General features: G+C 31.4%; 1 protein-coding gene across 1 annotated transcript; it reads right to left on the reverse strand.

Annotated features, from left to right (window-relative positions):
* Nucleotides 1-4,486: 4,486 nt before the first annotated feature.
* cac (calcium voltage-gated channel subunit cacophony) lies at nt 4,487-111,240 on the reverse strand. The gene is made up of 41 exons (XM_085947721.1): nt 111,168-111,240; nt 109,599-109,822; nt 92,111-92,239; nt 89,376-89,508; nt 87,840-87,979; nt 84,074-84,180; nt 82,997-83,152; nt 77,832-78,052; nt 76,847-76,950; nt 74,074-74,189; nt 73,689-73,748; nt 73,045-73,149; nt 70,219-70,236; nt 65,713-65,910; nt 64,938-65,152; nt 63,748-63,960; nt 62,661-62,834; nt 62,089-62,145; nt 61,233-61,325; nt 55,353-55,456; nt 52,633-52,755; nt 51,864-52,043; nt 50,783-51,043; nt 49,558-49,701; nt 48,443-48,644; nt 46,900-47,064; nt 43,477-43,587; nt 34,663-34,746; nt 34,254-34,436; nt 30,117-30,208; nt 27,945-28,098; nt 26,775-26,902; nt 25,697-25,899; nt 25,358-25,569; nt 19,900-20,096; nt 18,205-18,214; nt 15,979-16,097; nt 14,956-15,167; nt 6,634-6,800; nt 5,386-5,507; nt 4,487-4,634 (listed from the first exon to the last, which is right to left on the reverse strand). Exons 2-41 carry the CDS (start codon nt 109,664-109,666, stop codon nt 4,487-4,489), a joined length of 5,628 nt encoding a protein of 1,875 aa, XP_085803847.1. The 5' UTR covers nt 109,667-109,822; nt 111,168-111,240.
* Between the last annotated feature and the right edge of the window lie 32,939 nt (nt 111,241-144,179).

The raw sequence follows: 144,179 nt of genomic DNA on the forward strand, positions 1-144,179 counted from the left end.
CTTCCAACTATATTACAGTGATTGTTTACTATAACCATACCATTATATCATGGCTGTGGCCGACTTAGCGGCGACTTGAGGGACTACAAATTTCTCCGCTCTTTAATTACATATTTATAGCTGACCCTCGCATCTGTCCTTTACACTACACTACATACAGCAACTATGAAATCGCAGCCATGATATGTTGGTGGTAGAATATATTATGGAATAGCTTTAATAATAAGATTTGATTGCAAATGGATAATACTTGGAAGAATTTTCTGAAAAATCATTGTGGGAAACATTCTAGGGCAATAAAATGTGAGAAAACATAAAAAAAAGTGATAGATAATTCGCTCTATTTTAGTAGATTGTGCCTATGCTATTTAATAAACCTTTTTATTTTCTGAGCAAACCCAAAAGTTGCTATGTAGATTGTTAAGAACGAGCGCCAATAAAAATGTTTATGAAACATCCGGTATTTGAACAATATCTTAAAAAAATTAACTACAGAAATAATGTACCTAAATGTAAAATTTGAATTATTGTAGGTTAACAAATAAATATTCAATTATAGTAACAGATTTTATAAAAACTTTAAATAATTATAACAACACATTTAGTTGTAAATTGGTGCAAATAAATCATTATGGATATCTATTAAAATGAACAAACATTTTTCTATTTTAACAATTTCAACGCAATAATAAGAACATTATTATGTATAATAATACAAGTAGATATATGAGAAAGCAATTGATCGGGAAGTATGTAATTATTTATTAGGATATAATATTATCATATCATACAATTAGTGGAACAATTATCATATTCTTGTATAAACAGTTTTGAGCAGTTGAAATAAACGTTTTTGGAACTCGTGTCATAACAGTACAATACAATATAATATCAAGATGCTTATGAATACTAAAGTGTAGGAACGACAAAGTAGGCCGGCTGATGATGCGTTTGCTGTGATAGGATAGGATAGGATAGGAAAGGTAAGGCTTTGAACGTTTATTTACAACAATTGAACGTTGAAACCGAAGGAATGGAATAAAAAAATCTATAAACACCGAGTCTCTAATAATATGTAATGCTAAATGTTGTATAACTACAGCGTTATTGTTTAATTCGTTGGCATTAAAAAAATGAAAATCAACCACAACAGTATATAATATTACGAAAATATATTTTACAAGATCTGGGATGTATCAAAACGTTGGATATATTATTTAGACAGGGGTGAAGAGTGTGAGGACCTCCGTAGTAATATTAATACTAAGCCGGCCGTAAAACCTTTGTCGCTTCCTACTTCTAAAATGACCACTAGACGAATGGATTATTAAAGTTTATTCGAAATGTATCCATAAAAGTTTTGTAAAATGTTCCAGTTTACTCTTACGATTACGATTACGATTACAAGTGATGATAATTCTTCTAAACGTTTGCAGTAATTGTATTACTTGTATCCGAGATATTATTTAACTTGACTAAAGTTTGCAAGTTTGCAAGATGTACTTATAAATTGCACCGAGATATTCTGGTTTACTTTATTATTAATTTATAAAGCACTTTGGGGAAGGACAGCAAATTCAATAAAAAACTTTACATAACTAAATTTATATCAATCAATCTGCTTATCATGCTAGACTAGAACTTTTTTTATTTCAAATAGTCCATTTTGCGTAATGTTATCTATTTTTTTACCATTTTATTATATTGTAGTTGACCAATAACTTGAAAAACTTACTGTATAATGTTTATTATGTACACAACATGAGATACAAAATTTTTTGAAGCAAAGAAATCTTAAATTATACCTATCTATGGTACTTTGTGAATGATTCCATTTCATGGTTAACATTTGGGCGGGAAGCTATTGTACGTCATAGACAATACATACGCTCATATAACTGTCAGTCGATCAGGATGGCGGCCGCCGTTTTACTTATGCAGATTTTTATTACTTAAAGTATTTTAGAGCACCGGAATGTCCCCGGAGGATAAAAGGGAACGTGACCGCGATCAATGAAATTATTTATCAATTTCTCTTTTAAAATTCAAATTTAATCTTCATCCGGTGCCACCATCGCTATCAAACAGCAGACATATTCATTAAATTACAATAATAAACTCTATGTTATGAAAGAGATCATCTTCGATCGTAATATATTTCATAGACAATATTTTGATACTCGCCGATGAAAAATTATCTGTATAAGAAATTCAAATGATTTATTAACAATTTATTTGACATTGCCCAACCAAAATGGTCAGATAAAATACTTTTTTGGGATAATGTTCTCACAGACACATGCTAAACTTTTGCGAATTCGTAGAAAATTGTCTAGAAAATGCATTTTCACTATATGTACTTTCAATGTGAACCACTGTCCAATTAAGTTAAATGGGGGTGTATTTTTTCTAACTCTAATTCATTCTGAGAGAGATGATTTTATATGAAAAATTGCTATCACGAGAAACAGTACAGAGCTACGGGACAAAGTTACTTAGGTATAAATATTTAATTATTCAAAATATACAAACAAATAGAGGCATGGCAGTTTTAATAGTGTAAGGTTTTTCATGTCACGTGTTCAATTTGATTATTTTGAATTTGTTTAACTAGAAAATATCCCGCTGTGCGTGTTCAACATTCCAACGTCCGCTCCATCCCGCTCTTCAATTTTTTACTACACCGACTACACGCCACGGCTACACCAGAAATTTGTTATACATGTTCATTTTTATAATGTCTTTATTTTGCCGACGATCCGCCGCCCGGCACGACCGCGAGCGGCCCGGTGTCGCCGCTCTCATCTCCTCTTTTCCACTTTTCTTCCTAATGTTTATGTCATATGGCCGTACTCACTTATGTAATATGTATATAATACAAATAAAAATATGAAAGTCTCTTTAATTTAACCCATTCATTGTAGACGCAGAAGGCTTATAAAAATCACACACTTTTAAATATTAATTATTATAATTTTTACAACAAAGGTATCTTTCAGCTACGTATTCCATGGTATCAGTTTGACTGCGATGTGAAGTAACATATTGTTCAAAAAGGGTTACAATGCTTGGAAAGGTTTAATGGATAATAGAAAACTTTATATCAGATGTCACTTATGATTGCCATCATTATAGATGGACGATAGGATTGAAAAATTTATTCATTCGGATTCGGTCAATCGATTTCTTTCCAGAATGACTTTTATTTAATCGAATTATTTTTTTCATAGTAAAACGACAGGATTGATCACGTTCGAGCATTTTGTAACAAAATTCCATTTATCATAATTCGTAATTTTTCACAGAATGCAGAAATAAAAATGACATTATGACGCGAGGTCTATCAGTCACGACGGAAATAAAAATAGCACTCGTGCGCTTCGACATTCGGCCGTCACTCGAACCGGACCACCTGTCTCTTCTTGATCATTTCGTCGTTGCTCTTATACTTTTTGCCTCGTCCAGGAGCGGAGCCCAGCCACACGGCGTCGCTGGACAGTACCCTCCGGCAGGGATTGTCGGCGCGGCCCGTTCTCAGCCCAACCAGATCCAAGCGGCCGAAGCGGTCAAAGCGGTCAAAGCGATCGAAACGGTCGAAACGGTCGAAGCGGCCGACGGCACGCTCGTATACGCTGGAGGAGCTGAGACGGTCGAGCGTGGTGCCCGAGCGCAGAAGGCGGCTGATGCGGTCGTCGATCTCTTCCAAGTCGTCCCGGCGTCGCAGGCGCCTTGCGATGCCCACATCAAGCGGCAGCTCTCCTGTCGGCCCCGAATCATAGTCCAATATTCCGTCTCCGTAGCCAAAATCAACGCCGAGGGAGCGGTCTTCGCCCTCCAGGTCCCCGGCGATCCCTGCGCGGAGGGCCGCCACCCCGGCGTCGCGCCCGGAGTCGTCTGCCCCGTCCTCGTAGTCGGCGGTAGAGAGGTCCCCGTACCGCAGGTTGAGGATGCTTTCGCTCTTGACGCGGCGGGAGCGGTCCAAGCCCTCGCCGTAGTCGTAGTCGTCTTCGTAGTACTCCTGGTCGTCTTCGAAGTCCTTCATGAAGTCTGCGACGCCCCCCGCCTGCGCGTCCTCCGTGAGACGGTCCAGTTCCTCCTGCATCCGGCAGTGGCGCGCCTTGTCCCGCTCGTACCTGCCGTCGGGCCGGCTCTCCAGCTTGCTCTCCTTCATGTACAGGCGGTCCTCCTCGTACTCGTCCCCTCCAAAGTGGGGGACGTCGCGCGGGTCGGCGTCGTCGAGAGAGTCGCCTGAGGGCGCCTCTGCAGGGGACCCGACAGGCTCAGGTTCGATGCCGTCGCCCTCCAGCATGGCCTCCCTCTTGAGGCGGTATTCCTCCTCCTGGAGGAACTCCTGCTGCTCGTGGAGTGTGGCATCAGGGGGCAAGACTCGCTCCCCATCGGGGGCATAGTCGCGGCGGCACCGGCCGTACGGGTGGCGGGAGAGGCGCGCGAGATGGCGGGCCGGGGCACCGCCGCTCGCCGCGTGCTAGCACCAGTCGTCTTCGTCAGAGTCTTCTCGGCGGAGCCCTCGGGGCTTGTGGCCGTTGGGGAGGGGGGAGGGGAGGGCGCGCCCCCCGCCACGCCCCAGCGCCAGCGCCCGCTCGAAGCTCAGCGGGACGTCGCGCTCGATCAGTCTGAAAGATTCACATTATCCCATTAGCGAAAGTGACAATAGCAGCAGCAGTGCTATGGACATTGTTAATTGTTGAGGTGATGAGGATTAAACTAATAGTACCAAGTTGAGTAAATGGGTTTCAAAGTTGAAAAATATGCAATTGTAAATTTTATATAACTGTTTTCAACATTTTGTAAAAAAGTCTTGTTCTCCAAGGATTCTTTATTATTATTCTTTTACAATAATTAATATTGATATTTCTTTGTTTATCAATGTCTTTAGTATTTAAAAGAGGATAAGTCAAGCCAAATTATCGACAATAATAATGACATTTACACAATATGTCGGTAGGGTACCTATACAAAATAATAATGGGAATAAAATGGTTTTATATTTTGAATCTGGTTGTGATGTGAACTCATTTTTTAATATTATTATACATCACTTGTACTGTGTTAATCTTCAGCACCTCAAATTATGATAATAATCATTCAATTTATGTTGTGATGTTTTCATACTTTTACTATATTGTGTGTGAATAAAAAGGTATTTTAAAAATTAATGAAAAATTGGAATTATTGCGACACGGCCAAAAGCAGTGTTGTCGTGATATTAATTCTTTAGCTAAACTATCATTATTCCATGGGGTTTACGGTTAATTTTACATGTCAGCATCGCTTAATGTATTTCTAACTGGCGAGCAAAATTTGCTTGCAAAGAATGGACTTTGTGTGCAACAAGATAATTTGTAGTCAAGAACATGCACAAACCTTTCTCTTTCGCGGAAGTCTCTCTCTAGCAGCCTGTCACGTTCTCTGTCCCCGTCTCTGTCTCTCTCTCGTAGCTGCAACGAGTGCAAAGAGTGTGGAGTTGCATGCACAGACATGTGTTGCTGAAAATGTATTGATGTTGATGATGTGAAAATTATGCCCTCAGTTCTTAAATCTCCAGATCATTTCACTTTAATGATAGGTATCATTTGAAGGTGATGAATACTTTAAACGTGTAGTGCCCAAATACAATCGACATACATAAATAGTATGTGATTTTATTGAATAATCCAACGAATAGGCTCAAGAAATTGTAGAGATGAAATAATTTGAGGTGAGTAGTTATATTATACTTCAGTAAAAAAAACAATAAAATTTGGTTTCAAATAGAAAAGGAAAATTTTTTTTTTGAGATAAAGTAAATTACAAAAATATTAATTTTATTTTCAAGATAATTTTCATCAGACATATCGAATGATTTAGTTGAAAATGTTTCAGTGAGAATTTGAGAGAAGCTCACGTTAATTTGAAGTCAATGAATCGTTAAATTGGGCTTTATAAAGAAAAAAAAAAGTTTTTGTACTATGTATTTTTATGAAATGATTTATGTAAATTTATGATAATTTTCATTCATAAAAAAAAAACATTCATAATAGTTTACCGATGTTGATAAATCTATTTTAAAAGTTTTTTTTTAATGTTATAAACATTTTGTAATATATTTTGTTAACTGTTAATTTATGGTGGAACTGGATTGTATTGTTGTTTGATTTAATAAAACGCAAAGTTTTTTTGTAGTACTTATTCCACTTTAATAAATAAATTTGGACCGGTTTCGTAAATGTCCCTCTGGGGCGGATGAAACCGGTCCAAATTTATTTATTAAAGTGGAATAAGTACTACAAAAAAAAATTTGCGTTTTATTAAATCAAACAACAAACATTTTGTAAGTTGGTACAAAAGCCATATACTTAATATCATACACAGCATTCTATAAAAAAAGTGAATATTATAGATATTATAGCAGATAAATGCATTACTTATACATGTATATAAAATTTGAACCTAATCTAAGGATATCATAGCCTTAATTGTTTTTAATAAATTTTATTTTTGCATTTATGTCGGGATCATTCAAACCATCAAACACTGAAATAGGTTCCGTGGTTTCACATATTTATATGGCTCGGACGTTTAATGAAATTTTTGGTAGCTAATGCTTATCTTATGAGGAGAGAGTGTACTTACGTGCGTAGGGCTGGCGTTCAGCTTGGGGAAGTTGATCGAGTGAGGCGGCCTGAGCTGAAGGGTGGAAGGCTTACTGGGAGTGGGCGGAAGTCGCCTTCCATGACCTCGTCGACCGCCTGCGCTACCCCCTGCCAGCGATGACTCCCGCTCCCCACCCGCAAAGTTAACTGCATCAATGACATTATAACACGCATTTAGAGGAATTTTTAGAAAAAATCGTGGATGTAAAAATCCATATAACTTCAGGAATATTGTGTATCGTTTAACACCGAGTGTAACAATTTACCCGTCAATCAAAATTATAACACACAATGCTTTAGTTACAATATATTGAAGATTTAAACCAGACAATATACAATTAATTTATGGAAGAAAAATCTTCTCTTCCTTGATTTATTACGGTTAAATATGTAACGCCATGATCTAGAAAGTTTATCTTAATATAAAACTTAATTTCGTCCAGACTATCAATTAAATTTTGTTTTCAATTATAAAAATTATGATATCTTTATGAAACATGAAGTGGTACACATAATAATATGTAGATAGATAGATAAGTAGACATTTTACATGTATGTAAAATGTCAATGTAATTTGATAAATCATCACCCCAGTTGTGCAGTTTTGATAATTGTCATATTTTATCGATCCACTTACATAAGTCTTTGTAGCTGAAATTCTATTCGCCATCTATATCAGTATGCCATATATTTGGATTCAATATTCAAACTCAGAATTGAATATCTGAAAACTAATTATCACACATAACAAGTCACAGGGGTGATGAAATATGTATGGTAAAACAAAATTATGCATATGTACCTACATATTAAATAATTTTGGTACAAATTCTATACTATAATGACCATAGGATTCTATTAAAAAAGGCATGTCCAACTTCAAGAAGATTGTGATCCAATATTCAGCATTAAAATTGGCAGTAATCTACCATACTCTCCCATTGTTATTCTTCAACTTCAGGTGTTAAGTTTTGATCTTCTTCTGGGCACTAATTGCACTAATTGTCAATATATTCTCCTATTGTGCAAAAACAGTACTGCTCAACGGTAAGGGAAACTACGCCTCAGTTTAAAGCGTGGGGATTGACATATTCTCTTTTTTTCACTCCTGGGGCTGGCCGTGAGTGATGCAATACAATTCAAGTGATTATGACGAGGTCACGTCGGCTTTCTCATGGTTAATTTTAAAACGGCTTTTATGTAAACTGGTTAAGTAATTAAGAATGGATTGAAATGGTATTATAGTACACGCTTTTTATATTTATACGGGATCGATCATTGGACATGCCTGAAGTCAAATATATAATATTTACCCATGGAACCTATGTAATTACATGGTCCACTAATTTTTAAGACGATGAAGTCAAAATTTTCAGATGATGACTATTAAATGTACCTTTATGCGATAACATTGTGATTGACAAATCGGAAATATGACGGAAATTTATGCATGCATGAATATCTAGAATTAAATTATTCAAAATTTATATTAGGTATGAAAATTAAAAGTTAAGAAATATAATATATATAAAAATTAATATTATTATTATGTAAGTAGCTAAGAAGAATAATAAGCAGAAGCATTTTAGCGGCACGCTGAGTCGGTACTGATAACACAGGCCTGCGAATATTAGCTGATTTTTTGTGAATCAGTTCATTTTGATAGATTTTTTATAAATGAATCATTAATAATTTCAGACTATCAAGAAACGTAAAAGTTCGCCTATATAAAACAATGTTGAAACCAATATTGTGGTTATAATAATATTATGATATTAATTATCATTGATTCCCAGAATTTTGCGAAAAATCTTTAATGCCATTTGCAAAAGTCAGATCTGGTGATGTCGTTACAATCATTAGCTCGATAATTGGCTTAGAAACAAAAACTGAATTTTCCGTTTTCATAAAACGTTGGCGAGTCATTAAAAATGTCTCATATCTTTCTTATATGTACTATTTATAATAATAAAAGTATAACATTTTATAATAATTTTTTTAGAAATTATACTTGTAAAAGAGAAATAATAAGACATTCATTTTTCAAAAATTGAAACTGCCGTTTTTGTTTCTAGAACCCTCATATGCTCATTGATGAGACTGATGTCCGATTTATCAAAACCCAATGCTTGCGATGGGTTGGCCAAATATGGATGATTGCTGTTTGTTCTAACCAAAGAAAATCATCCAATCAACAACTTGTTCTCAAATAGAGTATAATAATAATAAATGTATTTAATTTGATTGTTTTGTAATGTTTAACCCTTTACTGCATGATTTTTTTTTTTTGAAAAATTTTATTTTTTCTTGGTGTCAAAATGCCTTGTGAATGAAGAAAAAATAATGAAGAAAATATTTTTCGAAAATTTCATTAAATTTTGTATGTTACTGCGTGGTGTCGCAGATTTACGACATTTGGAAATCTTACATTTTAGTATGACAAAATACAAAACCAAATGAAAACAGTTATAAAAAACTAATGTACACACCTTATTTAATGTGTAGATATTTTTATTCAACCAATTTCAATCGTCTGTATATTTTTTTTGTTTATTTACAAATGCGGATTTTCGCGTACATACGAATTCGTCAACTGTCAAAGCAGAAATGCAGAGACTATAATGCAGAAATGCTTTATTTCTTGAAATGTCCAAACAAAATCGGTAAAGTAGGATGTTTATGGTAAAACAGTTTTCTAGGCATCGAAAAAGGATATTATTTGATAATTTACACAGATGGCATTGGCTATATCGAAATAGTTTGAAATGTTGCAAATTTGCGACACTATGCAATAAAGGGTTAATATTTTTGTTATTAATTTATTAAGGTTTCATTCTTTATTTAGGTACGTATTTGCAAACAATTTTCTTGAACATATATTATTCAAATATTAAATTGTATTTAAAAAAAATATGATCAGTTTTAGTTTTTTTTCGCAGGCCCGTGTAATAATTAATTAGAAGTCATTTGATTTACATAGATTTTTTCAATATTATTATAATAGGCACTAAATGTTGAAAGTAAATTTTTTTGACTAATACACCCTTGTTACTTTTTCACACTACTTACAGATACCTACCTACATTTATTAAAATACCTTATGTGAGTTAGCGTCAGACTTACGGTTCATTTTTAGAGAAACTTCATACAATAAAATATGAGAGGATTAATATTATTCATAATGGACTTGGTGGACACTAAATAATTCTACTGTATGGAACTACATTTCATAATAATAATAATATTTTACATGATACAAATGATGACAACAGTTAGATTATTGACAAATGATATCTAAATAATTTTAGAATTAACATTTTGATCTACCAGTAAATAATTATTAGTACGACAACTACAAAGAAATGAAAGTATATCCAACACAATGTATTTATTGTTTATCAATAGGGTGATTAATCATAAATATCTATCTAGCTAGTTATATTATTTTATGAGATAAAGGTTATTATTGATTATATTTAGGTAACTGCTTAAGTAGTACGATTATTGGTGTTATTAAAAGGATCTCAATTTTCTAGGTAAGAGGTAAGGTACCGATGTTGACAGCCAGCCAAGCGATAGTAGTTCTTGATAATGTTATGTTGATGGTTGAAGTTGTATAGAATTTTATTTAGGTACAAATGACATATTGCATAATAATAAAATTAAGCTCACAAGTCAAATTCAGACCATTATTTTTCATACAAGACATTTCGCCACATTATCAATGTTACACTATTGTAAAATGCTTTCTCAATAATTAATCAACATTTAATTTTAAATTATCATCAGCAATATCTCATTTATATGTTAACGTTTGTGTGTTAACATTAAAGTTACAAAGTTAACTGCTTTGATAGTTTACTTAAAATTATAAACAATTACATTGAATAACACAGTATTAACATTTTTTCATTCTAATAAAATTTAAAAATAATATTCTCCTCTTGTGGTTAGTGAATGTTTGGCCATCAAGTTTGATAAATAATTAATTGATGTACTATTTATTAACGAAAGTTTAATGGTTTTATTTTTAAGAAAACTTTTTTCAATTTGCGAGCAAAAGCGAAAGATTAAATTTCATGAGATGGCAGGCGATGATGCATTTTTGCAAAGAGTTGTCAGAGACAAAAAGCCAATAGACAGTCAGCGAATATAGAAATTTAAATGAAAATCGCTGAATGTATTTGAATAGCAGAAAACTGAAACTTCAATGTTATGTTTATATGTCTGCTTATGTATGTTGAATAGTTTAATTATTAATTATTCATGATGTAGATCAGACCATGGTATAATGATAGGTGTATGAAAATAATGAATGTTATTTTTTTTTAAATCTTTAAGTGGTAGGTATTTAAAAAAGGTTGAGATAAGTCAGCCAAAGATTTAGAAATTTGTTGATAATATGAAGTGAGTTTTCACTGAATAGTGTACATTGTTCAAATAATAATTATAACTAAAGTAAAAATACATATCATAAGAGAGATTAAAGTAACGGAAGGATGTTTTTAATCGTGCAAATCATGCATTTTAATATTAATAATGTCGGACCATGCATTGTTTGTATAGGCAACCACAATTTATATTTACTAATTGTTATTATCTGTGTTTCAATTATTATAAAACTTCCATCTAGAAATAATACATATTTTCCCAAGAATATTGCAAAGGCTACGTATTGTTGACAATAGGTATAGTAAAAATCGATGTGAAACACTGAACCGTGGTTGCAAATACAAGCAGTATTTTGGTAAACTGAATGAGAAATAATTATTTATTCCATGAACTAAACAGGTGGAATTTATTTAAAATAATTATAAATATTCTAGTTTGGTTTGATGTTTCTTAAATATGATACCATGCAATAATATCGACTGGTATTTAAGTAATACGGTTTCTAATTAATAAAACTATTATGAAAACTATGTATTAAATGGACTGAACAACTAGTTTATATCTCTATAAATGATATTCATACAAAATCTACTGATTAAATAAAATGAATAGCAAAAATCAAAATGATTGTCACTAATTTGATAGTACTATAAATAATAATAATTTCGGCATGATTATAGCATTTTCAATGTTGTGTATAAATTGAAATGCCATACATAGACACTATTAAGAACTGCATTATAATGGCGAAAATAATATAGGTAGGTAATTAGTAATATTAGCATGAATTAATACTGTAATAAATTGTTGTAGAGCTATCATTTTTTCAAATATATTATTTTGTTATGATTCTTGTGCAACATTTTCTTGATGTAGTTAGTGTTTGACAGGAATTTTTATAACACAATGTTGAAATTTTTTAATACAACAATATAATATTATAAAACGCTTCTATTAACATGTCAAAAGATGATATGGAAAAGTGATTTGTTGTTGTCATTGTTGAAGATAAGTTGTAAATGTCGAGTGTATGAATGTGTTTAGAATCTCAACATTTAACGGTAGGTCAACTAATAAAAATAATGATAATGCATATTCAATTATTGTGGGTAATAAATTTTATAGCTTCTAGCATATATGAATGATAGCGATGAATTAAACGAAAGTTTCTGTTAGGTACCTCTACAGTTATCCAGTTCAAATTTGATAGGTTTTACTAATAAAATGCATTAGTATATAATAAATAAGTATAGAATTGAAATTTGAAGTTTGTCTAACATGGAGATCAAAAAGACATCAAATTATTTACCAAACGTACATGATTTAAGCATGTCTGTAAAAATAGTAGTGCATGTTGTAGATTGTAGAGATGGAGTGAACAATGTCGAATGGGGCGTATGGGCTGAGAGTAGAAGTGTGGTATGTGTGTGTGGGTGTGTTGGCTGTGAAGGCGATGCGCTGTTGGCTTGGCTCTCACCCGAGTGTGGGGGTGCCCTGGGGTGCACCCGCTGCCTGTCGCGCGGGCTGGGCGAGCGCGACCTCTGTCCCAGGCTGGTGGTGGCGAAATGCCGGTGATGATGATGATGGTGGTGGTGTCGGTCGCCGCGGTCGGCGGGAGACCTCGCCGGCGAAGTGGACGCGCTCCACGAGCCCGCGTTTCCGCTCACGCGCCACACCTCCTCTGATATGTACCGTCACCCAATATGTAGATTTTATAGTCCATTTTTTTACGCAAAGGTTTAATATATTTTTTTAGAGCAGTCGGTGATTAGAAGTTTTCATATATCATTTTCCTTCCAATTAATAAAATCACTATTCAATAAAATAATCAACTTTTGAGGTCCATCGATTAGAAGGAAGAAATAATGAATATTTAAGACGTTAAGTATTATATTAGCCAGGATAAAGTTGATAAATCACAAAGTTTGTAAAATAGTGGAGTATTTATATCCAGTCTATTAGGTGGCAACTAATCATTAAAAAGTTGGTAAATATTATTTTAAAGTTGGTAAATATTATTCATACTGTTTCCTAATCTGACAAAAAATTTAACTCCCTTAAATAATATTATATAAATTGAAAGAGTAACATAATCATTGAGCACCTGCCCGCCCCATCCACCACCTTGATTAATTAATTAATTTGTAATATTATGCCGGCTTGCACTGCGATGTTATATAAATATTTACCTATACTGAATAATTGCATTTTCTAGTGAAAGCTACATGCGAGTTATAAGCGTATTTTATAATAGATAAATATATATTATTATATTAATTAAATAAAATCAAATAAAATTCATTAAAATAATAAATTCTCCATTATTCAAAATAAGTACAATAAATATATGAACAATATATTGTATACATACATCTAAATAATTATAGTCTTTACAAAAGTAGGAACTTATTCTTCCAATGTCATGGACATGCATTCAATTTTACAGCAAATTTTTTTGTTAGATATATTATATACATTGCTAAAATACACATACCTAACCTAGAAAATGTTATATGGCAATGAGGTTGACTTTAAAATATGAAGTACATTAACTGATACAAATGCTGCTTAGCTGTTTTAGTTTGTTTTGTAATCAGTATAATAAATTACCCGCTGTTTGACAGGTCTTGAATTTATTAAAATAAAAGTCTCCATTGCTTTGAACCTGCTTATTTTCTTTAAGGTAGAGTTTAATAGGTATTAGAGACATGTACTGACTGAATTATGAGAATAAACGCCATTAAAAATACACATATAAATATATTTTTTAGTATGATTCAAAATATTAATTCAAAGCTCAATAATTATTATCAAATTTGTTAAACTATGCAGTAAAACATGAAGTAATATCAATATTGGAATAAGAGTTATGAATGACAACTTGAATTTATATAACAAAAATTTAATCACGTTTCTTCGATACAATACCATTTTGATATTGATTATTTTTTAAGAAATCAGACAATTTAAAAACTGATTGTCTCAGGGTCAGATGCTTAGTCTAGCTTAGGGACAATATCGCCAATTTAACAAGTGGCTCCACCCAACATAATGTTGGAATAAGAAACACAATTGACAGTAGCTGTGGTCAATTAAATTAATGTCATTTAATTGTCAGCAAAATCAGGATTCAATTATCCAATTCACATGGCAGATAAATGTATAATATTTTAAATAAGAATGTAGTTTGATAATCATAATACATTTTTCGTGCGAGCAAAATCAAATTGTCCAAACCAGTATGACATTTTTTTGTATGCATGTTGTAAAACTAATGTTTGACACAGTGCCACAATTCAAATATTATATATTGATTGCAAAGGACACTATCGTCAATATGTGCATTTATTCAATTAAAACACTGACAAAGCAACCATTAAAATGTTTAAAGTTAAAATTAGCTATTATTCAATTTTATATTCAGCTGTTTTAATAATTTTACTAATGTAGAAAATAAAAGAAAGGTATGACAAATTGGAATTTAAAAAATGACAGCACTTTGGATTGCAAAACATTTAGCTGATAACATCATAACTAACTACTAACTATGGAACGGATTCATAATTAGTTAGTTTAAGATACGTCGGCATCTTTACATCTGGTACTTAGTCTCACATAAACGTTCAAACATTCAATCTATAAATGATAAGGCAGTTCAATTAGAAACGGAGAAGATAAATTTAATAACATGATAGCTATCATGAAATCCTGATTCAATTACTGATCAACCATATATGCATCGATATTCAGAATGTATTTGATTATGTACGCGACGAGATATAGTTTAAACTCCATTGACTTAAAATACTTATTCTGAATTTATTAAAATGATCCGATGATGCTTCGTTTAGTGTTGCGTGAGTGATAAACAATTATAAAGTATCCAGGTAAAAGAGTTAATATAACTCACCGCCTGGCACCCTGTAGTGCGCTCCTTGGTGATGGTAGCGAGTTCCCGAACCCTGCCGGTGATGATCGTGCTTGACTATTTCCACCACATTGCTTACTGTATCTGAAAAGCCTATGTCATGATGGTGCTGTGGGCCTATGGGACCCACGTGGTAGTGGTGGGGTCCTCTCCGGCGTGGGCTCGGGGTCCGGACAAGAGGCGATGGACCCCGTCTACAAATAAAGCATTACAATAAAATTAGCATATTATGTTAAATTGAGGCGATACCTACATTCAAAGAGATCGGTCTATATTAGAGAGTTTTTTTGAGGTTTCTATATTGGATTGGTAATTATAAAAATATTAAGCTTCTCTACGTTGGCTATTCTTTGTACATAAAATCAAAATATGATGATCTGTCGACGTTTTGCTTTGATTACTTACTATTATTTATTATTTTACACAAAAGTTCATTGCATAGAAAACACTTCTTTTAGACTGATAACCAAAGACATAGAATCTTCTTCCGGATGGAGCTTTCTGTGGTGTCAAGTCGCAAGTCGCAAGTACCAGCTTGACCTAAGTGTCATTTTTGTATGAAAACTAAAATAAAAGCATTCTTCTCATTTCAAGATTTGGTAAAGGTCCCAGTGTCTGATGTTTATATGTTTAGGCTCCATCTCTATAGAAGGAGATTTTCTTCAACATCTTTGCTTATAATACTAATTCAAGGCGAGAAAAGTATATATATAAAGTGTACATAGTATATGTGTGATGTTTACTCTAAACGACTCAACAATGTAAAATAGACTTGGAGTTAATTTAATCATTGGCCTCAGTATATTTTTTTAATTTCACAGAAGGTTATTTCCAACATCTTCGGTAAATTACATATTTTTGGTATGTTTAAAATATCTAGAACCTTAACATGGCCTTGATTAATGACGGAAGTATATTTTTTCTCGTGCCATTGTATCCTACTATGTAGTGTTCACTCAATATAACTACAGTGTGCATTAGAAAAGTGAATAGTGGGTAAGTTACCTCAAGCTTGGTGAACGTCGGTGGCCATTTGCGTAAGCATGTGGCGCGGTAAGATGTCCACCATCTACGAGGGACTCCATCGACGGTTGCCTGGACCCCACGTCTTGGAGCTCCAGTGCCTAAGCAGTCGAACACAATGTCAGAAAATATCCTCAAGCTGCCATGAAAAAATGGTAAACTTTCCCCTCTTAATAACCAGATTTATCGATCAATACGCTGATTATCGTATCTGATTATTATTATTCATATTCAACATCATAAATGTATTGTTTCATTGTTCAAGCATCTGCGACGGAATATGGAGACAGGTTACATAACACATTTAGAGATGGCATTGTTTTGCCCAACAAATACAAATGGTATATGATAGAAAGTAATTTATTTTCTTATTCATCGCATACTCAAAGTAGCTGGATATGCATGCGGTAAATGTTCTTTTTGATATGCCACAAGCGTATCCGCCAATCGAAATTAAAAATTACTTTTTGTATTATTTACTATTTAATTTTGTGGGCCAAACAAACACCATCCGTAAATGCATTATATAACATGCCTTTATAATATTATGTAAGTAGCATTATAAAAGTATTCACTGATAACGTTAGATGAAAAAAATTTTGTAATCATGTAGTGAGGTATTTTCGTAGCAATTATTTCATAGTCAATTTTGATGGTTACAAAATTACATTATGTATGACAATAATATCTTACAACCACACACATGACTGAAAAACTATTTTTTTTTTTTTTTTTATAACAGTTAAATGAAAATATATTAAATTCAATGTTAAATTGATTCCCTATAAATAACTCATTAATACACATTGTGAATAATCGATGATCCTGTAAATGAATTGACACATTTATATATTTTAGAAATCAATTTCAATAAAAGGGATAAAAAAGAAAAACTTTTAAAATGTTTAATTAGTAAACCGAGGTTTTAAAGAACTTAAAAGTGGTATGTTATATAATATATTTTTATCATTAATTAATATTGAATCGATTTGAGTGGAATTTTATATATTATAAATTCTTTCCACTATCTTCTTTTGGTAAAAATGTCTAAAAGAAGTACAAAACGTTTGGTCCAATATTTACAAAAAAAAAAAACAAAAACGGGTCAATACAATAATACAGTATGTCAGAGTAAAATAACCAATCCATTTACAATTAATAGTAAGTGCTCACACTTGAAATCGTCAAATATCATGCATGCACTCGACAAAACTACAGAAAAAACATGCAGAAGAATAAATGTTTCGAAGTAAAGTAAAAATAATTCCAGCACAATATGTAATATGTAGTTAGTAGACTCCTTATTGAACAGTTTGCATGCAGATGTCAATAAAGAATATGGAAAAAAGAAACAATATGTTGTGATGATATCTAATAATTATTGTATTCGGCCGCAACGTGACCTGTTACTGATTACTTTGCTAGTGTAGTTTTCTAATGTGTGTTTGAAAATCTAAGTTTCTATCAGCGTCATAAATAACTGTACGACAATAATAATAAAACATCGCAATTAATATAAACGCACATCTCACTGACAAGTTAAATTGAGACAGTCATAAATAATGATATATTTTATAACAATAATCAACAAAAACTGATTAGAATCTTTTCTAAACCATAGTAAATTATTTTATATTACTGCCAGTCTGTCAATAAAATAATTATGTGCTAGATGATGCGATGTTTTTTTAACATTGTAACACACATGACTAGTTTTATGTACTACCTGATAATGTTTCACTAATGGCTAGTCTATGCATTTTATTTAATAAAGTTTTATTACAACCTGTCCTTATGACATATTTGATTGAGAATCAATCTGTAAACTATTGAATAAATACATGAAAACTAAAATATTATTATTTGAAATTTAGTATTTCTAATACATAATATTATGTATTGCTATAAACCTATGGTTGGCCTGGACTATTCTTCAAAATACTATAATAGATCCTATTCTAAAGATTTGAAGATATTTCTCTACTTCTATGGTACGCTGTAGTTTCGAAACATTCTTCAGTTTCAGACTGTAGAACAAGCTATGTTTTAATACATCGAATACAACACCATGTCAGGATATTTTATATACTCAATAAGACATTAAATTGACAAAAATTAATCAAATTAATTGGTTACGTTCAACAAAACCATCGAATATAAATAAATATATATTTCATTTGGTTGTGATTGGTTGGACCAGATGTTCACCTTTTTGCTCCTGAAACAAAAAGAAAACCGTACTCAAGTAAATGGTAAAACTCAGTATTTTTTTGTTCATTGAGAAATGGACATTGGCCACTTGCTTGACCTATTAGGTAGGTACATAGTCTGGATCCAAATTGAAAAACAACATGCGAATTTACCAGATGTGGGGTTTTTAAAGTTTCAAAAGCGGACACTCTGCCACAATATGTCCATTGTGGGCGCTCGTTTATTAGGAATGCTTAGCACCCTATACAAATTTCCATATTAGGAATACTATAAATTACTGTTAATTCTATTATTTTTGATTGACTCCATCAATGTTGACAATATTAAAAGTAAATTAGCAATCGTGTTCGATCCTAAGCGGAACATATATGCCTCCATAGGGCGGAGGTAGTATTAAGAGATTTTTGTTATTATGAGAAATGGAAGTTAGCTACTTGCTGAACCTATTAGGTCCACGCTTTGGGTCCAAACACACATTGAAAAAACAACATGTGAATTTGCCAGACCCAGGATTCGAACTCGAGCTACATGACTTTATAAATAAAAAGGTTATCACTCGGCCATCGTAGGCGTCACGATATTAAACTGAGCAAATTATGTCATAGGTGTAACTGTAATATAGCAATTGAATCATTTTTGAAAATGTTTAGGAGAGGCAAACAACTTTGGCTTGTTTTCATGTAATTACTTATATACTATATGAAAATAAACTGTGTAGTAATTAGGATTTTTTGTCTCTCCATATTATGGGATATAGGAGGTTTTATTACGGATGGTTCTTGCATGGTATTGGTATAAGTTAATAATAAGAACATTGCTTTTGATACACCTTTTGCAGTTTTGCAGTTACAGTACACTCTCAGTAATCTGCCGCTTGATTATCCAACAACTACTATAATCTGCCGTTATTTTTAATCGTTGAAAGCACAAAATCTAGCTCTATAATTCGCCGATATTCGATTGTCAAATTCAGTAGTCCGCTGCGTGCAAGTATACAATGCAGATGAGACGGGTTTATTTTGGAAACTTTTCCTTCATAAAACATACGTTCATCGAAGATGACAAGAAAGTAAGGAAAGTGCCCAAGGACCGCGTCACAATTATGCCGTGCTCCAATGCAACCGGGACACACAAACTGAAGCTCTTGGTCATAGGGAAAGCCAGGAATCCTAAGCCATTCAAGAATATCTGCCTCACTGAACTACTGGTTGTGTCAAGTGATTTACTGTTTAATATTTAGTTAATAAACTTAGTTTATAAATATGTATAATTTAGTAAATACTTGATTTTGATTATAAATAAAACCATAATTTGCGAGTACAAATTTCTCAAAAAAAACCGTTTTTACGAAACACCTGTTTTAATTTTTGCCATGTTTTGTATGTATGCACTTTAATCCGCCGCTTTCACTAATTGGACACTTGTCTGGTTTTTGGGGTGGCGGATTACTGAGAGAGTACTGTATATCAACAATATATTTACAGTGTATCCTCAAACAATAATTTTCCATATTATATTGGTATTAAGTTTGAACACAGTAAAAATATTAAAGGTGACGTTTCTGTATATAAGAGAGTTGAAATTATTTGTGAGTGTTGATATAATTGCTTGACAATTTAAATGAGCAGTCAATATTCTGTTACGTTATTCACAGTCTATTTAAATAGTGTAATATGTGATGGAAATAATTACCTGAGCGATCGGTTGCGGACGGTGTTGCGCCTGGAGAGAGATGTCAGTGGCTGTGGACCTTCTTCTGGCTTCTCCGGCATAAGGGCGGCTACGGGGGCCATGACGGGGGCCTCCGTCGACAATGAGCCGGCCCGAGAGCCCCCCGGCCCTCCCAAACCGGCAGCCATGTCCAGCAGGCAGTTAAAGAACGACGCCTTCTGCTAAGTGCGGCGTACATCGTCTCAAATATCGGAACGATGGCGATTTTTACGCACACCGGACTGATTTAAGGTTAACCTCATCACTATGTCTATTTTGACTGACCAGCTTAACGAAATGATCGACCCTAAGCTTGCGATACTGAACGTGACGTATAGTAGGTACTTCCGCTAGGAAACTGTCATAAGAGAAATACTAGGGACATCTAGGCTGACAGTTATTAAACTAAATAAAAAAAAGAAACTTGTTTTTCACTTACTAAATGCATATTATTACAATATGTATACAGAAATAATATCAACAATTTTGTTGCAGTCTTGCTTGAGTGCGAGTGAAAGTTTCAATATTAGAATAATAATTATAAGTACATCAAAATCTGATTGCGTCTAATGAAAATTCTTTCCTTGAAAAAAGTTTTTGTTAAGTTTATATTTATATAATAACATTACTGATCAAAACAAACACAATTAACCTTTGAGCTGTAGAAAAATATTTCTATAGATAATCTTTCATGTGTGATAATATTATAATATACTATTGAAAAAAATGTGTTTTAAAACTCGCACAGGACGACACAACTAATAAATAGGCTTAATTTAAGAATTTTGCTTATATTCGTGTATATAAAGAAGCCGCTAATTATCTATGAAATACTTGTGAAAAGTTGTCAAGTACCTACTAAACCTGTGCAATATTTGTGGGTCGATTTAGTTTAGATGTATTTAAGTATAAGTCTGTTCGCTTTGTATAAAGCTGCTAAATTATAGAAATTGCAGTCGGTGATAGAAGTGATTAGTTTTGGAAGATGTGTCGGGAACAAGATTACTGCAAGCAATTTTATGATCAAGCGTCTTGCCTTTGTTGTACAGTGAATATCATGAAATATATCAGGTTAGATGTCGAAAGATTTAGAAACATTCGGAAATATAAGAATAAGCATTCAGATTCATAGATGAAAGGTTGAAAAGCAGTGCCAACTTTAGAAAGGAAATTCATTACAAGTATAAATGGCATTAAGTAATAATTCAATAAAAAGAAAATATTCAGGGCATTCTTTCAACAAAATAAATTATTATGCCTCTCCAAAAAGTATCAATTTGAGAAACTGTGGATTAAATTTAATCATGATGCAAATAGTTTATAGATTTCATCATAATGTTAAATTAGAAAAGTAGTAATAAAGTCATCAAATAATTAATATCAAAAGTACATAAAGAATCAAAAGAAAAATCAAGCATTTATGTAACATTTCATTTATTATAATATATTATTGTGGAAAATTTAATTGTAAAAATTATTTACAAGTATTTCAATTGTGAAAGAATAATTAATATATTGTTATTGAGACGTAATGATATAGAACATAAATGCTTGCTATCTACACAGCCAATTTTTTACAATCATATTACAATGGGATGTAAATTAATTACCTTATCAAAAGACTCTACGGATAAAATTCAACTTTCAACGAGAGATCATGCTTATAAAGATGTTCAAGTCATTCAACAAATGGAAGGTCAATAATTAGACGATACAAAAAAAATAGTTTGAAAAACCTACGGGTGCATTCATTAAAAATATCAATACTATAAGATAAAATTGACAATCCGATAGATCAAAATCTAAGAAGGCATTAATATACTATTCACTGACAATGTTAGCAAATTGTATCTCTGAAACAAGAATATGTTTTATGGTATATAAAGTAAAATAAAACTTATTTAAATTTAAGTTAAAATTACAGTTACGTTATAACTGCGTTTGCCAAATCTAGTAAGGTAAGCAAGAGACAGAAGTATTTTAATATATGTTTTTCTATAATTGACTCATTTTCGTTCAACTTTTAATTAATTTCCACTATCAACCACACTTTCAATTCAATTCTATCAATGAACACGTAAGCTGATATTTTTTGATTTAATTTGAAATTTAAATTTGCTATTTAAAAACTATGGAACAGTATCATCCAATGTGTCCATAAATATATGTAAAAATATTTATTATATTGGCAGAGTTTTTCTTTTTGGTGTGGATTCTAAGATATTCGGAAAAAGTTATTGATAATTTCATATGAAGCGAATGCTTTGGAAAAATGGAAATAGTTAAAGCTTGTCATAAAAAGAAAATTAGATCCAAATTAAAAGAGGTAAAAGAAGACACTATATTATATCTACAGTACCTACCCATATAAAGTAGGGATGTAAATAATGAAAAATGTCTACGGAAAAACTACAATAAAATCATAGATTAATCAATTAGGATTGGAAACCTCACGTTTGTAAGATATTTTGATAAAAATATTGAATGGTTATTCTATAGTTTTTATGTCTACTTATAATCCTAAAAACGCAATTAAAGAGTAAAATTATGTTGAACTACGAATGATTAATGATAACTCTGCACAATACAAGATATAGATTAAATCGACAATAAAAAATATTTATAGGTTAATAATAAAATTATCAATGTGAATATTTTTATTCTCTAAATCGTTTTTTTTTCACAATACATAATCGTAAAATCAATTATTAATGTTGACTATTTGTAACCAAATCTTTGTTATTACCAACTGCTCGTAACCACCGTTTTCACTGCTTTGCGCATAACACTGAATAAAATAAAAAGTATTGAATACATTACAAAATCAAGAATAGATTTATTTCTTCAAAATTCATTATTTTATTCAGTTTTAATAATCGTCTTCTTGGTTACGAGTAATCAGTTAACAAGAATTTAGGTTACAAGTAGTTAACAGATCACCATGGATATCGGTATAAATTTTCGAATTATTAAGGACATTTATTACAGGATTAACAACTTATTTAATTAAATGAAATTGCAGTCAGTACTTAGGTACATTACATATACCTATTATGAGTTTGGACAATGTCGGACCAAGGTGGGAATATGGTATTGTATGATTTCTAAAACTTGTCAACATTTCTTCAATATAAAAATGTCCATCTCTATTAGGTTTAAAAAGCTTTACTGATATTTTGAGTTGTAATAATAATGAAATAGTTCATATTATTATGTTGTAACAAAGTGTTTCACATATTTTATTAAGACAATAAAATTATGAAAGTCGACATAGCAGAGTTACCAGTAATAATAATAAAAAAGAAATATCTTCTGCACCTAAAATGACTAAAAATATATATATGGACATAATTTTGTATGAGTTTGTAACAAGATGCGTATTTATATAAAATAAATAGCGTCGAAAATTTTCAAATAAGAAAATCTAATTTCTTCGTTACAAGTGCAAAAATGTTAGGTAGTTATAATAATATAATGAATGAGTAAAAAGCTTAAGATAAAAGAAAAATTATTCTGATTTTGTAGGTATTTAAATATGGGTACTACCGGCTGATTCGCCGATGGGCTATTATTGCCAGCAAACGCCTGAAACACGCAAACATTCCGGTGTAGGGAAATTCCCATGGGAAAGGGGCACTATTTTCATTACTGGCAACATACAAAGCTTTTTAGAATTAAACCGATCAATCTCTGATTTAATAATAACAGTTTCATTAACATTAAGATAAAAGTAAATTACCACTTTTGCTTCAAAGTAAAGTATATAGACCTCCACAAGGTTTTGGTTCTAAAGAGACATTTTTTTTTACAAAGAATGATTGTTGGGCATTCATGTAAACCATTGGTTCTTTGCTATGGATCAATAACACATTGAACAAAAACAACAAGGGAGTCAAACCCGATGCACCACTTTAGAGACAGGCGCTATGCCACTACTCCACTCCACTGTGGTGTTTAAGGGAATAAAGCATTGCAGGCACGTAATTATTTTTGTAAAAATATTTCAAAACTTAGGAATAAAGTTAAATTATACCCCATAATTTTGTCTGAAAGTCGAGGATCTAATACTGAGTTTGCAAAGTTTTTTTCAAACAACAGTTGCAAATATAGTAAGTTGTTTTCGATTTATCCTTTAATTTATATAATTTAATGTATGGATTTCGCGACCCTAATACTACAAGGTTCTAAGTGTTCGTCCTTGAAAAAACAAACCCAATAATGAAGTAGTATTCTAAGCTGACTCATTGTTACTTTTGTTTCTCCAAGGACAAACACTTAGAACCATGTAGTTCTCCACTCGCGATTTGTCTAGGAGTCATATGAATATAGGTAGAGGTACAACTCAGATTCCGAGATGATGTTTAAACTAAAAAAGATACCATAAAAAAGCTCTGCGTGTTGCCAGTTTCAATAACGTATCTGACTCAATCCGTTTATTATCGGTAAACTAAATCTCTGCGTTCAACTTAAATCCTATTGTGGGACATATGACACACATCTACCAATAACTACACGGACATCTTTAATTATTACACTACACGGGGCTTCTATAAACGTCACAGTCGTTAGTATTATGCAACATCCTACACACATTTTAAATCAATAATAAATAATTCAATTAATAATTTCTGTTTACTGGCAACATTAATTAGAACACACAATATGGCCGGTATTTTAATCGAAGTAGGTTCGTAACAACATTAATTTGACTCAAAATTAATTTAATACACGATTGGCTATATTACACACTATTTTATACTTCCACTCATAAATTAAAAATTTGAACGCTAATTTTACGTTAGAAATATAATTATCTAAAGATTTTATAAATATGTATTATGTTCTTTGCCGCATACTTTACAAAGCTTTTTTTAAATTCATCGTAATCAACCATCGTTATACCACCAAACATATAAATAGATTTCGACTTATAAAGGAATTTAAAACCACTTTTCTCAGTTAAATGTATTAAAGTAGGTACCTAAATCATTTTAATTAGGTACTTTGGATTATCAATCCTTTTAATTTATAAAATAATACAATCAAAATATACCCAAATAATTATCCTGTTTTTAAATTAAATCATAACGAAATGGTAAGTTAATTTATTTTATTAATTTTAAAAAGAGTAAGTACAAATGTTCAACAATATCACAAATTGTTGATTGCCGAAATAAATTTGATGATTAAAATGTCTCGGAAACATTTGTTGAATTACTACCGCTAAACTGCTCGCGTATATTTTGTAATATCAGTGAAAGTTATTTATAAAGAAAATTGCGTGCTATATAATTATAACATTAGTGAGTAAGATATTCTGGACGATGAAAATTATAAAAAAATAACGTTTATACCGAATGTGTGAAGTCTGTTGTTATTAATAAGGTAAAAGAAGGAAGGAGAGAAGTCTGCGAGCAAAGAACGGTGGATTGTGACTAACCGGGATGCCGGTGGGTTCGACTTGGCCGAAGCGTGTCGTCCGCCAACTTTCTAGGATGAGAAGGCCGGCGTACACTTTGCCGACGGTTAGCTTTCCGGCGTTCAGCGTATCCATTTTAGGAACTAGGAGGTCGAGCATCTTCTTGGCTTGCAGGGGCCATATGTGGCTCACCGTTTCTCGAAGCTCACTATCCGCCTGGTCCATTTCCTCCGCTGGAATAATTATATGATCCTCAATTAGATAATGACTTCAATCAACTTCACGTTTGATGGCCTTCATTTGGTCACCCTGGAATTTTAATTAAAACACTCAAATTTTAATAAAAATCAGTCACATTACCTGATCTCATTTTAATGCTAAGATTTTCTCTGATGAGCGCGAACAGAGTCGTTGTGAAGTTGACCTTCCCCTCTGCGTCCAGCGGCATATTCATTCTGATGAGTTTTTTGTATGCCAGTCTGTTCGGACACTTGTTTCCGAAACCTAGAGGAGGGTCCATGTTCTTCAGCATGTCGTACATCTCTGAGTAATGAATTTTGCCCCTGAAATAAGATGTGAATACAATTACAACTACCGAATATAACTTTTCCGGAATTTCTGAAACAGCAATTTAAAGAGAAAACCTTATATTGCAGTAAAAGTAAAAAACTATCATTTTCTATCTTAATGCCTAGTCCAGACAAAGATAAATGGGTTCGGTGAACATTAACCATTGTATACAAACTGATGAAGTCATAACTGAATAGAAATAATGTTTTTTGAGTTGGTGACTTTTGCCTGAATGGTGACTTACTATGTAGCAAATCAAATTAGCAATGTAAATGAATATCTTTACACATGAACTTTATCGTCATTCATGAACATTCTTTATTTAAAAAGATAGTTTTGCAATTTCTTTGATACATTGCATATCTCATAGAATTTTTTTTTCATTTTACAATTTATTTCAGGATAAAATGATAATTTTATCTTAACGAAAATTATAATTAAGTAAGTATGTACATCTCTTGATAATGGCCTCTGCAATGAGCCCGTAACGTCAAGTAAAGAAGGAAGAAGGACACACGGCGGAAACCCAAAAATCTACTACGATTTTCTTTTCTCTTTCATGTACTACATTTGACTTCTAACACTTTTCTCTAGGACGTCCGACATATGTAAGCTAATTTATAATTATTTATTCATAATGGTGTGTTCATTTATCTTAGTAATTATGCAAAGTAAAAAGTATTTTCCACAGATGGTGCATATATAAGATGGAGTCTTTCTCTTATTTCATCCATTTCTCTACACAACAAGCAATGGATGCCTGACTAAGGGGTACTTCTCATTACTATTACTTTCTTATTATGTTAAGGTATCGTCTTTATAGAAGAATTTTCTCTTTAACATCTTTGGTATTGTCTCAAACACTTACGTTGCATTTGGATCGTACTCTGCCCATATTCTGACAAACTCGTCAAGATGATGTGCTCCAAGAATCGAAGAGTCTCGAGTCAGATAATCAAAGTTGTCCATGATGACAGCAACGAACAGATTCAACATCTGGAGAAATTACACAATAACAATTTTTATTTTGTCAATAATTTACAAATATACACATCATGTAATTGGAAAACACCTCAGAGAAATATACATATAACCACTAGAAAAAAATCTTTTCAAAAAAAATGTGACACAGCATGATTCGAACCCACACCCCTGGGATTCGCACCCATGTGCTTATATCTAATTACGACGAAATTAACTATCTAGTAGTTTTTATAGTTTTTACAATTCTCTCTGAAGTGCTTTCTAAATAATTGGGTACATTTTTTGGCAGTCGGCTCTTGTATTTTAAATCAAAGTATTAATTACCTTAATTTTATTACAAACTGGTGTCAGGATCTCTCAAAATTTTAGTTATAATTATATTTCTCTGAGGTGTTAATATAAAATTATGTATGATCAATAAAGAATATTACATTGTCACAAAAAAGATAGTTTATTATTTATAAATATTATTTTATAGTAATTAATTGAATGTTTGGCAAATTTTTTTTCACATGTAAGTGAGAAAAACTGAACATACATATTTCAAACCGCCATTTTTGCAAGTTAACTTTTCACATACAGAATATTGACCGTTTGATTTCTATGGTAATCTAGTAAATATCATTTAGGGCCAGATGCTTAGTGATACTAAACTGCTACATAACGTTAGCCGGCCGTTTATTCTGCGGCGACACACTGATAGTGCCAGAATTGAGAAACGCAAATGACAGCTGTCAAAATAATAGTATTGTGCACATATTTCGAATGAGTATAGTGTTGTATTTCGTTTGAATTTCAATTGAAACTCTGGCTAGTTTTATGTCACGTACAAATAAATGAAATATTATATTCACTTGAATTCCATGCACAATAATATGTATGATAGTTTTGACAGATGTTAACATTATGCGTTTCTCAAAGATGCCATTTATCTTGGTTGATTTAATCTTTTCAAGAGATTCAGCTAATACTATTATAAATTAATTAGGTTAATTTATTAATGACATATTTGCATCCGGCCTTTAGTTGATGAGAAATGTTCATGGGCACTCACAAGAAAGGAACAGAAGAAAATGAAGGACACGAAATAGGCGTAGGCGAGGGTGGAGCCGCACATCTCTCCGACGGGTTTGTTGGCTTTCGGGTCGCACGGCCTGTCCTTGAGGCACGACAGCATGATGCTTGGCCACGACTCCCCCGTCGCACATCTAATGTTCACACATTCACAAAACACGTTATAGAACATAGTGTATTTAAAACAACTCTTATGAATAAATTACTAATTGCTTCTATGAGAGCTTAAAAATGAAGCTGAACAATGATTGAAATGAGACTAGTCTTTCAAATATCAAACTTATTTCACAAAAAGCTATGACTGCATCCGAAGTTCTTTTATAGATTATTAAATCTTGTTTTTATCATGTCAACGAAGCAAACTGTATTTCACAAAGACTAAAAGTTAAATGACTTTTTATTCGGACAGTTAAGATACTATGGACATATTATAATAATAGTACGTAGTATTTAAATTAGATTAAATAAACAAATATAATATAATTAGAAAAAAATATTATCATAATAATTAAGATATTGCTTTAAGCATACTGTTTTTTTTAACTAGTCCATTAATATATTGAGTGAACTCTATGAAATTGACAACTTTGAATATCCATGATTAATACATATTGACAATTTTTAAGAAATATCTAATCGGTGATGTGACATTGACAATATAATTATTCTAAAATGACGTAGGTTTATTTTTTACGTTAACAATCTTTGATAATTACAAGATATTGTTTTTAACAATAGTTTATTAATGTTGTCAGCTGTTGTCAAATGAGTTTACTGAATTAGGTTTGTCTTTCACTATTGGACAATATGAAAAAATTTAATGCTACACAGGATTAATCGGATATTATATATTTTAAAAATTAACAACATTATCGTAGAGAGCATTAATCAAAGATGTTTCTATGCACGCTGTATCATTTACGTAGATTTGGCTGTAATAAGAACAGTTATATTATTTAATTCAATATGCTTGTTAAAAATTATCAAATTAAACTACTTAATATATTATTTGTTTTGGCAACTTTGAAGCGGCAGCATACCAAATATGTTTTCAAAATACACACACACACACACACAAACACATCAAGTGAAAAGTGCAACATTAAAAGCCTTAGAGCGGTTAAATTAAAATAATGTAAATCACAATATTAATAAATATAAATGAAAACAAAATGTGCATGAAGGTTTGTGTTCACAAATTTATTACTTATGTTGTTAATCCGTTCCTAGTGATTAAAACGGTTAGAATAAAAACACTATGCATGTGATATTATTGCAATATCTTTTTTTGTGATAAAAGATATAATGAATTTGTGAATACACTGACGGATTGTTAAAAAAGGTTCGAAATTATAATTTGACCCTAAATTAATTCGAAAACTTAATCGCCAAAATCGTAATATAAAAATAAAGTTAAACTTATTTGTTGAAGAAGGTACATTGGAATAATCGAATGCATTTTTGGAAATATGATCCTATATTATAATATTTGCAGCTGTTTTGATTGCTAAGCGTACCTGCCTAGGTTGTAAAAATTTAATGTAAGAAAGCATTTATTAGCGAAATAAATATTGCTTGTCGACTTTAATACTCTATCTGGCGGCATACTTTTACAAGTGGGTACAACTCATCCGAGGCAATATATATATATTAAAAATACACTTTTTTTTAAATTGTAAAAGTAAAAATAAACAATAAATATTTGTAATAAATAATTGTTTGTTTAGATTTGATAGGTTGTCAATTATGTGTAGATACATTGAATCTTCTTCTCATTGTGCCATCCCTTAGCGGAGGTCGGCCACCATCAAGGCGATTTTAAATTTGTCGTCTGCTACCCATACATTGTATAAGTTAGTTTAATAGTTGATTGTAAAAAGTATTCCTTGAAAATATTAACTTGAAGATATATATAAGTAATCATTAGAATGGTGCTAGTGATCTAACTGAATTAGAATAGAATACATTGGTAATCCTGTAACGTTTGATAATATTTTCACCTCCCTTATGCCGCCAGATAAAGAATCGTGGTTACTGAAGTCTTTCTGTAATTTGAAACTGTCAGCGGATCATAAAAAATTGTTGAAGCGCGGAATAAAGTTTGCTTGTTAAATGTCATGCTTGGAACCTGTGACGGTGGAGTCTTCCTTACCTGAAGAGCAGCATCAGACCTTGAACAAAGCTCCTAAAGTTGTTGTGACGGGTGATGGACGACTCTGGCACCAACTCTATGTTTCCAAACACCTAGTTACCGGTCGAGGACAACAGAAGGGAAAATAGTCATCCCATAGTGAGTAATCACAAAAGTTAACAGTCTACACGGGTCATCGTGGGGTCAGAAATACCAGAAAACAAACAAATAAATGACGTCTAGCCCAATCGAAATAGTCTACATTGTACAACATTCTCGTTATAAATATATATATTTAGGATAACAGTATGTTAGATATATATATTTAATGTTTACGATAAACCCAAAACAGTTGCTTGGAAGGGGTCGCTAGAAAACCTATATACAGAACAACAACAATTATATATATATATATATATTTCTAGATGATATGATACTACATGAGCCATTTACATTTATAAGATGTCGGTCGGTTGAATTTTTCGATGTAGCCCCTGTCAAGATGATCGAGTCAACTAATAAATGAGAAACTATCTTCAATCGACAACGTTTAGTTTAGGTTGTGTAATCCATAGATTAAATATGATTCCAAAATGAATTTGATCCAGCAAGCGACCGAAATAGAGAGAAAATACAAATTGGAAAATGTATTTAATTTAATGAGTGTAATAAAAGGGCTAAAATTGATTACGGAATATTAGATTTTCTCATTTATTCGCTTGATTGACTGTTGATAGATGTTGGATGGACTAAACACGACTCGGCTAAATCTAGATGTAAACCACTAAATGAAGGACTATGTGAATTTGTGTTATCAATAATAATTTATTCCACTGGATGCAATCGTTCATATAACTGAAAATCGACAATGATTGTGTGGTCAGGTGTGTCAATTGGGAATAAAATTATGATTTTTATCACGAGCTCGTGAAATCTTTTGAATTCAAAACAAAGATATACATATGTTTAATGTATTTAAATATGTGTACATAAAACAGAGAAATAATTTTGAGAATCAATACAATCAGTATAATAATTTTCTGATAGTTATTCCGTAAAATAGGTGACCAAATTAATAACGGTGATGTCGTATAACATTTAGTTGGGTTAAATTAGCCTTGGTTAAGAAACGATAAACCTATGAATATATTTACTAGGAGTCGTTTATTATCATCCTACCAAATAATAAGTTAACTTTGAACAGTAGTTATTTGTTACATATTCAAATATTCTTGTTAATCTATACCTTCACTAGAAATTTTAATTGTATCTAATACCGATAGATGAATATTTATCTCAACGAGCGTCATGTAAAAGTCATATGATTCCCATAAATGTACGGTGGTTGGCCCACTATAAGGCGTGTTTAATTGTGTCACGTAACCTCGATGATTTCATTACAGTCGAGTGCAAATTCCTTTCATTAGTGTCACGTAGATTAATTTATCTATCGCCTTCAAACTTTGATATATCGACTGTGGACAGGGAAACTAAGACAAGATAACAACCACAAAAGCGACAGACATTTTGCATCGATACAAGTTTTGCGAGTGAAACGGTGAACTAATCTCCAATTAATGCGTGGATGCTCATATTTCAGTCAGCAAACTCAACCGAAACGATTCTAAATATATGCTAGAAGCATTATGTTATTAATGCACGGTGCTTTTGCAACGATTATTGGGATGCGATTTTAATATTCACGAATTAGAAAGTCGGTAAAAATTTACTGAAATTACTAAATTAAGAAAATAAATGGACTTCATCAAATTCTCTGTAGTATTTGTAAAATTAGGAAAGTAGATAACATATAATATCAGTCACTTAAAGAGCTGTATGACTGACGAATATGAGCAATTGAGTGTGGATGATGTTACTGATGGTGTGTCTTTGATGTATTCTGAAGTGAGTGATGAATATGAAGTGAATCCAAGACAGACATAACCCTACATGCCCAACGCACGCACGTACCGGAAGAATGCACCAAAACTCATAGTCATATTATTACATAAGGGGATATATGCGGAGCAGGTCGGGGTGTATACGATATATATTATTGCGGACAAACTAGTTTGCTACGGTACACCGTCTACTTTAAACAACAAAATGTCCAGAGCCACCGCACCGCGGCCACGAAATGGCGGCGGGAGGACTATGGACAAGATGGCGCTGCGCGGCCCGTCTTTCTGACGTCTCACCGAAATAACAGCAAAAGGGCGCCAAAGAATGTCTGAAAGTTGTTATGGCGATTCAGCGCTGTGTCGGGATCAAATCGCATGTTTCCAAAGACCTGCATGATCAAAATCTTTCTCTAGAATGTTGCTTGTGGAATTTCAAAGTCGTCTGTCCAATTTTTGCTGTTTGTGTAGAGTGTTTCGATCAAACTATTCAACCACGAACAAGTTTTCAGACCTTCTGAATCGCATTTAATGACATCAAACAAAAATTCACCTTTTGAGTGTGCGTCTACATGAATATAATATAATATTTTGAGCAAAATGATGAGAACAAATCAAATTATTTATTTCCAGATATTAAAATTTTAAGTAAGGAGTAATTATTTAATTAATTTGTAAACTGATGATTTAAATATGTATGCTTATAAGTTGAAAATTAATTGAATGGTCAACTAATTTATTATGGTAAAAAAATATATTAATGTCAAGCATTTCAAAAAGAATTGGGGTTGAATTATGAAACCACTATTAATATAATATAAAATGTAGGTATGTAATGAATGTAAAATGTGTGATAGTATGTATCTAAATTCTAAGTAATTTCTATGTATATAATAGTATCTAAAAATATTATATCTAGGAATGTAAAAAAAAGTGTTCTATTGATGTAGTTATTTTTTCCCATAACATAGAAATTTGCATTTGTATTAAAGACACCTCTATAAATTGACGTTGTAATGAATCTTGGAGGAATACCAGAAAAAGAATTAATACAGATATTGCTAGGTTACGTAGGTAACAGATTATTCTTCCAAGATTGACATCACTATTTTTTAATGGAATATAATGAATTTGATACCTACTATATTATATAAAGTATATCTAAGGCAGGTATACCATAAGATTCAAAAGAGTTTTTATGCTAAAATCATCTTCTTGTGTCTTTGTAAATAAGCATTTAAGAATATTTTTCACAGCATTGTGATCCCAGAATTGATAAAACAATTACAGAAAGTCATAAAACCTTTAAGAACAAAAATTATTGTCAGCTAAAAAATGCAGCTTCGTCAAAACATCATTGAAGCAGAGACTCAACCATGTACAATTAATTATAAGTCCATAATAAAATGTCAATCTCATATCGTTTGATTAGGTAGGTAGAGGAAGGACAGATTCTTTTGGCATTGTGGCCACGATGAAATCACTTTGGAACGGTGTTAGTGTTATTTGAAAGCATTGATATACTACTAGATGAGCAGTTCCCATACAAGTGTCATTTTAAAAATGTACCACAAAAGATATAACGAATATCGTCTTATAATATTTCCTTGTAGGTATAATGCGTTAAGACCGTTAACATGGATTCCCGAATTTCACCCGTATTGCCCTGGCTGTAAAACTAAATTTGCGTTCTTGGAATAGTGAACCTAAGGGTAGCTGCAACGCAAAACAGACAGAGCAAGTCGTCATGCGCTGACTATTAGTTAGAGTAAGATGCAAACTAGACCGGGCTTACTCAGTAAGTTTTAACAAAGGCCGACTCGCTGAAAATCGGGCGTCATTTTAAGAAGCATATGATTCATCCAGTAGTATATCAATGTTTGAAAGTAACAATACCAACACCAAAATCAGTCGTCTACACTGCCACAAGAATCTGACACCATCCTACATGTTGTTGTTACGTATTATAACCATTTCGTGATAATTATTGTAGTTAATTGAAAAAAAAAAAACTTGGCTTTACGGGAGTAGACGTCTTATAAACTGTATTATTTTAGAACAATTCTATTTTCTAATCTTACCAACACACAATATTCCTTATATAGTAAATTAATATTGTATGTTCGGTTAGTTTAGGTTAATATTTAACCAAACAAAATAAATTTTGTACATTCATTAAATTTAAATGTAGGTAATATATCGATTGTTTGTATAAATTATATTCTAAAATTGTATAAAGGCAAGTTGATAAATAGCATACCTGCATTCCGATGATGGCATAAATAAAAAACAACATCGCAATGAGTAGACAGACGTACGGCAGAGCTTTGAAGCTCTGAACAAACGTCCAAAGCAATATTCGTATCGTGTAGCCCTGCCTTAGAAGTTTTATCAGTCTTGCGGCTCGGAACAGTCTCAAAAATCCGACACTTATCGTATTAGCCTGGAAATAATACACATAAACATTTTACTAACAATAAGATTGATATCAGAAAAAATCTTTAAAAAAATATGATGCCGGGCGGGACTCGAACCCGCATCCATTGTATTTCGGCCAATGTACTTTGATAAACGCTTCAGTCTATTCGTTTTCAAATGTGCTGATCATTAATAAATAGTCAATATTATTGATAAAATAGGTTATAGCAGATTAATGTACAAATTCTTACCCCCAGTTCCAAGATGAGGGCGTCGATTATACTTCCGATTACCGTGATAAAATCAAAAGTATTCCATGGGTCCTTAAAAAAGTTCTGCGAAATAAAAAATAGCTATTAGTTTTGTGCTAATATAAAATAAATATAAAGTCACCGGGTTGTTTTTGAGATATCTCTGTCGAATTTGAACAGTTTGAATTCTGATTTCAAAACAAGATTTATTAAACTGTTATTTTTTAGAGAAATAATTAGGTATGTTATGTAAAACTTAATGATTTATTTTAGTAAATAAAAATACTTACGATTTTAAGTACATATTATATTGTATTTTAGATTTATGTATCACATTTAATAATTGAATCTATTGCGATACATTACAGAACAGAACAAGCAATTTGATTTGTATTCTATTCTAAGTTGGTTTGACTTGTTACATTATACTATATATAGAAAGAAATAATTTCACATTTTCTGAGGATTTCAATCGAAAAATAATTAGTAAGTAGGTATATGATTTTTTTGGGGAGGTAAAATTATAATTTGAAAAAAAAAATCTAAAATTGATGTAGGAAAAGTATCCTTCATACAGTTGATGTTATTAATGTTTGGGAGAATTATTGATTGTTTTATGAACACATTGATTATGTCTAAATTCTATTAAACACGATTTATTAAATAATAAAATATAAATCCAATGTAAAACAATAAACATGGATCGGTGATGAATAATATAGTATGGGGATGATGGAAATTAAGAAGAGAGGGGGTGGTTTCAACATTTCTTGACCAAAGCGTTAGGAATAATTTTAATCAAGTATGGTGAATCAACTAGAATAATAATAAATGAAAGGGAACTGAACAAATAGAGCTTAATTATCTAAATCTACTTCAAAACTAGAAAACTAATTAAATTCTAAAAAAAATATCTACATAATAAAATCAGTCAAGAGGTAAATAATACAGAAAAAATCACATATAATAAATATCATCAAATATATACTTAAATACGATATAAAATATTTTGAAACTATATAAAATTATCAATTATTAGGTACACTTATGTCGGAAGAATTAAAACTAATATTTAAGTACCCATGTATAACTTGAGAATTCTTACAATGAGACCTATTATTAATTTCTGATGAGATCGTGAATATTATTTACCTTATCAAAATAAAAATTAAATTTGTCGAAATGGACGACAACCTTAAAACTTAATATCTAGTGTAATAGTTTTACTATCAACTGCTTGCAAAATTTTTTAGGCAAACGTTGATAGAGAGCACAAATTATTTTATACATTGATATCAATTAATACACCGTGTAAATAAACAAGTTGCAATATTAATATTGTGGCAAATATTAAGAAATCAGGCTATTCTTAGCGGTGATGGTTGTAATTAAAGTGATTAAAATGTGTTTCAGTATGTAAATTGTATAGTGAATGCATTGTATTTGATTTGATACAGTGTGAAAAAGGAGAATCTTGAATGTTCTTTACAGCATCATACAATTCTTAAAATTATAGTATGTTTCATGTTGTAATCACGCTGTTGGTAAATTACAAAAAAAAAATCATAAAGACTCAAAATACAATAGACCGCCTCTTGATCATTGTAAGAGAGTTGTAATGAGATAATAATTTCATTTTTAAAATGTTTATTATTCATGAAACTGCATATATAAAGTAAAACGCCTGAAATATTGTAATATTCACATATTATACGTATTTTTTTATTATTATAATAAGTTTTACTATTATGTACAAATAATATGATTAAGTTTAGTAATGTTAGATGTTCAAGTATTTATTAAAATACAACCAAAATCCTTGTTTTTAAAAGGATCTTAAATAAATCAGATTATGCATGATATTTAGTAAAGAAATGTACAAATTAATTTTGATTTGCCGATTTAAAATGTCAACTCAAATTTATTTTTCCCTTTGCACATATGAAATACAAAAATGTGATTAAGGTGGCAGTGATTCAGAATATTTTCTTAGTTTAGTCTGCATTCAGAAGAAATAGTTTTGTTTTTAATATATTTGTTGTCTAGTTTTTTAATTCTTATGAAATGTCAATTGGTACTTTTATATTCCTCGATTGAAACTATAAGGGTTATTTGAATTTGTATTGATTTATAAAATGATTAATATATATATTCATTCCCGTAACCTGCGTTGGAAATTCCTCAATCGAAAATGAGTTATGAAATTTCATTCCTCATTCATATAATGTAAATAAACAACTCGGTAGGCATGATATGAAAAAGCATTCTACAAAAAAAATAATTCTAATTATAAGTAGAAAAAAATAGCGGCAAAGAGAAAACGAGTGAGTAGAAGTTGATTTTAAAAAAAGAAATCGTCTGCAAATTATTAAATAAATCTGTACATTTCTTCGAATCGACATACAATCTAAGAGAGAAGATAGATCCCTCGATTACCTTGCATCCAAAGGCTATCAGCTTAAGGATTGTCTCCAACAGGAACAGCAACGTAAAGACCAGGTTCATGAAGGTCAGAGTGTCAACCAGGACCGGAGGCGCGTCATGGAACTAATGGATAGACGTCCGAAACAAGCCCACGATTATGGCAACATTCTTTAGATATCTGCATACATTCTACTGGGTTAATCTTTACAACTTTTTTTTCAAGTACAAAATATGCTAAGTGCAATAAATATTTATCAGAATCAACAAAAATTAAATCTTCTTTTAGAAAGAATTGTTATGACACATATTATTTTTAAATTCAAATCATTATTCGATGTAGTACAAAGTGTGAGGTTTCATAAAAACAATGAAGCTTCCTCGTTGTAATACTGCTTAATCATTAAATCAAATTTTAGTAAGGTTATGTTTGATGTTATCATTATCATAGAAGAAGGACGTCACGATACGTCACCGCATCTTGGTAATATATCAAATGATAAATTGATAAGCCGGTATGGTTGTATCAAATATCACAAAAATGTTGCCATATACCGTTCACTCTAAACTTCTCCTGTCTTTTCACAGATGGTGTTGGTATAATGTTCCAGATGTGTTCCATTTTGTTGTTGCTCGTCCATGTTGCTTGTATATTTGTCAATTGCATTTACACAACACCAAACACATCTCACCAAAGTCCACGATAGAGTAACAGTTTTCGCAAATAGCCAATTAACAATTCAGCATGCATTATTATATTCTAAATCTAAATTAATGTATTGGAAATATATTTGAATTTAGTACAATTTTCATTTTATAACTTTTATGGCAAAAGTTGATTAAACACGTAAATTATGGGATACCAATGTAAACTTAGAGTAATCATGCCTTGTGTATGTTTATCACGGCCTAAATTTTTAAATTTACCATAAAAGTTGCCCACAAAAATAATTATTGTTCATACTATCGACTGTTGACTATCTACACTCACCAATGGCAAATTCATTGTGGGTAACTTAGTGTTATTGTAATGTACTGTGTAAATTACAATAAATAAAATGTGTATTTTCTTCTGCATCAAGCATTTGCAATTTATTGATTAGACACAACCAATAATTATTTTAATAGTGGATTCATTACGTTATAACAATATTGTCTGCTTGTATCTATTGAAGAAATTAGACCATACCCTATGAACTGTTTTATTTCCAACAGGGTTTATATTCTCTAAAATATATTTAGTCAACGTCACAATGCTTTATATACAACATGTTGTTAAACAGACATATTTGATGTATACTTGGCAACCATTGAATAAACTGTTACTGTATCAGGAAGTTTGAACTACAAGACACATATATTTCATGCTAAAAATACTGTTTACGTAACTATACCTAAAATACAAACATACTTACAAACAATACTCGATAATGTCCATGCCAATATAAATTATTTTCATATTCATGCTTTCTTTATACATTTAATTAACATATTTGTATTCATGTTTATTGAATTTTTTTATACTTATTTTAATATATACAATATATTAGGTATATAAAATTGATACATAAGTATAAACAATATACATCTATCTACTACCAATGTAATTAATATATTATTAAACTATTCTCATAATTATTCCGCAATTAATATTATGATAAACATATTTTATGAAACAATAAATACAAATATTTTATTTAAAATTTTAAAGGAAAATGAAACGATATTGTGACACTTCTTTTAGTCTATTATTTATTTTTGATTAAAAATATCATTTAGGTACTTCAATTTAATTATCTCATCCTTAAAGGACCATGCATGTTTTTATGTAAAGTAAATAATATTAAATTTTATTTGCGCAAAATTAATCCCTCTAAAGGAAATCTAAAGAAACTAAAAATCAATCTTTAAAATAAATACCATTACAATAATGTTAAATAAATTAATCATGCAATTTATTTACTACATAGTTTCATTCCATTTATTAGCAACAATGCAAGTTGACGTTAATAATCTCCCGCTTTAAGTCGATTTTCTATGTCCAATATCATTTTCTTTCCTTATTATCAAATTAACCGTATCATGAATAGATATATTTTTCAGCATTATTTCGAAATTGTTTAATTGCACATTTTCAAATATTGCAAAATAATCTTGTTTTCCATTGTGTTTAGAAGAGTTTTTATTTTCATTGAATTTGAAATAAACAATTCAGAATAAAATGCTGAAACTGTGTGAACATAAATAATTGAGCATGCACATTCTCATACCTAATCAATATTGCAACATGCATGCAATATGCAAAACGCGTGATACATAAAACAACCATCTTTTATAGGCCAAGCCGCAGCGGATACGAGGTACAAAACCGAGCTGTATCATGCAAGGGTGCTCAGTCGGGAGAATATATACAAGGATTCATGAATTCAAGGGGAAATATTTCTATCAAATCACACGCAATATCACTTGTGTACAAAATACATTGTTCAGTGAACCTACAGGGAAAAATATGAAAACAATAGTTTAATAGTCAATACTCTTTTACAACGTTTTTATTAGGTCATATTCTTATTTGTCCGGTGGTTGTTTGTCCGGTACAAATCTTGCAATCGATTTTTAATTAACTTCCCGACTAGCTAGACATTTTAAACTTTTAGAATATATCAGAACACGATGCCAATGCATTTTTTTAATACTTTTAGCCATCTTTAAGTAGAATTAAATTCATTTTCAGTTAATTCTGTTTTATATGAAAAGTTATTTCGGAAGAAATCCGTAAACCAATCCACTATTATTGGTTGCTAGGAAATTATTAATATATACGTGCGTTACTATGGAAATCAATATGAGTGTCAAAATGACATTTCAGTATTATTTCTATCAAATACAATTTTTGTGGTCGTTCAAGCTAGTCAAGTCAAGTATATTATGATTCAACAGGAAATTTAAAAACGTTGTATATAAAAAGTGATTTTTATCTCGTAATTATTTTAATTTAATATGTAAAATAAAGCATTTAAAAAAAACTTCTCAAATATATTTTCATTTCAAATCTGAACAGCAAACTGTAACATCTATTAAATTATACCCTGTATTATTGTCATCCAATATAAAATTAAATAACTAAAGTTTCTAATTAAAAATCGAATATGGTATGCCATCGAAATTGTCTTGACATTGTTGTCTGATACCAAATGTTTCATAATAATAAATAAACGTGTCAGATGATGTATTGTGTAGGTACCTATTATAAAATATCATTCACTAAATTATATATCATATCACATTTCATAATTATTTAATTTAAAGACAATCTCGATCTTTTTAAATTATTAGATTTTATCTTATCCAATAAAATGATTCAAAACATCTATTAAAATTACTCAAATTATAAACAGCATTACTTCACATGGAGTGATTCCCAATCTTTTCTATTAGGCGGAACCTTTAAAATATTTTGAAATATTGGAACCCCTATCTGGATAACACAATTATTAACAGTGAATTACAGAATGTACTTTTAAAGCAGTTGATCTAGGCAAAGTGTCACCCTTGACCAGACTCAAAATGGTGTCTCTTCTCAATTTTTATGTGAATTTATTATAGACTATATTTTTATTCATATCTACATAGCTATCTTAAATGAAAACATGCAAAAACAATCTTTACAATTTCGATATACACATCCACAAACCATAATCTATTTGTTGGCGCTGCAGGAGAAAAATTTGTCACCTCCGCAGAATCTACTTTATTAAGTATTATTATTTGTATTCCTTTCCGTAATTTTCTGCCCCTAAGTAACGCATGACCTGCCTACTCATACAGAATGTCAGTGTCAAGACGGTCAGTATATGTTATTAACTAGTACATTTGAAAAATAAAATAAAACAGCATTATTTACTGCCTATACTTTAGATGGACATCTTCGTTTCGAAAAACATTCAAGATTTATTATATTTCGCAAGCTTTTCAGGATTCAAGCGAAAGCCTGGTTGGGAATCACTGTCCTACAACATAGTGAAGTTCGAATAGACATTATGGTCTAACCAAATTTTATATAAATGAGAGTATTAATAATGATAATTGAGAGTTGCATGTTTTTTTAAATTTATTATCAACTGCACTTTTTCCTGCGAGGTGGTTTTAGACATGTATGTTAAAAGTTAAAAGTCTTTGTTAGAAACTGTTAGAATCAATATTTAGTAAGTACATACAACTTTAACTGGTCTATAAATACAGACGTATACGAATTTAAAATCACAATAGCAAAATTATGCTACACTATAAGAAAACCCTAGTCACGATTATCAAGAAATAATGTTTGGTTGTGGCCACAATAAAAATTGATAAATCACTAATTGAGATCAGGCTACATTATGCGCAATTGCAGAATCAGAATAACATTGAATTCCCATTGTTTCCCACAACACATGGATTGACATAAACAACACTATTACAGAACGGAACGTCAAAGGGCCAAATGCATAGTCATATTTATGTTAATAACTGGACGAATGCATTACTTGGAATGGGAACTCGTTTAATTAACATTGCATGTAACACATAACATATTTATTTTTAAACGCAGTTATTTACATAATAATGACTGTACATAGCACCCTTAGATGTAAAGACGTATAGTGTTGCGGTCTATCTATATCAATACATGTATGATTTCGCGATTCCGCATAATTTGTGGCCAAATTCTTAATGCACGATAGTAGAAAATGCAAAATATAAATATTAGAGAAATAAAATAATACTGTTAATAAATTATATTCACATATTTTATACCAAGAGTATATTACTTATGATTTATTCAACGAGTGAGTGGGAATTAGGGTATAAAATTTGGGTGTAAATGAAAATTAATGAAAAAATAAGTAGGGTGGTTGTGGCATAAAAATGATATGAATAAGATTTTTTTAGTACATAATATTTATAAACATTGTCTTGTACCTATTGTTTTTAATCAACCAGTAGTAAATAAGCTTACCATTTTTTGTAATCAAAATATGCTACAATCTATTTTTGTAAATAGAAAACTGACCGTTTATTTTGCTACAATATAAGGTAATATATATAAATAAATAATAATTGAAAAATTGAAGTAGTGAAATAACATTTTGATCGCCTTCAATATGAGTGTTTTAGAAAATGTTAAATTGGTATATACAAAGATATCATATTATGATTAATTAATTTTACACAATATGAATAATATTAGCGTTTGCGAGACGAGAATAATATTGTAATAATTGAGAGTTAATGATTAAAAAATGCATTGAGACTCGTGCGTATTAGATAGTTTTTTAGGGATTTTTTATTAAAATATATACAACATATTAATTTGAGTAAGCGATCGATTTTTTAAAATCACAATACGCCCATTCTTATTTTGATTTATAATTTAATATACACGGATATACAGTTAACCAATACTGTTTTACTAATGCAGAAATTCAAAATACAAAATGTACCTATCATTTTTAAAAGGAAGAAAGAAAAATAATATAAAAATTACTAACAAATTTAATGCAAAAGAAATTGTAAAGTTTATTTAACGAAATTAATATTATATGTTTATTTTAGTCAAAAGTATGTTAAAAGTCGTGAATCACAAGACTTCAAGGTTTATGAACTCTGGATTTCACAAAATAAAGAAACACTGACGGATAAATGAGATTTAAAAAGACATGGTTCTAAATGTTAAAATATAAATTTTAGGAAATGAAATATGTTTTAATAGTTAATTTATCATTTTTAAAGTAATGGATGTTATTAACATTTTGTTATTACTTGTGTATATTTAGTATTAAGTTATTAGCTTGTATTAAATGCTGTTTTAAGATAGATATATTATGTTTTTATATAATATTAAGCAATATAGTAGAAATACATACATACAATATAAAATACACCTAATGTCGTATCTGCTCGACCAAGAAATGTATAAGTAATAATAATTTGTTACAATTTTTTAATGTTGAAGCAATCAACTGCATTCATATCATTAATAGTGATCAATTCAACTTTGGATAACCGTTTAGCGACAAGTGTTAAAAATGATTTGGTGTAAATATTACAAAAAAAAAATGATTCAATTTGATTGCCAATTTAATTAGTGAGTGGTTAGTTATAGCAATAAATTCCTTTGTACAGTTCATATTTTTTTTTATACATGTAGCTTATTTAGGTGCATTATACAATATGAAGTATTGATTGAAATATGGCCGAGCAGATACGAAGATATGTTATTGGGGTATTCTTCATGTAATAATTACAAAATAGACTTATTTCTATGTTTGTATCCTAATTATGTTGAAGAAATCATAGCTGATGTCTCTATTGATACTGTAGATATTCAGTGGAGGTGACAGTTATACTTACTTTTACCCCATAAGCGATGATTTTCATCACAGTTTCCACAGAGAACAGCCCGGTAAATCCCATATTTGAGTATTTCAAAACTTCAGTGTACAGTAGATCTTGGTTGTGGTACTGATGAGAAACAATGCCATTACATCTTTGAGTTGAATATGTCAAAAAAGTCCACTGAAAATTTACTTCCCCGCGTGTGGCGGTGGGTTTAGGAATTTAAAATTTTGAATATCCGATTATTGTTGTTGGAATAAAAGGAAAATCATCGATCGGTGTTGGCAGGTAAGATGGAAATAAAGTCCCATTATCCGATTTTTATAATGGCGACACAGCTTGACAAGCACAATGACAATGTTAGCATAGCATTATTTATAATCACTAATTCATTTTAGTAAACTCAAATTAATGAAATCATTGAGTCACAATTATTGATGCACAGGCACTAATAAAAGAAGTTGAACTATTTTTGCATACATTCACAGTTACTAGTTAAATTCTTCTCGGGTCGTGACCGTGTAGGCTACACTTTACAATAATTTTAAGATGGACATTATTCTCTTCATTTAAAATTAGATATTGCATCATGTATGTAAAATTATTCAATGATGTTTTTTTGTGTTTTATATTATACAATTATAATATTTGGAAATGGATAGATTTGTGAAATTGAATATACTCATGTCAAGCTGCGTTATTGACACTATTTTAAGGTAAGCGCCACCATTATTAATTTGTGAACGAAAATAATCATATTCAAATTATAATGTTCAAAAAATGAGAACATAAAAGGGCGAAAAGAAATCAGGCATAAAACTTAACAAGCATCATTCGTTAATATTTCCGATATGTCGAAACAATAATTGAGTAAAAAAAAGATGCATTATTGAAATTATAACCAAACAAAGTGCAATGGACCTAGTATTCTTACTTGCATTTTTCATGATGATAAAACAAACTGATAAAATGAACATTTTGAAAATCATTCGAGGAAGGGAGGGTCACAGTCAAAAACTAAAAAATTATCGGAGGATGTCTCTGCATGCTCATAACAGTGGCTTGGCCATTCGGGGGTGAGTGAGTCACAAACATAAATATCTTTGGGTGCTTGGATACAATATCTGACCGAATCAAAAACATTGTGTATAAATAAATTACATTCAGTGTTGCCGTTATTTTCCGAAAACAAAATTCACATAAATGCAGCATGCAGTTTGGTGATCAACTAATAAAAAAATATATCATTTCGTTGTAAGAGACATGCAAAATCATATGTTAAGGTTTTGTCATTCGTGAGACAATCATTCAAAAATAAAATGAAACACAAACATAAAGTACCATTTACTCAATCGTAGATTCACACACTTGGGATAATTTAATTGATTTCGTCGAATCGAATACGACTTAATTTAGGTGAAAATAATGTTAAATTCAATGTAACTGCCGAACAGCTTTGCTTTTCAGATTTAATTGTTTTAAATTTTTGTTAATCATCTTTGCTTTTGAAAAACAGTTGAACATTTTTTAGATTGAATAATTTATTAATAAAATAGTGAACATGCCGAAAGGCGAATCTCAGGTCGTAAAAAAAAAAACTTTAATGGAAAAAAGTTAAATCGATTCAAATTTAGTTTTTAATTATATGGAGTAATAGGAAATTGGGATTTTAATTTATAAGAGCTTTAACAACAGTCATTCACCGCTAAAACATAAAACTCTGATGCAAAATCGGTCAGAATCATTCAAAATAAATATGTGGGGGAGAAAAAATAAACTGAAAACATTGAAAAAAAAAAATCATTTGTCATTCTCGGGCGGCGATTTGAATCACGGAAATCAAAACAGACAGATGATGCGAGGCTATTCCCTTGCACAAACAACAGGTGGTGTAAAGGTCAACGTCGATGCGGGGATGAAAATGAAAATAAAACGCATTCCTCGAAAGAAATATTGAAAAAATAAAAAGAAAAACAAACAGGCATTCATTGCTTGAAACAAACACTGCGTTCAAACATAAAAATTAACAACATTCAAATTAATTTGCCCTGTTTTTGTGTGATGTGATTATGTTATCGTTTTGATTGACTTATTTATTCGGTGTGAGGAAAATTGAAGGAGGATTGATTGAAAATAATTTGTTTTCACCAGAATTGCAAAGTCAACATGCGATGACTTTTCAATCAAATTTGAATGGAGCTCTTAATATAAATTTGACGAACGTACAGAGAGTGTACAGGTGTAAACACACGCCACAAATAAATATTTGCTGAAAAATTGTTAACTATTATTTTAGCTAAATAATAGGTACTTATGAAATTTATATGATATAACTTCAAAAACCTGGAATAATCTGTCTGTACAGGGGTCAGTTTTTTTAAAATTTATAGAGAATTGACTTGCCAGTGAATTATTAAATACATAATAATTCTTTAGATAAATGCATGCATAGTTCTCGGCAAGTTTAGTCTCAGATGTAATATTTAATCATTTTTGTATAATGTTTACTACCGACATAAAAACAAAATGATTTAAATAATCTACGCCAGGTAATCCATATTAAATTATTACAAAATAAATCTTAAGTTATGCACCATTTTAATCTTGCTTCAATTTTATTATACGTGTAGTTCACAAGGAAGTATGTGTGTTTAAGTAAGTATATGAATTATTTAGTTTTTTTTTAATTATTAAACATTAAAACCTGAAAAGAGAATATTAGAACATAGTGCATACAGTATTAGCGATATTAGAAATTATTTAAAGTGAGTATTACACCCAATGTATTAATGTCATTATAATATCTTCAATTACGGTTCTAATTAGTGAAGTGACAATTATAACATGTATAGCCTTGCATTGAAACTATGTTGAAGTGACTCTTCAATAAAATATAATGATAGTTGAGCTAAATTAATTATTCAATACAGTTTCACGTCATTCAGCTGTAGGACAATATTTTATTTCTAATATAATATTTAATCTGGTGCTTCAAAATACATAATATTACGTTTTTATCCTGTCATAAGGTATTTTTTTCAACATGTGACATATATTTATTATAAATTGTGTAGTCTTTACTATATAATCGAAAAATTTTCACGTATTAAATACAAAAATGTATACACAATAGACCAATTTTCATAAGAGGTTAATATTTACTTTATGTACTTATAAAACTAAACATAAATAATCACTGCAAAGAATTTTATTCAAAAAATATCTGTAAGTATGTCTTTATATAGGATTATAAAAAAAATTCAAAATATCTTTTATGAGTTGGGAATCGAACCCGAACCAAAAATACTTTTCATTTGTAGACCGTGTAAGCTTTATATGCAGGTAAAATATCCAAATATTTGAATACCCGCATTTTGTAAAAATGTTATTTGAAAACTTAATTTTGTGTATCTGTTATTGGAGCGGAAGACTAGTTACCTTCATCATCAGAAGTAGTGTGTTGAGTACGATAAGCATCATGATGAAATACTCAAAGGGCGTTGACACGACGACTCTCCATATCTTGTATTTGAAACTAGATCTTTTACTTGGCATGTAACGTTCCAAAGGACGCGCTCCTATCGTAAAGTCTATGCATGATTTCTGAAATAGAAAACACCCTCAATATCAGAATCATTCGATAAGTTAATCAAGCACAATTTGAATCACTTTTAATATGAACGTGTAAATTATTGACATTGCAGTATGCTTCTAAATGTCATACTAAGTAGACGACATACCCAAATTGATATGGACTAAAGCACATAATATTGTATGCCAATACGTTAAATTATATTGATCGTTTTAAATTACTGGAATTGGATTATGATTTAAAATATATTCCATTGCTATCTGAATAATTTAAGCCCATGTCTTGTCTTGTCTTGTCAATGTCTTGAGGGCACTAATGGGTCGGTCATGTTGTTAGATGCGATGGATCTAGAGCTCTCCATAAACTGAATGAACCCTAATAGGCACTCGGCCTCTGAGGAGATGCGTGGATAATGTCAGGAAACAGAGAGGCTGAGTATGATCTACTGGAGAGAGAGAGAGCTTGGGATTGAGATGGGCAGAGGACAGTTGTGATATCGGCCATGGATTTAATCTGTGTTTAGCGCCATCTTAAGTGAGTATAGATTTCAAACATGGAATGCCATCTGTTGTTACACTAAATAGTAATTCGGAAATATGACAGATATAGATAATATAGAGGAACGAAAGCTTTCAGTTTTAGCCGCGTCCAAAATATTTATAATCAGAATGATTTTATTTTAACTCCCCCTTGGCTTCGAGATCCCCAGTAATGTGGTTGCAAAAAAAATCCATAATTCACCGGTGTTGCAAAGGTATGACAATAAAATGCAGAATGTCTTATGGTTTTTAAATCTGAATTTTTCATGTAGGTACTAAATTCAAAATAATCCCTGTTTTTATCATTATTTTCACATTCGGACAAATTAATATTCACTGGAGTGCTTTCATTTTCTAATGGAAGCACATAGTTATTAACACATACTTACTTAAATGTTTTGTAATGAAATTTTAATTAAAAATTATTTGATGTGGAGTTGATGTCCTGCATATTTGCTACACTTAGTGTGGCAAAGTGAATATTTGAATTGCAGATGACAAGTAAATTAAAAAAATTAAATAGTTATATATTACAATGATATATAAATATATGGTAGGTATACAAAACAGACGATTCTCACTTTTCTTTATTTGATAATTTGAAGTAAAAATGTACTGTTTATATGGCTTATAAAAAAAACTTTTGAAGATTGAATAATACCTATACAAAATTTAGAAAAAACTCACTTTACTTTTACTTTGAGATAAGGAAGAAGGAGAATGTTTGTTATGAAAAATAGTGTCTCGAACCATACATATTTAAGCATCTTTAATTTTTCTTAATATATTATACACAATTCTGTAGTGTACCAGGTTAGTAATATAAAATGAAGCAAATTAATGTGCATACTTGATTTTTATCTATTTCTCCGTCTTGAAGTTCGGCCTCGCCTTGCTCTTGGAAGGTGATGATGATCAACGCCACGAAGATGTTAACGAAGAAGAATGGAAACACTACGAAGTAGACTATGTAGAAAATTGACATCTCTATCCGAAAGTTTCTGATTGGCCCCTGCATTTCATAAGTTGCCGCCATTGAATTTTGCAGTACTCTGAAAATTGAACATACATTAACGTATTTATAATGATAACATCTTCGCTTTCTACGCGCGAGAAGACATTGGCCTCTGCGAATCTTAATTGTCAAGCATAGGGATTCCAATCCCGGGATCCCGAGCTATTTTCGATACCTATGAATCCCGGGATTGATAAACATAATCCCGGGATTTTGGGATTGATTTTTTTTATCAATTTGTATGGAAAATAAAATAAAAGCGAAAATATAACAGAAAAAATACTTTTAATAAAATATAACTACTTTAGAAATAAACTGAGTTTGAATGAAGTTTGATTTATACCCATATGTAGGTAGCCGATTCATTTTATTTTTTCACATAAATTATTAAAAATGAGAAAGATTGGAAAAAAACAATGCTTTGCACTTTTAACAAAGTAATTCCACCATTATATCATACGTTTTACGAAAGGCCATAAGTACGCCATGATTATTTGCTTTACTTTTTTAAATCTCGCTAATCCATTCATTATGTCTTTACTATCAGAAACAGCAATCTCATATTAAATTCACATTATTATTTATATTAGAATATTATTTACTCCATTAAACTTGTGTATTTCCAAGATTGAACGTATACAATATTAACAATAAATGTCTTAAATAGAATGAATTATACTAGATTTATTTTTGGTCGATTTTATCAATGTTATTTGTAAATATAAAAATTTTATATAAACAATGGAAAAAAATGCCAATCCCGGGACCAGTCCCGGGATTGTCAAATTGTAATCCCGAAATCCCGGGATCAGAATTTTGGCTCAGGATTGGATTCCCTAGTCAAGCAGTACCATTATAGTGTAAGCCACTATTGGATGGCATGTACTCCACTTAAGGAGCAATCAATCATGGCGATGAAAAGATTTAATTAATTGTGCAGTGATACTTACTGCGGCCATCCTTCTCCTGTCTGTACAGCAAATAGGGTCAACATCGCATTCGCCACATTGTCGTAGTGAAAACTCTGCGTTGACCATATTCGATGTTCTCTTTTCGGTAATAATGGATCTGTTTCAAATACGAAATAAGACCCCCTGGAAAAAGTAAAATACGACATTTAAAGCGCATATGTACCAAATTGTAAAATCACATGAAACTACAATAGCTCATACTGTCGTCCTAACAGTCGTAAACGCCTAAAAGATGGCAACGCCAAGGGAGAGATATACCAAATCAGAGTATAGTAAAATTGTGGGTGTTGCCATTTAATTTTTGATTTACAGTCGAACTTGGTTATTACGAGGAAGATGGGACCGACTGAATTTGCTCGTTATAAGCATTACTCGTTATGTAACATTTTTCGTACCACGTTCTATTTAAGCATAGAACATAAAAAATCTGAAAACCATCGTAAAAATCCCCGAAACAAGCATGGCATTCATAATCTATAAAAGAAGTTGTTTATTGTAATGAAGTGCTGAGCCGCCGGCGCTGGTAGGTACCTACTGACTTCACAAAGCTTGGATTTTTTACATGCAATTTCAACCATATGCGTGGATAATTTTTCAATGTTGTCGGCGAAAACACCAATTAGGTACTTAGACACTTAACTAGTGTGATAAACGTAATTCGATCCCGGCGGCATCAGTCTTGTTAACTGCCCAGTCGGATTTTATTGCTTAGGGTCGAAAATGTTGTTTTTAAATGATCTACACATTAACAGTATAGCTCGGCATACCCGAGAAGTAGCTCATTATAAAAGTGTATACTCATAAATATAAATGTGGAGAAAATCATAAACCAAAATTTCAACGAATGTTTCCTCATTACATCCGAGATCTCGCTATTTCCGTGAACATAATAACCAAGTTCGACTGTATTTAAATAAAAATAATGCATTACTGCATATTTTAGGTAGTTATTCATTAAAAACTGCGTGTGACAATTACTTATCGACCGGCAGTCGAAAGATTTGTCAAAAATGCTTTAAAAAGGCAAGATATATCAGGTAAGTGCTTCAATTTCAAATTCAATAATAATTATAACAAATTGTCAAAATAATGTCATACTGGATGTAATTATATGAATACAGATCTAGTTGAGGTTCATAATTATGGATTGTTGATCTGTGATTAAAACGTCAGTAAGCGATAACATCATCGATATGATACTCACTGGCACTCTGGTTTTGTGTATTTGCTCTCGTCCGAGCAATGAAAAAACTTTCCATTGAAGAGCTGCACCGCTATAACGGCAAAGATAAACTGGAACAAAATGTACACGATCAAGATGTTGATGACGTTCTTCAGCGAGTTGACCACGCAGTCGAAGACGGCTTTCAACTTGGGCACCCGCTTTATGGTCTTGAGCGGCCGCAGTACTCGAAGAACTCGTAACGATTTGATAGTTGATAAGTTCTGACCAGCTGAGCTCCCACTGGAATTACACACGTAAAATTTATTAGAGACAAAGAAAACATACCAACTATATAACAGTCTGTACTAATCAACTTTTTGTATCACAAACACTTGATAACGATTCAAAAATATTTTTTAATATACTTGAATTTTTAACAACTTTAGAATAATCAATATTCTCTGCATTAGCTGTATAAAGGGTACAAGAGTACAATCATTAGCCTTAGTTACGGTTTTATCAGCTTCACTTTTATACATACCAGCGGCGAAGGGTGGAGGTAGGCTGTTAAGAGCCGACATAAATAGTGCATACTAAAACGTATTTGTTTTCATTGAACTAAGGCTGCACTAACCAGCTTCATCTGCAAATTTTATTCTTAGTTTGATGAAAATCAATAAGTTTGACTGACAAAGTTTAGTTTGCACTATTTATGTCGAATGTTTACAGCTAACCTCCACCCGTTACCACTGATACATACTACCTATATAAAAACTTTTACATAGATAAGGTTTACGTCTAACACTTTCACTAGGTAAATATTTCGCAATATTTCCATGACTTTCATACTGTAATGAAAAATGCTAGAATCTACATAAATGATAAATGATTAATTTTATTTATATACCTACCACCAAGTTAATACTAAGCCTCTCGAAAAGATTAATCTTTAACATAATGACTATCGAAATTTCAACTTTTAGCTTTAAGATTTAATTGCGTTATATTCAACGTTTATTTAAGAAATGATTTGATTCCCTTGAGGTGAGTGAGAAAATATACAATTAATATAACACTAAAGTGAGATAGCGAGTAATCGAAAAATGATGTAAGTACTGACCTCATGTCAAAGCCGAAGCTAACAGCTGCACAGACGACTACAACGGCATCCATAATGTTCCAGAACTCTCTGAGATAAGCTCCAGGATGTAATATCACTCCCATGTCCACTATTTTTAATAACATTTCTATCGTAAATACTCCAGTGAAAGCATAATCAAAATGATTTAATACTTTATTTCTGAAAAGAAAGAAAGACATTTCGTAATGAGTTACAAAATAGTAACTCCATAATTGTTAATGGTATATTGTAGTAATAGTGGTCGATCTTACTATGTTTAAAAATTAAATAACCAATGAAAATATTCATACACTCGATGGAAACTCAATGAGAAACATAACCATTATTTCAATCAAAATTGTGTGCTGCAATTATTGCAGATATTTCTTTTGAGTGTCGACCCTCATGATCTTAGTTTCGAGAAAAATCAAATTTAAACTTTGTTCATACATAAATCAAAACGCATTTGATTAATCTAAAAACGAATCAAAGCATGTTTGTTAAAATTTTATTGCCCTTGTGCCATTTCAGGCATTTTTCGGTTGCCACTACTTTTATTAATTGTTGAAATATTTTTTGGATGAAAAGATACCACAGTCCAAAAACACCTTAAATAGGCTGAATCTTAAATCAGTTTTGTTTTGACAAAAAGTTTAGAGGCGATTTTGATAGATGGTTTAGACGAAAATGAAGGTTGACACTATTTTATGTCATAATAAATTGACAGCTTTTAACTTATGAATGATTGAAAGAATATTCGGTTACCGACCTAGTGCTATTTTCTTCTACCGGATCTTCTGCAGCTAACGCTATCGAACTGAGGGAAATAACCAACATAATGAAGAAATCAAAATATCGAAGGTTGACAACCCAATGAGCGGCTCTACGAATTCTGAAAAAGAAAGAAAACAATGCGTAAGTCAAGATATAGTAAGATTCACTGATTTCATATGAAATAATTATTAATTCTTATTAGAAATAAAAATTGTTTTTGGCTGACTCTGAAGCTATGTACGTAACAGGGACCTACATTATATATATATAGAGTAAGTAAAGTCATTCATTAATAACAACCAAACGAATTTTTAACCACACTAACTCTTGCCCATAATCAAAATGGCTTTATTTCTTTATTAATACGATCACATGTTAACTAATACTCTTCCTTGCAATATTTTGCAAATTCTTGCGGATAGATAAGCTCACTAGGGAACAGCTTTGCCAATTTAGCACTTTTCTTGCCAGATCTAGCATTTTTCGATAAGCATAGCTAGCAAAAAACGCACCTGGCTTGTGGCGTTTTTACTAATGCTTTTTGATGCCTCTAACTTCTTTAAATGTGCTTGAAACGCTAAATATTTAGTTTATTTATTTTCATGCGCATCAAATTTCTGACTAGGTATCAAATACTTAATGCAGGTAGGTCGGTTCCTATTTTAGTGAGAAATTAAACATGATGAAACAATTTCATGCATTATTTATTGTTTTTGTATATTACTTCGAATTACCTACCTATATAGAATAATAATTTAACAATTATTATTCATCTAAAAGGTATGTTCTCTATGTCTGTCCTATAAGAAAGAAACTATAGTCTTCAAACATGAAACGGAACTTTAATGCTGTTGACACAATATAGGTATTTGCAATATAGATATTATACCTAGGTATTTGTTGTTATTTTGAAATATATTTCTAAATGTGTGATTTTTACATGTATGAACATTTTTTCGTTTTTTGCACTGTTTTCGATACGCCAAAGCAAAGGTATTGACATCGTTCTTGGTAGAATAAGTAAATTTACTTGCAATTTTATTTCCACAAAATCTAGCGTTTTTTCATGCCATTTTTCATACCCTGTCTGGTATGTTTTTGTCAGCCACAGTTGGCAACACTGCTTGGGAACCACTTCTGTACAGTATGAACTAACACTTTATAAATCTCAAGAACACACTGTTGTATAACTTTGGTAGACATGCAACTATCTCATCGCAAAAGTATGCAAAATATTGGGGCCTGGCTGGACAAGGTACCATACCATACACCAGGGGCGGCTCTACCTTAAGGGTTCATAGGGACCATCCCCACATCGTTATCATGTGGAGAATGAGTAAAAAACGTCCGATATTTTTATCATTGTCATAATATACCTACTTAATTAAATGATTAAATGAATTATTTAATTTATTTCATCTATCTAAACCCGTCGCAATTTTAGAGAGATATTTATTATTATTATACAAATAAATGAAGCAATAATTGTAAATTATGTAATAACATAACGTCGCTTAAGAAACAACACCGCGTAAGTCCCCATTTGGCGGTTTTGAGTTTTGAATAACATTCGGTAGGTAAAAAAATCCTACACCGTGTTCCTTCTATGGAAAAATTATTTTTGAATGAAAAAATGTTTTTTTTTTAACTAAACACAAAAAAAATAAGTTAAAAGGTACCAATTTTCAATTTTTTGAGACGTTTTTTGTTTCCCCTGAAAATTTTAATTAACTGACTTCCGCGGTGTTGTTTCTAAAGCGACGATAATAATGATTACGCGGTATTAAAATAACTTATTAAAAAATACGCCCTAATTCACAGTGACACCTATGTACAAATTAAGAAAGCTATGGCGTCTATTTTTTGCTAATCGGGGTCACTCAGTCCCATCCCGTTGCTGCAGTACAAATCTCTTTCTACAAAGTATGTGAATGCATTAGCATTATTATATGCATACTAGGGACCGAATAGAATGACCCCATAGGTGAGTAAAAACGCTCGTTGTACCTATGTTGTTGTTCAAAACTGATGCTGGTAAATCTATAATAATCATTATTATTAATTAAGTTTATATTTTTAAGTACGATTTTTAGATGTGATTAAGTAACGAATCAGATAATCATATTATTTATTCAGAAAAATTACTCATTTCCTCATTAATAAAATCAAATTATTATAAGTAGCTTCGTACATAATGTCCCTATAATAATATGAGAATGTAGGTAGGTACATATTTGAACATATATTTGATAATTAATGACTAAACCCCACCATCTAGAAAGTCATCGAGCCGCCACTGCCATACACACAGATACTTGTTTTTATACAATAAAATTTCCATCACATTTCATTATTGTACCACACGAAATAAATCACGCAACATTATACATTGCCCGCTTACATTGTTTTAGTAATACAATATTCAAGCATTATGAATTATGTTTTAATGCGAAATTTTTGTTTGAAAATATCCTTCTCTTATGGCCAATAATATAAATAATCAATAATAAATGAGGGAAAATTATGGCACACTTATATTTTGGAACCGTTGCTTGATTTTTGAACATGGAGCCAATATTTGTAGTTATTTATTCCACAACCGAAATGATCATGACTACGATTTAATAATGCTGTATGTAAAAGAACTAACTAAGTCTATATTGTCAGCGATCTTAGGTCTAGCAATGGTCTCAATATATTGAATTCAATACTTACGGATTTGTTGGGGATAATATAAACATCGATGAATAAGGTAACATTGGTTTCGGCCCATCCGTGATATCTTCCTCGTCATCTTTCTTATCATCCTTCTTCTTACCCTGAAAAGCAAATTGAATATTTCTTGTATTATATCGCAACACAACAAATTAATGAAACAGAATACCATTAAAGGTTTATCAAGATTATGAGAGACGGGCTAAGGGGATTTAATTGACAGTGGTTACAGATTTAGTTTATATTAGTTTAACTTATTAGACGGGGACAATATTATTATCAATTGTGTTGATTGAATGCCTAGCACATACAATCGATAATTTTAACAATAATTTAAGATTGGCTGATATTCAAAACTATAACCTGTACCAAATTGGCATTCACTAGGAATTGCAATTTTTGATAGAATTTCGGAATGATATTCTCAAAACCAAATCCTGGGATATCTGAAAACATGCAATTTTGGACATATGTTATTTTTTCAGTTGATATTTAGAGACATCAAAATACAAACCCTATTATTAAATGAAATTTAATAATAAAAAATATTAATAATGATTAGAGACGTGTCATAAAATCTTAAGGCTATACTTCAGTTGAGGAATGGTCTAAAAAGATCGTGACTAGGCGATGCGCGGATTATGCAAATGACGCGTGCCGAACGAAATATAATTTGTCATAAAAATTCAACATGCGTCCATTTAATGTTATGTTTATTGTTATATTACTAATAATAATAGTATATTCATTGACATGTTTTCTTTTTCAAGTACATACGTAAAGTTTTTTAGTCATCTTTACACAATTTAAGAATATATTCCTCCGACGCCATGACAAAACAAATTGACGTGCGCACACCTCGACTGTCGATCTCCGATTGGCGACGAGTGCGAAATTTCATCGTACCTACTGTTGAAAATTATTTGCCGTTTCACTGATGTATGCTCTTACATATGATAAAGTTAACGATATTTTGCAATATAAATTATAAGAAGATGAATCGCAATTTATAGTCACAGCTAACAATATTTTTTAATCTTCAGTTCACGAAAATATATTAGCCAAAATATAACCATAATTTCAAGCTCACGAAATCGAGCAAATTTCCAGGATAACAAATACCAATAAGCACCATATATTGTTGAAATATTGTGTGAATTAACTAGATTATTTACATGTAAATTCGAGCAAATTTCCAGGATAACAAATACCAATAAGCACCATATATTGTTGAAATATTGTGTGAATTAACTAGATTATTTACATGTAAATGACAGTCAATTATTTTTATATCCTATGCAAGAAGATTTAAATTACAAATTTTAGCTTATGTACGTATTATCAGTTTTCTGTAAAAACAGTCTAATGTGCTAAGACAGACACCACAGTTTATAATGTTCACATTGAATTACATCTCTATTACAGGGTTCCTATAGGAAACTAGAAACACACAACAGTCATTTTGAAAAGGAATGCATTTCCTATAACTTCTATTGAGTTATATATTTTCTACATTGGATTATTTCCAAATGAAGCGATCAATTTTAAAATTGGGAAGCGATACATCCGGTTCACTAAAGTGAGGAATATGACAATATGTTGAAATTTTAAATATCCAACGAGGTAAAAATGTATGGTTATGCGATCTACATGTACATAAACAGTAAAATTGGCCTAAATGATTTTTTATCTAACATCACTCAGTTGGTAGTAATTATTCTATAAATCTATAATAATCAAACACAGTTTTATAAACCTACCATTTCTTAAAAATTCAACAAAATAATAATCCACATTTTTTTTTTGTAAATACACAACACCAATAACGAATTAATTAATGATAATTGTCAATGTTTAAAAAATACAAAAGCAATATAAAAATAGCATACACCAAAAAAGTACATTGAGATTTCTGAAAAAAATCAAACATTAATATCACAACACACGTACATACATACTTGTTTCAGGTATTCAAATAATTAGTAAACAAAACGCTTTTTGAACACCTCATCAACTATTACAAAATATATCAATAGCGGTATGTAATAGCGTATTACTAGTTTATATATATTTTTTTATGAATATTACATAGGTTATCAATATTTTAAATTTTTAAATGAATTCAGAGCTGAAACTATAGATCAAATAGTAAGCAAATTTAAAGATTTATTCAATAAAATTGTTGATCCATTCTATATTAAAACAATTAAATTAACCTTTTATATGCCTCAGCATATTACTATGGTAGTGGTCGCAGATTTTTACTGTCCAACAAGAAATCGGCGATAACAGGAAGTCGCTGTAGTCGCATATAGAAGACTTCTCAGTGACGTACCTGTCATGGCGGTAACGCGCTCTAGAGGCGTGTTTAAATAATGTAATCGGTTCTCCTTTTAGATGTGACTCTTTTTCTTCTTCGCAATAAACCAAAAGTTTACTAATAATAATTCCTCCTGATTGTTTTAAATTTATTTTTATTATGAAAAGCTTCTAATTACGTAAATTAACAAGATCCGTACACCACGGGAGCGCAAAATGAAATAATAAATTTGGGGGCGTTCCTCATTCGAAAACGGAAGTGCGATTAGCTGCACTGGAGGGGATTATTAGTTCACAGTATTTTAACATATGGACAAGAAATTTTTGTTCAACAATAATGACACACGTAGAATGTAGAGCAAAGCTCTTACTAAAATTGCTGTAATACCGATAATTTGTGGCTTAGTATTTCATAACTATTCAAACAGATGTCACTGTCTGTTTAATTTTTTAGATTATGCAAATCAATCGACAGTGGCTAGTAATTTGAGTTTAAAGTCGGACAAGATAACTCGCAAAATTTGTATGTGCGCCCTGTCGATCACGGTCTCATAGAGCGAGGAAACTTGCTGAAGGCATAGAACCGGTTAAAATCACTGTTTTAACATTTTAATTTTGGTTCGGAACCGTAAGCTGCAGCATGTTTTGATCATATTTACACCATTAACTGTGATAAAAATATTATATTGATTGCGGAGAGAGAAACAATTAAAAAAATAACTATTTGCTGATTGTATAATATATTATTATTATTAAATAAAGTTGTAGGAACATGTTGTTTTATCTCGAATAGAATTTGAATAAGAATCAGCTATAGTAACAGCTCAATGTGAAGACAAAATGATTCAAAAAGATGAGTGCCTTACAAAATATTGTTGTTAAAAAAAACGCAACCAATAATGACAAAAAGCGAAAAATATTTAGAAACTAGCTTAAAAATTAACAAACAATTTTGAATAGCAAAAATTAATAGAGATATATCTCTTAAAAAAATATTTACACAAAAATCACTCAGAAATATTACTATTTCGATGTCGATACGTATAGCAGAATAAATGACATACAATTTACATAATATTAAGTATATTAATATAATCTTACTCTGTCTTTCTGGATTTAATTAGACTTTAGACTTTACTTGAAACAGTATTATTACATAATATCTATTTCTCACTACGTACTAACATATAGAAGTAAAGAAAAACTATTATTTATTTGCTAAAATTTATAAAATAAAAATAAAAAAATGAACGAAATATGAATATAATGACTGACGAATTTATACATTATATTTTCAGATTCGATCAAAATATTGTAATACAGTCTTTAATAAAACAATTATATTATAATAAAATTGATAAAAAAAAATACAGAAAAATCACTTTTATTATTCACCGATTATTAAAGAAAATTACCCGCCTTAGGTACAACACACATATTTGATTATTTAATTATGTGTCATTAAGAAATTAATGTTAATTTTACATTATAATTAATTTAAAATAAAGTCGTAATTTTGAAATCTATGTAACTTTTATAGCAGGTTGTTGAAATTTAAGTTGACAGTGAAAGCGATTAGCAAAATGTAAAGCTCTGTTCATATTGTGGAACTTCCCTGTAGAAAATTTTTGCACTATCTACCGAGTTTAAAAGATTTCGACTTACTCAGACAAAGCTATGGTTAAATTTAAACCGATGGCTACTCGACTCATTAAACATCAACATACTAGATGACAATATACCATATAAAAGCGAGAACAACATCAACAGATGTGCGTCCAGAGTTTTTTCATAAACCCATTCGTTAATTAACCATACAAAAAAAAAACGAATTTTCATTCAATTCTTATGACATGTGAATGTAGGTACAATAAGAACCAAGAAATAGAAGCTTACTGACTGTACTCTATTAGTTAATTAATAGCTTTAAACGTTTAAACAGTGGCGGAGACCCGATTAAATTTACCTTCACCAGTATCAACAATTGAAAAATTGAGAATTTATTATTCCGTCTGCAAGTAATAAAATTTCAACGTGAGAAACTAGCGACACCTTTAAATATGATGAAATTATCGGGTCTGTAATCTTTATTTCATAATGTGATAATTAACTGCGGTTTTAATTAATTTCGGACATATTTAAATGCCCATGGCAACATGGACTCGATTAGTTTAGACATTTTTACATACTGAACGCACGGTACGGTACGGGTGAATATTTGTATGAACATTTGAATAAAATTTCAACGTGAGAAACTAGCGACACCTTTAAATATGATGAAATTATCGGGTCTGTAATCTTAATTTCATAATGTGATAATTAACTGCGGTTTTAATTAATTTCGGACATATTTAAATGCCCATGGCAACATGGACTCGATTAGTTTAGACATTTTTACATACTGAACGCACGGTACGGTACGGGTGAATATTTGTATGAACATTTGAATAAAATTTCAACGTGAGAAACTAGCGACACCTTTAAATATGATGAAATTATCGGGTCTGTAATCTTAATTTCATAATGTGATAATTAACTGCGGTTTTAATTAATTTCGGACATATTTAAATGCCCATGGCAACATGGACTCGATTAGTTTAGACATTTTTACATACTGAACGCACGGTACGGTACGGGTGAATATTTGTATGAACATTTGAATAAAATTTCAACGTGAGAAACTAGCGACACCTTTAAATATGATGAAATTATCGGGTCTGTAATCTTAATTTCATAATGTGATAATTAACTGCGGTTTTAATTAATTTCGGACATATTTAAATGCCCATGGCAACATGGACTCGATTAGTTTAGACATTTTTACATACTGAACGCACGGTACGGTACGGGTGAATATTTGTATGAACATTTGAATAAAATTTCAACGTGAGAAACTAGCGACACCTTTAAATATGATGAAATTATCGGGTCTGATATCTCAATTTCATAATGTAATAATTAACTGCGGTTTTAATTAATTTCGGAAATATTTAAATGGCCATGGCAACATGGACTCGATTAGTTTAGACATTTTTACATACTCAACGCAGTGTACGGGTGAATATTTGTATGAACACAGGTGATTTGATCCGCACTTTGGAGAAATAAGAATGTTTTGATTCAAAAATAATATATAACATAAACTGAACATGTTCCGTTCATTTTAATTTTTGGAGCAAAGCCAAAAATGATTGAACAAAATGCCATTCGTTATGTCACTGTATACAGCAGTCATATTATAACACACTGTTTTACTGCGTAATGTTTTGTTCTTTTTGTTTGTTATATTTTACCTACATCTGCCGATCTTCGCCACTACGTGAAAAGTGAAAAGAAAGCGTGCTTACGAATTCTTAGTAAAAAAGAAAAACAGAAAGAATTCGTTATATTCCATTTCTTGACTTATATTCTACATTCACAGTTCCACATGACAAACACGCTAGCAACACACAATGTCATTAATTTCTGAGGCTTTCCACACCAATACGAACTGCCACCCGTGCACTGTAAGAAAAGAAAATCGAAATTTCCCTCCGTGAATTTTGAGGTTAGGATTTTTACCTTCCTATGAGGCGTCGGGGATATTGTCGCCATTTCGGTGCGAGGAGAGGCTCCTTCGGCCATATGGAGTGCCTCCATCTCCTTTTCCAGCTCCTGACGATCGTCGAATTTGAAGGCGGAAAATATTTGTGATTCATTTAAAATAAAATGACTACATAACAAAACGAATCAGTCAGACGATAAATTTACTTCAGTCATTATTACAGATCACAACTAACAAACATTGTTTGATTTAGGCGTTTAAAATAAGATTTAATTAACGTAGCTATGATATTCATAAACATATCGTCTGACAATAAAGAAACAATATAAAAGAAATAAACTGACATGTTTTTGATTTGCAGTACATCTGATTCTCAAAAATAAAATGAAAGTCAAATTTTAGTGGATATTACAAAACAAATATCCAAGTCGAGTGTTTGTTGAATCACCCCAGTAAGACACCCCAGTAACCAAGAAGCAACGTGTCGGCTTATAATGTCGTGGGTGCCAGAGTATGGACCTAATAGGTTGAGCAAGTGGCACATTTCTACAACACACATTTCTTGTAAAAATAAAAATCAGTTAATACAACCTCCACTCTGTGGACGCTCACTCTATGTAATTTTGATACGGCTATAAATTTACAATAGGGCAACACAATCTCCCGGTGTAGACAATGCCATTCTGAGATACAAGAAATAAGAATACAACAGTATTGGTGTACGATATTTAGATCTAAACGTTGAAACATGTTAAGCTTATCGGAAGCAAGATATCCTTGCTGTTTATCAACATGATATTCTGCAAGTTGTTAGTTCAGAAGTTAACAAAACACTGGTAAGATGAAAGTGTAAAAACGATAATTGTATCTCACCTGTAGTTGTTTCTCTTTATCTTCTTCTTCTTGCTCTTCCTCAGCAGCTGTTAATTCCTGAAATCAAAAGTTGATTTTCATTAAATTCTCTTTTAATAAAAATAAAATAGAGAGGTGTCAAAATAGCACTTGTTGTATTGAAGAGTTTGGACTGATAAAGGAGTCTATGTATTCCAGCACGTTTTTTATATATGTAGTTGTATTGGTAACCAATATAAAAGTTAATATTCTCTGTGATGTCAAGGCAGACACAGACAATCTGATAAAATCAAAAATAACAGTATGGATCCAAAGCAATTCTGCATTTAATTTTAAGTTCTATCTTTATAATATAATATATAAGGTTTTTTTCAATATCTAAATAAATACAGGTGATTAAAAGAATTTGGGTATACGGCTACTATTAATTTTAGCAAGATTTTAGCAATCAATAAAGTAGAAATGTCGTGATCTGTATGTGCTTATGCAAACAGTATGAATAATGTAGTTTGCAGCGTGTGGCATCGCCCGATGGCCGAGTCTGTGCGTCCTTAGTATTGATATTTAAGGTACAGATGGTTGAAATAAGTCACCTGAGCATTGGCCAGATTGTCGACGGCGATAGCCAAGAAGACGTTCAGCAGCGTGTAGTTTCCAAACAGCACCAGGATAATGAAATACAAAGAGTAGATCATTCCCTTCTTGGGACCACCCTGCGACACGATGCCCTGGTACATCACTTCGTTCCAATCTTCGCCTGTCAAGATCTGTAATCGGAGGCACGTCATTAAATCAATGTGAATTTAAAAATGAGTGTGTGGCGGGCACATGTGAGGGAAGTGAATCTTTTTGTTTTGCTCTCTATTATTGGACACCTGGTTATCTACTTTTAAAAGTTTTATTATTCTTCTGAATTCATTCTCGTCGAGTTCTCGGTACTTTCCATCGACATAGGAGTTGTCGATTTTCGTGATGCTTTTTTTACGTTATCAGCAATGTTCACACTGCCACAATATCTATGAATTTATAACTTTGAGAAAATTGTTTATTGACATGCAGAAGTGGGGGTCCACATACGCCAGCCAAGGTTGATTAAGAGTCATGTTGTGGGCACCTTGTAATAAAATAAAAATGTATTGCCTGCTATTTAGCTGGAATTTTAGCACAGTGTTCCATCTTATTTTATAATGTATATTTTTGCATTTGACCCTATGCCAAACTCTCAAGGCACACTAAGTATTGACATAATATTAATTAGATATGACACTCCATATAAACAAAGTGCAACTCATTCAAGCAACCATTGACAGCACTCAAAATGTGAGAGTGGCTGGTTTACTGGACTTTATGTTAAATACAAAATAACCATTTTATGCTTTAGTTTTTAACTCGATTGAGCTATATGTGGCAATCGATTTCCCATACTCAACTACAATATAATTATAACCATGGTACAACTATGGTATCAATGGGTAGATATTGTATATTATCTGGTTTTGAATGTTTTGAGAGAATCGAATTTGAAATCGATTACAAATCAAAATGCGAAATGGACACAAGATGCATTTGAAAAAGAAAATTTTAATATTAAATACCCTAGTTGGACATCCAATATTTTTACATGCAGACATACAATATCTGCCAATTAAGCCACTGATATATTATTTATTTTTTCGTCACCTGAAATACTGTCAATAAAGCTATGGGAAAGGTGTTGAAGTTGGTTGCCGGTGTCTCATCATTGAAGTTGAACTGTCCTCCAAAGAGTTGCATTCCGAGCAGTGCGAAGATCAGAATGAACAAGAAGAGCAGGAACAACAGTGAAATGATGGATCTCATCGAGTTGAGCAGAGATATCACCAGATTTCTTAAGCTCGACCAGTATTTTGTAACCTGAAAAGATTTATAATTTTTATATATGAGTCTATTATATCAAAAAATAAGCCTTATGTGGATCATTACATTACTCCAAGACACAAGACAGTTCACCATGTGTGAGATGATAATTACAAAGATGTATTTTTTCAATTCCTTTTGACTACATAATATAACACGAATGTGTCATTTTGGCTAATTTAACTTGGATGGCCCATGGATAAGTTAGAAATCGACCAAATTTTATTATGTCAAAGACCAGAAGTACTGCTTTAGAAATAGGAAAAATAATCACCCTGCTTCTCACGAAACTGCATAAATACTGAATACAAATTAGCCGAAGGCACTAATGTGGCAGATTCGTTTAAAAAATAAAATAAACGACATACTTTGTGCCATAGACAATAGGCAACAAAACACCAAAAATAAGTAATATTATTATATAAATCAATATTGTGAGGCTCATAATAATCCTAGGATGAGGTAATGAATTCAAAAAAATGTTTAAACTTGAAAATCACTGAAGTCTCAAAACCTAACTATCATGTCACAATGTGTGACGGTGCGATGACAGTTTGCATCAATTTGTTGTATAACGCAGTACCGTGTGTCTTGGAATTGCTGCATGTGTGCCTTGGCCTCGGTTAAAACCGTTTGACTGCCGCAAGCGTTTATGTGCCCTAATTTTATGTTAATTTCACAAATTAACTAATTGTGTCACAGAAAGGACTAATAGGTAAAAAATAAATCGAAAATTGTTAATTGTTCAATTGAAGGGCCCAGTATAAAACTGTATCAACCATTATTTTGATTAAAATTCAGTTGAGCATGCCATCTATGAAAATCACCTCTAAGCTATTGGTAAAAAAAGAATTTAAATTTAGCCGATTTGTTGGTAACTTTTAATCCAAAAATAATATTTACGAGAAAACGAAAATCTTTTAGGGGCCCTTAGTGTATGTGTATAGTATAAAGTGTAATAAATGGTTACTGACCTTAAATATCCTAAGTAATCTCAAGGCTCTGAGTACGGAGAGTCCAAAAGAGCCTCCTTTGACCTGCGACCAGATCACCTCAAATATGGACCCTGTTATGACAACGCAATCGAATCTGTTGAACGACGATTCAAAGTATATCCTCGGCCCCAACGCGTACATTTTTATCCACATCTCCATCATAAACAGCCCAATGAATACGAATTCCGCATAAACTGGAACATTATAATAATTCACATTTTATTATCTTTCCAATAGGTTGGCCAAGGTTAATTTATTTTTTAGATTGTATTGTTTTAAATATGTAACATAGTTTCATTAAATAACTACAGGACTAGTCTGTTGAATATTGCTGAAATAAAGTTATTATCAAATGGTACACATTCTCATGTTATAGGAAATTGCTTTTCGGGAACATTCATATTCATGTTGTAGTCGAGTATTTTCAATTGAAATTAAAATTAATGGCTAATGATTTTACTAATATGATTTACGTCTTTCCACTAACATTTTTTATTTATTAATTTAATACCTAGGTATTGAATATACACAAGTTTTTTCTTCAAATTATGTATTTTCAATAATAAGAATATAACATTCTAAGAAAAAGAAGATAAATAGATGTGGCATAAATTTGCAATCAAGTCATTGGTAGTGAAAAGAGTAAATAAGCCAGTAAGTGGCGCACAGTCTAGTGTTGTGACATGTTATTGTGAATTATACTTATAGTATGATTGTTGAGAGTTGATTATAAATGTGAATCTTGATATCTTACATAGGAACTGGGTGAGAAATTTGGGCTGGTCATGGTGTTCCACGGCCACGCAGATGGTGTTGAAGAGCACGAGGACTATGACGAACCAATAGAACCACTGCGTCTTCACCGTGTGCCGGATCCAGAACCTGAATCGCTTTTCCTTGCGCCAGAAGTCCGCGCACTTTCCCCCACTTCTTACTTTACTTTTGAGGTAACCTGCCAAGCAACATGACCGTAATTAACATTTCTGACCGGTGCGAGGTAAACACATCGTAATCTATCTAAGTTTAAAGAAAATCGCAACTGCTTTCCGTTCCTACCTAATTTAACATATCAATTAGTGAAAACAAGTTTAAATTCCGTATCTGAAAGCTGCAATTATACTGTTGTGAAAAAATATTTTAAAATAGGTACACGTCAATATGTTTTTAGCTGCCTATATTACCTTTCATATTCGAATTGAATTCAATGACATCTTTATCATTTTTCACAGCCTTTATTAATTGTTGTGTGGTTTGCTATTTTTTGGTTAGTCTAATATGAAAGCCTTAAAATATAAAAAAAAAATGTTTAGCTTTTTCTCTAATAGATTTTTTTATGTACCTACTTCTAAAGCAATATAAAAACTCTATTAATATGATATATTAAGTATTTCCTACAACTAGTGGAATATTATTAAATTTTTCATTTATTCTAGAATCTATTGCCTAAGTTAAAAAATATTTATTATCTCTCATGAATCTAACTTGTACAATTAATAAAATATAATAACTTTTATGAAAGTCATCTAATTACAATTATTATATTATTCTTATTCAATGTAAAAATGGAAATTCCAATCTGGTTTATAAAGTGTTTCATTCGACAGATATTATATAACGATGACAACCTAATAGATTTTGCTTTCCATGTCATTTTACAAGGTCCAAGTGTCGATTAGTCTGTCAAATGAAATACTCAATGCGCCAGAAGCGGTTTTTTGAAAAAAACTAAATAATGTTACTTTAGCTACGAGTATATCAAAAACTAATAAATATTATTTTATTACTCATTATTAAAAACTATGATAGTTCAAAAAAAAAAAAAACTAGAAAAACATATTATTGAAAATATTTACTACGATTCTAAAAAAATATTTTGTACACAAAATTTGAAATCATAGCTTTCATCCGAATATTTTCTCGTACAACATTTGAAACAGTACAAAAATACATTCTCAATAAACCAATAGTATAATTAATTAATCATAGGATGCATTTCAAAAGTTTTTCTCAAATAAAAAAACGGTTCTCATTAAAAAGAAAATCAAATATTCGTATAAGTACGGTTATTCCAAAAGAGTACTTCATTTTACTACCTATATATATGTAACCTAAGCTTTTGGTATATTGTTAATGAAATGACAGCATCAAAGAATATGGCGCTAGATGAAAATGATTCTAGAACTTAATTAACGAAGAGTACACACTAAAATAATTACTTAATGATTTTCTATACTAAGTATACACAAAAAAACTACTCAACCAATATGTCATTTGTTTTAAGGCTTTCAATAGTTTTAATATTGTTTAGCGATGCTTGGAGATTGAAATCTTTTTGTCAAGAGAAAACATCTACATAATCTAAATAAAATATGACAATTATTGACATTCCTTCATTTTAGAGATGACAAAATGCATAGTCATACTAATGTAAACAGGTGGGTTTATGCGTTATGCATTACTAGGAATGTGAATGTGTCTTTGTAAATGCTATAAACTTATTGTGACTTACTTTTCCCATTTCAAATAACGCATAACGCTCACTTATTTACATAAATATGATTATGTAAATTAAATTATGACCCGTAATATCGCAATTTGGAACGAATGATAGTCTTTTGTGTTCAGCTCTTATCATTTTTGCAAAGCTTTGATAAAGAATTTTTGATTATTAATCTTATTATCTAATACAGGTGTGGGCAACCTTGCTATATTTAAGTGGCAAAATTTTCTTTAAAATGTACTAGCTAATTTTATTTTGAATATTAAATCATATTACAATATTCTCAAAATGATTGTCAATTTGTACTATTGTGCATTAGTTGTACCTTTAAAACAATAATATATCCACGTTGGTATCATTGAATGTTTTACTTTTAAATAAAAAATTAAGTGAGACTGAAAATTGACATATTGCTATGGTTACGTACTATTTGTGATCTGTATAAAGATAAGTTCAAAACATTAAAAGTTAAACGTAAAGCACTGATGCAAGTCGTCTCAACCAGAGTGTTGGAGCAGAGCTCTCAACTGAAGCCCGGAACAGTGGAGCAATGGGAATTTGTACGGAATATGAGCGGAGCTAGAGCATGTCAAAATTTTGCTGCTCCACTGATGAACGTTTTCTTTAAATTCATGTTATGATACTATTCTATTCTATAGAATCAATTATTGTGATAACCAACGGCTATATTTTCTTTCAAAGCTTATAAAAAAAAAATGGTCTGGTTTTATCTTAATCTCCAGGAAATAATATAAGTTTGCTATATAAATCAATCTGTAAATAAAAAATGACTCGCACCTAACTTCATCATTAGTCTCAGAGACCTCTTTTTCAGATTCACTTCAACATCTTTGGTTGCCCACCTACGTTTTAGCATAATTGGAATATAACTAAGCTATTGAAAATAGGTATGCAGTCGAAGCCTGATCAACCTAACATGATTTACCTAACGCTGCGATAATGCATTTGAAATGTTGTATTCAATAATATGTATGTTAATGACCATGCAGATACATACATAATAACATATTAATACAGTAGTATGGTCTGATATAAATGCACTGACTGCAGTTATAATGGAATAATATCATGAAAACGACTATATAAAAGCTAAGGTACTGTCCATTTGCACCTTGTTTCTGAAATAAACATATTAGTATTATATGTTATCAATACATTGTTTTCACACAGACTCTGATCGCGAACTATTAATGATTATTACAACAGTATGAGTATTTAGTTATAAAACACAAACATAACCATACCATCATAGATTAACTTTAATTTTGAATGTAGTATAATATTGTAATACATATGTAGCTAGATATTTTAAATCTGACAGTCCAGTGAACTTTGTTTTAGCAATTAGTAAGTATATAACAATTATTAATAAATTATTATTTAAGAGGAACATTAATTTAACTATTATATTATAAGACACAAATGAAGTTCTTGTACAATCAAAGTCCTTGTGAATAAACTGTACCGCAGTAAACACTTTCAAAATATTAACATACTCTTTATATAATAACCTATTTTTAGCGGTTGGAGTTGTCAATATTAGCAGGGTAACTTGAAGATAAAAGAAATGTCTACAATATAACACTCCTCGTGATTAAATTAGTGAGCATCCACAACGTAGTTGTTTACAATAATACTTTTATAGTTTATAATAAGCGGCAATAATGTACGCCATTAATTACGGGAGCGTTAAAGGCAGACATGTGAATTTTATCTTCGATAAAAGCAGCGATAGTGAGTATGTACAGTTGGATTTAGATGAGCCGGAAGCTTTCAGTTGTTTCATATTATAGGGTCCTATAAAATTATATCAGGCAGAAATCAAAATAAGAAACAAAATAAATTAATATAATACAAATAATAAAATGGGTAGCTTTCAACAACAAGATGCTTTATGGCATTTCAATCAACAATCTAGGGGGTCTATAGAGATCCTACAGTAAGTATTTCTTTGAGGGATTTTGTTTAAAAAAATAAAACTAGTTTCTATTGAATAGGTAACTGGGTGATTTTAAATGTTACATGGCAACACATTCAATGAAATAGTACTAATTAAAAAAAAACATTGGAAACATAAATATGTAGTAGAGATTTTTGGATCCGTTGGAGGGTGTTTACCGATTATTGAATACGATACTTCTTATGTATTAACAAGATGAGCTGATAATGCCAGTCTATTAAATTTGTATAAAAAATCACTTTTTATCATAAATAATATGGTATTAATTTCCTTTTATCATAAAGGAATAAAGCAGCATAATTGTTAATTCAAAATTAATGAAAAAGATACATTTGTGCTTGTAGTTTTTTGAACACAATTTTTTTTAGATTGTACGAAGAAAAAGAAAAAAGAATTTACTGCTTCAAATAATAATGAAGCCTTTTTGAAATAGGAAAATTAAAGCTGCAGACCTACAAACTTATTTGAAGAATGGAATGGGGGAGCCACTGTCGAAAACTACCCAATTCTGACATTCGAATAACATTTTCAAAATGGCGTCATATGGTAGTTCGTAGTTCCATTTTTGACCATTCTACAGATAAGTTTGTCGGTCTGTAAGTAAAAATAACAGTACAATTTTTAAAAAATCGAATTCATATTTCAAGAAATGTTGCCATCGTGATGAAAAACAATAAAACAATAAGTAGAAAACGGGGATCAAATAATAACGTTGGAATAATGTAAAATTTGTGAAAAATACCCTGGACCCGTTGACTGCTTGACAACAACAACCATACCTTGTTTTTTCTTTGGAACTGAAATGGGTTGTGAAATAGAAAAAAAAAACACATCAGAAGAAATGATGAACAATAATATTAGTGCTCTAGTGCTATTAGGAAAAAAAAACAAAAAAACAAAAAACATCGAGACACAATAATATGCTATGAGATAAGTAGTTGTTAATTATTACACTTTGTTGGTCTTATTCCTTTTGGGTTTTAAGCTAGCTATCGATAATAGTTATAATTTTAGTTTTCAGCTAATTATTCACTACAGGATTTTGAACAGAGCAAAAAAGGTCATGTATTAGAATTTTAGTATAAAAAACAAAATAATGGATTTCTAAACAACATTATAATATTATGTATCCTATAGAGAAAATTAAAATCTAAATAAGAGAGTAGGTAGATCTGCTATAGAAAAGATTTAATTTTTCAAAAGACCAACAAAATGTAATGATGTAAATTTAAAAGACCTTTACGTACTAAAATATTTTAACGTAACATACAACATATTTATAGGTGATAAATATTATTTTTCTTCAGGTGTGTAAAATTTTGAAAGTACATGTTACAGAATGATGCTGTTGTCGACTGGTATTACGTATTAATTCATAAAAAAATGTTTTGTGTTTAGATATTATCTTTTGATGTGACAGGTCTATTGAAAATACATTGTCATCTAAAGCTAGGCACAGATAGATAATGCTATAAGACACTCTCATTAGTGTTAAATAATAAAAACAAAACTATGTAGCTAAAAATTGATATATTATAATGTTTATTTGAAAAAAAAGGCTAGGTTACAAATCTAATAGTTTTTTTTAGGAATCAGGTTCAAAAATTTGAACTATTCTATTACCTGATAAAATGGATTCATTGGGTAAAAGTTTGCTGAATGACTGTTTTGTTTAATTGTCTATAGTATTTAAATCCTGTAATAAGAATATTCTGTTGTGTACCTACATACATGCAAAAAATATGTGTCAATTGAACTAAAATACTTCTGATAATAAAAGAAAGTAAAGATAAATGTTTCAGTATTTTGTATGTTTTTAAGGAACAATAAATCTGAAGTCAGTGGGTAATTGTTATATGTCATATTCTTATATATTTCATCAATTCAAAAAACAAAAAACATTGGCATGTAAACTGTAAAACAAAAACTGCAAAATAATTGATTATCGTAATAACGTATTTTTTAAACTAAAAAGTGTTTATAGTAGACCTATGCGTTGAAATATCAAAAAGCTTATAGGCTGTGTAGGTAACATTTTACAAGTACAATAATACAGATTAGGGGTACTGCAAATTTGTAAAATTACAATCAACAGTACCAGGGCTTGACAGAACTATACAGAACTTGCAGTCTGGATTAATGACTGTATAAGATATATATCTATTTATAATCATATATATATCTTAAGTTTATTTATATACGTAGAAACATTGTTAATAATTTTATTTTAGCAATGAATGCTAGCAGATAATCTTGGAAGTTATGACCCAATAGGTTGAGCAAGTGGCGAACATAAATTTCTTGTAAAAAAAATTGTTACGAAACATCTACGTGAGGCGGCCTAGATCCACAACGGATTGTAGTAGACCTAAATTACAAAAATATACAATACAAATAGTCAAATCGCTCTGACCGAGATCGGAGCGAATCCCGAATTCCGAAAAAGATGATTGATTGACGAAGAACAAGATTTTGCTGGGAAAAAATTGTGCGGAGACCCGTCAGAGAATCCATAATTATATTTGGGCTATAGCGCCATCGAAGAAGAAGACATTGGTTTGCAATTTTTATTTATTTCTTCTATTTGTATTATAAGCTAATGATGTGACTGGGATGAGTTTGGGCGTGTATCATGCTAGGACACAACAGAAGAAGATTAATTAACGGAAATATTAATTTTTGTATCATTCTTAAAATTATTATTATTTGTTTATAAATTTTGCCAAGCCCTGTTTGTGTAAGTATATATTAATTAGTTATTTTTGACGTCCATTTGTCCACGGTTGATATGTCCAAATTGATAATAAAAGTACACCCTGATCTTATATTATTATTGTGAGACAATGCATAATTATTCTGCGTGTAAGAAGCGATATCATAACATTTATAAATGTGATAAAAAAAGTATTTTGTAAGTGTATTATACATGTGAAGACATTGAGTATTAAATATGATGAGTATGAATGTATTACACGATAAAGTCTGATATACAACTAAATATTCGTAGCGTTAGTTGGATGGTCTAAATATTTGCCTATATATATGTCACAGCTTGTTTATAAATGGCACCCGATTTCCTGTTACACTTAGAATCTTTTATGTTCATTGGATATAATCCTAATTGAATTCTTCTACTTATTAATTAAGTACATAATCAATGGGTTAGTACACAGATATAATACATTCAGTTTTTACCGAAAATGAGTTATTGTACACAGAAAACACGATCCGTCTGCATCATAACTTTATGCTGTAAAAATGTTGTGAACCCAAATAGAGTATTTGACAAGATTTTGCCTGACTCAAATAATATATGATAATATATTCATTTCGTCATCGATTTTCAATTGAATGTTTCAAATTTAATTTTCTCTAAATATCCAACACCGAACATAGAGCATCTGTGCAGTAACGCATTGAAATGGTATCTGAGACAGTGACCACAAATCAAAATAGTGAAGTTGTAATATTTAAAAGTATATTTAAAGAAATGTATTTGACGGCCAATCCAGCTCAAAAATGCACATGACATCATTATTATGTAATTCTTACGCTACGTAACAATATTATAATTTAATGACTTATGTTGCGTGATTGATTCTTACCATCGTCCCCGCAGTCTTCTTCCTGTTCTTCTTCTTCTGTGTCCGTACTTTTACTTTTCCCTAAGTTTTTAAGCTTTTTTCTTTTAGCCGCAGCTCTTCTCCTCGCTGGAATGGAAAATTGAACATTATTATTTTTTTCTTCAATATTGAATACATAATAGATAACATTTAAGAATGTACGTTCTTCATTGAGCATACATAATTTGGAACCACCCTAGAAACATGGGTACATACCTAGAAAAATAAATATCGACAATTGGGAAGAGTAACTCAGATGAATAGTTTCATAGTTTGAACCAGTAGCCTAAAGCGGTAAAGATGATGATTCAAATGATTCAAACGATTCAAATTATAAAAAATTAACAACATACCATGAATACAAGAATAAACTAAGAAATAGAAGCAGTACATATTAGATACAAAAATTATAAAGTAGATGTACGTATGTCAAATGAGCTAAGTAAACCCTATTATTTAATTATCATCCGGATCGCAATGAAGTCCATGTCCCATTGAGTACAATGTTATTTTCTAGGATTTTTCTAAGAATGTTTTAAGTAGTGGTTGTTTCAAATTATGTAGTACATAAATGGTGTTATTCCTCCACAGACAGATTTGTTATATAAGAAAATTAGTTTATTTACCTTCAATTATGTGCATTTTTTCTTCTTCTGTTGTTCTTTCTTCAGCTAATATTACTTCCTCTGCAACATTACAATATAAAAATGAGAAGATATCGCAATGAAAAAATATAACATATCAATTTAAAAAAATGAGCATGTCATCACGCTATTATAGATGTCGCAGTAGCAGTGATATATGGAAAATCCTCCCGCTTATATACGACCGCCGACTGTAATAAGTTTGAACATTGTTTTAGTTTAATATTCAATATATTATGAACACAATTGTTTTACAATTTTTTTATTGGGGAGTACAACACGGAATGATTTTCTTTTAACAGTTCAATTAATATTTTCCATGTGTTATGATGATGCGAAGAAAGAACAAATATAGAGTAGAACAGACCTGCTTTACATATCCATTCGACGTAGCCATTCAACTCTCTTTCAAGCTGCTGCTGTCGTCTTAATTTGAGGAATTCTTGTCTATTTTCTACTTTTTCTCTTTCCTTAGCAAACTCTCTACAAGAAACATAGGGAACACACAACTGGTTTTAGTCAAGTCTAGCAATATAAAAGCATCAACAAATAATTACAGAGAAACCTCAATTTTACGTGGCGGGAATTACGTTTTTCTGCTATTTGCATGTAGTTTCTGCAGTCCTATTTCATTTGAATATATTTTAGTATATTTGATTCCCGGTTCAACGTTTTTATTTCCCACAATTAACGTCTGAAATATATATTCAAATATCGTTAAAAATTAAACATTTTTTTAAACACATTCAATAAAGTTGAAATTTTAAGTTGCGGACACAATAATTTATAAATACACCTGCCATGTAAGTGTTGAAGCATATTATGTGCATTCCTTTTTTATGGACAGCTGTGATGTCCAAGGACAAGTTTATACAACGAGTTGGCGCATGATATTTTACTTTTTTAACTTTAGCTAGAGCAGGCACACAATATTTTTTGTCTCGAATATTACAGTCACATATCTTAGTGTTCACGTTCATATCATTTTAACATTTTGTTTTTTAAGTAAGGATGTTTTTTGTTTACATTCATTTAAATAATGTCAAAAAAATTCAAACCTTCAAATCAATCAACAATATTGAAAGAGTTTTAAAAAAACAAGACAAAAACGTGTATTAAACCAATTCGATTCATAAAAAAATAATTTATTTTCGCATTGTTATTTTGGCAGTACCTTCAAAATCGTAAAATCGGGGTTTCGCTGTACATGAATATGTCAAAAGAAATTATACAGATCGGACAAATATAAGTAAAATATAAACAACACAATATTAAGGGAAACTATATGGAAATATTCTGATTTAGGGTAGTGTTATTGGTGTATTATCTGTGAAATTATTAGAAAGGGAAAAACAATGGCTGGTCGTGGATTAAAAACTAAAATAATAATGGAAGATAACAAATTTACTAGTATACGACTCAAAATATCTAGATAAGCAGAATACTCAAATGTACACAATGTCTGATATCCAAATATCAAAAACATCAAACCTTTTGTTGAATAATAAAAGATTATGTTTAGTAATCGCTGAGACTGATATTTTCAATAATACAGGTGAGAGGGACTATATACTAATTAGTATACTTGTCATCAACTGTGATAAGCCCAAGATACAGAACTGATTCTGCCATGAATACCTGCCCTTGTTATCCAGTTAATGTAAGCTCCGAAGTCTTGGAAAAATTGGGCTCTAACTCTTTCTTTATGGAATTGTGCTCTTCGTTCCACTCTCCCTCTCTCATTGGAAAATTCTCTAATTTAAGATAAAAGGGTAAGGAACAAATAATAAATTGAAAAAAGAAACATAAGCAGTAATAAATAAATTATCATCATAGCGTAAAGTTATTTAACCGTTGCTGGAGAGTTTTCAGTGAAATAGGCTCAAATTTAATCATTTCGTATAGTTGTGCGCACCATTTTGCAACCAAATGCCATTTTAACCAAATGCCAACTAGAGAAAATATCTAAAGTGCCATTCAGGGATGTTATATTTCTTAATTACAACATATTACATTATTGCCTCACTTCAATTGGGGTTGTATTGTCAACGTTTTTAAAAATCATGAGGTGGAAACATTGCTGAATAGTTTTTTTTGGCTAATTCTATTTGATATGACGTCAGGTCTGGTTGCAATGACAAGTTAGGACACAGACGACTTATCGTAGTGGTCTCAAAACATAAACCTTATGGTAAATATAACATATTATTATCTTGCTTTGTGGAATGCAAATATTTCACGATTTGATTTCGATAAAATTTGACGCAGCAAAAAGTTAAAGAGTGCATTGAATTATCTCTCGGGGCACTCTATGCGCATCACTGGTTTGGTAGTTTGGATCACTATGTAAAAGACAAACAAGAAAAGAATATTCTTTGCGGTTATGCTATAAGCCAGTGGTGGCGAACCTATGGCACGCGAGATGATTTTGCATGGCACGCGTTTGAAGAGAAAAACATACCTGATAATAATAATAAATGACAGATCGCATCGTATAAAAAATAGCAAACACTCTTTAAGAATAAGCATTACGTTTAATGTAAATATATTATAATTGCATAGGTCGGTCCTTAGGCTTTATTTGTTACATATAATATTATCACACTAACCTTATCAGGCGGCGGGGGATGCCACGCCGCGAACCTTTAATTTTGATCGATTTACAATGCTTGAGACCACTGTAAGTAGCGAGAGGATGCCTAATCTGATCAGAGCAATTCTGGTGTCAATTTATGCGTAAAGAACCAGACTAATCAATACATTAACAGACAATTTCATTTATACCCGCAAAATGGTTGGTAGAGTTTCAAAATTGGTGGACCGAAATGTATGGCGTAATTGAAAAAAGTGATAAAGCTTTGTGTGCTATTTTCTGTGAGTAGTATCTAGAACATCATCATTTTTAATAGAATTCTTAAAAACCATATTTCCCCATGAAAAACTGCTCGGCACGTCAGACAGCCGAAAAATTATATTTGGGAAATTTTGGCACGTGAATGTAAAAAGGTTCGCCAACCCTGCTATAAGCTATGCTTATATCGTGAAATAACTTCCAAAATTTAAAATAACAAAAGAAATATTTTAAATTTAACGAAATAATTGTGTGCGTAAATGTAAATGTAAAAAAAATGACAACTTACCCGCTAAGAACTCCAAGAACAAGATTGAGCATAAAAAATGAACCCAACACAATGAGAGGCACGAAGTAAATCCAGTTAAACCAGCTGCCCAGTGCATCATTCGTCTGAAAAACAGAAACAATAACTACTGTCATTGCGTTGAATCTTTACACACAATGAATTGGCAGATCACAGGTAAAAGTCATTCATTCATCAATGGTGGAACGTTCCATTGTGAGTTTTGTCATATTCGAATTATGGAAACTTTGAGTAAGTACACTGCTGACTACATGATACCTCCGGATGATTGGCTTACTTTGGTTCTAGCGTTTGGCGTTTTTGTTAATCTTGATTGTTTTAGCAATTTAGCAGGCTTTTGGTTGCTCATCCCATCTAAGGTATGCTTTAAATACTATTGAATGATGAATTTTGTAAATCAATAGCCCTGTCTTTTTCTCATGTCGCTTGAATCGATGGTCAGACATCAGCTATTGTAACACTGATGTGTTCGGCAATCAAGATTTTGATGATGCTAATACTTGCAGTATTTTGAAAAGTGTCTGGTGTTGTTTAACCATAGTATACACCAGTATAAGGAATGCGGAAAAGGGCATAGTGGTGGAGAGGAAGGACAGTTTCCTCTTCTCCTTTTTAAATAATAGAGATATCGGTTTAATTATTTTCCTTTACTACAGAGCATCCTTACTCTGCTAAGCGGGATGCGCAGGAGCAAAATTCAAAGGAGACATAATTTCTAATTGCTCTACCTACATATGTGGTTGACGAGGTGGAGACATGCCCTCGTGTGGTAATAGAACTATACCTAAATTAGTTGAAATCTCTTGTATAGTTATACGTTATATTACAGTGAACTGTAATACGGAGAAATGTAATACATACAATTTAGATGAAACTGCGAAGAGTAGCTAAAACTAGCCTAGCCACAAGAGCTGTTCATTGCTATCATAAATTTTCAAAAGTAGTTTTGCAATAGTGGAAGACTGACCCAATAAAGGATGGTGGTCCACCCCTCCATGGTGATGCACTGGAAGACCGTGAGCATGGCAAAACCAATATTATCGAAGGAAGTGATCCCCCAGTTGGGACCCTCCCACTGCTCCAGACAAGTGGACTCGTTGTAGTTGCACACGTAGGAGCCATGCGGTGCGTCCGATGCGTTGTCAGTGTTACAAGGTGTTGCCATTTCACCTTCTTTCACTATTTGATCTGGAAACAAACAATCATACAGGTTAATAAACTTATAGTGTTACCGCCAAAGAGTTTGACTAGAACAAGAGGAAGTCTTATGGAATTTTAGTATTAAAACAATGGTCCCTACAAGGCTAATAGGGTTCTAGCCTGGGGGTCAGACGTGACAGGTCGACAAGTTAATTGAGATAAAAAAACACCACAAATTTGTTATAATAGTAAAAAGTATTTATACTATAGTATACTATTTTACTTCAAGTTTATTAACATTTTAAAATATGTGTCTGCGATGCAATTTGGTGTGATATGATGATTGAAATATTTCATGTGGATAATTTTATTTTATAATAATTTTTTGTGTATTGCCTGATTAATATAAATGGCTATTTATCCAATAAAGGGGGTAATTATCATTTATATTGAGATTAAAAGCTATCAATCTATAATAGAGTACCTAATCTTGATTATCAGATAAAAATGAGATTGCGTGATTGATTTGATCAAATGCAATTTGATACATATCCATAGTACAAAATGTCATAGGGTTTAGAAAATATATTTTTTTAATGCTACTTGAGAAATAGGTAGGTACTAAAATACATATACTTATAGTGAATTTGGATATTTATAATCAGCAGTGCTAGTCTTGGATGGATCCTGGCCTCACCTAATGACTTTCTTAAACTAACCCTTTTAAGAGTACCTAACTATCTGCTCCAATTCATTGGTCAAAGGATAGGGCTGGATATTCGACAATAATTGTCTACAAAGGTAGACATCGTTGGCATAATTGGTTGAAGATTAAATTGACAGCTATTGGTAATGAGATTAAAAACTTAATTTAAAAACTCAAGCTGATATTAATTTTAGAAAAACTTACACAAACGCTGGAAGTATAATGTCAAAAGTTCGGGTCATTCTTTAGTTCGAAGTTAAGTTGTTTTCAGTCGAGAAATATCCAGACCAAAATAAATTTGCTATTTATTTCGGTCCAAGATGAGTGAAAGACGTCGGGGAAGGTATTTATCAAGCAGTGGATTGAAACTGCTGATTGGCGGAGTGCATACCGAAATATTATTTAGTCGTCGTAAGATCATTTTAAAATATTATAATGATATTTTTTCCAATGTATATTATGACAGCCTGTGTATAAGTCACATGTATCTTTTTGAATTCCTCTTGTTTTTGTTATTAACTGTCAAAAATGTCGAATGTTTTCGTTGAATTGCCACAATGAAAATATACAATTATAACATAATTATGTTTAATGAAATAATTTTAGTGTGAATTCATTTTAAAAACAATCTAAAGGGTTCGATAAATTGAGTCATATTAAAAACGCTCCTTTTACATCCATACTATAATGGCATTAAATATGATATTTTCAAATATTGGAAAATGAGTCACAAACGGAAGGCAACACTTTCAAAAGTTACTGCCGGAAATGCGGAGGGGCTTGAAAAATAAGCTTTACAAAGTTTGACACGCATTCGTCAAATTATCAATTCTTTTTGTGTTAAAATGTGATTGTATATTGCGATAATGTCGTATAAAATATGTAGGTCAGTACCCAGTACCCACTATTTCATATTTATGAAGTCATTATAATATTAGATAAAAGTGAATATTTAAATATGAATATTATTACGCCCGTTATTTATTAATTATTATCACACATCGTTTCCGGTATTTAAAATGCAGTTAGTAAGACTTATATTTCGATTTAAGATAATAATATGATATTGTGTAACGATCCATTTGTATTTTAGCATGTAAAGCTTCATTGTAGGTATTCAAGTTGTATCATTATTATAACTGTCAAATTATATAAAGGCTGAAAGTACGACTAATACATCTTTCGCGAGTGTGGCAGTGGACTAACATAATAAGGTTTCATTTGACATAATTTAAATTTTCGATATCTAATAAAATGTTCTTGTAAAAATGCTAGAAGATGAAATTGCAAAAAAATAATTTTAGCTTATGCCGAGAGCTTTGAGCCTAAGCTCTTGACTCAATGCTACAGAGGGAATGTTGTATCGGTAGTTAATATAATACGTGACCATTAATACCGGCTTAATATTATTTGTGGCAAATTTAAAACACGCAAACTGGAAAAATGACACGTAATGCGGTCATTGTGTGCACAGCAATGCAGTTAACAGCGCACACGTGCACGCAACAATCGGCATGTGGGATTTAAACTATATTTATGTTAATCAATAACCTGCGTAATTACACGCACATGATTTCCGGCGATTTTATGAGAATGTTCTAAAAACGAAATCGGTCTTGTTTCAATTATACCTAAGTAAACATTGTCATTTTTAATACAACTTTAACCACTTCTTTTACTATTCCAAAATTAAGCTATGGCATTTTTAAAAATAATAATCGTTCACTGTCAAAGATGTTTAAGACAACTTCGCTTGGGGGCGGCAGTTACCCAAAGGGCGGTAAATCGAGGAGAATCATTAGGTATATATATAAATAGCTAGGTACCTAAATTTAGTAGTAATAACGGAAATATATTTCTATTAAAAAATTCAGCTCACTGGTTGGAAACAAAATGTATTAATTGGGTACTATAAAAGTTTTAACAGGACTTTTTTTTGTCGGGTTCGCGATGTCTAGTTTACTTCCGTTGTCCTTGGACGCCACGTTTTTGGTGAAAGCAATGACACGTGCATGTCTAATTTAAAATGTATCCAAATATGTTTGCCAGTCACTCGCGAGTTTAGGAAGTTGTCAGGTGTATTTTTAACTGTACCTATCTGAAACCGTAAACTCGCAATATTGTCTATTGAAGCAGAGATATATTATCTTGTTAGTAATGTACCAATACAATATATTGCTTAGATATTGCAGTCATGAAATAATGATAAAAAGTACTGTATACAAAAAATATGGCGGCATTTTGGCACTGCCTAGGGGCGGCATTTTGTCTAGGGACGTCACTGATAAGAAGATTTCTTGTATGAGGATGAGGCGTAACTAAAAATATTAGGCTCATATGCATAAATCATACAAATCATACAGCGTTTCGTAACTAAAAAAACTTTTCCAAAATCAAAGACGAGAGTATTTTACGCTCTTTATTCTAATTTTTTTTACTGCTCTAACTACCTTTTCCGTCTAATTTTATCTGTCCAAAATCAATGTCGATAGTGTTTTTTGCACTATTTCCATTTTTTTCAGGTACGATTTATTTTAAATCTACATATTTTATTAAACAAAATATAACAAATTAAAATTAATTTTGACTATGCCACCATTGGTTTGCCATACTCTAATGATGTAGATTTATTTAATTGAAATAGATTTTTTTTACCATGGCTAATGATTAGATGCATTTATTATTGCAGACTCATTTATAGTATACTTATTCACCCTTGTGGTTTGAGCTTTATTTTTCAGGGCGGCACTGGTATTTAAAAAAAGTCTAGAATTAGTAATATGTCTAACCGAAGCTTTTTATTCGATGAAACATTATTATTTACATGAATGTATGTAACTTAGTAACCAAACCAAGACGTCAGCATCAGTCTGCCATTTGTTTTCTATAGTTACCAATTCAACCACATTAAAATCTAAAACTAACAAATACTGTACTATAAAAGATGGCATGGTTTACTTTAGCATCCAAACACTTTAATCACGGTGAGTTATTGATACTAGGTATTTCAACAGGGTACACCATTACATATAAATACAATACCTAAACAGAAAAATGGATATCTTTTCCTGAAAAAAATCTGTTAAGATCACTCTTATTTCAATCTAGGTAGAGTTCAATTTTACGTACATATAATATGTACCTATTTATAAGATAAACACCTAGCATTAATATAAAGACGTATTATAATAATTCATTATTGATGTCAGTAGTTTTCTAATGAAATTAAATGGTTATCTACCACTGTACGCACAGTGTACAATGCAGGACGGAAATGCGTCCTTATGCATATGCAAATAACTGGGGAACACCCTTAGCGAGTTTACAGCGATGTAGTTGAAATATTACTACAACTTGCAGAAGGCTTAACGTACCGACAATTTAATTAGTTAAGTTAAATGAAAGTGGGGTTGAACGTTTCCGCGAAAGCCTTCAACAGTAATTTGAAATACCTGGCTGTTGTGGTAATAAGGTAAATGAAAAAATACTTGCAGTGTATTATCCCTAAATATATTTTTAAAGTATCAACGATTTGAATGACTTACAAATGCATAAATTACTGGTACATACATGATCGTATTCATTCATAAATACATATTATTATTTTTTTGCAAGTAGGTATGGACTTTGAGTACCTATGTGTGTTTTTAGTCTGAGACTGGCCCGTGAAATAAAATACATTATTGTTCGATTCGCAGTTCGAATTATTCAATAGTTTTAAATTTCTCTTACAATATTGTGTTTCCTAGAGACGAATTATAGATACAGAGCATTTGAGAATTACATTGCCTTATAAAGTAACTATTGGGAAGAAACATCGAGCTTACGGTTGTACTTATTTGTATTTTAATGAGGCAGCATTGTGATGTTCGATGTCAAGTATTAGTTTGTTAATACAATGGACTCAATCAGAACCTTGAGACACAATTTGAACATGTGGCTAAATAATACGTGAGCGATTTGTATTTAATGAAAAGTTTATTAAATCTTTCTTTGATAACCATTAAGTTGGGACTGTACCGGTACCCAGTAGGGACGATGATGACAGGTATGCCAAAATTCAGTGTTGTCATATTATAAATATGTAATCCATTAATTAAGACGTTATCTACACGAAAAACATCTTTTATACAAAAGGCATAATAATATCATTTACTCAGGCACAGCCCAAAGTATTTGGACAGAATCCGTACCAAACTAATAACACATATGAAATCCACCACTTGAATCATGTTACTAGAGCTACATATTATTATAATAAAATATATGAAATGTTGTGTACTCACTTATATTCTCCACACTATAGCAGGATTTATGGAGAGCTCCGGAGTAGAACTCGAGGCCAATGATGGCGAAGATGACGATCGCGAACAATACCAACAAGCCAATCTGCAGTAAAGGAGCCATCGCTTTGATGATGGACTTGAGCACCACTTGCAAACCTGGATGAGGACAAGAATATTGGGACCGAGGGAGGATTTAAAAAAGATTTGTTAAGAAATTAGGTATTTTTAGAAGCAAACGTGTAGAGGAAAATATAAGTATAAGACGAAAGAAAATTATTAGAAAATGAGTTTTCATTAATATATTTGAATTAAAATTTAATAAATATGGGAAAGTGGAAGGGAATTGAAAGGTATCAGAGAAAAGAGAACAAAAGAAAATACAGACATTAGTAATATTCCTTGAATAGGTTTTAACATAACTATAACCAATACATATTTTAATAATATACCTATTATATCATTAAAATCGTTAAAAACTGTGTAGATAGGTACATATAATTTACTGCGTGTAATTTAGATAAAAAAATCAGCAATAATTAGTAGTTAGGTATGTTTAATCGTGATATTTGATTGTTTTTGAAGAAACAGATATGCAAAGTAGGTACAGTAAAAAAGGGAGTAGTTATCTAAAACTATTTTCTATTTCTACTATATAACATACCTACCTAAAAGTGTACTATAAATCTATTGTATATAAACTGTGTTTTAAATGTTGCTAGATATCGTCAAGGCAAAAAACCAGTCATGAATAATATGTATTAAGACTACAAAATATAAAAAAATAAATTTGTATTATTGTAAAATAACTCTAGATTTTAGACAGTTGCAGACTTCGTTGTCATAAATTTGAGTTTCATAATCATTATCGTTTATGAAATAAAATTAATTTAGTTAATTCTCAGTAAAATGAAATAAATAAATATATTATATGCAAAACGTTTACGAAATACTGCAATATAATAATGCAACATTGATTAGTTTTAAAATGTATGTAAGACGCAGTGTGGATTTTATTATTAGTCGATTAATTTGGTCTTGTAAATAGCTTGATTCCAATTATACAGTCGTTGAACTCACTCGGTATTCCGGAAACCAGCTTGAGTGGCCTAAGCACCCTGATGGCGCGCAGGGTGCGCAGATCGACTTCCGGTCCTGCGTCATTGCGCGGCAGTAGAGTGATGAACCTGCGCGCGCATTCAATCAAATACCAACTACCATGAGTACACTACACATTACTTAGTAAACTACAGACTAAAGGGACATAAATTTGATGGTAAACTACATGTGGATAAAGGATTTTTCTAGCCTATTTTTGAAATGTGGATTTACTGGCTATATTGAATGAATGGATGGATGTAAGTAAATATATAATTATAATATGTAAGTATATTTTATATATATGAAACTGTACTGGTGTATATATTTTCTTAAGGAATACTGACACTTACCATGGAAAAATATAGTGTTTGCGTGTTTTATATAATACAATACCCCACATTAGACTAGTTGGTAGAGTACCTTTCTCTGAAACCGCGGGTGTGTACGTTTGGAAAAAAAAACTACTCGTTGCGTTTAGATTGAAAGTTTCATCGAGAGTAAAAAAATAATGAGCATTTTAGCGTTTTTTAGATGCGTCATAAACGCTTGTCATACACGCATACACGCTGGCATCCTATTGAGGTACACACGTTTAAATGTGACGTATACATACGTAAAAAAAGTGGCACCACTTTTCGGGGCTCACGCGTATGCCGGCGTTTTTTTGAGGTGTTTGTAGCTCTTCTGAAACACGCATATGTGTAAGGAGACCATGTATCGTTCAAGTTGATACCAACCAATCCTTTTCAAAAGTCAATTCATATAATCTCAAATCTGTGGATACTTTGCTGAAGAAATCACTTTACTGCAAAAACGAAGGGAATTTATCATATTTTACTACGATACAAGATTATTAAACATTTTACAATAATGCGAATAAAAATAGTAAAGAATTGTAATAGGTATTTATTTAATATAAAGAAACTAGGACTAGTTAAAATTAATCGTTAAAAAGTATAAATAAAATTATTTAGCAATATAAATAATGAAATTATACTACGGATTCATTCGCAATATAGCCAGATAAACCTAATTTTAATCTATTCTGTAAATAATTACTAAAAACAATTTTTCATTTGTCGAACTGGAATAATTATTAAGCTTGAACTACATATTAAACAGTTATACAATCTAAAATAAATCACACTTCAGTTTAAATATTATAGCTTTTTGTTAAAAATAATTAGAATGCATATTATGTTGAAAAATATTACTAAATACTAAAATCACTAGCTTATGTTATAAAACACATTAAAGTTAATACGCTAGTACCTACTTTCACACATACACACACGTCATATAAATTATTATAAAAATAGTCTTAAATCTAGCGCTAAAATATAATAAATTATATATCTAACGAGATAATAATATTATAACCTATTATTATTATGAGATTTTATTAGAGAACACAAAGAATTAATATAATGTAAAAAAATGTTATTACTAGTAACTAAGCTCTATTTATTATTGAAAAAAAATCACACTGATAGAAATTTAATTACGATCAATTAATTATCTACACTAATAAACGGATTTATTCACAAACCCACTTTATAACTTAATAGGTATATATTATTTAGTGTTATTTAAATAATTTTAAGGATATAGAATATCTAATAAAATGCTATATTAAATAGTATGGTAGACGTGGCTATTTTTTCGAATAATCTTTCTAGTCTAAACTATATATTAAAGAAGGTAACATAATAATAATACGATATTAATGTTTACTTGTATTTCCGTATATTTTTTTTTTGAAAATAGAATATTAATTTCTAATTTAGGATAACAATATACTTATTTTATTAATTTATATGTAATATGAAATAAACGTGCTGAGAAAAAGGCTAAGAGCGTTGATTAAGCAAATTAAATTTTAAATATTATAACAGCTATACCGTAAAATATTGTATTTTAAAATTTATAATAATTGATTTAGTTGAGTGTTAACTAACTAACATAACTAAAAGTATCCTAGGATTAAAATATATTTTATCTTTGCTAGTATACTATATAAGTAAATAAAAGAAAAAAACACTGAAATAAATATTATAATTTTGAGGTTAGATGTATAAAAATGTCTAGAATTAAATTACACTGTATTGCTAAAGCAAGAATAGTCAGTAGAGTTGGAAGTTCTATTTATTCTAGCGTTGACTTTTCCTAAAAAAAATATACTAAGAGTACAATTTCATAATGAAACATGTAAGAAACACTGCTTTCTTCGCGGACTAAATACGACGAAGGATAATAATAAACTTCTCTGCATCTAGCACTACAAAACATGAAAAAACGCTCATAGTTATTGGTAGTGGTAGTTGTTGGGTGAATTACTTGGGATCCTGGACACCAGCTTTAGAGGTCTCAGCACGCGAAAAGACCTCAACATCCTCAGATCGACATCCACGTTGCTCTCCGCAAAAATTGTCATTGACCTTACCGTGTGAAAAATCAACGTTATTTAGGATGCATTTTCTATTACATCATCCCTTTCACGTGTAAATTTGAGAAGTTCATTATTACACTAAATTAAATGTAGAAGCCGTCTACGCACTTTTTCATCGTATTAAAATGCGTGTTATATACGTTATTATAAATAAACTCGGCGTTGGATTCACAGACAATTATTGATGATCAAACAAATGATTGTAGACGAAGAAATAAGTTGGCTGTATTATTCAGATTTTTTTTTTTAAATTCACTTATATGACTCATTAAATAATTAACCGAAAACTCGACATATTCAATATTATAAAAGAGACACTCATCTTTGTTGCAAAACAAAGTGATTAATTACACACATTAATAGTTTTTTTAACATGACGATATGAATGATTGTGCAATTTTTCACGTGGTAAATTATCCTGTTTATGCTTACTTTTATATCATATTAAATTTGATTGACATATTATTATACTTACTTGGAGTTTTAGGCACGTTTCAGACGGGACACCGGTGTCCGCTCGTATATAACATAGGAGGCCTTTGTATTCGAATGAAGTGGCCTTTGTACTATGTTTATGAACACTCCAGAGCTAATGAGTCAACGCGTGTCCGGTACACTTTTCCGTCGTCCGCTACATTCTCAAGCCACTGATACACTTGTTTTTATTACCACAGCCAGTTTTATGTTCTAATTTATAACGTGAAATTATGCGTTGACTCATTAGCTCTGGGGCGTTCATAGACATAATATAAAGGCCCTTTTATTCGAATACAAAGGCCTCCTATATTATATACGAGCGCGACACCGGTGTCCCGTCTGATGCGGGGGTAAGATTTGTATGCACATAACATACGAGTATTACTGATACAGAATACAATATCAAACGATTATTGCATCAATATCTTTGAATTTTATTAATTATAACCTCAATTTAAATGCTAATAGAGTTTAACCTTTAAATCAGTTAAAAGTTTCAAATAATGGTGTATCGATAATAAACCGGATTGGAAACTATGGAGATACCATCATAAATCGTCCGGTATTTGAATTTAGAACTGAGCTTATCACAGTGTAAAAAGTACTGAATGATATGCCAAATGTTAGCATGTGGCGCTCTCACTCAGCGGACAATTTATACTGGTGAATCTATATTAGTTAATTTAGCCAATAAAATTAGTTTATATCACTCGTACCAGACATTCGTCCATTCGTCATTTAATAGATCTATGATAATTTAATAGATATAATGCATGGTTAATGTCTAATGATTTCTACAAAGTAGATAGAAAGTCTTACCCGGTTACTACTACGAAAAAATCCATAATGTTCCAAATGTTCCGAAGATACGATCCTCTATGTAGTACAAAGCCTAACGCTAAAATCTTGAGGGACGCTTCTACGCAAAATATTCCTAAAAAGTAGACTTCTGTCTTTTCCTGAAAGAAAAATATACAATAATAATCAGAATCCAATAACTTTAAATCGATACTAATCCTAAATAAGATAGATTTTTGCAAATATCTTGGTTTCATGACCACAATTCTGCAGTAATTGATAAATATTACAAGAAAAGAGGAAAACTGACAGTTTTATTACACTTTAACAATATTACTATGGTGTACCTACAATATTATTTGTATAGCAATATATAACTAGGTATGTATTTTTGTCTTATTTAATTAAACATTATTTAGGTTAACTTATATAATTTAACATAAATAATTTTGAAAAACACTTTCTGAGGGAGTATATTATAGCCAATAGAAAAAATCTTTTTTGAAAAAAGTAAGCCACCCCGACGAGGAATCGAACCCTGTATCTCCTGGGTTTACGCCCCATCCGTCGCATTTACCAATATGCTACGCAGTGACATACTAATTGTGACAAATTTTAACTATTGGTCAATTTTAATACCTACTAATCAGCGCCCTTCCAAATCAAGCTAAACCCGGGAGATACAGGGTTCGATTCCCCGTCGGGGTGGCTTACTTTTTTCAAAAAAATTTTTTTTTTATTGGTTATAATATACTCTCACAGAAAGTGTTTTTCAAAATTATGTATGTTCAATAATTAAAATGATACATTCTTAAATCTTGTGAATTATTCGTTGAATAAAAGAAATAGTTAATTATCATATAATTTAGTTTAAAATCAAATAATAACAATTTAACCAATAATTGCAAGAGAACAAACATTACTTGTATCACACGCTTTAAGACAGTATACTTATGAACACATTATAGTGATGGTGGTTATACGAAGGTATCACACAATATATTTTTTATTGAAAATTAAAATTATTCAATAAATAATTTCTATAGTTTTCGGCTATGTTATTTACACATTTAAATGTGTATGAATAGTACATTGTTTGCGCATACGAAAGTAAAGTTTACCTTTCATCCAGGTAACATTACAAATTGGCGTCAATATTTACTATTTTGTAAGGTAGGCTTTAGCTTTAGAATTTCAAATATTATGGATCGCATTGGATACGGATTGATATTGAAAATCACAGCGATTCAGTTCATTATACGGTCAATCTGGATCGCGATCATGGATTAAACGGACTCGATCGCGATCAACATTGAATGTGTAACGCCTGCATAAAAAGCTCGCCAAAGAGTGTTCGTTATAATATTATTTGCGACTAATAGAGTTATATCATTGTGGAATATAACAATAATATAATAGTGGTAAATTGTATTCTTCGTATTGAGTTTTTAATTAATAGTTTGTAAAAGTATTTCTCTAGAATTTGACAAAGAAATAATTTCTGTCATTTTCGAATATGGAATGCTCTTAATTGATGGTAATTATGGTGATGCTTACCAGCTTCTGCGCCAGTATAGTCTTGTCCCCATGCGGCAGATGCTCTTCCAGGGCCAGCACGACGCAGTTGGCGATGATGGTGAGGAGAACCGCGTACTCGAATGGAGGCCACTCTATTATGAATCGTGTGTACCTGATAACCAAGAAAATATTATTATATTATATGAAAACATTGTAAGATATATTACATACTCCACAGTCTCAAATAACTATTAACATAATCAACTTGTAAAGTACGTTTGGTTATATTAAAATGTACCATACTGAATATAACATTACTGGTTTAAAATACAATTATTTGAATGATTTGTTTGAACAATTAATACAATCAACTGAGGAACATAATAGAATTTAAATGGTTTTAAATTTTTTAAGATTATATTTGAATATTTTTAGCCTATAAGGCTTCTTCGTGCACCATGCACAATCACATATCGTAAATATGCATCTGACACAGTTTATTGTTAATTAACATTGAATTAATATAGTAAAATATAGATAATAATAATTACAAGATAAAAAGAACTTTTTATATACAACGTTTTTAAATTTTCTGTTGAATCATATAAACTTGACTTGACTAGCTTAAACGATCAAAAAAAAATTGTACTTGATAGAAATAATACTGAAATATCAATTTGACATGTCATATTGATTTCCATAGTAACGCACGTATATATTAATAATTTAGTTGTTAGGACCGATAATGGTGTCGAAATAAATTTTCATACAAAACAGAATTAACTGAAAATGAATTCAATTCTACTTAAAGATGGCTAAAAGTAGCTTAAATTAGCATTAAAAAAATATTAAAAAGTATTAAAAAAATGCATTGGCATCCTGTTCTGATATATTCTAAAAGTTTCAAATGTCTAGCTAGTCTGGAAGTTAGTTAAAAATCGATTGCAAGATTTGTACCGGACAAAGAACCACCGGACAAATAAGAGTACGAGCTTAGAAAAACGTTGTAAAAAGGTATTATGTCTAAGTAAAGAATTTCCCGGGTATTAGGAAAGAAAACATGGATTTTTCTTATATTATAATTAAAATATGTTCTGTGTATTTACTAAAAAAATTATTTGAAATGACGCAATATTAATTCTAAGTAAATAGGTACGGAAACTGTACATATATTGTAATGCTAAGTACTTTTATTTAGTAACATTTTGTATAATGTGGTAGATAATTATTGAGCTTCGTATTATGAAATAATTACAAATTATGAGAATATACTAAATTCAACACAAATTTTATGTTATTATTTAAATATTACTTTTTTTAAAAATTTTATCAAATGTTACTATGAATAAACACAAGTGAATTGGTCCTGAAAGATATTATAATTTGCGATAGAAAATTTTTGTACTTAATTATTAATATTCCGCAAACTCGGAATCTTGAAAAACACTGATTCAGAGGTAAAGAAACATATAATTAGAGACATACAATGATTATGCCTTCAATAGTACAGTTTAGCTAACAATCTATGTGAAATGATAATAAAAAATTACCACATTTATAGGATTTTGCGAACAGAATATTAATAATTAAAATTAAAAACTCTGTGTTAATATTTTGCAATAGATTAAATTAAGGCTGATCATTTAAAATACAATTGCCTGCCAATTTTTGGTGGATATAACATTTAATAAAACAAATCACGATACAATAATTCTTTTTATATATGAATTAATAACGATAATTTCAACAGCTTAAAAAGATATTTTTAACAGGTCCTGATTATTTTGAAATTATGTTAAATACGTATTATGTTGCAATTTATAAAAAATAAAAATTGTAAATAATGTATAGGTACACACTGTAGAATGAAAATTATACTAATAAACGAAAGATTCATTTTCATCAAAACAATCAATGAAAGTGTGATACATTTTATTGGGACACCGTTGCATATTATACTAAAGAACAATGGGATATTTACCACCTTATTTTATTATAAATATAACCATACACTTATATAGGTATATTTTTTGTTTTTGTTTGATATTATTATTATTTAAAATTTCAGTAATAATGCAAAATCAAAAAAAAAATACTTTCAATATTGTTATGTTTTTAATAAAATGGGTATTTTTAAAAATACATTCAAATATTGTTTTATTTACTACACCCAACGAGATATTACGAGTGCACTTGCTTAACGTGCACGCCTCACACTCCGCCCCGCAAAACGCTGCCACTGAGGCATTACGCCAAGGTGCTACAATTTTTAGATTGCAATGCGTCTCCATAGTTGGTACAAGTGTACCTCTACCAAACTATAGTGCAAAATCTTTACGGTGATAGGCGGCGGCTTGGAGAATTAAATCCCCTCCTCTCGCGTTTCAGTACTTACAATACTTCAAAATCGAAAACCATAGACACGAGCGCCGCCACCAGGTCTCACGTTAAAGATTTCGCAGTCTATTTAGGCAGCGTCCAATCGCCTTGCTGATGCCCGACTTTCCGTGCGAGATGTCACATTAAGAATAAGAAAACAATTTACAGTTTTAATGAATGTAATAGAATAATTAGTATTAATTACAAATAGAATGAATACTTATTTTTTAGCGCGCAAATTCAGCAAGGAAATCATACCTTTTGTGAGCATGGTAACGAATTTTGGACACCGTTGACAAAAAGTATATGTGATACCTCTCCTTCACAATACGATTTTTCGAGATAAGTCCAGCTATGTCCGTATTCTATGTTAAAAGATAACGTGGAACAGTTACCTTCTGATGGGGTTCTCGTCGGAGAGAAAGAAGAGCGAGCTGGGCCCCCCGGGGGCGGCGGGCGCGTGCTGTCCGCCCATCGCGTCACCTGCCGCCCCTGCCTGCGCCGCCTCCTGCGCCGCGGCCAACCTGCAAATACATTAATACACCACATTATTATCACTAAACAATCAAATACATTATGTAAACGTTCCTACTGCATCCGGGTAATTAATATTTTTCATTAGACACCACTCAAATTAATTAAAACGTGAACCAAATTGAGGTGCATGTCGCGGGCTATCACATGACATCACAGTAAGCTGCCGCTACGGTAAAACGTATGTAATGTGGTGTTTAAAATGTTATCAGACTGATGCTCCCATCCCGTAGCACATTTTGAACCCTTAAACGAACATTATCAGTTGGAAAAATCTGCTGAAATCACTAAAACAACAATGAGGTAGCATCACGTCGAACTGCACTGTATCAACACCTGCATGACGTTTTGAACGTTTTTACCATATTCCCCATGCCTACACTTTTTGAATGTCATGTCAAAATTGCGTTTTTTTGTTTTTAGTGGTTGGCACTTTGTGTTTTCGATAAGAATGTTATCTATTATCTATGGTCTACAGGTTGGGTTCTGTTCAAGTATTTTAATGTACGCACAATACCAAGAAACTGTTAGCATTAATTGAAATTAGCATGAATAAGTATCAATAATTCAAATTACTAATACATTAGTAGACACTCTTCATCAGTGTCATTTTTCAGTGAATTTACAGAGATGGTGATCGTACAAAATATTCTGCAAAATGACAAAATCACAGATTAAATTTGTCGCCGCGACAGCGTGACAGTAGGCGATATGCACCTCAATTTGGGTCGCGCTTTAGAGTATTGATTCAAACTCTATGTATTATTAGTTTATTAGGTAACTTTCAAAACCTTCCAAAGTAAAAATATATTTGTTTGATTTACTTTTCCTATCCGCCCTGACCGGACTTCTATATATCGCTAATTGAAAGTAACAATGAGATCAAGTGAAAATAGTCGATTTTGAGATACGTAATATGCCAAACGATTGCTGAAACCTAAATAATGAATTACTGAGATTTAAAAAAAAATATAATAAGTACCCCATTTTAAAGAATATACCAATGTAGGATTTGTTAAAAAATGTTCTATATTCAAAGAAATAGTGGAATAACTGAAATAACCCACTGTTTATAATATTATATATAAATCGCAAAAAAAAAACAAAATAAACATATACCAAAATAGTAAATAAGTTGAATTAATAGTAATTATTTTGACTTATCCCACTGTTGCTTTCATGTAGCATAATATAATGTAAATGTGTTTGGTTTATTTTTCCTATCAGACTCCCACCACCTGATGAGTATATTCTTACAGATCAAGTTGCCTCTCTCTGACGCAAGTAAATTTGCATGAGTTTGCGTCTTTGTTGCGTAATCGCTTACATACAAAAGCCACACATTGTATCCCTCTCATGTTTCCTGCACTAAATCGCTTAGTCACGTATATACATTTCGCTGACACGCTTACTCATGTAAAATACACTGGTTTTATCGAAATATATACTTACGAATCTATATTGTTATTCAAATGGATGCATTCTTTAGCTGTGAATATTGTTACTATATATTGCTTTGCTTATGATATTATTGTTAGGTAAATATTATTATTGGGCGCATCGACAAGAATGTTGGCACTGCCACCTGTTAAATTTCTCTGGTTATATTAATATATTATATCTGCGTTAAAAAAGAAAAGGGAGATAACTTGGAAACATCGTTTAATTCAGAAGTTATTATAATTCTTTCCTTTACGCATGTTATAAACATAATATACATTATGATTAATTTGGTGGATCAAATTCATTCAATTTTATTTTTAAACAAATCTACCCCTTTTTATATAAACATATTATAACAAATTAGATTTATTTAAATACTTGCTTATATGCATTTTAGATCATTACATTTCGCTATTTGCATATCTTAATAATTTAATGCCTCCTAATTAGGATTATGTTTATCGAGGTAAATATTCTATTACCAAGTATGATTGTGTATTTTTTATTATTATCTTATATTTTTTGAAGTAAGTAACTGACTATACAAACGGTAAATACCCTTAATTGACCTCAAATTCAACTATAAGACACTGTAGGTATAATAAAGTTTATATTATACATAAATAATTCCACTCGTTTACGTAGGTACGTAACGCTGGTTGGGAAACATATTTTAAATTTAAGTAACTGGTGGTTAACCCACGTTTTTTCTAGTTTCTACTAACATATGATGCATACCATGAACATTAAATTAAAACGAGGTTCAAAAACTAGTACTGATAAAGTACTGTAGTAGTTAGTAATAGTGAAGAAATTACAGAAATACTTTTGCTTTGCGAAATCATATATGTATATATATTGTGACCCCACGGATGCCTTACACATTGGGCTACGAGGGCCGTCAAAAGGGGGCATAACGCGCAGGAAAAACGAAAGTATCATACATATATCATACAAAACTGAGAATAAAAGGTCACATTGGTCAGTTCATTGCAGATAAATGTAATGACGTCGTCGTACACAAGAAATATAAGAGTCCTAAGATTCGACCAACAGCCTGCTGGATCGATGAGATAGCAATGCTTTGAGTTACTCCATCTCCACCCGCCATGTATATGCCGCGGTTTGTGCACGGCCGCCTTCCATGACGCTATAAACGTGTCAGAATGAAAAGATTTTAGTGCCACACTTCCTTGTCCCGAAGCGATGCTGCACGGGACTGATGTAGCAACCATGCACCTTAGTACTTAAAGAAAGAGTTTTAGAAAATAAAAGGAATCTTGACAAGCTCTGCCGTCATTTATCTTTGATGAAATGAAGTGTCCAATGTACCCGTGTACTGAAACTCTGCCGAAACAGAGGAGTCAGGAGTTGAAAGTGATGAATCTCGAGTTTAGTTAAATAACTACATGGTAATAAAAAAACCAAGGACCGAGAACGGTGAAGATAACAAGGAGAGGCTTTCATCCAGCAGTATATCAATGATGACAGAGATGACGATGCTAATATATGGAAAAAATATAATTGTGGTGTTGTCAGCGGGTTGCTTAAATAATCAATTTGCTATCCACAAATTTAATAATCATATGTAATCTTCTTGACAGTATGTGTATTTTATAATAGTTTAGAATATGTTGATTGACAAATATTAATTTGTAAAAGATGTCTAAATTTAAGCTACTAGTAGATATAATGGGTCTACGCTGGTCCGTAGCAGCGTAGACCCATATTTTTCATAATTTCTTCATCAACGATTAGGAAAGCGATGCAACATTAAAAAAGCAGGGATACATCACATAATTTTTATTTAAATATCATATAATGCGTTTATAGGGTCACCTTATCACTAACTTCATTCATAATTAAGAATGTTACAATTTCTTAAATAGTGTTTATGCCAGAAGACAACCCACTTTCAGTATTTTTGTGTTTCCTGGTGATTACTTAATATTACTATTAATTGTAAGATCGTAATAAAGAAGAAACTGCAATATTCTTATATAAATATATCTTTAAAATGACTGAAACATTACAGGTGTACTATTAATTTTATACAATATATATATTTTAAGCCATTGGTATGTAAATATGCAAATTTACAGGAGAACAATTTTTAAATATTGTTTTTGTCAAATATTTTTGACCAAGAAACCAAAAATAGTTATAAGTTTATCAGTGAATAACTATTTATGGCGCATTTTTGTGGTGCTAATAACAATCTCATAATAAATGGCTATATTTTGCAATAAAGGTATTCTTAGCTTACTATCCTCAATATACTTCGAATGTTTTGAAATCATAACTACTATAATATTGTTATGTACTCGTATGAATAAAAATATTCAATTGTAATTCTCTGTAACTTTCTTTACAATCTTATAGATAAAATTAACGATCGTATTTATGTTCTAATATCGGCCTAGCAATGTGCGACTGAGGTATTATTGAAGGGGTCAGGTTCGATTCCCGGTGAGGTTACAGTATATTTAAATGGTTTTCAAAAAGCCTTGGTGTTTGTTTGAACGTTTCACTTCTACTATTAATTGCACTACTGTCATTCAGCCCCATGGCGTGTTGTAGTTTTAAAAATATATTAATATAATCTATTAATTAATTAAAATATTTGTTTCTTGCTAATCTTTCGCTTACCACTGGAGAGCTGTCGCGTATCTTTAGGCCTACCCCTAGGGCCTATGGGGAACACGTAGCTACATTTGAATAAAGTTGCTCTATGTAATTATGTTATTTATTTTTACCAGCGGCACGAATTTGACCTACATTTATCACCAATCAAGAAATTATTTAAATTCATGAAATTGGGAATATTTTTAAGAAAATAAAATCATTATTGTGCGCTTTCATTCCCGCAGAAAAGCCTTTTTATCAAATGTTAAAATAAATTAATATCGTGTGTACATAATATATAGAAAAGCATTGTGCTTCAATATCAGTTAGCATCTGATCACAGAACAGATAATAAATAAAATCCGATAGGCTATATACCAATACAGTAAATTTTGACGCAGGGTTTTAAATGTGTGAGTGTCCTACAAAAATGAACTCCGCATTATATACGTGCAATAGTATGTGTACTACACCAATAATAAATCAGCGTCAATGCATAAATATAAAGCAGTTGTCAGTATTCGACGTATGACGTGTTCTAGACACGTGTTTAAATTTATACCGTATTCTTCCTTACTGGAGATAGGTTGCCTGCTTCTCCTTACCCGTTAGGTATTTCTGAGTTCCCTGCATCTGAGGCATGAAAGCTTCATAATTTTAACACAGTATAAATTTATAAGTTTATTATAAGTCAATAACATTCAATTCAGTGTTACAAATTGTCAAATAAAATATCAAAAACGTCTGAGTCTTTTCAGAAGGTATCCATAATCTATAAAATGAGTTTATTAAAAAGGGTTCAGTAGGTATCAGATTTAATTTGCAGACGCCCCATAAAATTACAATTTCCTTCAATTTTATGACTGTTATAAAGTTCAAGTAAGTAAGTACCTTTACACATTTTAAGTTATGCAGTAAAATTTATTTCGGGGTGATGATTTTTATTTGTTTCTTATGTGTTGATAAAAATAATCAGTTAGCCTACTTAACTGAGAACTTTCCATGCAAAGCGTACTGTCATGATATAATAATTTGTATTTAAATTTCGTTACTTAAGGCTATACTTCAGCTGGGGCATGGTCTAAAAAGATCGTGACTACGCGACGTGCTGATTGTGCAAAAGACGCGTGCGGAATAAAACATAATTTGTCATAAAAATTCAACATGCGTTCATTTAATGTTATGTTTATTGTTATATTAGTAATAATAATAATAATATTAGTGACGTTTCGTATCGGATCCTTTTTGAAATTCTAAGAGCAACGTTTACATTCACATACCTACACTACATTTCATCATAAAACATATCTCTTGATAATGGCCTCTGCAACGAGCCCGAAACGTCGAGTAAAGAAGGAAGAAGGAGACACGGTGAAAACCCAAGAATATACTACGATAAAAAAACAACCGTGAAAGCCTCAAACATTATATAACAAACCTTTATGGGGAGGAGGTTTACTTTTCAACACGCCGATTGGACACTCTTCGACAACGTAGGGAGCACCTTTTATGTACGTTGGTCTTTCTAAAACGTTGTCGAGTGGACAAAACAATACCATCATTTATTCACATCAAAACACATTTCTCATCAAAGAAAGCAGACAGGGTCTGCAGACAAGCGGAAGCTGCACTGCTCAGAGAAAGGATTCAATTCACTAGAACGGATTTAAACCACCTAACAGTGGAGTTATACAAACTTCACATGGACTTATCGCATCTACTGAAGATTGACGACTGGAATTTGATTGAGCGGATATCCCACAACCAAGCAACCAGACGATATATTTTGGACACTGAAAGGCACAAAAAGAAATTGAGCAGTCTATCCGTTAAGAAAGGTGTTTCGCCTTCACTCAATTTGAATGTTGTTAAGAACATGTCTTCAGCTGTCTTGGACGACGCAACAATAGCTGTACTCGAAAAAGGAATGAATTTTGCAATAACACCAAAACACATTCCTATTGACGACATCATAATATGCGAAGTTGAATCTGCTATACACAAACTACCCGCTGCTGTTGCAGAAGAAATACGACAAGACACCAGCTGTATCCTCAGGAAATCAAAACCGCCAAAAAGTAATATAACGCCTGCGGAACGTCGAGCATTACGCGATTTGCGAAAAAACGACCAACTGGTGGTTTTACCCGCTGATAAAGGAAACGCGACAGTCGTTATGGATGCGACGGACTATGTTGCCAAAATGGGAGAGTTACTGAAAATCCCTGTGTATAAACATGTAAAGCGGAACCCCACCGACAAGATTGACAGAAAAACGAGGGAATTAGTTAGATCTTCCGATATTCCTAGTGAGGAATACTGGAAAGTATTTACTAAAGCGCCGAAGGACTCCTGGGATATATGGGTTACCCAAGATTCACAAGCCTGACTGCCCACTTCGACCGATAGTTAGCGCAATCGACTCTCCCACGTATAGACTTTCGAAATATCTGGCGTCCCTTTTGCAACCACATACCAACGCCACCGCATCATGGGTTAAGGATTCAACACATTTTGTCAAATTATTAGCTGATATGACGGTAAAGCCTACTGACCTCTTAGTAAGCTTTGATGTAGAATCACTATTCACAAATGTCCCCCTAGATGATACCCTAAAATTAATAGGTGAAGTTTTCTCCGCAGAAATGACTGGAATTTTCAAGCACTGTTTGACGTCAAGCTACTTTAGCTTTCAGGGCAAAGTGTTTGAACAAACCGAAGGAGTCACTATGGGGTCCCCTCTATCTCCCGTGGTTGCGAATTTTTTCATGGAAAATTTTGAACAGACAGCTCTTGACACGTGTAGATTAAAACCTTCGTGCTGGTTACGGTATGTCGATGATACCTTCTTAATATGGCCTCATGGTATAGGAGCTCTAAATGAGTTTTTGGCCCATTTAAACAATCTACATTCGATGATTAAATTCACGATGGAGATTGAACAACACGGAGCTCTACCATTTCTTGACGTGGAAGTTATCAGAAAATTGGATGGTTCTCTAGGACACAGAGTCTATCGGAAACCAGCTCATACCAATCGTTATTTACATGCTTCTTCTCACCACCACCCTGCTCAAAAAATGGGTCTGATTTCGACTTTGATGACAAGAGCTCGGCGTATCTGCGAATCTTCGTATTTAAAATCCGAGATATCTCAAGTATCAAAGGCTCTTCAAGCAAACGGATATTCTCACAATATGATTCAAAAAGCCACCAGAACCAAAATCAACCTTAATCCGGTCAGTCAGGAGGAAGAGATACAGTTCAAAGGTCGGGCCTATCTACCTTATATATAAAACACCACCGATACTATTTCCAGGATACTTCGGAAACATAATATTGAAACAATATTCTCAACATCGACAAAGGTCCGAAATATGTTAAGACAGTAAAGGACTCACAACCTTTGGACTCGGCAGGTGTATACCAGTTAAGCTGTCGTGGATGCCCAAAAAAGTATATAGGCCAGACCTCTAGAACAGTAAAGAAGCGTGTGAGTGAACACGAGAGAGCATACCGACTCAAACATTACACGATGTTGGCAATTGCCGAGCACTCGATGGATACAGGGCACAAATTTGACTTCGAGACCAAGATATTGGGTCGGAATAAAGGATATTTCGCACGATTGGTAAAGGAGGCCATTGAAATCCACAGAAACCCTGATAATATTAATAGGGATGATGGATTACGGTTAAAAACGTCATGGCTTCCGGCACTATCAGCAAAATCTAATATTCGAGCCGGTATCCCCGGTCGTAATGATTGACAGATTACTCTAAGCAACGTTTGCTCTTAGATAATTGGATTCCTTTTGACATTCTAAGAGCAACGTTTATTTTCACATACCTATACTACATTTCATCATAAAACATATCTCTTGATAATGGCCTCTGCAACGAGCCCGAAACGTCGAGTAAAGAAGGAAGAAGGAGACACGGTGAAAACCCAAGAAATTACTACGATAAAAAACAACCGTGAAAGCCTCAAACATTATATGGCTTAGATACATCCGTTTCTCCATATGATCCTCTTTGGATCGAACATGGTGATATGATGTAATGTAATATAATTTATATATGAAAACCAAAACAATACGTTCTATTAATGTCGATTTTTATAGTTATACACTTTTGGCATGTAATAATATTATAATATATTGAATATATAATTGGTATTCTTATTTATGTATACCTGTATATTTCTTACAGAAAAATGTTGTAATATCTAGTTTTAACATGGAGGTGAAAATCAAATTTTTAAAGTAGAAACTATTAAAACAAAAATAAAGTTCTTTTTTATTTTATTACTTGTTTGAAAGACTTAATTAATTAGATAAATTATACTTTTAGTATTTGACCGTAACTGAAATGTTTCTAGATTCTTTACAGGGGCAGAAATATATAATACTTATCATAATATTGCTATTACAATAAAATTACCGATTACTTGAAGGTCAAAAGTATCCATTTAGAATTTCTAATAATAAATTCGACGTTAAAAATATCTGTCATTGTTCTATTCTATTTTTGTGCATATTTACATTTTGCAACCAAGACTTGACGTCCATAAAACATTGCAGTTTTTAAGTAAAGGTATAACAGAAAAAAGTCAATTCGCCAGACCGTCGGTCATAACGTTTTTCAATTCATTCTCATTCTGTCAAATAAAAGCTGTTAAAAACGTCGTTGCTCAACCATAAACATTAAAAGTGCATTAAATGTCAAAGAAGAGCGTTGCTCTATGATAATTACATCGTGGATATTCTAAAGAGTTGCCAGCGATAAAATGATTCTATTAATACATTATTTTTTTATCACGAACGTTATATTTTTCAGAGTTGCCGTTTACAAGCCAATAGCTTCCACTATTTTCCTCCTTAATATATCTACGGTTTGTATGCATATTCATTACTTTGTAATAGACTATTAAAACATATACCAAACTATGATAAAACAATTTATTATAAATAAAAACTTAAAAAGCAGAAATAAATCGAGTGTAATTTTTTGTGTATTTTTATATTTCTTTAATTTTTAGGTTATTGAATTTGAAAAATAACTAAAAAAATGTTTCGCTCCTTGTATAAATTTATTTACGAGAATACCCTCTCACACTGTGGCACAACATTCGAGACGAGTATACTACCCTCCACGTGACCGTCATATATATGTATTATATATATAAAAAATATATATAAAAACAACATAGATAAAAAATAAAAGAATCATAGATAATATATACATAATAGATATAATCATAGGTCATTAGATATAGTCAATTCACTGTCATTAACTTTTTTTGTATGTAAGAAATAAAAAGGCTTTTTTATTATTTTTTATTATTATACTACCCTCCACGTAACCTTGCCTTTTTGAATATATATATATTTTTAATTACTTTGAATTATTTGATGAAATCAGCTAATAAGGCGCCTGGCATTTACTAATACACTTATACGGAGAGCGTATTACACAAATCTTGTCACTGTGTACAATGGCAAAGTTACGTGGAGGAAACTATATTGACGTTTTTAGTTTTGATATTTAACAGCAGTTTTCATTAAATTGTTCTAAACACAGCGTTATAGTCCAAAAAGGCTATCAATAATTTTATAATTGCACAAATAACAGAAAACTCTATTTTAATCACATTAAAATGAAGTTCTACCACGTAAAAACAAGTGAACTGAATACTTTATACAATAGTTTCAAACTGGCCATCTTGGACGGGATTCTGAGTTGCCATCTATGAGACAGGGACAATGTTTTGATTTAGGTATTATATTTGTCGTGTGGTTTCTGAAAATATATAACAAAATAAATATATCAAATATAACTAAAAAAAATAGTTTTATTCGTCCATTAGATACGAATGATTTGAACAATGTGTGTCCATTACCGCCCTAGATACAGATATATTTATCTTTTACTTTACAATAACATACGAGTTATACATGAACGCAAAAAATTTATTGCTACTAGGCTGGTAAATTGTTGGAAACGTCTCTTAAATTATCAGTATTGAGTCGAAATTTTCTAATTTTTATTGAATGTACATATTATATTTTTAGATAATTCGTTGTAAACTCTTTTGAATTATTTCTTTATCAACTGGAAAGATATAAATAATTGTAATCTCTTCTTGAAAGTATTAGTTAGCATATTTGAATAACTCAGTTACTGTAATGGTACGTTAAAGTCATCGACAATAAAAGCTATCATCACTTCAGTACAATATATTATTCATCAATAATTGACTCTGAAAAAAGCTTTTATATGATATAGTAAGGAACCTGTATCTTTTTAATAATATACTTTGGCGTAATTAATGAATATCGGAGTGACATACAATTCTTAAGAATCCGATTTGTTTTCTTTTACTTGGGTCCTAAATATTCATATCTGAAGATGTTTTCTTCGAGTAGAGTTCAAATTGTTCATGCTTTTTACAATAATATGACGTAGACTCAGAATTTTACAATAAATGCTCTGCTGATGAATAATGTAATACATAAGGAATTCGGGTCATTAAAGTTATCATCTGCAGTACGAAACAAATAGATCTAATATGAATATTTATGAAAACACATTTTAAAAGTAGACAAATATAGGTTCTCACTGAAAGTAGTTGATGATTATTTTTTAGTTATGCTGGTTTGATTTGTCAATTTTGATAGTTTGAATGTGATAAACATACAACAAACATTAAAATAACGACAGTTTTCTTTTAATTTAGGTGAAAGCGGTGAATTTCGATCGACGTTTTGTCCTTGCATTATTTAGAGGTAGAACCATAATGCAGCATGTTGGAAACATGACGACGGCCCCAGGAAAAACCATGATAAGTCTAAAATCATAAATGTTCAGGAGAGCGAAAAAACTAAAATATTTACGCTATTAAATTCATCATATAAAATGAGTAAATTTTTTCTTATCTTATTTAAGTAAATCAGATAGACCATTTTATGGTCTATATTCCTATCAAAATTTAATGGTGATTAATTAATTAACAGCTGAGATAATGTCCAAAAATCGTTTTTATTTGGAATAATATTACGCACTTTATATTTCGACTCGATTCAACATGCTTTTGCGCGGGCGAAATAGATTACTGACTCCGCATAACACATTCATATTCTGAGATAGAAACCTTATTTTACGTCGCATTTTTCTTACTCTATACGATTTTATTAATTACAACTATAGTTATAACGCTCTTTTACGGAAAAATTGACATTGCGCAATATTTAACTCGAAATAGTACAGCGTGTCTATAAAATCTTAACAAGGGATATAGGGACATATTGATATATATATATTTTTATACGGAGTTTTTATAATTTAAATGTATTTAAGTATGACTTTTTATGTTTTTTTGCAAATTATTATTGATATTTTTATAAATAATCAGAATATGTACATTACGAAATAATAAACATTCAGGAAAAATGTTTATAATGGAATAATAAAGAAGTTATGAGGAAATTAGTACATAACACTACTTACTACACCATCAATAAAATATCTATTTTTTATACCTACTTCGTTACAAATTTTTCATTAAAAATATAGAATAGATAGAAAAAAACAATATAATGTTAATGGTCATGTATATCAGTAGAACAATTTCAATTTAATTAATATTCAGTACAATTATCGAAACCAGAGAGATAATATATTTCATTAAATAAATCATTGTAAGTTCGTTAATAGTTTACATAAAGGATATACTGAGTGAATTAAATTAGTAATTATCACTTTAGAATACACATAATTATTATTGTTCAATATAAAAATACAAAAATATTAAATAACTAGTGGAATATAATATTATACATAACAATTTGGCACAAATGTACCTACCAAAGCATCGAAATGTTGGAAAAAATATATTTAAGTAGGTTTATTAGTTTCAAAAATTTTAATACTAATAAACCTAAGGAAAGTGTTATTTATAACCTAATAATTATTATTTAAAGACAGCTGAATTCACTTTCGTTATCAAATGAGATAGCATTATTAAAATGTTCATCAGCAGAAGTTAAATTCATATAAAATTTATACTAGGCTTGTATAACATACACATTCTATAATCACGATTAGGTAATTACCTATCTAATAATAACATTGATACAACATTATGTAGTTCTTATGTAACAAGAGTGATAACCTTTTCAGTACCTACCTTATATTATCTTTTTTCAATTCAATTTTTGCAACATGGTAATATCATTAGGATATTATCTTTCTGTAGGTAATTGATCTTGTAAAATTGTAATTATAAGGTTATAAATACTGATCCAGTGATCATATTAACTATCGTTGTGTTTTTCTAATGTTTATTGTTGATATGAGTTTAATTACCGATTAGTAAACATAGATGGATTATATTTAATTGTCAACATAAATCATGAAACATCAGTATAAGTACGTCTTAATTGAACTCAGTTATGCTAATTAATACGAGGTGTCATGATTGCATTAATATAATTGGAAAGTTAAAATAAGTATGTACCTCCGCAACATTGTAATATTTAGTTTAAAATTTAAATAATCGTGGTACGAATCTGCATTTTTCTAAACGGTTGGCTTTCAAGTAGTATTTTCTTTAAATGATACATTATGTTATCTAATCCAATTGATGACGTAGAGTTTTTTTATTTATCAACAAAACATCGTTTAATATCCGTTGTCATTCATATCACTTTATTTAACTTATTTTGATCGATCTACAAATTGTATAACTCCGACCGATTTAACTTAGATAAAATAATAATTACTATTTTTGCTAGTTTTCATATTTTAAAACAATCATATTCAATAAATTACTAAATAATTTACTAGATTTAAAAACCAATTGATATTTTGTTCAATAGTATAGGTACCTACCAGATACCAAATTTTAATCTCATCTTATATACATTACTTACCTAGATTCTAGACAAGAATAAATGCTTCATAAACTGACTATTATCACACACGGTTTTCGGTAAAATTCTATTGAAAATAATAGATAAAATAAGTTTTCAAAAAACCCGGCTAATCTCCCTTTTAGGTGACCGATGCAATAATAATTTATAATCCACAGAGCTCGTTTTCGAGAAATATTCAATGTACAAAGTAAAAATAATATATACCCTTTTATATTATTGCAAAAATACTATTAACACGTAGGACGTATTTTTTTTATTTTTAGCCGAACTCATAATATTATTATTACAATGAGCTTAAGTCGGTCCCAATCAACTAGTAAGCCTTTCGGAAATTCTCACCATTTCAAAGTGTAGGTAATAAAAATGATTTTTTTCACTTTCTTAAGTCATAAATATTATTCCGTAATAAGTAAGAATTTAGCTAAAAGAATAATAAAATAAACTCTCTTGTATTTGCTAGCTAGGTAAGTCCTTCCTTTTAAATAATAAAATATTTTGTAATTTAAACATGAAAATACTGCCTAGTTGTTATTATCGATGTACAAGACTAATTTAATCAAAATGTGTCATACTGTACCGAAAATAAAATAATGTTTTGAAGTTAAAACATAATATTATAGGTATAAGCATCGGTCTATAACATCGTGGGTTCCGAGTTCGAATCATGGATCTGAAAAATAGATACAAATTGTTTTTCAATTTGTGCTCGGAGTCCTAATAGGTTGAGCAAGTGAAAACAAAACCTGTTCTCCAATCTGTGGGGGGCCTCATTAGGATCGGACATGATCGGATATTTTAGGTGGGTACATTTTTAATTGCAAAACAATTTGTTTTCTAGTGATAGGTAATAATATTTAATTAAAATATGTCGTTTTCTGCTGGGTATTTATTTAAATTAAGTTTATTTATAATTACATACTTTTTTTACTCATCTAAATAATTGAAACAGTGAATTATTACAATGATATATCCATATCGTTTTCTATTGGATATTTGTTTAATATCAAATAATATAACAATTTCAAACTTAAACATTACCTACAACATTGTTTTTTGGGTATCTAAGTAGAAGAGTAATTAACCGAAAATAGTCGAAGAAAGCTTGTGGAGGTCTTTATTTTGCGGTGGATTGAAATTGGCTGATGAATCAAAATTAATATTTAAACATTATTACTGTGTCCTAGTATAGTATAAGTACCTACCTATATTAGTACAAAATAATTCTTTTCTATTTTGTTTGTTTGATATTCAATAATATAATATTTTGATAATAAAACACTAGTACTAGTGACTAGTGAGTAGCTTTTTAACTAAAACTGCATTTACCTACTGCAAATTCCAATATTTTCCGAAGATAAACCAATATATTTTTCGAAACTAATGTGATACGTCAATATAAACCATGCCGTATATTAGGATCTCCGTTAAAGACTGTTATAGCAAGTATAACAACCTTCTTACTCGTAAAATAAAACGCAGTACACTTTTTTTATTGATATATGACTATACTCCTCGGATATTTATGTGAACACAAATTTGGTCGATGCGATATGTAGATATAGAGCACCATTGTCGAAAACCTAACTTTGTCAATTTTTATGCTAGAGACCTGAAATTTTTACAGGACATGCACAAAAAAATATGATATTATAAAAAGCTAATAAAACTTAAAACGCTATTTTCAGACTTATCATGGTTTTTCCTGGGGCCGTCGATGAGTAGAGATGATATTTATGACATGATTCTTCTCATTTGTACTAAGAATACTAGAAGGTTTTACTCATGATAATATGTCGCCGATTGTGATATCATAAGTTGTACATATATCTTTTGGTTCTGCATTACGCTCTAAGAGTATATAATGCACTTATTAAAGGCGACTAACACATTGGTTTATAGTGTCGTGGGTCTTAAGAAAATACACATATTGTTTTATAATATGTGTTCGGAATCAGAGAATGGAACTAATAAATTGAGCAAGTATCCATGTCTCGTAAAAACAAAAATCGGTTATTATAAATCTCTACTACGTTGTTGGAGGCCCATATTATGATCTAATTAGGATCGGATATGGTAAAAAAAGGTTCTTATCAAGTACATAAATATTGAAGCTTCATTTTAATAGTTGGAATTAAAATACGGAAATTTAAAAATATATTTCAAATACTTATTTATTTGGTTAAAAGTCATTTAATATATCAGTAAAGATTGTATGTATTAACGACTAAGTGTATCGTACTTGATTATTTGAATATGATAAATTTTCTTTAGTATAGATCTTGGTCAATAATTTATCATATATTATGATAACTGTTTGAAACTTAAATTTCTTCCTATAAACCCAGAAAAGAAACTGGGGTAGTAAATTCAATAAAATTAATTAATTAATGATTAAATATACCTACTTACTTACATATTATTAGATATTATTTCAATGGTTTGTATTGATTAAATGAAAATCTCAGAAAAAAAATCTTGAAATATTATCAGTATTGCATTTATCATCAATTGACTGAAGACCACAGATATCAACCACAAGATAAAATGGTTCCAAACCGATGAAATGAAGGTGGAAAGAGGAACAACCCGAGTTCACATTAAACGGTATCACAGTACATTGACATGTTCATTATTATCACTATCGATATTTTACATATCCCAAAATAATAATAAATATTATGATATCGTCTAATATATAATGTAATACAGATTTTCAATGTATCAATGAGCAGCTAACTGTATCCACAAATGCGCATCAAAACTTAAGGGGATTGGCGTAATTTGTTTAGTTATTGGTAAAGGTATAACACTTTAAGTGTACTGACTAGTCGCTGGAAGTACGTTTTATAAAAAATACAAAAAAAATATTTTTATTATAACGAAAAATTACAGCACCCTTTCGTTGTAAACTTTTTTGACACAAGAATCGACAGTTTTAAAGTTAGTTTGAAATTTCATTTAATAATAATGTAAAGTACAAATTTTATTATTTTACATGCTGGAAGTAAAAAAAAAACACACATACAAAAAATGCGAATGCTGGTGAAATAAAAACAAAGGTATACCAACCTTCTTATTAAACAGCTATGCAGTGTGGGAGTTAGATACATATTTCAACCCATTATAGTTAGGAATTATTATTATTTTAATAATACACTAGCAGAATCTCTCTATGCTGCAACGAACTAGACCATGGAAGCCCCCTACTGTAAAGACTGCGGGAGAGATTGGTTCCCGGTTTCTCGATAAAACGTATACATAGATGAGACAGTGAAAAAGCATAGAAAGTTTTATTGGTATACTTAAGGGGGATCCTTATACCAGCAGAGGCACCTAGAGGAAAAATACGAAGCTTGCAATTTGAGACATTTTTTTGATAATTTACAATGTCAACTGTATTAAGTAATAAATATGTATCAGAAAACATTAAAAAGATTTTTAAGTCAAAGATAAACTTACAATTGTAAAAAAAATGTGAACTTGTTATACATTTATGTCAACAGTTACGTTATCATTGCATTATATTTTATGGTCATATTTATTATTAAAATTTGGTTTATTAAGTTTACAATTTTTCGCCGTGTAGATTTTTGACTAATTCATCGTTTTAATATTTTTTATATTTATTTTAAAAAACATCGATTTTTATAAAAATATAAATGTGTATAACTTGAAATCCTTTTTATTTATATCAAATCGAGCTTCAATATTGGGACCATACCTAAAATAAAAAAGATTTCAAGTTATACACATTTATATTTTTATAAAAATCGATGTTTTTTAAGATAAATATAAAAGATATTAAAACGGCAAATTAGTCAAAAATCTACACTACGAAAAATTGAAAACTTAATAAACTAAATTTTAATAATAAATATGACCATAAAATAGAATGTAATAAAAAGATGTGACCCTGCAAAGAATTCACATTTTATTACATTTTTTTTACAATTGTAAGCTTATCTTTGAATTACAAAATAAAAAATCTTTTTAATGTTTTCAGATACATACATATTTATTAAATAATACGTTTGAAATTATAAATTATCAAAAAAATGTCTCAAATTGCAAGCTTCGTATTTTTCCGCTAGGTGCCTCTGCTGGTATAAGCATCGACCTTAAGGAAACTTAAGGAACACATTATTAATATATATGTGTTATTAATTATTATTAGTAACGTTAAAAGATACAGTGATTAGAATTATTAATTATTATTATAGGTTGGCTTTTTGTCTGCGTTGAGATGTTGTACTTACTACTTATACAATATCATTATTATTAACTCACTTGCGAACATTCAGATATTTAGTTAATTTGTGAAATGAAATAATATGACGTATAAATACCGTAATATCCCAAAAAATCGTCTAAAACTTCTTCGTAGTTTCCAAGAACGCGTGCAGAACGACGACATTTTAACTCATTTTAAATTCACGCCTTTACCATTCTCAATTATTCATATTATATTATCGTTCGTTGTAAATATTGTGTACAATGCATTTTTTGGTTAAATTGTTTGTAAATCGTATTAAGAACTTTTTAAAACAAAGTTTTCTGATATATTAATTATCTACACAATGTTACATACATTAAAGTTTACAAATATTTATATTCTACAAATCAGAAACATAAATATAATCCATATTTAATATGTGATATCTTGGTTAGGGATTGCAATATCGAATGAAAACGTCAATACCGGTTTTTCGGTATTTCTTATTGAATACCGGTATTTCTTAAAGATTAAAAAAAAAAACAGGAGTAGGTGCTTATTAATAAGTATAGCTATTAAAATCTTTTTTAAATATTATTTTATAGCAAAACCTACATACCTACATTTATTATGTTGACATTTAAAAATACGTATTGATCATAATTATAGTACTAGTGACTTTTTTACAAATAATTTGAATATATTGATAATTTTAAGTAAAAGCCCTCAAAAGTTCATCGAGTAAAAATAAGTCCGCTGCAGGAAAAGCTTCTTAAATTCAACGCTTGTACAGTCATCATTAATTATACCAAGAATTATTGAACATTTGTGTCACGGATATTTTCTATTTCGAAATGATATTATGATAATTTGTAAATTATATTTGATGAAATTTGTTATATTATCTTTTCAACTCTGTTGGATTCACTCAATATATTTGCATTTTAGCAGCACATAACTAATAATTCATTGTCAAAAACATAAACGAGTGTGCTTTTTTAATACCGAAAATTCCGGTATTTTGGATTTTTAAAACCGGTATTGATAAATACTGGAATACCGGTATTGCAATCCTTAAACCTGATTATCGTAACTACAATATTGTCATAAAGTATGTTATAAAATTGGTACTTTGAATATATACATATATGAAATCAATGTAAATGATATTAGAAGTTTATACTAATATAATTTTAGCCGATATTTGTATTATGTAGCATATAGAAAAGAAAATAATAAAATGTAACCACAACATTTTAAAACGCGTTAAACTGGAACTTTCATTTAGGTTCCTATAAATACATTTTTTTAAAACTTTAAATGACATATGAATTGAAAAACGGAGGAAAATATTTGTAGGTATATTTAAATAGATCTATTGTAACACTATACATCATCATCGTGATGTTATGAATTGATATGGATATTAATCTCATGATTATTCACAGCAGTACGTAACTTTTACGATTTTAATGTAAGAAATTTAGGTAACGTCATTGGTTATTGATATTATGTCATCCTTCACGTGTAAAAAAAAACAAACACAAAAAACAGAGATGTATCTATTCACAGGATATTATTTTTAAAACTGTATCATTTAAAAGCTGTAATTATTATTCAATATTTTTATCCATTTAAACATCAAGCTTATTATTGCTAGACAAAAAATAAACTGCACAAAAGTATGTTTAATTTGAAATACGGTTTGATCCGAGAATATTAAAGGTTAGCTGTCAAACACATTGCACGAGTTGGTTCGTCGCTCGGTGAACTGTGTCACTTACTCACACTTTTAATGGATTCCTTTTTTACTCTCCATTATAGATAGGTACCAATTGAGGTAAGTATTTGATTTCGTCTACAGATGTGATCAAGTGGGAATCAAAATGAATGTAGGTAGGTACGCTAATTTTAAACAATACAGTAGCAATTACATACGAATTAATACTTTCCATGTATCACGTCTTTAATTCGTATGGCAGACCAGGGCTCGAAATGGACCTGAACGCACCGGACCGCCGTTCCGGTTCGTAAAATCACCAAATTTATCGCTCCGTCTCGTGGACATATTAATTTGTCAGTGAGCTAAATTTGTCATTTAACGTAAATATCTAAAAGTTTGTCCACACTGGTAACCTCATTAAATTTCACGATAAATATCAAAGTTTGTTTGACCAAAAATTATTTTATACGAAATTTAATGAGGTTGCCAGCAACTTGTTGCCAATGTGGACACGGCATAACACACTTATTTTTATAAAATACACAAGCAATTAGATAACTTTGTTAACATTTTCATAAAATATTGAGGGCTCCGGTTCGTAAAATATTCTATTTTGAGCGCTGTGGCAGACTGCATTATAATTTCGCGGACATAAAGTGCATCTCAGAAATATAAAATATAGGTATTCGTAAGTATCTACTGAATGTTTTTGATATATTAACTATTAAATAATTTCTTATATAGAATGTAGAACCACTTCTTCTTTCTATAGTGTTATCCTTTATCAGCATTCGTCCACTTTGCTTCACTGTATGCTCTCCGTATGCGTATGGTACGTTGTTATGTTCTCTCAATTCTTTTATATGGTATGGAAATATGGACGCTAAACCAAAAGATGTCACGGAGTCTTGAAGCTTTCGAGATGTATCCTCAAAATTCCTTGGACTGACCGGGTGACAAATTAATGTTGAAGTTCTCAATCGAATGGGGAAGGACTGAGAAGTTCTACGTAGTATCAAAACCAGGAAACTACAGTACCTTAGCCACATTATGGTAGAACAAAAGTACAGTATTCCCTGACTTGGCATTCAATGAATGATCAATGGTAAGAGAAGCAGAGGACGGCGCCGCATTTCTTGGCTTAGGAACCTCTGTGATTAGTACGAGTACAGCTCCTCTGAACTCTTCCGGGTAGCAGACGATAAAGCTAAGATCGCCTTGATGGTGGCTGACCTCCGCTAGGGGATGGCACAATAATAAGAAGAATGCTCTTCGGAACAGTTCGGTAGAGTGGAGGTAGTTAAGTCACGAATTTGGATGTCTTCCTTTCCTTTGTTTTCCGTTGATATTTCATCGGATAATGTTATACATTGTCATATCATAATGTGGCCAATGTATTGTACTTTTCTGATTTTCCTGTCATTTTTAATTCGTTTGCGACCGTCAATATTTGTCTATACAGCCACATTCTTCGACTTTCCATGGTACTTCCACGCCATAAAAGAAGATTGAGTGGACAAAACAGCAAACCATACGCGGTCCGAAGTCTGGTTTAAGGACTTAATTGTTAAGGAGGTGTCTAATTTTGGGAAAGGCTATATTGAATCTTGTTTTTGTTTTGTTGAACTAACAACATGTTATAGCCAAGCTTATATAACGCATATATTATAATATCTTTTTCTCGTCATTAGCATAGAGATGGCTCTGGAATATTGGAAAATTCTAGGATTACATTCTATAAATCATCTACAAGCATAGTGGTGGATTTATAATGAATTTCTTTAACTGGTATTTATAATATAAGATTGATTGTTTGACATTGTATATATTGTATACGTAATATACATTGATATAAGGTTTCAAGGCTCCAAAATCGCAGACTGTAAGGAGCTGACTTTTTAAAAGAAGGATTTTTTTAGATCAACGCAAGTAGTTTAAGGGTCAGAATAACCACAAATTATCTTTCATTCACATGGCCACGGTAAAGATATTTTTGGTACCTAGCGATATATTTTTATATACACGCTTTCAATATGTATATGAGTCAGTATGAACCTAATAGATTGAACAAGTGGCTGACATCCATTTCTCGTAAAAACAAAATCTGTTAACCCATAGCTTACGGGCCGCACAAAATTGTGTTTTTGCTAATTACTTTTCAAATGCAAATTAACACGTTAATTACAAAATTAATTAAAAGGGCCCGTAAGCATAATACAAACCTCCATTCTATGGAGGGCCATATAATGATCTTATTAGGATCGGACATGATCGAAAAAAAAGTATTAATATACATTACATGGCATCAGTAGTTATATACTTTATTATTGAATACCGATATGTAAAAAAGACAATGTTTTGACAATTATTATTATAAAATATGTGAAATAAATACATTTATTAATGTAAGAAAATATTCAAGAAAAGCGTTGCTACTAACTGCATGTTTTCTTATTAAAAAACTCACATTATTAATAGTTACATATAAGAGATACTAATATGGTATATAAGGTATACTTGGCTTTAACATCTCTGAAGTACGTTATCCCAATACAATATAAATAATATCTACCTACTTAACTCTGTTCCAATTTGTAGCCAGGCGTTGATTGTATCAGGACCAAAAGATTGCATTATTAAATTCGTGTGTCTCGACGGTTATTACTATATTTAAAAATGAATTATTGATAAAGATCTTTTGATATTTGTAAATTTCGATATGTGATCAGTGTATATGAAAATAATAAATTATGATTGAAAGTTAATGCAAGGGCAAACTATAACACTCATCTACAGTGCAAAATAATAATACTTAGTATACGTATGGTGGCTGTCTCTGGTCGAGTCGAATAGGCTGAATAATTAGTAAAAAGTAGGCTTAGGATTCTTATGTATTAATTTTTTTTTTGAGTGGCCCCACAACCAAATATCAAAAATATCTATCTGTCTTAGACAATTTTGAAACATTTAAGCCCTATTTGTTAGCACCTATTTTTAAATATTTTTGGATAATTACATATTTTTACATATTCTAGGTTTAAGCACATATTAAACACAAAATTTAAATGTTCCTGGACCAATTAAATAGTGTTTTAAATAAAAATACTGGACTTCAATCGCTGCAGAATATTAAAGCTGTGTCAGATGTTTAAATTTTTATCTATTTCAGCAATAGTTTTATTTACATACGCAATAATAGCATCTGTATAAGTAGAAAGAAGTTTTTCCGTGTATAAAAATTGCTAAAATCAAATCGTCAAAGATTCACGTTCGAAAATTTGAAACATTATTTTATTATTTATTGTAATAAAGCGTTTTGTGTTTGTGAATAAATAATAAATTAAATTGTCGAAATATATGTAATAGGTACTTATTTAAATTTTTAGCACCTATTTTTGTTTTTTAGCACATATTTATGAAATTTTAATAACATATTTTTCAATTATATCTACATATTTTAAGTACCTATTATTCATTTTTAGGACCTAAAAATCCTAAGCCTAGTAATAAGAAATAGTATTAGTGCGAGTAGTAGTACAAAGCCCCTGTAAATAAACCCTTCAACTAAGACCCTATGTGTGAATTACTTTTAAATAATCATTTAAATTCAAATTTATTTATTTTACTTAATATAATGAACATGACAAATATAAATTCAAAGCGCTCACGACACGACATTTCCAAATAAAAATACAGGATAGTGAGTAAATATAAAGAAAAATTAAAGTACATGGAAGCACACACGGCACACAGATTACTAATGGCAGGTTAGTTCTGCACATAGGGAGAACAAACAACGGAAGCCCCCGATTTCTAAGATAATTATCAGAGACACACAGGCCAATACTACCAAGGATGGCAAAGTTTCCATTTATGCCATCATCGTCAATATGCTGCAACTTCCAAAAGCTTTTCCCAACTATCTTTTTATCTTCATATTTCAGGAAATAATGTAGTAAGCGATAAGTAATTAAACTTTCTGTTAATATCAGGAGTCTGTTTAATACTGCGTACCATTTTTTTTTTTAAAATCAACTTCAATCAGCAAAAATAGCTTTTGACAATATTTTTCTACATGTAGTAAAGTAGTCATGATCATTATTAAGTTATTACATTTTAATTAGAGTTAAGTACGTATTGTAAATTATTTTGATTAACTCTATTTTGACAATTATGTATTATGGTAAACCTATTTTTTGTAGGGGGGCAGTACATATAAGCTCAGGTAAAGGTAATAAAGGGTTATTTTATATCATATAAAAAGCTTACGTAATGTAGATATAGATTCTAAGATATTTTTTTAGAAATTATGTTTATGAACTATAGCTCCACCAGTATAAATTGTTTGCTGAGCGAGGGCACCACATGCCAAAATTTTACATATCATTCAATACTTTTTATACTGTAATGAGCTTAGTTCTAAATTCAAATACCGGACGATTTATGATGGTAGGTACATCTGTAGTATAAGCAAGTACAACGGCAAGCAAGTTGCGTAAATTAACTTACAAGTTAAATATGCGATTGTAAATTTTATTCTACATACTTATTTTTAAGTGTGTATATGTTACGCCGAATGTGCGAAATTGACTATTACATGAAATGGGCAAATTGAGCATGGTGTTTTTTGCAACTAATCAAACTAACCAAATGTCATTGATTATATAAAAATATACCAATCAATAACTACAACGACGTTAATATCCATTTACTATGCCCAAAAAAATCTAGAACTATAATATGATAACAGAAGAATTTTATTAAAATGTATTTTCGCGATTTGATTCGTGCTTGGGTATCAATCGTGCAATGGTCGATTGTTTGTATATGATAGTATGATTTGATAGTTTGTTGACACTTGTTAGCTAACCTCGAAATGGACATTCAGTTGAATTCAGAATTACAAAACCTAAACTAACCTAACCTCATAATAATAATATTATATTATGTCCAACTATAAATAATAAAACCATCCGTATTAAATTTACTTTTTCTACTGTCATGTTGACAGTTTAAGAATTCCATACCCTGGCGAATTCACGCACTCGGCAGATAATTTACCTAATTCATGAATAAGGCAACGGGCTTGACTATTACATGAATTAGGCAAAATTTTGCCCATTTCATGTAATAGTCAATTTTGCACATTCGGCGTAACATATATAAAATGATCGATTATTACTTTTCCAAGAACAAATGTTGATATTTATTTGTGTTAAGTAATTAAATATTATTTTAGTTTAATGTTTTTAGTGTTTTGAAGAGAAAACGTCCGATCAAAATAGTCAATAGAATGTAATTTTATTAAATTTTAAGACTAAATTAATGCTATAACTTTTCATATAAAGCAGTGACAAGTATAAATTCTGTTTTACTGATAAAATGGTAAGTATGTGGTGACATTAAAACCACTCCTAAATCATTTTTAATCTTTAACCTCTCATTGTTAAACAATTATTTTATATATGTACCTACAATGTAATATTGAAGTAAATAATATCTACTCATATATTGGACTATCAGAGTAATAATACTTATTGCTCTGAATTATTCTGAACAAAACCTATTCATTGTTAGAACTCTCCATACATTCTTAAGATGTTCTCTATTAATAATGGAAATAGTATATATATGTATTTACTGTCTACGAGATGGAATGAGCGATAGATATTATGACTTTCTTATATTCCTGGAAGTAGGCAGACTCACTCCATTCAGCTGGTTGGTTGGCCTGTCGCCAGGGCCGCATTGGCAAGCTAGTCATCCGGATCATAAATCTCGACTTTATGACCTAAAATTGAATCCAACACCCTATGTAAATATATCCAGGAATTTGCCGCAGTACATTATTACAAAATTGCTGGATACTATTATGGATGAGATACAAGCGTCTAAGGCCATTTAAATATTTTTATAATCTATACGCATGTTAATACTTGGCAATTTAAATAAGCTATAGTCAGTATTACCTTTAAGTTTTTAGATGGGTATTTTGATCATGACTAAGCCCGAAACAGTGGCCGCGCGGCATAAGCGTTGGAATACCACGCCGTGGGTCTCAGGTTCGAATCCTGAGTCCGGCAAGTACACATATTGTTTTTCAATTTGTGTGTGAGTCAGGGTATGGACCTAATAGGTTGAGAAAGTGGCTGACATCCATTTCTCGTAAAAAAAAAATCTGTTAATACAAACCTCAACTCTGTGGAGGCCCATATGATCCTATTAGGATCGGACATGGTCGGGAAAAAAAATATTATATTATTACTATCGAAACTACAACCCAATGTGGATTTTAGTCGCATTAAAAAAAAGTGTCTCTACTCTCTACCGGAAACTCCCCCGACTAGTTTAGCACTGGGGATACTATTTTTCTTTTTATTCAATTCAAAGAGCTCATTCAAGATATGATTTTCTACCAGTGACGTCCCGTGGGGGTAGGCAGATTGAGCGTCGCTTGGGGGCGGCAGTTACTCGAAGGGCGGCAAATCGAGGAAAATCATTTGGAATATAATATAGAAATAGCTATATAAGCTTAGTAATAACGAAAATATCTTTACATTAAAAAATTCAGCTCACTGGTTTTGTCGGGTTCGCGATATCTAGTTTACTTCCGTTGCTCTTCGACGTTCTTTGTGACCAGAAACGACACGTGCAGATTTGCGATCTGATATTTTGTTAGTAATGTATCCATACAACACATTTCTGAGATATTGGACTCATGATAGGATTATAAAATTAATGTAAGTATAAAAAATAAGGCGGCATTTTGGCGCTGCCTAGGGGCGGCATTTTATCTAGGGACGTCACTGTTTTCTACTATTTGCGTGTCTTTTAATCTGTCCTAAATAAATGTCCTGCCAGACGGAGTTGTCTCCATTTCTTATATATGTAAGAGAATAGATGAATCACTGTACAATGTAGACATGCAGTACGTGGTGGTAATTTCCTCGCATGTGTCACATTAATGGCATATGGCTCGGAAGTACCTTCATAGTATCTTCTTTTCAAAGATATCTAGTTATTGATTAAGAGTAGCACTCCGATCCATAGTTTAATATTGGCCTGGCGAGGGTTTGTAGAGGTTTGTATGTTTTCTTTAAGATGCGTCTTACTCTGAATAATTGTTTTCAAATATAATATTCTTCTACTAAACTTGTGGCTATTCTATTTTTGTATGATAACTCTAAAGCAGTGATGCACAACCATTCTTTTAGTCATTGAGGACAGTTTATCCATTTAATAATTGTTCCCCAACGGCACAGGGTAAAAGTATTGCAGATAAAGATATTATAGTATTTTTAGACAATAATATTATATTCGCCACCAACCAATAACGAAAGCAATATTACTCTACACATTGTCATATATTTTGCAGTAAGTATAGTAAACGCTAAAAGATGAAAACACTGAAATGAAAGCAAATATTAAGTTAATTTAATTTTAGATGAGACATATTATATTATATTGATTGAAGTAACAAAACGTTTGGATTTTAGAATTTAATAACCATGTCCTTGCTTTTTCGTACAAGGTGGTTGTTAGTAATTTTGAACAATTACAAACACCCAGGCTTTGAGAAAGACACATAAATATTGTGTCCTCACCAGGAATCGGACCCAGAACTCTCGGGCGGAAGGCCAGCGCCTTACCCACTGTACCACGAGAGCCGCCTTGGATTACATGTTATTATTAAAAATAGATAATATCTAATTTTATATTCGCATATTATGCGTAATTTGGTGCGAAAAAAATGTGGCGAGTTAGGTTAGGCGGTTTGAAGGGCTATTTCCCGAATACCTACCCTCTATACTTCCAGCCACGCAGAGTCAAGCAACGATACTAACTTTATCTTCTCTGTGCCATGATTCATGGAATTCTTTGTATTGCTATGCATCCAGATCTAGCATTCCTTAAGTCGTGATCGTTTCATTTAAAAGTTACAACTATTATTATATCGACTGTGGAAAGGAAAAGGGGCGTAAGCCTCAGTTTTTGCAAAGTGGGTTTTATTTGTTATTAGCAAAGTATTCAACTCAATACATGGTATGCCCAAAGGATTTAAGCTGCAAATGACGAATTATTTACTTATATTATAAGTACGTGTAGGATATAATATTCTTCTTAATTCCCTCGATTACAGGATTATTGATGGGGGATTTAGGCTTTTATTGCGTTAATTGGTATTAATACCTAGTTTTATTAAGATATTTATGATGTGCTAGGATTTTTTCTGCATTTATTTGGTAGGATGCATCAAATGCCATCTGCATCTGCTTTGAAATATATGTTAATAGTTTAAATGTTCTTGTCAAAGAGGGATGCACACAAAAAATAATTTGAACTACATCCTGATCGAAATATAAATAAAGATTTTCAAAGAGATAAGTAATTAAAAGTCAGCGAACACCATTTCTCATTACCATAAAAAACCGATTAACTGCATTTTTTTTGCTTGTATGAAGGATATACATTTATTAATTTGCATACAGTTTTTATGTTATACATTTTCAGTAAAGAAAAGTTAACATGCAGTAGAACAAGACTGTCTACTTTTTCATAGCATCAGTGTCGAATAAAAATAAATATATTCATAATGTAGTATAAATTCCACATCTTTATAGTATTTTGTCGAAATTGATTAAATAAATACGTCTTATAGAAAAGTCTCATCTATCCAATTACGTATTCAATATTTTTGTTTTATATTTAAACTAACTATTTTATAGCCCGTTTACATTGCATGGAATACTGCTGACAATTTGTATTATCGTGCAAGTTGCAAGATTGCATGCGTGGATCAAAAAAGTTCAGCGTCTTCTGAATTTTCACGTATTAGCTGGAACTTGTGCGAAATCTGTGCCTGCGCTGTACAATGATAGTGGCAAACCTGCCATATAAAATACGAATTATATCGCGCAGAGCTTTTGACGTTAACTAATTTTTCAAACCTATCAAATACCACCATAGAGTGATAACAACGCGCCTCGCTTACGCTTGAATAATGAAATTGGCGAGACAGTCAGCACTTTTACGTGTAAACAGTTATTATCGCGATAGTTTTACTTACCCACTATTGGTGCCAGTGAGTAAATGTGGCCGGCCCTCCCTCACCCTGCAGCGGTGCTACAAAAGCGACCTACGTGCTGCAGGTCTGACATGGCGGGAGGCGCAGGAGTTGGCGATGGACCGAGGGAAGTGGCGCCAACTTGTGCTTGCTCTATGCCCCAACACTGGGACGTGACAGGGTGGAAGAAGAAGATTGGTGCCAGTAAGTCCATGAATATGTACAGGCGCTATAAATCTTGATTTAACTTTTTATGAAATCGTTGTCGTACTTACCTACAGATTCAATGAGCAAACATTTCTCTAGGTCTTTTAAATATCTAATTTCTCAGTCTCTATATACCTACGAATCTAAAAAAAAAAAAAAAATGTATATTATTTATTCTACGATCGCTGAAAATATTTCATACGATTAATTAGTCAAATAAATTTGATCGTTATGATTATCTAATATTTAGATATGGCTTTTAAAAAAATGTATATGTGTGTGCGACGAACATACATAACTGAAGTGATACATTTTGTCTTGCTTTCCTCTCTCGAACACGCTGACGTCAGAAGTTTTCATATTAGAGGCGCATACCTATATTTTCTTTCGCAACACTTTTTCGATCTTTATGGACGTGAATCATAATTGAGCCGGCGAAACTCAATAATTAGCACAAAACATTATATTTTATCATAGTGAAAATGAAAAGTGACCCTGGTCTACACTCTCCCGTGCAGAGATTCATTATATTGTAATATAATAATATATTATTGTTCTCTCTGCGCAGGAATGTGTATTTGTTTTTTTTAATTATTGAAAACGCATTCATGGGACTTACTCAATGGCGCATACAAATTTTTATCTTAAAAATAATAAACAATCAATTCCGCTTCAATTAATTAATAGAAATTCTGCGGTGTGAAAATAACTTATAAAACTTGTAAACCTCAATTGAATCTTAATAGTACGCTCAACCGGATATAATATTGTATTGATTGAATAAAAAAAAATAGTGTGTGTACTTATGTACGCGCGTTAGAAGTTATACTTCTTTGGCGTAACAAAACAAAAACAAAACTTGTGATAACCTAGATTCTTTGACTACCTCTTAATTATCTTGTTAAATTTCACACTCAAGAAAAAAGACCGCTTATTGGAACGCCGTTGGTTTATTTCTATACACTTTAACTTATATTACTAAGTTTTTATTTTTAAAGTAACAACTGCCACTATGACGTTTAATAGTTTGTTTACGTAAGGAATTGCAAATGGCCGACAATAATAAATTCGCTTCCTAGGCAACGGAACAATTCTAAACTATAATATTATACTGTATAATCGTCACGATTGGAGTATCATACTGTGGCGTAATGGTAGTGCGTTCGGCTGATAACCGAAGAATCGGTGATTCGAATCCAATCGAGTGCGTTTATATTTTTCTGAAAAAATAAATTATGTGTTACATGTCACACTCCGAAAATACACTCTGATATGATTTTCCAAATGCGCTTAAAGAAGTATAACTTCAATAAAAAATAATCGATCCTGTGATACATTGATCAGAAAAGCGAAGAAGAACCCCTGGTTAACGGTCGGCAACGGTTTGCAATTAATTATTCTCTGTCATTTAAAATTTGATTCATGGCTACAATCAACAGCTGTTTTTATGACATTTTTAATAAAATCTTGTATGAATGTAACACCTGTTGAGTTAGTCATATGAATGCAACAAATACAAAAGCGCCAGTGTATATATGCATATATATTGTAAATAGAATATGTGTGTTTTCATTTATTTTATCAACCGTTTGTGATAATATTTTTTCGTCTGGCGAAATCTTTGATTGTCTTATCTCTATTAGCACCAATGACGAATTAAAAAAGACTGCTTGAGTCTCACAATAATTAATACAGCTGATGATTGTGGTTGAAATGTGGACTTTCCTACACTTTAACAAGAATTATTATGCAAATCTACGTTAATTTCCATAGCTACCTACCTATATAGTGATGGTGGTATTTCTAGTGAGCTTGGAATCCGCATGGGTATGGCAGATCTGCATTCAACCAACTTGGAGTCGCATAGAGGTCACGGCTGAATTATGTGACGACCAAATGTCGTTTGTTTAACGCGTGCGTGCTACCTGTGCTCCTGTATGGCTGTGAGACATGGCACCTTAAGCGTCAATTACATTGAGCCTCTTTACGAGCTGTTTGTTGGCGAATTTAAAAGCGGGCGATTCAGATACTGCGATTTGATGATTACACACAAAAATTTCCATTCGCTGAGAAGCCACAAGCCAGCGACTATTTTGACAGAACGTAATTCGTTTTTTTACTGGGAGGTTGCTACTGCGCTCTACTGCGCAGACGCAGTAGGTCCACATGCCGGCGTGTAGCGTGTAAAGTTGACCGGCTTTCAACTTTTCTCGGTAGAGTGTTTACAACCTGCTTATTAGCTTGTTCGATGATTACACTGGGCAACTTTACAGGCAGGTTGTAAATTCGCCAATAAACAGCTCGTAAAGAAGCTCAATGTAATTGACGCTTTACTAAGCTTTAAGAATCTCGGCTTTTGAGCTTTGAGAATCGATGTCTCCATCAAATCTTAGGGGTACATTGGTACGACCAAGTTACGAATATCCGAGTTCGTGAGCAGATATAGCAGCCTTCGGTGATTGAGGTTATCACGAAGAGACGCTTTAAGTGGCTGGGAAACGTATTCCGGATGCCGCCAAAGAGTGCGACACTTCGTACCCTTGTGGCACAGCCTCAAGGGTTCCGTCGCCGTGGCCGGCCTTCCCTCACCCTGCAGCGGTGCAACAGGAGCGACCTATGTGCTGCAAGTCTGACATGGCGGGAGGCGCAAGAGTTGGCGATGTACCGAGGGAAGTGTCGCGAACTTGTGCTTACCCTATGCCCCAATATTGGGTCGTGACTGGGTGGAAGAAGAAGAACCTACACAGTTAGTGTCATATTTTGTTATTGCTGTTCCGGTAGATGTTAATTATATAATTAATAGTAGATGAATAATTGTATAATATTATAGTGAAAAAAATAATTTCAGTTGCATTGCAATTATGATGATTTTTAAATACTTTCGGCACATGTTTTGACTTATTATTTTAGTTTTGAGATTTTATATGGGAGGGTGTATCCTATGCATTGACGTACAACTCTCATAAAATGTAAGACTAACTATAGGGAACAAGTTCAAGGTTTTCTAATAAGATTTCAATAATTTATTTAGGGTCACCAAAGTATAAGACATAAATTATAAATACGTAACTACATTAATGTACCTAAATATTTCTGATAGTATTATTTAAATATACTGTTTATTTTATTCAACGGATAATTAGCAAGATTTAAAATGAAAAACTCTTTATATTGAAAATAATTTGAAAATACCTCAGCTATATACCGTCTAGTAGAAAAAATCTTTGAAAAAAATACAACGTCCGATGGGATTTGAACCCATATTCACTGGATTCACGCCAATGTGCTTGACTAATTAAACCACAGGCGTCTTATTTAATTACGACGAAAATGAATGTTAATCAACTTAATGAATAACAAAGGTCAAGTTGGTTATAATTTTTATTCATTTTTAACGTCTTGTGAATGTGGACATGAATGAGGTGTCAAATGCCACCTGTGCAAATGCAAATCTTACATTCTGACGGTGATGCTTTACGGTAGCTGATCATACCATCTTACGAAGGGTCAGAGCAATGATGAGATTCTAAAACAGATTACGAGTGTGACTAGTCAAAACGGTGAGATAAGCGAGCCAACCTTGTAGCCTCTAGTTACATCTAACATGAAGACGCTACATTGAAGCTGATTCAACCACGTCCTGCAGATGCCTCAATAGAGTCTTAAGCGCGACCCAAACTGAGGTGCATATCACGGTGCTTGTCGCCTACTGTCACGGGCTGCCGCAACGGGAAAAAATGTGTAATGTCGCTGTTCTTGGTGTTTAAAATGTTATCAGACTGATGCTCCCATCCCCTAGCACATTTTGAGCCTTTAAACAAACATTGTCAGTTGGAAAAATCTGCCGTAATCACTAAAACAACAATGAGGGCACTTCACGTTGAGCTGCACTGCATCGGCACCTGCATGAAGTTTTGAACGTTTTTATCATATTCAACATGGCTGCACTTTTCGAATGTCACGTCAAAATCAGGTTTTTTTTTGTTTTTAGCGGTTGGCACTATGTATTTTCAATGAGAATGTTGTCTATTATCTATGGTCTGCAGGCTGGGTTATATTATCTATGAATATCATGCCGCATGTATTTTAACGTACGCACACGTAGAAACTGTTAAAATAAGTTGAAATTAGCATGCATAATTAATAATAATTCAAATTGCTAATACATTATAGTAGGCACTCTTCATCAGTGTCATTATTCAGAGAATTTACGAGATGATGCACGGCAAACCAAAAATGCTGAATAGACTGAGCTACCAAAGTTAGGGTACCGAAATGGAAAGTGGTCTCTTTGTATATTGGGTCAGATGGAGAGAGTTGTTTGAAGAAACCGGAATCCACTCTGGATTTTCACGCTCCCGATGGTTATGATGACATATCATCATGTGAACGACTTGAACTACTAATAATTAATAATGCGTTATAATTTACGTTCAAATAATTAAATTGAAAATTAGAAATATATTGTGGTAATTGGAATAAATATACGGATTCGTTCTGAAATATTTTTTCACAGATATGGTTACAATATGATTATTTCAATGAATAATATTGAGACTTTAAGAGTATAATAGCAAAAATAAGGAGAATTTGTCGCCCTTTCAAAGTTGCGACAGCGAGTGACAGGATGTCTTTATTGTATGGCTGATGGGTTGGTTGTCTATATAGACAATGCAATTATTACGGGCAGTGAGCAGAGGCGAAGTCTTATTTAACGGCTATTTAGCAAAGATTCGGTAGCAACCATTATATTTTATTAATTAAAATATTGAACATACAAAATTTGAAAACATCTTCTCATGCACATACCCACCAGAAAAACAATCCATTTTAGAAAAAAATATGACACCTGACGGGACTTGAACCGCTGGATTCGCTCTAGTGTGCTTTCAAATTATGTATGTATGTTCAATATATAGAATGTAACATTCTTAAATCTTGAGAATTATTCGTTGAATAAAATACTTGGTTTATTTATGTATTTTAATATGTTTAGTTGTTTACGCTATAAATTTGTCAACCTTTTTACATATGCGAACCACTAAAAATAGGAGAAGCATTTTTCGGACCGCTAACAATAGAAAAAAAATCGGTGTGTGTACTTATGTACGCGCGTTAGAAGTTATACATCTTTGGCGTAACAAAAAAAAAACAAAACTTGTGATAAACTAGATTTTTTGAATACCTCTTAATTATCTTGTTAAATTACACACTCAATAAAAATGACCACTTATTGGAACGCCATTGGTTTATTTCTATACACTTTAACTTATATTACAAAATTATATAATGGTGTCTCGTTGTTTTTATTTTTAATGTACCAACTCTCACTCTGACGTTTAATAGTTTGTTTATATAAGGAATTGCAAAGGGCCGATAATAATTAATTCGCTGCCTAGGCAATGGAACAATTCTAAACTATAATAGTATACTGTATAATCGTCACGATTGCAGTATCATACTGTGGCGTAATGGTAGTGCGTTCGGCTGACAACCGAATAATCGGCGGTTCGAATCCAATCGAGTGCGTTTTTTTTCGTGTGAAAAAATAAATTATGTATTACATGTCTCACACCAAAAATACACTCTGATCTGATTTCCCAAACGCGCCAAAAGAAGTATAACTTCAAAAATATTATTTATAAAGTAACGTACAATGATGTTTGATCGCGGTTGATTTCATCACGTAAAACTAATATCTATTTTAAGAACAAAAAACACAATGCACAAACATTTGCAGGTACAGGAGTTTTAAAGATTTTATTTGAATTTTCAGCATATACATTTGGACGCCAAAAACTTCTCTTGGCTGTGTTAACTTTTAGAGTGAGATAGACAGTTTTGACAGTTAAGACGGCTAACTTATTGTAACAAGTATAGTATAAATAATGAAAATCAAAATTTATTGGTCAGTGTATTTAAATTACGCATATCCAAACTGAATCGAAGAACGATTATTGCAAGTATAATAATTGTATTGATGAGTTAAGAAATTATGAAAGTAAGCGGTGCAGAATACACCTCCTCCTCCCGCCGTGTCTGTACAGGACTGTCTCGGCATATTGCAACAAATTAGGCATATTTATATTGGAACTATTTAGTTATGAATGCGTAGACGTGTCTTTTTCTCGTGCGCAGGTATTGGGCAAGGCCAATCTGATTACATCAAGATTATTGAATTACTTTTTCACCCTCAGCGCCACTCCGACTACGTCTTATTCTTGCGAAAACTATCGAACCTTACTGTAGTTTATAGCTTAGCTTGTCGTATAATCAAAAAACGAAACCGTACATTTTGAAAAAGAGAGAATTGTATGACAGTCATAAAAAGTAGGTAATTATATTATTTAAAGTACATATGTGAAAAATATACATGTTGGTTTCACTTGTGTTAAGTTACCATTAACATATTTAAATAATACGGATTAAATAAGTTATAATATACGTGTTTTAAAATTAAACGGCCTAAAACCGAAAAAACCCCCTTTTCGAAATATAAAAATCATAAAACTTTTCATAGTATGTCTACTTGCCGACAAAAGAAAATCAGTACATTTTCAACCTAAAGTATGATACCCAGACGAAAGTGCTAAATACTGAATAAATAGTAACCGAAAACTATGTTTTTATAGATAATAAATTTAACGACCCCACGATGGCCGAACGGTTATATGTCAGGTTTATACTGGCGTGGATCCCGGGATCGAATGCCGGGTCTATATATATCACATGTCGATTTTTAATGTGTGCTTGTACTGAGTATCGACTTCACAGGTTGAGCAAGTGGCCAACGTTAATTTCTCGTAAAAAATCTGTTAATACAAGCACCACTCTCTGTATGTCTATACAATCTTCTTAAGATGAAATGAAGCATTAATTTAATCGTAACTATTATAGAATTAAGATGTCCTTTCCACTATTTCCTTTTGTTACTTCTATGTGCAAAAAAAAATGTATTAGAGACCGACAAGTTTAACGTGAGGCGCCGCCGCGCAGCCTAACATTAAACTTGTCGGACTATATAAACATAAGCGTAAAGTTCGAAAATTTTGACAAAAAATACGACGAAGTTAGCGCGACACCGAGCGAGAGAAAATCATACAATAGACTTTATGTAGGTATAATAGGAAATAAGAACGGTCCCATTAATTAAATTTACCCTATGTATCTCGTGCGCAGTAGAAGAATCCCACTAAAATATTCGTTTGATAAACGTTTCGTTGACCAATGATTCTGAAATATGTACTTATTAATTATTTGTTATCGATGTACGATTTCATTTTTGTAAATTTTACGAAACTCTAAATTTGCGTTTCATCACGGGTAGCCCCTTCCTACGCTACTGCTCTTCGCCACCCGTATTATTCAAGAATGACAGAATATTTTTTTGATAATATCTTGTCCTTTAGATATCAGCGTCGGATACGGAAAATTTGTCAAAGACATAAATGAATGTCGGACTATAATATTAAGTGATTGTGTATGTAGGTTATGTAACCAAAAAGCGTCCATAAAGTAAGTAGGTATTCGAACGGCTCTACGAACAGAGCTCCGCTAATTTGGCGTGCCAAGTCATAAGATGGGTTGCATAATGTAGGCATAAAATTTATATAATGTTATTGATAATCAATATTTCCAGCTACAGCCATTCCATAAATAATGCTTATCGAACATAGCACGATAGATAATACGACATCTATAAATTATCGTTTTTTTCTTTTTTAATATTGCAACATTATTACAATATTATTCTAGATAATTTTTATATGAACATAAAACCTACATAATAAATTACAAAAGCATACACAATTCGGCAGCACCTCAGAGACATATATATTTGATAAAATCTTGTAAAACAAGACAAGTCGATTGCAAACTCCAATGGAAAGTTTACAGAATATATTTAACTATATAATACTATTTGGGTGTTGATATTTATTTAAAAAGTATAATGTTGATAATAGAATAATTATTTTAAAATGTGATATAATCACGGATGCCAACTACGCTTTAAAATGACGACATTGACAATTAATAGTCTTCGAAGGTATTAATATGTTTTATATGATAATGTAATGTTTATGATTTATATGTTGAGAAAAGAAAGGGTATCATAATGACAAATCATTAAACAATGTACCATGGCTTAATATTTTGAAAACCTTCTTTTACAGTTCTCAACAAATTAGTTAAAATTATAAGAGTTGATGGCAGGGAATTTTAAATAGAACGTATTGCAATTTTACTATGAAAATTTCAAATTTCCTAATATAAGCCGTCATAACTCAGATTCAAATATCTGAATATTTTATTCTGTATATATTTTAAAGAAAAATAAGTAAGTACCTAATACAGTTAAAAATAGATCATATTTTTCCACGAAAATGAGTAATAATTTTTACATTTAGACTTTTCCTGTATTTACAAAGAATATTTGAAACTTCAAATGGCTCTCCTGCAAAATGACGATATATACCCACGATGGCCGCTTGGATTAAGCATTGGGCTATGACGTCATGGGTCCTAGGCTCGAATCCTAGGTCTGGCAAAGTACACATATTGTTATTACATCAATTTTAAAATGTATGAGTCAGAGTATGGACCTAATAGGTTGAGCAAGTGGCTGACATCCATTTCTCGTAAAATCAAAATATGTTAAAACAAACATCCACTCTATGAAGACCCATATGATCTTATTAGGATCGGACATGCATGAATAATAATATTTATATTCTACATATTATAGAGTATATTATTTATAGAGCTGATTGAACAGCAAACAATCATAAGATACTGTAAGTCCCAAAGACTACGATGGGCGGAACATGTGGAGAGAATGCCTGAAGTTAGAGCGCCAAGGATCATGACGAAGTGGCTACCCCAACGGAAGAGACCCAGCGTCCGTCCAAAAAGGAGATGGGCTCACGCCGTAGAAGTGGACTGGCTTCATATAGGAAGACCCGGTAACTGGAGAAGTGTGGCGAGAGACCGGAGTGAGTGGAGAGCGGTTGTGGAGGAGGCCAAATCCCACCCCGGGATGTAGCGCCGTGGAAGATTTATATTCTACATTGTTGACAGATTGCTCAGACCTTTTTTTTCTTACACGTTACGTAGGACCTTAGTTAATAATTATTCTTTGTTGTCTGTTGTAAATTATTGTTGTCATCGATCAACTCTCTGTGAGCCGGTCGGCAAGCCATGCTTGGCCTGTGTTACATTTAGCACGCTTGAATGATTTTCTACCGTTAATCAATGATTTATTTAGATCTGTAATATAAATATCTTCACATGTAGTAAAATGGGATTAATAGAGACGTTTTTAGATACCATATTTAATTTAAATATTATGCTGAACGACTGTAACTTTATTTTCCCTAATGAGAAATTAATACGGCTTACTCCAACACATCATATCGGCAGCAGAGGCGTCGGTAGAAATAAAATCTCTTAGCTACGCAACTTCCTTAAGTTTTTCAATCTACAAGTACGATATGCAGTGTTGTCAACAACCTCCTAAGCTCTAATCTCTAGTCTAATCCTCGAAGGGGGGTTAATTTAGTGGATATTAGTAGGTAGATCAAAAGATGTATATTTTAGATGATAAAATAAGGGAAGTGTCCTGTATCCCATGAGCGTTGAAATCTGGAGTATATGTTGTTTGTTCTTCCAAGCTGCAAAACTAACATGTCATTAGTAATGCCAATTAAGAGGACAATAATTATGTTCAACCAAATTGCTTCGAATATTGATAATATATTCCACTTACGTGAGTTGAGTTTAGTTGGACGTTGTTTTATAAGTTTTTAAAAAGATGGCCTATATACTTAGTCCACTCTGTGTGCTTCCATGTAGTTGTATTTTTATTATTTACTGATATTACTTTGTGTTTTTATTATTTGAATATTGTTAATATGTACCTATTTACTTATTTTTATGTCATATCGTGAACGATTTGAATTTTTAATCTGTCATGCTTATTATAATATGTAAAATAAACACTTAAATAACTTGAATTTGAAAACAATGAATCTTTATACCTATCGTTTATTCTCACACGTAATTTAGTAAAATCATCATGCGAATAGCCTTGCCTGTAACAAGAAAGTCATAAGATTAATTAACTATTTTCTTATCTTTTTGTTATATCAAAACAGCTGAAATTAGTACTGAAATAATATAAAAAGAACTTTTCATATACAACGTTTTTAAATTCTGTTGAACTATATAAACTTGACTTGACTAGCTGAAACGATCAAAAAAATTTGTACTTGACATGTCATATTGATTTCCATAGTAACGCACGTATATATTAATAATTTAGTTGCTAGGACCCCAGACCCCTAGCAACCAATAATGGTGTCGAAATAACTTTTCATACAACACAGAATTAACTGAAAATGAATTCAATTCTACTTAAAGATGGCTAAAAGTATTAAAAAAATGCTTTGGCATCGTGTTCTGATATATTCTAAAAGTTTAAAATGTCTAGCTAGTCGGAAAGTTAGTTAAAAATCGATTGCAAGATTTGTACCGGACAAAAAACCACCGGAAAAATAAGAATACGAGCTAAGAAAAACGTTGTAATAAAATACATTGCTCGGTGGCATATTAGCGTTATACTGCATAGAATAATGAGAGAACATATTTAGCAATTATAATTATGTTTTTTGCCTTGGCCAAGAGATTACAGAACCATTGTTTCCCCCAATTTAATTAAATTATGTAAGAAGCTGCACTTTCATTAAAAAAAGTTAATTATCACATTGTACATAATAACGGATGTTTACGTTTTATTACATTATATACCAGTGGGCAGGATTCGAAATGGCCGGAGCGCACCGAAGCGCCGTTCCGGTTCATAAAATCACCAAAATTATCGCTCCGTCTCGTGGAAATATTTATTTGACTGTCTGAACTAGATATGTCATATATTATAATAAAAATCCAACACACTTATTTTTATAAAATACACATACAGTTAGACAACCATCCAAATATTCCATTTCGAGCGCTGCCAGTGGGTATGTTTTAACGTTATTATGGCAATCAGTAGGTATACTTAATAATAATAAAAATAAATGTGTTGAATCTTCGTGCAATTACTGTAGCTTTTTGATATTCATATAAAAATCGCTGAAACAAGTTTCAGTTTGACGTAAGTGTCATTTTTGTATGAAGAAAATAAATTTAAAAGATCTCTATCATTAACATAGATTTTATGAAAATGAAAGATCCCAAAGGTAAATTTTGTTTCATTTTTAGTTTAAGTTTTTAGTTTTTCAAGTTTAGACGTCATTCCCATAGAAGAAGGTTTTCTTAAATATTTTTGAATATTACATAATATATTATTGAGCATTACAAATACTAATTTAATTTGTTATATTTTTATATTACTTATTATTATGCATGCGAAACGTAGAGTTGCCACTTCATATCTTTGCACTCCGGCAAGAGGATGAATATAATGTAATATATTCTAAAAATATGTTTTTTACATAATAAATTATCTATTTATTTATTTATTACTACATATTCATATAAATGCATATGATTTGATCTAATTTTATGCGAGGTAATCATGCAAAGAGGCATATCAGTGTAGTAAAAAGTGCAAAGTTATAAAGGGTATACTTTAAGCTGTATTGATTATGTATATTGTAATTACCATTCTATTTTAATTATGATAAAGTGACAAATAAAATGATCTTATTTAATACATTGGACGCTAAAGACGCGCCCAGCGCGTAATGATTAAGTTGGCCATTCGATATAATTAGCGTGCTATTTAAATGTGATAATTAAAAAGTAATTATTTAGTCAGCAGTCAATGTGTATAACTATGGTAGATATATTGTAGATAAACTGAATACGTGTATTAATTAAGGCTCTAAGTACCAAAAAGTAGTATTGCCTGTTGTTGCAAAATACCGAGTCATTGCAGTAAAATTTCATGAAGCAGACCTTTTGAAAAATGTGATTTTACAGTGTGAAACAATAACGGCAGCTTCTATAATTTTAGGTATTAAGAACTCGCAAGTGTCAACACACCATCGTCTGCCATTTTATATTAAATGCCGTTGACCACTGCAGTGCTACTTACACCATTATAAATAAAACACGCCAACGGACTTACAATGTCGACAGGTTTAAATATTTTGCTGTATTTTTTTGACTTGCTTGAGGCACTCAGACCATAGTTGAAGTTATTGGCGTTGGTATGTAGAACATTTTTCTATAAAAATATCAGTTTTTTTATTTTTTTGGTACTTAGCGCCTTAATTAATACACGTATTCATTACTGACTTATGGTGCCAAAAGAAATCCTTGTAATTTTAACCGAGGTCGAACATTTTAGATATGTACTAGGGTAACTAATGTGTATAGATGGGGGAATTACATATACACGTCTTGTTGAAGAGTGAGAGAATTTAAGCTGGTATGGCATTGTGACTTCTGAATAAGTTAATCAAAAGTGTTAATTAATATTTTTATGTACTAATAGGTGGGTGCAAACCATGAATCTCAAATACAAACTAAGTTCATTGAAAAATAAATTAATAAAGAAACTGTGTAAACTGGATTGGCTGAAACAATATCATGCGTCAATATCTCAAAGTAGGCAATATGGAGAGCCACATAAGAGTCTAAGCACAGATAATCGCTGGACAACTCGCATTATCCAGTGGTATTCAAGAGATAATACAATACTTCAGAAAGAAAATGCTTTCATCTAGCAGTGGATGAATATATTGTAGATTAGCGCGTTTATTATTGACATGTATTTATTATAAATGAAATACCTAGGTAATTGGTAGTACCTAAGTCATATTTTACAGAAAAAGATTTACCTACTATTGTACAATGACAAGTAGCAAACATCACCATGAATATTCAATACGATTAATAATATTCATAATTAATGAAAAACATAATTTGGTTAAACATAAATCTTTTAGTATTAAATAATTGTTTGTACATAAAATACTTTATCCAGACACCATTAGGAGTAGTATCATTAATAATTGTAAAGAATAAACTATTTTTTTTATTCAACGAATAAGACACAAGATTTGAGAATGTAACATTCTTTATATTTAATATACATAAATTTAAAACATCTCATGCATATACATCCTACTAGAAAAAATCATTTTGTAGAAAAAAATGACACCCGACGGGACTTGAACCTGTATCTGCTGGATTCGCCCGTACGCTTTTACAATCTACGGGCTTAAGGAGTAGGTATAGTTTCAAAGCATTTACTAAAGATTATACTGTCAATTCCTGTGAAATTAACCTCGAATATAACATTTAACTCAGAGATAGAAATGGAATCGGGGCTAAACAGAGGAAAGAACCATACGAACTCCTTAATTATTTTGGAACCGGAACCGAGACCGGAACCCTTAATTTGGAAATATGTGTTTTATCTGAAAAATGTTACTGGAAGTGGTATTTTCATCTCAATTTTATTATTTCTTCTCCAAACGAACAATGTAATTCTAAATAAAACATCGCGCTCATCACTGACGTCTAGAGAAGAACATGATCGCGGAAAAAAACATATAATTTCTAAGAAACCTACTCCCATCAGTTGACGTATTCGAATTATTTATTTTATTTGCCGCCCCCTTAGAATGTGTCACCAATGAGTAGTACATAGGGTGCCTACCCCTTCAGTACGTCATTGATCACTGTGTATTAATGCTCTCTTTAGGGTTGGTGTGAAAGATTTCTGTGCGAAAAATGTATATTGTTTTAGTTTCGATTGAGCAACTAAATCCTAATTGAATAAAAATGTAATGGGTAATCAACATTTGATTTATTTTCTTTGACAGAAAGTGAAAAAATGTAACCGGCAGAAGTCTTTCAACATTCTCGCAATCCTATTGTGAATATTTCAACAACCGGATCGGATAAATTGAGACGAGCTGGGTGAATGACACCATCGAATATCAGTACCTATTTGTTTTTATACATACGTAATAAAACTACCTACTTACAGAGCAACAAACTTATCTGAAGAATGGGATTCAAATTAAATTCAAATTAAATTTATTTATTTTACATATAATGAACATAAAAAATAACAAAATCAAAGCGTTCACGACATGACATAAAATAAGTGTTAACAATTTTTAAAATAAAAATACAGAGAATTGTGGCTTAATAATACAATAAGAAATAAAATAAGAAATAAAATAAAGCAACAAAAATAAAAGTAGATGCAAGCACACAGAGTGAACTATCGATAGACCCTATCTTAAAAACTTATAAAACAACGTCCACCTAAATTCTCCCTCACGTAAGTGGAATATATAAGTATCCAAAACGATTTCATTAAACATGGTTATTGCCCTCCCAATTGGCATCACCAATGGCAGGTTAGCTCTGCACCTTGGGAGAACAAACAACGGATTTCCTCGATTCCTAAGGTAATTATCAGAGACACAAGCCAACACCACCAAGAATGGCAGAGTTCAAATTTACGCCACGTATAAGTCGGAAAAAATATGTAGCTAAATAAAGATCCCTCCTAAATTTTAAGCTACAGTATGTAAGCATACCTAAGAGAAAGTCAGTCGGATAGAGCCACGGATAATATCCATACAGCCGAAAGTAAAGGAGTCTCAAAAAATTCTTATGGACTCTCTTCACCATAAGGTTGTACTTCAACTGATGCAGGGTCCAAACGATATACACACTCTCAAGTCTGCTTCTAAGCCACTATCGAAAACTACCCAATCAAGACTCGTAACTGGACAAAATCTTACATTCGAATGACATTTTCAAAATTGTTCATAGTTCCATTTTTGGCCATTCTACAGATAAGTTTGTAGGTCTGTAAGAACAGTTTTCACGTGGCAATGTTACCACATTACCATGTGAAAACTTCAAAACATCGAGAGTGTCAACAGTTTCAAAAACCTGGGGGTATACATCACGGGAAATTGATTTTTTGCAAAGAGAGCTCGCTAACCGAATTGGAATGAATGACTGGAGTGATATTTAACTCGATTCGGAGTTACTCATGACTGTACTCGGTTAAAACCAAATGCCGCCTATTCGACGCTTGCATTCTGACGGTGTTGTTTTACGGTAGCGAATCATGGCACAGAGCAACCGTATACTAAGCTTCGAGAACAGATGTTTGCGACGGATACTGGGTGTGCAGTGATATGGCTTTAGGAGTAACAAGGAGATAAGAGAGCAAACCAAGCAGCCTTTCATGACGATTAATTGGCTTAACCCAACCAGATCTCGGCATCTTAGAAGGCCGGCATCTTAGAAGGGTGCTGGTAGGTTACATTTAAATTGTACGTATTACATTTTACCGCAGCACAGTTCGCCGTGAGCTTTCTTGTCGGAAACAGATGATCTTATAAAATACGGTCACAATATAGGTCAATTACGCATTGTTCGTGGAGCATTGCAGACAATAATGTTCCAATTATATTAGATTCAATATGAACATTAATTTGATATTGATCGGTTTCAAATATCTGATAATAACGCTATCAACATTGTTATCAAATATGTATTACTTATATATATATATATTATTAATATATATTATATTTTATATGTTCGATTTCCTAACCTAACTTTTCTATGGTATGGAAGTATGGACGCTAAACCAAGAGATGTCACGGAGACTTGAAGCTTTCGAGATGTAGCTGTATAGACGCATCCTCAAAATTTCTTGGACTGACGGGTGACAAATGTTGAAGTTCTCATTCAAATGGGGAAGGACCGAGAAGTTCTACGTAGTATCAAAACCAGGAAACTACAGTAACTACCTCAGCCACATTATAAGAGGACAAAAATACGGCATTCCCCTACTTGTCATTCAAAGAAAGATCAATGGGAAGCGTAGCAGAGGACGGTGCCGCATTTCGTGGCTTAAGAACCTCCGTGATTGGTACAAGTGCAGCTCCACTGAACTGTTCCGGGTAGCAGACGACAAAGATAAGATCGCCTTGATGGTGGCCGACCTCTGCTAGGGGATGGCACAATAAGAAGAAGGACCTAACAAATCATCCAGTATATCGGCTATTTTCAAAAATTGTTTGCCGCTGGCTTCCTGTAAACCGATAAGAACCGTGCTTTATTTAGACATGTATTTTGTCTCAGTACTATACGACCTAAAGAGGTATGAAGGTTTTTAATAAATGACCGTATATTCCGATGGGCCGATACAATATTTCACGGTGAAGTGTGATACGATGTTAGAATGACGCGAGTCAACTGACGAGCGACATGGATTCTTGGAGGCGCCGTGTGGAATCCATTTACCACAGATAAGGGGCGGATATGGACGAAGAAGACATGATAAGAATATGGTAAAATACTTATTAAATATGTGTACGTGAAAAATTATTCAAAGACGTAACTGATTTAAATAATATTAAAAATTATATGTTTTTTATCCCTAAAATTTGATTAGGTCACGCCATGAATCCATGAGCATACATGATGCGACTATTTTGATAAAATTCATCGTATACCTATAATATGACTGTTCACAGTTCACCCATCATACTGTGTAGACAGATACTCACTGTACCCCTTAAAATACTTAAAACTTCAAAATATTAATAAGCATAAATAAATAAAAATATTTTCCTCAGAATAGTAATAATAATCTGAGGACAAAATTTGATTTTAAAAAAAATTTAAAATTATTGTAATACAAAATTTACAATCGCACATTTATTTTTAAAATCGATTTACTTAACTTGATTACCGGTGCACATGGACTTCTTCAATCATCAGTTCCTCAATATACAACACACGACAGGAAACGATGAGTTTTAGTATAAATAATCGAAACACAATATTATAAATCTTGAAAAAAAGTGGTGGCAATATTATTATGTATTATTTGAATAACGCTATTGTTTTATTTTACAACGTTTTTATTAGGTCGTATTCTTATTTGTCCGGTGGTTGTTTGCCCGGTGGTTGTTTGTCCGGTATAAATCTTGCAATCGATTTTTAACTAACTTCCCGACTAGCTAGACATTTGAAACTTTTAGAATATATCAGAACACGATGCCAATGCATTATGTTAACACGTTTAGCCATTTTTAAGTAGAATTAAATTCATTTTCAATTAATTCTGTTTTGTATGAAAAGTTATTTCGGAAGAAATTCGTAATCCAATCCACTATTATTAGTTGCTAGGGTCCTAACAACTAAATTATTAATATATACGTGCGTTACTATGGAATTCAATATGACTGTCAAAATGACATTTCAGTATTATTTCTATCAAATACAATTTTTTTTATCGTTTAAGCTAGTCAAGTCAAATTTATATGATTCAACAGAAAATTTAAAAACGTTGTATATAAAAAGTTCTTTTTATCTTGTAATTATTTCTTTATAATTACGTTGACACTATATATCTATTGGCATTATTATGAATGTGATATTAAAATAAAAATAAAATGGAACATGATTAACGAGGAACTGTGCTCATCAGTTAAGATTAATGTTCCAACAATAACTATAGTGTATTAAAAAAATATTATTTATAAGGTAGATAAATGGGTGCCTAAATAAATGTATGTATTTTTCATTGAAGCAATATTCCATCTTCACTTGTTTACGAGAACAAATTCAAAGACTTACACCACGCTTCCTTTATTGCTGTATAAAAGAATATTAAAAAATGTTCGCGGGATGCCGGAGTAATTTTTCGAAGGCTTTTTTAGGCGTCCAGACGTCGGCGCCGGCGTCGGAGTGGAGACGACGCCCGAGAAACTGGCGCCACGGATCCCTTTCCATCTAGCATAGTCAGCCTTTTCAGACGAGAGCAAAGCAAAGTTGCTTGAGGCAGTACGCATTGCATATATCACTACAATTGTCGGATTCGGTTTTATCTGAGTTTTTATTTTATTAGATCTCCGAATCTTTTATAAGTAAGGCCATGGAAATTGATGTCATATCATTGGCGTCACATTTGACAGCCAATACTTTATATAATATATTAATACTTATTCAAAACTATTTATGGGTATTTATTTTCCACTGTATTATAGAGAGGAAGTAAACGAGACAGAACATGACGTCTCTTTATGTAAATAAAATAGATAATTAAGCATATCTACGTTGGCTGCATGGCTTAAGCGTCGGCCTATAGGGTCGTGGGTCCAATGTTTGAATCCTGGGTCTGGTAAGTACACATATTATTTTTTAATTTGTGTATGAGTCAGAGTATAGACCTAATATATTGAGCAAGTGGCTGTTATCCGTTTATTGTTAAAAACAAACATCTGTTAATGCAAACCTCCACTCTGTGGAGGCCCATATGATCCTATTAGGATCGGACATGGTTGGAATGAATGAAGCATAAATAAATCGTTTATCTTTGAAGGCTTGATAATGGTGTAACAGCCGAAATAGCTATGGAATATTAAATAAAATACATAAAATTAAATATAATTTGTGTTATCAATTGATTTGATTTCTTTCAATATCTAACAATATTCATATTATTAACATTTTCAAGATTTAAAAAAATCAATTTTGTTGGATAACAGTGGTCCTGATAAATTATCCTGCCTTTCGTATGGTTTCATATGGTGGATCCGGGTCCAGGATGCAATATATTATATACTTATGTATTATATATTATGTGTGTGATTTTTTAACACTCAGGTGTTTGATTATTTTATTTATTACTATCTTACTGTTTTACTATAATATTGTCATTGGGCCTCATGTCCTGTTATAGGGTTGAAAAAATGTTTATCTATTATTTCATGACTATATCAAAAGTTTTATAGCGAATTATCCCTCTATGACAATATGTAGTTAAGTTTATGTTCAATTTAAAAATAAACAGCTGAATAAATAGTAGATTTTAAGAAAATAACCATTGATAATTGATTATTACATTCATTTGGTGGTAGGAAAAAAAATATGGCATGTAAATAAGTACAAAAACAAAACATCAAGGCTCCAACTCAAAATCACATTTTTATATATAGTTTTCAATAAAGAGACACAGGTGAAGTACCGTCCATACCAGTGAATATTTATCATGATGTGTATGGAATAAAGTACCACAGAGTAAGCATACTACATATCTATGTTATACACATATTGTCGTATTATTGCAAAGGATTCTATGTTCGGTTCTCCAATAATAGTCATATAATTATACTCAATAAACACCGCTTACAGTGGGTTCGAAATAACTCAAATCTCCCGGACTCGACAGAGTATTATAGTTAACTACAATAATAGAATTTTATAAATAGGTCTGAGTGAACAGTCATTATATACATTGTACTGATAGTTGTTTAAAAAACAAAATAAATCAATACTCTACACTACATACATATGTAGAACCTAATTTAGCAGTAATGGCTTTATTTGGTAAATTTCCAATTAGATTTTATTAGGCCGTGGAAGCTGCAACAGAGATATCCCACAAAAACAAAACCATGCAATATATGATATAACTGTTTAATTATTAGTATTGCATGTTCAAGTATCTGAGGTTTTTTTAGATGTTAACTTAAGATTGTTCGGAAAAAACACATTCACTTGTATTAAGAATTAACTTAAAATAAAGTATGCAGTAAAACTATGGGTACATCAAATATTAAAAAAATAGAAAAATAATTCTGTTTGTTTGAGATAGAAAATGAATTTATATTTTAGTTGAGTTTTATAAAATTCCACAGAAATCGGTTTTAGGGGTGTTTTATTGACTGTAGTATTTCTTTTCACATACCTAGTAGTAAAAATAATGTATTTTTATTATTATTTCACCTATTAATTATGAATGGTAGATTATTTATTATTATTTACGAAATGATTTTATTATAATATTGAATTCTCTTAGTAGGTACCTAGAAGCAATGTAGGTATTTTAATTTCAATAAAGATAAAGCTTATAACTGCTTAATATTGAAAACAAGTCAATGTTAAAAACTTTTCAATATATAGGAAATTAATTTTTAAAATAATAACATATTTTTCATTGCTAAAAGTTTATTTAGTTAAAAACCAGAAAAATACTTCAATCCTTGTCAGTCATATTCTTACATACGTAAAACATGCAGTCACTAAAACGTAAAATACGGACCTACTAACAACACCTATTATTAAAATTGTTCGTTTGGTGAGAGGTAATTTTTTCAATTTAAGGTGTAAGATAATCATATTTATTTTACAAATTATGACGATGCACCGCCCATTATAATAAATAAATATAAACTTATCGTGTGGTAATTCATCTATATTAGTAAATGAATACGTAGGAAACTCAGAAATTCTAGGCGTAAAATTATCATAGAGAAAAGGCATTATAAGAATGAAAAAAGTATTATTATTAAAGTATTTCATATTTTAAAACTATTCACCTTTCAAATATACATTTAAACCGAAAACATGTTATTTTATAATTATATTTACGTATTATTTAGTCGAATAGTGTCTTATAAAATAACGTAATAAGCAGTTGAAGCATTAGTATATGGCAGAATAGTTTTTATACTATAAATAAATACAAGATAACAAGAACTTTTTATATACAACGTTTTTAAATTTTCTGTTGAATTATTATGCTCAATATGCTCAAACTTGTACTTGATATGAAGTAAGTAAAAAACAAACAAATAGAATACTGAAATTTTATTTTGATTTCCATAGTAACGCACATAGTAACCACCCACTTTATATTACCAATAATGGCGGATTGGATTACGGATTTCTTCCGAAATAACTTTCCATACAAAACAGAATTAACTGAAAATGAATTCAATTCCACTTAAAGATGGCTAAAAGTATTAAAAGAATGCATTGGCATCGTGTTCTGATATATTCTAAAAGTTTCAAATGTCTAGCTAGTCGGGAAGTTAGTTAAAAATCGATTGCAAGATTTGTACTGGATACACAACCACTAGACAAATAAGAATACGAGCTAATAAAAACGTTGTAAAAAATGGAGAAGTATAAAATAAAAAAACATCTTTGCAATATGCACGCCCCTGGTTTAGAAAAATACTTTTGGCTAATAGAATGTCGCATTGTTTCAAAATACGACTACATCGATAGATATATATATATATATGCCTCTCCTGTTGCTATGGAATAATGTATATCGGCCTATATCTAGCGTATAATAAACTACGCCACGTATAATAATGGTAGTCGGTTTTGTAAGAGATTTAGAAAATTGAATAGGCAGCAAAAGTCGCTTAAGCACTTGGCGGAAATGGGGTAAGCACGCGTTTGAGAAATAGGTCAAAATAAATCGATGACAGCATTTCTTAATAACTAAAAAGAGCTATTCATTACCATTAACATACTTAAAAAGAAAAATCATTTTCGTATTCTTTATTAAGAGCGTACTTCAGTGAAACGGCAAATAATTTTCAACAGTAGGTGCGACGAAATTTCTCACTACTCGTCAATCGGAGACTGATAGTAGAGGTGTGAGCACTAGAGATGGGAAAACTGGTCGATTTTGAAGACTAAGTATACTTATTACACAGTATAAAAAATACCTGGTATAGAAACTTATTCCAAAATACTTACTAGTATTTGGAATACTATATAGAGCGTTTGGCGTGCGTAAAAGTTTCATACTCAACTGAAACTAAAACCAACTCCATATTAGTATGTGAAATACGTATCGGCTCAGGGAACTCAGACTGTGTATCGGCTTCAATAGAATCGCTAAAAATACGCTGAGCTTCGCTTGTCGAATGGTCCCATTTATTATAAAATTTTAAACACATTTTAAATTTATGAGTTGTTTTTCTGTTAGGTTACAATATTCTTGTTAAAAAAAATGAATAACAGTGATATTTCTTTTTATTTTAAACATGTTTGAGCGGTCATATAACAAGCCTAAGCCTATACGTCATCCCACCACTGTGCTGCGACACAAAATTTATGACCTATTATTCATACATTCGAACGCAATAGACTACTAAATTAAAATATACCTATATTCAAGTGCTATTTCGTTCGCGCGCATTTAATGTCAATGGTGTTGAATGTCTACCAACTGGTGAGTACACAGAACAGTGACTCGCGATGATATCATCACATTTTTTTTGGAATATACTGAGTATGGGTAGTTTCATCCGAAACTTGAGTACACAAACTGGTGACAGTATTTCCAACTCACATCTAGTGAGCACGTCGATTTGTTTTGTCATGGCGTCGGATGAAAATATTTTTAAATCGTGTAAAGATGACTAAAAAACTTTACGTATGTACTTAAAAAGAAAACATGTCAATGAATATACTATTATTATTAGTAATATAACAATAAATATAACATTACATGGACGCATGTTGGATTTATATGACAAATTATATTTCGTTCGGCACGCTTCATTTGCACAATCCGCGCATCGCCTAGCCACGATCTTTTTAGACCATGCCTCAACTGGAGTATAGCCTTAAGTAAAGAGTAATGAAGGGTAAAATTTACGTACTTTGTAAAAGTTACTGTGACTGATAATTAGTGTTAGAATTTCACACTATGAAATAATAATGAGTAAAATGAGGACTCAGCCATTTTTTGGTAGTATTGACCTGTGTGTCCCTGATGACTATCTTAGAAATCGGGAGCATCAGTTGTTTGTTCTCCCAAGGTGCAGAACTAACCTGCTATTGGTAATGCCAATTGGGGGGGCAATAACTCTGTTCAACCAAATCACTTCGGATATTGACATATTTCACCTGCGTGAGATGAGATAGGTGGGCATTGTTTTATAAATTCTTAAAATAGGGTTTGCTTAGCTCATTCGGTGTACTTCCTTGTATCTAATTAATATTTTTTTGTATTTACACTTTTCTACTGTTTAATAACTTTTACATAATACTGTTTTAATAATATTTCTTTATTTCTAAATGTCATGTTGTGAACGTCTTAAATTAATACTAATTTAATTAATACTAGTCACTAGTTAGGTGCAAAAAAAAGAATTTGAATTTTTATAGCAATGAGCTAGCTAGCTTATGATAACCTTTTCTTGAAAAAAAAAGCTGTAGAAGGTGGCCAAAAACTACACTAGACTGTTAGTAGAGTCAATGATGTTGATATTGTAAATATAAATGGGTACCAACACTACCAACCAGCGTTGTCAATTTGGTGAAATTCGCATATAGATCATGGCGTTAAATCTAGCGTATTCCAAGACAGTAAACAGCTTAAAATTTCACATAAAAAGCTACAATATTACACCAGATTTATTTGAAAATTAATATGCTGTACTTTGGCACCTTATATCGTACACAATAGATTAAAATACATACAGTTTTTAAGTGAAAACCAAATTTCGTACATGCATTAATTTTTATTTTATTATTTTATTTAATTTATTAATTGTGATTTATGAAACACCCACGATGGGCGGGCGGCTTAAGCATCGACCATAGCGTTGTGGGTCCCAGGTTCGAATTCTGGGTCTGGCAAGTACATATATTGTTTTTCAATTTGTGTGTGAGTCAGAGAATAAACCTAATAGGTTATGCAAGTGACTAACATCCATTTTTCGTAAAAACAAAATCTGTTAATACAAACCTCCACTCCATGGAGGCCCTTATGATCCTATTAGAATCGGACGTGGTCGGATTGATTTATGAAAAATAAATTCTTTTGCAATCTTCGTTTTTGTGAAAAGAATGTTTTTTTTTTAATTATATTTATTTACTTGTAATTTCTAGACATATTTTTTTTAAAT

This window comes from Rhyacophila brunnea, unplaced genomic scaffold, assembly GCF_057557595.1.
Source record: "Rhyacophila brunnea isolate RB1 unplaced genomic scaffold, BYU_Rbru_1.0 scaffold_2, whole genome shotgun sequence".
NCBI lineage: Eukaryota > Metazoa > Arthropoda > Insecta > Trichoptera > Rhyacophilidae > Rhyacophila > Rhyacophila brunnea.

Excerpts from the sequence above, each read along its gene's own strand:
- cac (XM_085947721.1), bottom strand. The coding sequence starts at position 109,666 with ATGTCGTCGTTCTGCACGCGTTCTTGGAAACTACGAAGAAGTTTTAGA. Across the intron at positions 62,835-63,747 it reads CTTTATTGACAGTATTTCAG|ATCTTGACAGGCGAAGATTG; the intron begins GTGACGAAAAAA and ends CTCCGATTACAG. Across the intron at positions 26,903-27,944 it reads TTTTCTTCTGTTCCTTTCTT|ATGTTGAATCTGTTCGTTGC; the intron begins GTGAGTGCCCAT and ends TAATTTCTCCAG.